The 126,665-nt window shown below is 37.3% G+C and overlaps 9 protein-coding genes across 14 annotated transcripts; 6 read left to right on the plus strand and 3 right to left on the minus strand.

Annotated features, from left to right (window-relative positions):
- Positions 1-4,207: 4,207 nt before the first annotated feature.
- Positions 4,208-13,408, plus strand: nipsnap2 (nipsnap homolog 2). Its single transcript, XM_053486102.1, has 10 exons — positions 4,208-4,309; positions 5,299-5,438; positions 6,192-6,237; positions 6,680-6,774; positions 7,735-7,805; positions 8,042-8,182; positions 10,035-10,066; positions 11,903-11,997; positions 12,096-12,179; positions 12,264-13,408. The coding sequence occupies exons 1-10, from the start codon at positions 4,230-4,232 to the stop codon at positions 12,326-12,328; spliced, it is 849 nt and encodes a 282-aa protein (XP_053342077.1). The 5' UTR covers positions 4,208-4,229; the 3' UTR covers positions 12,329-13,408.
- Positions 13,409-13,471: 63 nt separating this feature from the next.
- Positions 13,472-21,998, minus strand: psph (phosphoserine phosphatase). The gene is made up of 5 exons (XM_053486235.1): positions 21,826-21,998; positions 17,672-17,806; positions 17,393-17,538; positions 14,287-14,435; positions 13,472-13,947 (listed from the first exon to the last, which is right to left on the minus strand). Exons 1-5 carry the CDS (start codon positions 21,963-21,965, stop codon positions 13,837-13,839), a joined length of 681 nt encoding a protein of 226 aa, XP_053342210.1. The 5' UTR covers positions 21,966-21,998; the 3' UTR covers positions 13,472-13,836.
- Positions 21,999-24,012: 2,014 nt separating this feature from the next.
- phkg1a (phosphorylase kinase, gamma 1a (muscle)) lies at positions 24,013-36,222 on the minus strand. Its single transcript, XM_053486757.1, has 10 exons — positions 36,075-36,222; positions 33,287-33,414; positions 32,393-32,571; positions 31,554-31,608; positions 31,359-31,424; positions 30,320-30,483; positions 27,390-27,480; positions 27,108-27,261; positions 26,337-26,462; positions 24,013-25,541 (listed from the first exon to the last, which is right to left on the minus strand). Exons 2-10 carry the CDS (start codon positions 33,367-33,369, stop codon positions 25,275-25,277), a joined length of 1,185 nt encoding a protein of 394 aa, XP_053342732.1. The 5' UTR covers positions 33,370-33,414; positions 36,075-36,222; the 3' UTR covers positions 24,013-25,274.
- A 591-nt stretch (positions 36,223-36,813) lies between these two features.
- Positions 36,814-40,199, minus strand: chchd2 (coiled-coil-helix-coiled-coil-helix domain containing 2). Its single transcript, XM_053486338.1, has 4 exons — positions 39,983-40,199; positions 39,122-39,380; positions 38,319-38,496; positions 36,814-37,026 (listed from the first exon to the last, which is right to left on the minus strand). Exons 1-4 carry the CDS (start codon positions 40,027-40,029, stop codon positions 37,016-37,018), a joined length of 495 nt encoding a protein of 164 aa, XP_053342313.1. The 5' UTR covers positions 40,030-40,199; the 3' UTR covers positions 36,814-37,015.
- Positions 40,200-44,608: 4,409 nt separating this feature from the next.
- On the plus strand, positions 44,609-51,841 carry LOC128512862 (serine/arginine-rich splicing factor 7-like). Of its 4 annotated transcripts, XR_008356333.1 has the most exons (9): positions 44,609-44,787; positions 47,012-47,256; positions 47,490-47,666; positions 47,811-47,885; positions 48,384-48,422; positions 48,575-48,619; positions 48,714-48,794; positions 49,567-49,965; positions 51,429-51,566. XR_008356333.1 is itself a non-coding variant. In XM_053486336.1 (8 exons), exons 2-8 carry the CDS (start codon positions 47,027-47,029, stop codon positions 49,631-49,633), a joined length of 714 nt encoding a protein of 237 aa, XP_053342311.1. In that variant the 5' UTR covers positions 44,609-44,787; positions 47,012-47,026; the 3' UTR covers positions 49,634-51,579. The 4 variants fall into 4 exon arrangements, 3 of the variants coding, with proteins under 3 accessions (XP_053342311.1, XP_053342309.1, XP_053342312.1); XM_053486336.1 differs by having other exon boundaries at positions 49,567-51,579; XM_053486334.1 differs by lacking the exon at positions 49,567-49,965 and having other exon boundaries at positions 44,610-44,787; positions 51,429-51,841.
- Positions 51,842-54,649: 2,808 nt separating this feature from the next.
- Positions 54,650-70,428, plus strand: hnrnpl2 (heterogeneous nuclear ribonucleoprotein L2). Of its 2 annotated transcripts, XM_053486641.1 has the most exons (14): positions 54,650-54,790; positions 58,557-58,675; positions 60,233-60,470; positions 60,606-60,691; positions 61,217-61,313; positions 62,811-62,883; positions 65,192-65,224; positions 65,579-65,647; positions 65,825-66,078; positions 66,170-66,291; positions 67,123-67,324; positions 67,420-67,477; positions 69,418-69,525; positions 69,616-70,428. In XM_053486641.1, exons 1-14 carry the CDS (start codon positions 54,704-54,706, stop codon positions 69,672-69,674), a joined length of 1,605 nt encoding a protein of 534 aa, XP_053342616.1. In that variant the 5' UTR covers positions 54,650-54,703; the 3' UTR covers positions 69,675-70,428. The 2 variants fall into 2 exon arrangements, with proteins under 2 accessions (XP_053342616.1, XP_053342617.1); XM_053486642.1 differs by lacking the exons at positions 65,192-65,224; positions 65,579-65,647.
- Positions 70,429-74,150: 3,722 nt separating this feature from the next.
- Positions 74,151-80,533, plus strand: ech1 (enoyl CoA hydratase 1, peroxisomal). Its single transcript, XM_053486144.1, has 10 exons — positions 74,151-74,357; positions 75,767-75,935; positions 76,063-76,151; positions 76,862-76,986; positions 77,525-77,573; positions 77,761-77,825; positions 78,880-78,950; positions 79,030-79,101; positions 79,702-79,852; positions 80,109-80,533. Exons 1-10 carry the CDS (start codon positions 74,324-74,326, stop codon positions 80,211-80,213), a joined length of 930 nt encoding a protein of 309 aa, XP_053342119.1. The 5' UTR covers positions 74,151-74,323; the 3' UTR covers positions 80,214-80,533.
- A 3,758-nt stretch (positions 80,534-84,291) lies between these two features.
- On the plus strand, positions 84,292-96,662 carry LOC128513438 (thymus-specific serine protease). The gene is made up of 11 exons (XM_053487191.1): positions 84,292-84,375; positions 84,531-84,630; positions 84,948-85,077; positions 85,182-85,305; positions 87,198-87,275; positions 87,415-87,462; positions 87,993-88,262; positions 90,005-90,140; positions 94,854-95,033; positions 96,164-96,315; positions 96,618-96,662. The coding sequence occupies exons 1-11, from the start codon at positions 84,292-84,294 to the stop codon at positions 96,660-96,662; spliced, it is 1,347 nt and encodes a 448-aa protein (XP_053343166.1).
- Positions 96,663-110,059: 13,397 nt separating this feature from the next.
- On the plus strand, positions 110,060-121,258 carry meis3 (myeloid ecotropic viral integration site 3). Of its 2 annotated transcripts, XM_053486637.1 has the most exons (13): positions 110,060-110,436; positions 110,829-110,922; positions 114,286-114,425; positions 114,533-114,707; positions 114,808-114,858; positions 115,530-115,580; positions 115,696-115,845; positions 115,984-116,092; positions 116,836-116,981; positions 117,695-117,771; positions 118,311-118,369; positions 118,470-118,556; positions 119,046-121,258. In XM_053486637.1, exons 2-13 carry the CDS (start codon positions 110,911-110,913, stop codon positions 119,234-119,236), a joined length of 1,248 nt encoding a protein of 415 aa, XP_053342612.1. In that variant the 5' UTR covers positions 110,060-110,436; positions 110,829-110,910; the 3' UTR covers positions 119,237-121,258. The 2 variants fall into 2 exon arrangements, with proteins under 2 accessions (XP_053342612.1, XP_053342613.1); XM_053486638.1 differs by lacking the exon at positions 110,829-110,922.
- Positions 121,259-126,665: the final 5,407 nt, after the last annotated feature.

Genomic DNA, 126,665 nt, shown 5'->3' on the forward strand with positions numbered 1-126,665 from the left:
GCCAGGTAAAAATTGCCCATAAATTGCAATCCAGGCTGATTGCGGCGTTGCCAGGTAAAAATTGCCCATAAATTGCCGCGCCTTTGCCTGTTTAGAACTTTGCATGGTAGCAGCTTGCGGATCTGCCCGTTCCAAACAGTGCAAAGCATTTTTGCGCGATTCTACCCCTCACGCCTTTGCCTGTTTAGAACTTTGCATGGTAGCAGCCTGCGGATCTGCCCGTTCCAAACAGTGCAAAGCATTTTTGCGCGATTCTGCCTCGTGAGACCCGTGTCATTACAGTTACAGTTAAGGCGGTTATCCACCTGGATGGCTAGCCTAGAAAACTCTTCCAGATCCTTTGGAGGCTAGCCTATAAAACTCTTCCAGATCCACATATTAATATACTCACAAAATGAATATATTACAAGTTGATAAAATTATCTGCGGTAGCAGAAAAATCCGCAGAAAAAGGAGACACTACACAATACGGTATTAGATTTCCCTTAAGTCTCTGTCACTCTGCTGTGTTTATTCATTCACAGGCTACAGCGCACGCGCACACACACACTCCTCCCCTGAGCTCTCGGTAAACATCCAATCACCGTCCGTATGCAAATGAGTCAAGACGTAGCCTAACATAGTGTCGTGCCGGATTTCAGCGCAGTCACGGAGTGGAAAGACTTTGAAGAAGATGCAGCGTATTTTCAGTTACAATAAGCACAGCGATAAGTCTAAGTCCGCTGAATTTGACTGAAGACAGACCCCTTCGTAAAGCCCCGCCCCACACTGTAGGTCATGGATGAATTTGTGAAAGTTTTTCCAAAGGGAAATAGTAATACCCCTGAGGAATTACCACCTTATTGTGGTCAGGGGGTTTGCGTGCCTCAGTGACCTTAAGAGCTATACCAGCAGGTGCTTAGTCTTCAAGTGGAACACCCAAGTTGGACAGGTCTGAAGGTCAATACACTTCTCCAGGCTTTGGATGCAGCTAACAACACAATTCAGCAAGGACAATACTGTTACTATAAGCACAAGGAAAAAAACAGTGCTCGAACATAATGTGTACACATGATGCCCCCTTCACATTTCTGACTGCCCACCCCATATGGTCTGGTCTAAAACTGGCTCTGCCGCATTGGCGGCCTGTGTACAAAACTCGACAGACAGCTACAGATTGCGCCTCTTGATGAATGAAAAGGAGGGGTGACATTACACTGCTCTGCTTTCACTGATGGTGAAAAGTACCTCTAAGTGCTTCAATGAAGTCACTTAGGGTGGCATGTTCAGAGAGAAGGTACTTCCACACTGCAGTAGCCCACTCTAGTGCTCTGCCTGTGAGCAGAGACACCATAAATGCAACCTTCGCCCATTCTGATGGAAATTGGGAAGGTTGCAGCTCGAATATTAGTGAGGACCAGAGGATAAAGGCATTGCACCTCTCTGGCTTGCCCTCATACGGTTGTGGTACTCAAGTTTTGGCCACCAGATGGGGTAGTTGAGTCACTGATCCCTGGGCGCGAGTCGACTTCGGAAGTGGTGTGCGCCTCAAGCTGCCCGAAAATTAGCTTGAGGTGCTTATTAGTACGGTGGCCCTGAAGTGCAAAACAAATTAACAAAACTGAAAACAAAATAACAAAACCTAATACAAAATAACTAATTCAAAACCAAATTAACAAAACGGAAAACAAAATAACTAATATCTAACTGGCCTAGAGGTGCAATACAAATTAACAAAACGGAAAACAAATTAAAAACCAAATAACAAAACCCAAAACTTTTTTTTTTTTTTTTTTGGGGGGGGGGGGGGGGGTTGTTGTTTTGTTTTTGGTTTTGTTATTTTGTTTTCGGATTTGTTAATTTGGTTTTGAATTTGTTAATTTGGTTTTGAATTTGTTAATTTGGTTTCCGTTTTGTTAATTTGTATTGCACTTCTCGGCCAGTCCGATACAAACCGGAAAAGGTAGGTATAGATTGCGAATAAAATGCTTACCGCTAATTGGACGAGATATCTGTTTTTTTGCACTGATCTGATATCTGATATCTAATTTTTTTGCACTTCACGGCCATCATAGTTTAAAGTGAAGCAGAACACACAAGAAACAAAGATAAAGAAACAAGTTCCTACTTCCTGTATATCTTGAGTGACAGATGTCTCGTCCAATCAGCGGTAAGCATTTCATTCGTTAACTATACCTACCTTTTCCAGTTTGTATCGGACTGGCCGAGAAGTGCAATACAAATTAACAAAACAGAAAACAAATTAACAAATTCAAAACCAAATTAACAAATCCGAAAACAAAATAACAAAAACAAAAAACAAAACAACAAAACTTCCCCCCTCCAAAAAAATTGTTTGGGTTTTGTTATTTGGTTTTTCATTTGTTTTCCGTTTTGTTCATTTGTATTGCACCTCTAGGCCAGTCAGATATAAGTTATTTTGTTTTCCGTTTTGTTAATTTGGTTTTGAATTTGTTATTTTGTATTGGGTTTTGTTATTTTGTTTTCAGTTTTGTTAATTTGTTTTGCACTTCAGGGCCACCGTAAATCATGAGACAGAAGACACTACTTACATCGCTACGTCTTTAGGACTGTCCAAAATGGCATCGTCTGAAGTGGTATGGGATAACTATATAACTATATATAGCATAACTATATATTTTCAAACTTTGCCCAACTGGGGGCCAGGGGTAGCTCAGTGGTTAAGGCATTGGACTACAGTTCAGAAGATCCCAGGTTCAAACCCCACAACCACCAAGTTACCACTGTTGGGCCCTTGAGCAAGGCCCTTAACCCTCAACTGCTCAGATGTATAATGAGATAAAAATGTAAGTTGCTCTGGATAAGAGTGTCTTGTAAATGTAACTTTGCCTGCTGGCTAAAGTGAAGCCTTTTCTATCATGCAGCGATCTTACATGTTTTTATCAGTTACAGGTTGGATTTTTGTAATGCACTTTATGTTGGTGGTAATCAGTCCCTTTTCTCTTGCCTTCAATTAGTACAAAACACTCTTAACCAAAACTTCCAAATGTGATCACATAACTCCCATCTTCTAATCTCTTCACTGGCTTCCAGTACATTTTAGAATTGATTTGAAATTATTGATGTTTGTTTTTAAACCCCTACATGGTCTGGCATCTTATTTAACAGATCTCGTCATACCTCGTAACCCTGGTCAACATCTTTTAGAAGTGCCAAGATCCAGATGCGATCAAGCGATCAGGCATTTGCTATAGCGGGTCCTAAACTACGTAATTCGTTGAAATACAATCTGTTACAGATCTGGTTACCTCTTTTAAATCAAAATTAAAAACTCATTTATTTACACTAGCTTTTGGTTTATATTAGTTACATAATATGTTTCTTTTATTTATAATAAATTTCTCTTAAAATTTCCTTAATGTTCTGTTTTTATCCTATGTTGATCCATATTCTTAATGTTGTTGAGCTATATGTTTAATATTTTGTTTAAGGCTTTCTCTTTTATGTCTATCTATTTCTTAAATGTATTAATTTGTGTATTTATTTTTATTTTAACAGCTTGTATTGATTTCAGATTTTTCTTTATATTTATTTATTTTTGTCTTCTTTATTTGGTATCTAAAGCACTTTAGTCAACTTTAGAAGTTGTTAAGAAGTGCTGTATAAATAAATGATTGATTGATTGATATACAGGGGAAACTCAGCTAACACATTTAATACGTTCTGGAATTCTTACATTTGTAAAATTCATAAACTCACTTCCCTTGGCTTTCCACTGACTCAATTAAGTTTTGAACGGCTCCGGAACGTACCCGCAACTTAGCCTGGAATTCGGTTCATTTCGTTTATTTGTATGCCAAAAATGCTTTGTATGCCGATGCAAATTCCTTTCAAAATTTTTAAGTCCTTTTAAAACTTTCAATTCGTAAGGGGAAGTCATTCTTATGCTGAGATTCCACTGTATAAAAATAGATATGTTTAATGACACCTGGTGGACACACTGTGAACTGTAAATATCCTAACGGCTTTGTATGAACACTCAAAGTACTGGGACAAAACATTAGACTGATCCAATCCCTGATGTCGTTTTAAGCAAATCTATTTATAAATCTATTTTAATGTAAAACGATTCTCTTTCTTATCCAAACAATCTGGACGTTTGTTTGCTTTTTTTAAAAAGTCCCCGAGATGGAATTTCACTGCCCCCTGGTGGACGACATACGCATTACATCAGTAACCCTTTTCTGTCCGATATACAGTAAGTGAAGATGGCGACCGGAGTCCTTCAGCGCTGTTTCAGCGGCCTTAGATCGGCGAAACACAAGGCAGGACAGGTCCCACTTATCAGGTCGGAATCTTTTATTTCCATTACTGTTTTTAATGCTTTCTTGTTGGAGCAGCATGCATGATTGAATCAGATAACCGGCTGTGTCCCAATGCACATCCTGTTCCGTACAAGTGCAGCGAGAGCGAAGCAGACGTATTTACACATCGTCTCATTCATTACGGAACATGTTTGAAACTATACAGTGTTAAATACAGTGTTGTTGTTTATGTTTAATAGAGCATCGATTGAGGATTGTATCAAGGGAGATTAGACTGCACAGAAAACTTTTTCCAGGCCTGGTTACAATAGCAGGCGCAGTTCACTGTTTCCAATGATTTTGCAATTTTCCTACATTCATTTATTCATTCCTTTGATTGATTGATTGATTGATTGATTGATTGATTGATTGTTATAGAAACAGCTATCCATTGCCAATAGACAGATCACTGGTGCATCATCTGTCAGCTGGTAAATTATCTGGCATCCCCCTCATTACTGAATAAAATCCAAATACATATCACCAAAAAAATTCAAAAAGTGTCTCCCTATGATACAAATATCACATTAGTGTAAAAGGAATGAACACGTTTAGATGATCAAGATGGTCACCTATTTACCCTAGGTTCACGAAGAAACTACCAATTTTTACTAAGGCCTTGTTCAAAATGCAGGCAAATCCGATTTGTTTCACAGGTCTGATCTTCAACACTAACCAGCCACACTGTTCTTTGAAAAAGATCAGATTAGATTTGGCTCTGTTCAGACAGGCAGCCCAAATCTGACACAGTATCGACCTGTTTACATTGGTTGCTTTGGTAACGGTTGGATGCTTTGGCATGGGTAGACTTTATTGCACTGTATTTTATTGTGACTTTAATTGTAAAATAATATCCTTCAGATATCGCTGTCTAGTCGTGGTGCAGAACAGCTCGGTCGATTACTTACACTTACAGTACTTCACAGTCAAATGTATTAGAAAAGCCTAATTGCATTGTCTTATACGATACTAGGGGATTGTCAGCATCCAGTCAAAGAAATCGAGAAGAGAGCTGGGTTAAATCTCTATTTGTGCATAAAGTGGACGCAAGAAAAGACGCTCACTCTCACCTCCTGGCTAAGAAAGAAGAAAATAACCTTTATAAAATTCAGTGTAAGTGATAAGAAGATCCTACTATTTTATTTATCTATGCATGTCGTTAATTTACTTTTTTGTTGTTGTTTTTATTTTTCATTTATTTATTTATTTTGCTTAAGAAGGTACATGTATGATGCCTTTATTAATAAAAAAAAATATTTAATAATATTGAAGGTATTCACTTTTCTGTGTAAAAGATAACTACTAAAAAGTTTACTTTATCATATCACATTGGCATCAAGGCAGACATTTATTTCTGAGTTTACAGTGATGTGATGCAAGAAGTAAAACATTTTTTTGCTACCAGAAACAGGTACAGCATAGCAAAACAAGCGATGACAATATAAACTAAACTAAACACCTACTGTAATGCTATTAATATTAATATGTCAAAATGATCTTGTATGTAGCTTCTACATAGTTGTCTTTCATTACTTTCCTAAAGTTTCATAATGTATTGGAGCAATTTTATTGCTTTCTTTGTTTGATGCAGGTCAGAAATCTGACACTTTTGAAACGGCGACATTTTTAGCCAGGCAGTGGCAATTTTTAATTTTCACTGATATAACGTTACTGCACAATCTTTATAAATACAGTATATCTGTATGCATTTATATTATAGAGCTAATTATAGTACATTAATGTAAGAATTTGTTCAGTAATCTTACTGTAAGGTAATAATAAAGTGCAACCTGTAATTTACTGTGAAAAAGAAAGCAGTGACACATCTAACAGTGTAAATAATAACCAATTGATTCTTTATTTTAGTTCACAGTGTGAAGCCGGAATGTCTGGATGATTATAACAAACTCTGGTAAGCACTGACCTTTTCCCATATGTTCTATATTAAGTGTTTTTGGTGATTAGTTACAAGCCAGTTAACAATTTACCTTTTCTTAATTAAGAATGCCCTTTTAAAACCTTGAGACTAAACTGAAATGCCATCTGTAATGTAACTCTACTCAGAATGTATTTTGGTCTGTTGTAGTGAGATAGTTGGCAGGAACAGGAGCTTCGTATCTGAACTGCATTTCAGAGACACTTTTAATTTAAAATAAAACTTCAAAACTTGTATTGTTTCTCAAAATAAAGGAAAAATAAAACTGTTCTTAGTAGTTAATTTAGAATTTTGAATGTTACTCTTTCTTGTTGCTGTCACTCCAGTTGTCACTGATGTATACTGTCCAGTATTCCTATATTAAATCTTTAACACAATATCTATCTGATGATTGCCATGACTATATTGTGACCAACAGTGAAAATGTGTTGGCTTCAATCCATGAGGATAAATACTATCCCTGTGAGCTGGTGGGAACATGGAACACCTGGTATGGAGAGCAAGACCAGGCTGGTAGGACCCTGCAGATTTCTTTTTTTCAAGCCCTGAAACGGGGAGAAATATGTGATTTTCCTAGAGTTTTCTATTAATCTGGGCTAGGCTTTATTCATTTTGGACATGTGCATTTAGTCAAATGTGTAGTCCTGTAAAATAGCCTGTTTAGTGAAAATCTCTAAAGTGCTCAATCTCATTTATTAGTAGACACGAAATAGGAGTAAAGGCTGTTCCAATTTTGACTAGACATCTGTATCTTCCTCACTTTTGCACGCATCCCCACAAAACCTAAATCAAACATTCAGCCGGATTGTCTGAGCGCTCTGGACAAAAATAGTAGAAATTAGTGTGTTTTTGGTTGGGACATGTGCCGCAACACTTTGCCTTCTCAACTTTAGCTTGATTGTTTTTGGTAAGATAAAAAACAAGAAATACTCTACATGAAGCTAGCCAGAACAACTCATTCAGGGTTGCGGGGAGCCTACAGCCTATCCAAGAAGATTTAGGGCACAAGGCAGGGTGCCAATTCCTGGACAGGGTGCCAATCCATCCCAGGGCACACACACATACACACTCTCACACACTTATTCACACACTATGGGCAATTTGGGAACGCAAATTAACCTAATCTGCATGTCTTTGGACTGTGGGAGGAAACCCATAGCAAGGGAAGAACATGGAAACTCCATGCACACAGAGGGGGGGAATCAAACCGGGATCTGGAGGTGCAAATAGGAATATAGGAATATTTTGTGTACATATTTTGTGTACAAATACATTCCTATATCAAATTTGTAGGACAATACACAGTTTGATCATGTCCATTAAATAGGTGTTTCTAAGGTCAGTCTTTAGATATTCTGTATTTCACGCACAGTGCATTTTGAAGTAAAATCTAACCTTGTAAGCATTTCTGTGGACATTAATAAGAGGTCTTTTGGCAGGTGCTGACTGATATGTATATTTATTTGTATATAGTTCATCTGTGGAGGTACCGCGGAGGCTACCCTGCCCTGACCGAGGTCATGAATAAACTGAAAAACAATAAGGTAGATGATATTTTAATTGATGTCTTGTTTTGTTTCAGGTGTTTAAATGTCACCCAAGTTGTTAAAAGTAAATTATGCTAAAGCTTTCCTATTACGTTCAGAGTGAGTTATTACTGGTAAACCTACAGTATTTGGTTTATAACTGGTAACTTCCAGTTTTAAGCGTTCCTAATGTCTTATTACTTATGTGTATTTAATACGTTTGCATGATTTCCATGTCCTTTTGGACTTAACAGGAATTTTTGGAGTACAGAAAGGAACGGGGGAAGATGCTGCTCTCTCGCCGCAATCAGCTTTTGCTGGAGTTTAGTTTCTGGAATGAGCCAGTTCCACGCGAGGGACCAAATATCTATGAACTTCGATCATACCAATTAAGAGTGAGTTATAAAACTCTGTTTTTAGGACTCCATCAGATCTTTTCATTTTAGGAGGTTTTTAAACCAACAGCTCTATAAATTTGGTTGAGGGTGAAGGCTGTTTTTCTTTCCAGGTCTGACCTAAGAAACCTCTAAATAAAAAATCTCTAGATAAAGCCTCTCTCTATATTGATAACCTCTATATGAGGATTTCTAATATAAGTTAATAATATTCAGTTCGGTTGGTGCAGATTTATTAGTACAGTGTTGGTACAGTTTATTAGAAATAATTATTATTAGTTAAAAAAAAAGAAAAAATGGGGGGAAAAGAGCTACATGCTGTGACATAATCTGACACAAATAATTGCTCATACCTTCACTTCTACTCAACATTTTTTAGTCATTTATGGTGCAGGTTTAACATCAGTCAAATACCCAAGTACTGCATAATTTTTATTAAATTCTGTCCAGCCAGTTTTGTGTGATTGTGTGAAAATTTCGCAAATCGGTCCTGAAAGTGTATGAAAGGTAAAGATGTCATTGAAAGAGCGTGGTCTGACCGATGTAAACACAAAACCTTTCTTTTGTTTATATAGACAAAGTGCACCTCTGAAATGCATTTAGGCACTTAATCCAACTGGCACATAACTTCACTTTTACTCAACATTTAGATTTTATTTATGGCGCAGGTTTACCCTTAACTGCAAAAGTTACAATAATTTCCATTCAGCCAGTTTTGCTGTGTGACAAAATCTGGTTGGACAGTAGGACAGTTTTGGTTTTGGGTCCTCCAATGTAGGAAACAAAAAGTTATCATTAAAAGTTTGGACCAATGTACAGACAAAACCTTTCTTTTATTTATATAGATGGTAGACCTTGCAGTTCAAACAAGAGGTTAAATTTAGATTATTTTCTTGGATGGCATTTTTTTTTTTGCTGAATTTCACATTTAACTCGGAATTTCCACCACAAGCAGATCTACAGTATCCTTTGCTCCTCTTCATGGCTTCATGATCCACCAGCTGTGTTTCAGTCATGAAGCAGCTTGACTTGACCTTTGGGCCAGTATAAATGTTCATAAATTGCTACCTGTGGCTTATTTGAAAAAGTATAGCCTATTCACATATCTTTAGTGGATTGCCTATGGGAGCATGCTGAAATGCACTCTTAGTGGGACCACAAGAAATGACTAGAGTGGCAGCAATCGACTCTGGCAGCTGGAATGCAGCATAGCTCACCTGGTGGAAATATGGGGTAAGAAGGTTGAACTGGCTCCTGAAGCCCCTGCATTTTCAAATTTTACAAATGACACATAGGTCAAGCTGTGTAGCCCCCAGGACTGGTTTTAATCCATTCATCTAAATGAAGCTTATTTTTAAAGATGTACACCTTCCCCACCAAACAACAACACTGACTTCCAGCCAGGTCATCATTCCAACGTATGGCAGATATTTTGCATCTATATTTTAAGTACAGGTTTGGATTTCAACAACTAGGTTAAAGAGTCTTGCTTTTGGCCCTGAGGCGGCTGGCAAGACCTTGACAAAATTAATCTTACTGCTATTCTCAGGACACCCTAATGGCATCCACCCAAAATAGAGGTGCTGTATCAAATAGATGGCAGGATATGTCCCCCTCATCCATGTGACCTGACTGAACAGTCTAGGAAAGACTTATGAACCCAACGTCTAGCATGCACGACATGCATGCAAGGTCATGAACTTACTGTAGGCAGAAATTCTCATGAGAATGTTGATCAGCTTGAACCTGTTTATTACCTGATTCCCAAGAACTTGCTCTTATTTTAGGAACTGCTAAAAATATGCATGTATCATGTATGCATGTAACATACCATAGTTTCTTCCTTTTGCAGCCAGGAACCATGATTGAATGGGGGAATTACTGGTAAGAAATCTTCAATTTAAGAATCTTTCAATTCTCTTTAATTCATGTTCAAACGAAACAATAAAAACAAAAATATGTATTGTGCTTATCTAGTCAGTCCACCGTTACATTCACTATATGAGTAACCATGCCAACAGGTTTCCTGGGACATTCATATTATTAATGTTCAAAGTCTCTTTCTTGCACATGCAGTTTGCATTTACACTCAACTATTTACACTCAACTATTTACACTCAACTCACTCAACTATGCTCCCGTGTCATTGGTCTGTGGGTTGCCAGATACTCAAACACTAAATCATGCATTGATTAATAGTGAATAGTGATAATGCTGAATTCTTCTATATTCCCTCTATATTCCTTTTATTAAAATAAAGAAAAACAGGCCAAATATTGTATACACACTGTAGCTCCGTTTCTCAACTTCAACTACCTGCTCTGCACATTTTAGTAAACCTGATTTAACTAATCAATAAATTAGCAGCCTTTTTTGACTTGAGGTGGGTGTGATAGTGAAGGAAAAACACTAAATAAATAAAATATTTTTATATGTACATGCATTGTTGCAATAAAACTAGATTTTATAACCTGCCCAAAACACTTTTTTTTCAGCCCAGGATGATAAAAAGTATGTCTATTATTATTATTATTATTATTATTATTAAAGATGAGGGGGAAATTGATTCGGTTACAGATACAGATACATGTATCCCCAAACCGACTTTAAAATTGACTTTTAAATGAATTAATACATTTATAATAAAGCTGTTTCATTCGATCAGCCAGTGACTGGAATTGTCTAGTTTTTAGCTTGATCAGCTATGACTGATCAGCCTTGAACTTAACTGGCTCTGTGTCGAGTGCAGTAACTTCTAAATGATGCAACAGAACATGAATTTTTACTATTGTTTAAATAACAAAAAAGAAAAAAGGACCATCATGTCTCTTCATAATCTTTAACTAACATAGGTAGATTGAATGTCATTTGAAGATTTTGTTAAATTCTTGAATATCTTAAATGTTGTTTTAATTTAAAAAGTTTAATTTAAAACAAGTTTTAACCCCAGGCAGATTTCCTTTAAGCGTTCTATACATTATATAAGCACTAACTAAGAAGTTAAATTATATTTTCTCCCTTTTGTTCATTTATTTTTTAAAAATTGCTGATCTGAAAAATGATTCGGGCCGTGACTCAAAGACCATAATACAATCTGAATTTTTGTGATCCATTACAACCCTAGGTGGCACGGTGGTGTAGTGGTTAGCACTGTCGCCTTGCACCTCCAGGGTCCAGGTTCGGGTCCTGGCCAGGGTCGATTACAATCTCTGTGTGCATGGAGTTTGCATGTTCTCCCCGTGCTTGGTGGGTTTCCTCCGAGTACTCCAGTTTCCTCCCAAAGTCCAAAGATATGCAGATTAGGCATATTGGCGTTCCCAAATTGCCTTTAGTGTGTGTGCCCTGCGATGGACTGCCTCTTGCCCTAAGCCCCCTGGTATAGGCTCCAGGTCCCCGCGACCCTGAATACAGGATAAAGCGGTATTGAAGATGAGTGAGTGAGTACAACCCTATTAAAATGGCAAACTCACACTCAGCCAAATTGTGTTTTTTTGCCGCCCTTATTAAGACAATTTCATTGATTATTTTATTTGGTGTTCTCAAATTGCCCGTAGTGTCTAAATGGCACCCCATCCAGGGTGTACCCCACCTTTTGCATTAAGTCTCCTGGGATAGGCTCCAGACCTTCCACAACCCTGTATTCTGTAGATACATGATGTGTCATAAAGTCAGTGAATAATTGTGACCAAAACAATTAACACCTTTACTTGGTTTGTTCAGGGCTCGAGCAATTCGCTATCGGCAGCAAAACCGTGAAGCTGTTGGAGGATTTTTCTCTCAGATAGGAAGTCTTTACATGGTCCATCATCTCTGGGGTAAACACACGTCACGATGAATACTTTATATTGAATATATGATGAATAATTTTATTTCTGTAATTTCAAAGCTTAGCGTTTTTCTTCACTTCTGTCAGCATATAAGGACCTGCAGTCCAGAGAGGACACTCGCAACGCAGTGTGGCAACATGAGGGCTGGAATGAAGTGGTCTACTACACAGGTAAGTCTATTATCCTATATTGTACTTTTTTTTGTTTTTAAATAATGATATTTGCATGTCTAAAAATCTGGTCCTGTCTTTAAGTGCCGCTGATTCAACATATGGAGTCCAGGGTTATGATTCCAATGAAGGCGTCGCCCCTGAAGTAATACTTTCTTCACAAGCGAAAAACAACATTCACATGGGAACCAGTGCTGTATATATCGCACAGCAATTCATTTTCATCCATTCAATGTTCTCTATGGCCATTAACATATCATCTGTATCAACTGAAAAAATTGAGAATGCATTGAAAGAAATATGTCCTGATATAAGCTTATGCTCCTTTAAGGGCGAAACTGATTCATCATGTTAGTAAACCTTATCCTTCTGATATACAATGAATATTTACACACACAAAATGTTAGCATTGTGGCCCAACTCGGTAAAAAAAAAACAAAAAAAAAAACGCACAAACAGTATGTCAAATATTACAGGGTCTTTAAATGATATTTATTATTTAATGTTGGTTTAAACAATTCACAGTGGTGCTTTATTTATATTGCATTTGATTATCTCTGTAAAAAAAAAAAAAAAAAGCCTGTCCGTTTTTTTTGTCACTGCGAAATGTAAGTTAACTGAAAAATGTCAAATCTATACTTTGCACAGTATTGTTTAAGGCACTTTAAATGTGATTGATGGTTACAGCTGTTTCTTGTCCAATTATTTTACATCATAAAGATATATATATATATATATTAGGTTGATGGGAGATGTGTAAACAGAAAACTCAATCTCTGTATCTAACCTGTATTGTTTTGGGGCGATAACATTTACATTTACATTTAGGCATTTGGCAGACGCTCTTATCCAGAGCAACTTAGCAGTTGAGGGTTAAGGGCCTTGCTCAAGGGCCCAACAGTGGCAACTTTGTGGTTGTGGGGTTTGAACCTGGGATCTCCCAAACCGTAGTCCAATGCCTTAACCACTAAGCTACCCCTGGCCCGATGCACCCAACCTTAGAAAGCATCCCTGTACTGTATGACATGTAGAAAACCTGCATGTCCAGTTTTAACAGGCATTATTGTTTTTATTTTAAAAAATATATCCTTGTTATAAGAATAATGTTTTTTGTTGTATTCAGGCTATTGTGCACTGGATATTGAGCTTTAATTTTCAAATATGTACCCTCTGTGTATTTGTTTCCTTGCTTTTTTCAATCGCAGTTTAATAAATTACAATGTCCCTGATTTATCTGAATGCAGTATTTTTAGAATAACAACTCTTGAAGACAGAATTGCAGTGTAGCTTAGAATAAATTTTAATATTTTCCTATGGTAAATACCAAAATGAAGGTCTCCTTTATAGATGCACACATTTTGCATATATTATTGTAAAAAAAATACATTACAATTTTAAGATCTACTAAATCATTACCATCATCAAAATGCTAGAAGAAATTAAAACATCACAGCTTTGATCACTTTTTAACTAGATGGGCATTTTAACAACAGTTTGTAAACACTGTAGTGTATTAAATAGCTTTATATGATGGAATGTTAAAATTCAGACATCAAGATTAGAAATTTGTGCAAGTAAGTCGGACTGTGCAATACATAAAGTCAGCACGAAGGCACACACAAACAAGGCAATGGTGAGAATATGTGATGCAAAGTAGTTAAATCTTCTCAAGTTCTTTTAGCAGCTCTCCAAAACTTGTCACATACCAAGAAGACTTTTCTTTTACTTGCTGCCGCACCACGTTGCCGCCAAAGCCAATGAAAGCACTCTGAAATATTAAATAAAGTTATTCATCTTGTACATTTTTTATTTTTTTTATTTTATAGATTACAAATCATATTTCTTTTTCTATTTACATGCACACTGCCATGCGATAAAGAGGGTCTCCAAGTATGAAGTCTGCATTTTAAAATTAATTTTACATTTGAGTTAATCAGATATTTTTGTAGTTTTTCGATTAGGCATTATTCTGGTTTGAATCATCAAAGACATTTAACCTGTAAATGCCATTTACAATATTAGCTAAATTACTGGCCAAAAAAAGTTAAAAAAAAAAAAATTTTTTTTTTTTTATTGAAAGCCTTAGAAAGATATGATGTGCACTTACAGCAGGAGGGCACGCTTCTAGGTCAGTGGCACCATCGCCAATCATTACTATTTTTTTTAAGCCATACTTCTCCTTTAACAGACTTATGACTTTTCCCTTGCCTCCTGATTCTGCTGTGGGCTGAGTTTCGTCAAATCCTGCATACTCTCCTAAAAGATATTTAAACATAAATAAATAAATTAATAGTTGGATATCATTCAATACCAGGTAACAGTGCAAAAGTATGCAACCCCTGCCCTCAATAGATTGATATAAAAAAAAAAATACATATTGTTTAAAAACAACAGGACCATTATTAAAAGACAAGCAATAAAATAGTTTTTAAAGTTTAATGTATTTTGTTTAATGTGCACTGCCACATTCCATGCAAATAAATTTATTTACATGTTGTTACAGCCCTAGTGCCCTCCATCAATTTGCACTGCAAAGTTCCTAGAGTACTAGACTTATTTCAGTGGTTGCAAGTCAGCAGAAAGGACCATTTAGTGCTATGATAGCATTATCTTGAGGGGAAAGTATAATCCTATCACAACCCTTATAGGGAGCAAGCTGCCTTTGTCCAACATGCTCCTTAATAAAACCCTTTTTACAAATCTATGCAAGTTTCCTAAATGTAAAAGGTTTTTCAAAAGACTTTTGAAAAAGTGAGAGAATTGTATGCCTTGGCATTGATGGCTTGAATAGTAACATTGTTGAAAATCGTTTGTGTAATCTTGGCTAGAATTCCAGATTTACTAACAATCAATTGACAGCAGACTTAGGCCATCAGTTTATTGGACTTATCAATTTTTAATTAGCAAAGCTTACTGTATACAATCACGGGTTTCTAATTACTGTTGTGCAAACATCTCTCAGTCCCCCCCTTCCCACTTTATCAGCATAAAGGAACTACTATAGGACTACTGAGCAGATATTGCATGCACAGGATGGTTGACCACACTGATCCTGACTTGATAGTATGGTATGAGCATGTTAGACGTATCAACGTTGTTCAGATTTTATACACCATGTTCTTGCTGTTGGTCTTTCGGCTGCTCCCTGTAAGGGAGTCAACACACCGGACCATCCGGTCCGAACATACAAGCTTGGCACAGGTTTTACACCGGATGCCCTTCCCGACGCAACCCCTTCCATTTTAGCCAGGCTTGGGACCGCCATCCAGTGGCTGGGGTTTTGGCACTGTCTGGGAATTGTACCCGGGCCTCCTGCATGGCAGGCGAAACACCTACCACTAAGCCACCAGTGCCCTTCAGGTATTATACACTGGGTATGTTTCAAAATCTTTTAAAATAAATTCCCAGTTATTAAACTGATAATTAAGAAGTCTGACCTCAACCTCTGTCAGCTGTCCAATTACAGGCCGATATCAAACCTCCCCTTTATCTCTAAGATTCTGGAAAAGATAGTAGCGGAGCAGCTATGCTCATATCGACATAGAAATAGCATACAGGAACTGTATCAGTCAGAATTTAGGCCTCATCGCAGCACAGAATCAGCACTCGTTAAAGTAGTAAATTACCTCCTATTGGCCTCTGGCCAGGGTTGCATCACTATGCTTGTGTTACTTAACCTCAGTGCAGCTTTTGACACCATTGATCATAGTATTCTCCTTTACAGATTAGAAAACATGGTAGGAATTAAGGGAACGGCCATATCCTGGCTCAGATCCTATTTAACCGATCGTTATCAGCATGTAGATTTAAATGGTGATTATTCTGCATGTTGTCTAGTGGAGTTTGGTGTTCCACAGGGTTCAGATTTAGGGCCACTGCTTTTTTCTCTTTACATGCTTCCTTTAAACATAATCCGTAAGCATTATATTATTTTTCATGCTGATAACACAGTTACATGTTTCAGCAAAACCAGATGAGAAAAACCAGCTTGCTAAATTGCAATGCATAAAGGATATAAGAGACTGGATGCTAATTAACTTTCTTCTCCTTAATCCTGATAGGACAGGTTCTAGTCATAGGACCGCATGCAGCTAGAAGCAAGATTTCAGATCACACTGTAACTTTAAATGGCCCTTTCTGTTCCATCAAGTGCAACAGTAAAAGACCTGTGTGATTCTAGTCTTTCATTTGAAGCTCATGTAGGCAATATCACCAGGATAGCATTCTTTCACCTCAGAAATATTGCCAAGTAAAAAAATACATTGTCACTAAACGATTCAGAAAAACTAGTTCATGCTTTTATCACCTCTAGTTTGGACTATTGTAATGCCTTATTGTCTGGTTGTTCAACTAGGTGCATTAACAAGCTAGTTCAGAATGCAGAAGCGAGAGAGAGTCCTCACTAGAACCAGAAGATACGAGCACAACACCCCTATGTTATCTTTACTTCATTAGCTCCTATCCTCTACTTCGATCAAAGGATGCAGGCTGCTTGTCAGTACCACGTATTATGAGCTTTTTCTTACAAAGCCCCAAAGTTATGGAGTAGCCTTTCAAATAGTGTTCGGGACTCAGACACAGTCTCAGTGTTTAAGTCCAGGCTAAAAACCTATTTATTTAATCAAGCATTTTTATAAATAGATTTGCCTTAGGTAAAGGAGCAGATCTGGGGGACTCATGGACGTAGAGTATTATGGTGAACTGGTATGTTTGGATGCTGTCTTTCTCACTCTTATTGATCACTCAGGTTTGTTGACGGTGAGGTGATTGTTTGCTTTAAATCTCAGGGAGCCCTCATGTCTGTGTTTCCTTCTGGCTCTCCCTTTTATTTATGCTGATATAGTTAGTCCTGCCGGAGTCCCTGCTTGCGTCCCTATTGCCATCTCAGAGATTTTTCTACCTTGCCACTTGAGATTGTGTAATGTTGCTTTGCGACAATGACAATTGTTAAAAGCGCTATACAAATAGAATTTAATTGAATACACAATATCAACTGTTACCAGATGCACTTACCTTGTTGATCCGCCTTGGAGGTATGCAGTGTATCGTACAATTACAATACAATTATTTCATCTTTTTCTTTGCACAGGATGTTCATTAACAGCTGCTCTTTCATCAGTGTTAGTTGGATTACAGTCAGTAATCAAATACCTACAAATTGGTAATTGAGTGTATATTAATGACTGTGTGTCTGTAAGCTGTGCGTTTCTTACCGTTGAAGTAAAATTTCAAGCGGTTGGCATAGACATGGTCAAGAGGAATGCCAAGCTGTGTGGCTACATGTTCTACAATGCAGCGAAACCCTCCAGAAATGAGGAAGACTTTCACATTACGCTGATGTAGCCTCTCCACAAGTTCCCTGTACATACAACATTTACATCTTAGTATGCTCAGATTCAGTTCAGATATTCAAGTTCTAATGTTGAGACAGACGGCACTATATTTGTCCACCAGGAAAGCAGTGGTAGGAAACTGATTCAACATCAACTTACTTAATACCTGGAGTCAGCTGAGGAGGATGGTCCGTTATTAGCTTGTTAACTTGCTCCCGTGAACACTTGATAATAGACAGCCGTTCCGTCAGAGCTGTTTTAAATGTTATTGATCCTCCCATTGCCTTGCGAGTCCTGGGAACAAAGATTAGCTCATCAATATCCCCTTTTATGCCCGACTACGACATGCATAATTACAATCACATGGACAATTACAATCAGACACGTGAGCATCCACACGTACAGTATACATGCGCACCCGCACGCGCACACTTTGTTTTTATTTTAAAAAAATTATTATTAAAACACACGTGTATACATATCGGGGACTTTCTCACACACACACACTAACAGACTGGGAATGACAGCCTTCTGGCTTATGGATTACATTAATTGTACATTAATTGTCGCTTTAGATTACTCATTACTGTACATCAAAAAAATCCAAGTACTTGGTAACGCAATACACACAACACTGCCCATCACAATAGTTAATATTACCCATAAAGTCATTACTAACATAATTAGTACTGGTTCAACAGTGGTAGTTCCATTGTAATCCTCATATATAAGGTAAGTAGTTTAAAACTCCACTTAAATGCCTAAAGTGCATTTTCTACAAATAAATCTTTATATTAGATTAAGATGTTATTATGTAAAAGGTTCAAATCAACAAGACTTGCCAGCTATTAGGCTTGCTTGGAAAGATTAGTACAACTCTAATCCCCATCGAGACAGGATGCCACACGGTCCCTGGAGCCGATACCGGGCATTTTGGTCAGGACCAGGTTCTGGTCTAGTTCCAAATTTAGACACCATAGGGGTCACTGAACACTGTAAGCTACTATATAAGCAGTGATTATTGGGGACACGACTGATAAACACATAATTCATCAGCCAATAGAAACCACACTAGGGCTGTAGCTATCGAATACTTTAGTAATCGAGTATTCTACCATAAATTGTATCGATTGATCGGATAAAATGTACTTTTGCTTAATTAAACAGCAATGTAAAATATTTAAGAGAAGCAAAGATTAATTGGTTTTCTTTTTAGAAAAATTAACATTTTTTTTTTATGTATACAGCATTTTATCAACAAAATTATTCACAATACAAGGAATAGCTTAAAGTTGCCTGAGATAAATTAAGTGCATTACAGTGTTACACATTCTTATTTTAAAGCCTTTTCTCAGGTGCAAAAACTAAAAGGTATTTCAAATGACTATAAGTATCAAAATAAACAAATGCACAAATTTAAATAAACTTTAATATATTTTTATCGTTCCCTTTCATTTTGTAGCCCGCAACAGAACGCCCTCTCTAATCAATACACAGCTAATTGTTTTAATCTCCTTCCGCTTTGTGGGTGACATAAGCTGCTCTTCTTTGTCTGTGTTTACTGGTGGCTTGCATCCGGAAGTACGCTGTTTCATACCAAACAAATAATTGCGCAAAAACATAACACAAGCTTTTAAAATTAATTAAAAGATGCTTTAAGGCAAAAGATTTTTTATAATCGAATTACTCGAGGGATCGTTTCAGCCCAAAACTACACAGTGGTGTGCATGAACCTTTTCAAAGGTTAAGTACTTAACAGACAAAGGTCTTTTAACTCCTAGGAGCTGATTACAAAATCATGCTCTGTTCATAACCCAACTAAACTCAAATGCCAGGAAATTCTTGGTAGTTCTATAACAAAGACTCTGTTGTATTTTACAAAGCTTGCATACACTGCATATTTTTACATATAAGGACCGTGTCATTTGGGTAATGCACTGTTTAGCAAAAACTTATTAACAGGTGAATGGAAAAGCATTGATTATCGGATTATAATGACACATGGAAGTGGGTGGAATATACAGTATTAGACATTAAGAAGTTCTCAAAGTTGTGTTGAAAGCAGAAAACACAGGAAAGCTTAAGAATCTAAACCATTCTGACAAGGGCACATTTTAATGGCTAGATGACGGAGTCACAGCATCAACAAAACAGCAGGTCTTGTTGGATGACCCCTTTTTTCTTGGTTATCACCAACAAAAAAAGTGGTTCAAGGAAGGATGCCCATTAACTAGGCTTTATTTCTTAAAATTTTTATGATTATAACTTTACATTAAATGAAAACCCAAAATTCAGTATATCAGAAAATTAGAATATTGTGGAAAAGTTAAATATTGGAGACGTATGATGTCTTACACTCATCAGCTAATTAACTCAAAGCACCTGCAAAGCTTTTCTGAGCTTTTAAATGGTCTCTCAGTCTGGTTCAGTAGGCTACACAATCATGGGGAAGCTTGCATACTTGACAGTTGTCCAGAAGACAATCACTGACACCCTAAAGATGGAGGGTACCACACAAAAGGTCATTGCTAAAGAACCTGGTTATTCACAGAGAGCTGTATCCAAGCACATTGATGGAAAATTTAATAAAAAGAAAAAATGTGGTAGAAAAAGGTGCACAAGCGACAGGGATAACCGCAGCCTTGTGAGGTTTGGGAAATGAAGCCCATTCAAGAAATAGGGTGAGATTCACAAGAAGTGGACTGCAGCTGGAGTCAGTGCTTAAAAAGCCACCACGCACAGACATTTCCAGGACATGGGCTACAACTGTCACATTCCTTGCGTCAAGCCACTATTGAACGAGTGACAACGTCAGCGGCATCTACCTGGGCTAAGGACAAAAAATACTGGAGTGTTACTTAATTGACCAAAGTCCTCGTCAGATGAAAGTAAATCTTTCATTTCATTTGGAAATCAAGATCCCAGAGTTGGGAGGAAAAGAGGAAAGGCACAGGTGGTATTCCTGTGCTTGACTGGCCAGCAAACTTGTCCAAACTAAACCTCTTAGAAAATCTTTCTGGTATTGTGAAGAGGAAGATGCGAGACACCAGACCCAACAATGCAGAAGAGCTAAAGGCCACTAGCAGAGCAACGTGAGCTTCCATAACACCTCAGCAGTGCCACAGACTGATCTCCTCGCTGATGCCATGCCGCATTGCTGCAGTAATTTATGCAAAAAGAGCCCCGACCAAGTACTGAGCTGTACATGTTCATATTTTTCAGTAGTCCAACATTTCTGTGTTGACATGTTTTTAATTGGTCTTAAGTAATATTCTAACTTTCTGAGATACTGAATTTTGGGTTTTCGTTAACTGTAAGCCATAATCATCAAAAAGAAAAGAAATAAACACTTGTAATATCATTCTGTCTATAATGAATGTATAGAAGTTTGACTTTTTGAATTGAATTACTGAAGTAAAATGACCTTTTTAAAGATATTATTATTTATTGAGATGCACCTGTATATAGACAATGAGATTGGGAGAAAACGTCATGTTCCATATGGGGACATTTGGGTTTAAAGAGGATATGATGATCAATGCCAAAACAAACAGATTCTTGGCTTACAGAAGACTGGGGAAACAGCAAAATCCTGAATCAGCAGTGACCCAATTATAAAAAAAAAAAATTAATTATTGGTATATTACCTTCAACTAGGGACACAAAATTGGATAGTGAATAATTAGCATACACAGATGTTTTACCAGTGGTTGACATTCACATGATCATTTCATGCCTTGAATTCTTTAGCTGCTGTTAGTGTTTGTGCTATCAATATTTATAAGCCGTAAGATTTCATATATTAAATTTGTTTATTGGTGCATGTTGCATACACAAGGTATCCTAAAAGTCTAGATACATAAGGCAAGGTTGGATCAACAGTTTTTCAGGTTTCTGGATTGATGGCTCAGCTTTACGCTCATTTGCTCCTTTTTTTATACCTCTGGGGACACATGATGGCCGTGATATTCCAGAACAACAACATGGCACAAAGATTATGTAAAGGAACGCATTTAAAGTGCAATTATGAGCTTAGCACGTGTAGTCTTCCCATGAGTGAGACATGACTTCGACTCATGACACAGAATTAGCAATCATGTGGAAGATGTTTTTAAAGCAAAGTGACACTATGCTAAAAAGTGCTCACTGTTCCCTTTGTATGCAGGCTTTTGGAACACCATGTAGCTTTATCTGTTTTATTTCTTTGTTGTTTAAGTATCCTCCTCTGACACTTTTGCACAAGTGAAGGACTTTTAAAAAAAATATTATTTTTTTTATTTATTTAGGTAGTTTTGTGCACGGAAGACACTCACATTTCAGTGACAGCATCTCCGACTCCGCAGAACTTAGCGAGCTCATCGATGCCCTCCTCCCGGATCACGGTGCTGTCCACATCAAAGCACACCGCCTCGGCCAGGCGGAACATCTCCTTCGTCTGCGCTTGAGTCATCATCCTGCACAACACCTGCAAAAAGCAAACAAACAAACAAAAACGGTTTGTTTGGAATCGCGCGACCTGAAACATGGCACGAACGCACGGATTAGGTTCGGATAATGAACTTGAATAGAACTGGACCGACTTGTTTTTTCTCGTGAAACAGATCAAATGCAACACTGCACAGACGAACAGACTGTAAAGCTATTCGGTGTTTTGCAAGCGAAATGTTAGATTTTACTGATGGGAAAAAACCCTCAAATCTGAGTTCGCTGATGATCAAAACGATTGCATCACCCTCAGATAGACAGGCGGCCTCTGACAAGTTAGCTTAACTGCCAGCCGGCAAACTGGCCGAGTTCAACCCCAACTCACCCAAAAGCATTCGAAAATGTTTATAATATATGTGCAAGGTTTTATGTATGTATTTTTGTATTGCTTACCTTTAAGCTTCGATTATACACGCTGAAATATGAACTGCCAGATTTCACACACAAGCGTTCTGGGGGGGGGGAAAGCCGGGTGTCTGAGCAAGCGCACGAGCCGCGGAGCCAGCCGTCACTGCCGCTACCTCAAGGCTTCTTCCACACAGAATCAGAGGCAGGAGCTGCCCTTCAAACCGCTCCGCCCTTTCCGCGACAGAGGCAGGTGCGCTAGCCAATCACATCACGGCCAAGTCACAATGATTGGCTAATCTCTCTGTGCATAAGACGGCTTTTTTTGTTTTTTTGTTTGACATAACCGATGCATAATAGCAGAAGAAACACATCAGGTCATGGCGGAGCCTGGCGCCATATTCTTATACCCAAAACAAATAATTTACTATCAGCAACTTATGTTGTTATGCATCCGTTATTTCATTATCTTATTACACCGCTTAGCGCTTGGTCACGTGAGATATCCTAATGTGGGTTACGTCCTGAGGTGCCAAGCCATGTCAGGGCACAAGCATATACTATATATATATATATATATATATATATATATATATATATATATATATTAATCAGCCATGTTTTTGGAGTGCGTGAGGTACCTGGAGTATTCAAAAGAAACACACCAAGCTCAGGGAGAACATGAAAACTTTATGCATCCAAATTAGGGACCAAAGCGGAGGTTCAAGTCCACAACCCTGGAGATACCCAAAGTGACTAAGCTCCAGTTTACTAGTCATAAAAAATACATTCAACATTCATTTTCTATGCTACTTATCCTGTGTACTGTGTCACAACGGGCTTAGGCAGACTTAGGGCACGAGGCCGGGCACACCCTGGACAGAGCGCACACACTACGGGCAATTCGGGAATGCCAGTTAATCTAATCTGCTTGTTTTTGAACTGTGGGAGGAAACCCACCAGCACAGGTAGAACATGCAAACTCCATGCATGCAGATTAGAGACCAAAGCTGAGGTTCAAGCCCATAGCATTAGATGTGCAAAGTGTCTCTAATTTTAAGGAGATGTGGAAAGGTTTAATGTTAATGACAATGTGCTGTTAAAATAGCCACCATGTTCACAGGACTTGACACCTTGTCATTTTTTTTTCTTAAGGGCTACTCGTAAGGACTGGTCTGTATCCCGCCTCTTCCTACAAGACTAGAGGAACTTAAGTAGAGAATCCTTGAGGTGCTGGAGAATGTTACACAAGATATGTTAAAGTCTAAAGACATGCAGATTGGATTGGCATTTGTGTGTGAGTAAGTGAGTGAGTAAATGCTTGCGATGGGTGTTAGTATTCTATGTTAGTATTGATGTCATTGCATCACTTTTATCTTATGAAAAAATATCTTTATCTAGATATTATCTAGATAATTATTATCTATTATTATATTATATTATATTATTATAACCTATTATCTATCTTCCATGTATGATCATGGAGACAAGTCATTTCTTTGAACTCGCTAAAATTAAACATTGAACATTAAATTAAGAAATTTTGGTTCATCACTGTATATATATGTTCATAATTGTATATATAGTTGGTAATATTTACCAACTATATATACAATTATTGTGACTGTTAAATGATTTTGGCATCAGCAAAAGTAAGTGATGGCACTTTTTTGTAGAATGACCTCCTTATTTTTAAGCACTGCATATACCTATTACTTCATTTATACTGATATGCAGTCATATGCTGTACGCATGACGATTTTTCTGCCTTTGTTGATTTGTTTGGTTATGTTTAGGGAAGAGTGATGATTGGCTTAATGTTCTAGCCCTAACCAAACAGAGAGAGAGAGAGAGTGGTGTGGGATAACTTTGCATTGCCACACTGAGAAAAAAGTATTGTTTGCTGCCACCTGCCTGTCGGTCCATTCTGATACATCCAAAATATGGCCTCTTGTGAAAAATTACAATAAACCAATTAACAATGAAGATGTTAATTAACAGCGACCTATTCAAACAAAAATGAGGTTTTAGGACCAAACCACCTAATGATGATAGATTAGTGCTGCTATAGCAGGTAATCACAGCCAGTGGCATACCCACACACTCAATGCCACTGTTTATAAAACAGGATTTGTTGTTGTTGTTGTTGTGGGCTGGATTAGCCAATTTAAATAATATTAAGGGATATATTTACAGTACGCCCACTTCTCCAGGCACCACTAAAGCTCTGATTTGCACCCAGATACAAAATACGAACATTAAAAGTTCTTGTGATTTTTGTAAATACGCTAAATAATTTTTTTTTTCACTTTGTTTTCAGTTTGTTAATAAATTTGGTCTGATCGGATCTGATGGACACCAGCTTACTTTAAAACATGGTTTACCACCAGAATAAGATGATAGATATCAAAAAAAGATTTGTGGAAATCCATTTCAGCCTGCATGGCAAATAGGAAGGGCAAAATAGAACTCATTTGATGAACAATATAATGTTAATTAGTGCTGCTTAAATTTTGCTTTACATTCAACAAGTTAAATAGTTTTATGGATTAATAGTTAAAACACCAATTTCCTGCTACACAGTACATATGTGGGTTATGTGAAAGCTTATTAATGAGGATTTAACACATATATATTGCTGAACCCCTGAGGATATACAAATATTAAGCTTCCATAATGTCAAACAAAATGAATTAATTCAGAGCCTACTCATTTTACAATTCACACTTTTACAGTTGCTCTCATCCCATTTAAATAAATAAAATTATATTATAATTTTTACCATTTTAACTATTCATTTAACCATTACAAGTCAGTTTCCTGAATTTATCACAGTAACAAATACCAAAAAAAGTATTTGCAATATTCTTGATTAAGCCATTTTCTCATTTTCCCTTTTTCCTTCATTTCAGCTTATATAGGTTTTTTTTTTCTACCATGTTCTCAATGATGAATTTTCAACCTCGGCTGCTATAGAGAGTAAAATGGCCTTTGGGCTGTTCTCAAATAGTGCAGCCCTGTTCTGTGTCTGGCCCTTCTTCACCCAGTGTCCATAGATTTTAAATGCACATGCATCAATGAGTTTGCGAATGGGTTTCACTGCATAGGGGTCACTCTTGATCACATCCTTGGTGACGGGTTTGGCACGACGGTAGTTGCAGTAAATGCGCACTGAAGCAAGGACAGTCATACAGATGACCTGGGGAAAGGAAATGGAACTTCATTATATAGTTTTATTTACAATGTCAGTAATAATTAAAATGCAGTACATCAAAATAATATTTATTAAAAAATATATAATTTTATAATATTTATGGTACAAATGTCTAAAATGATAACTCTACCAGGTTTCTGTGAAATACTAATTTTAACTTGCAAAAGGTCATTTTTATGGTTAATAATCAATTATATTTAAGAAAGCATTGCAAATAGATTATTTTAAAAAAAAAACATAAAACCTAAAAATTTGCAAACATTCCAGAGAAGGAACTAATTTCTTTAGCTTTCATATAAATAAAGTTGTAAAAATATATACCTTGATGTATATACATTATACAGCCAAAAGTCTGAAGCACAAATCAATGAAAAATCACTAATTTACTTTTCAGGAAATGTACGTGTGGACATTTTAAAATAATTTTGACTAGTTTTCTACTTTCACTTTTAATTAATATTTTGGCATAATATCCAGACATACCATTAACTGCATCCAAATATTCTAATATACTTTGTCCACTAATATAATTCCTAGTAAAATTATTTATGGTTGGTAATGGATAACTTAAAGTTATTTAATAGGTTATTTAAAATGATTAAAGAACCATTAAAGGATTTCCCTATGAGTAAAGGTTCCATGTGGTTTTATTCAAATGCTTTTTGTACTTTTTCTTATTTCAAATTTTTTCTTCAATCATTATTTTGAACCAGATAAAACAGAATGTTAAAACGCATTGAAAGATTTGGGTACAGCTTAAATCTATTTAAATTTACTCACTTTAAACTTCCTGTAAGGACTGAAATGTCGCACCTCCTCCACCACATACTGCTGAAAGAATGGGTGATTTAAGGCATCGATGGCTGTGTAGCGTTGCTCTGGATTCACCACCAACATTTTGGAGATCTAAAAAGCAACAATGCAATATATATTTTGTTCATTCTTTACGCTCAGGGTAATTAAATAACAGCATGATTTTAACAATAGTTTTGAGTGCACTTCAAATTCATAGTTCAAATCAAAGTTTATATTTGTGTCCTCACTGTAATCTTTGATCATAGTGTTTCTATAGTAACGACTACTTCATGGCGACTTGAATGGCAGGTAGTCCACATACTGTTGGCCTAATAATAAACATTTAAAAATAGATGTGAATGGTGTAGATTTCATAAAGAAAATGACACTATGACTTTTTGTTAGGAGACAATTACTAAACATTTATAGTAAGAGCATCAGTAACAGTGAATAAGTTTTTTTTATGACAGGTTATTAAATTTTATAAGAAGAGGAAAAAAGAGAATGCTTATAGGGATGTCATGGGTGTTTCACAACAATAAATGTAACTATGAAAACAAAAAAGTATGACATCAATCACTAATATTGTATTTGGAGTATACTTTTATATCCACTTTGCATCGTGCTATATTCCACTTCCTGTCATTATGTTTTACTCCCTATTCACAATTCCAGTTCATAGTCAGTATATTTAAAAACAAAAAACTTAACTTGTGTGTACCTTCCTGTTCTCCTTTTAGGAAGCTCATTACATACCAGATCTTTGACAGTATCTGAACGATCATCCCATTCTGGCGACGTGAACTGGTAATTTCCTGCCAGGATCATGCGCAGCATCAGCATCTGTTTCCTGTGCCAAAATGGTGGAGATCCAGCCAGCAGTGTGTACATGATCACACCAGCACTCCAGCTGTGGTCACAACAGGTCACATTGACAGCTGTAACTTCTGCTTACAAAAGCACATTTTGAAATGATGACTCAAATAAACATGTTAGTAGTGTTTTAAAATAAGGTAGATTTAGTGATTTTTAACGTACATATCCACTGCAGTGCCATAGCCTGGATGATGGGGATCCATGGAACACTCAATGATTTCTGGAGCCAAGTAACCTGGTGTTCCACATACCTCTGAGGTTTAAAAGAAAAATAATATTTTTTCTATAAATACGTACATGCACTGGTCATAAAATGTACTAAAAGAAAACTGTGGTCAAGGCAACCTTGAACTAATGATCTGCATATAAATGAAAACATGATCCAAATAGAAGAGTCTTCATACGGAAACCTTACCTACAACCTTATGACTAAGCAATATCTAGATAAGACAAGGGCATTTTGGAAACTGTAAGGGTCCTCCACTAGAGGTCACTGTTTTTATTTTGTAGTTTTTGTTGGCCGACTCAGTTTCCCAGCAGGCACCTCGGTCAGGTGAGGCAGTGCACACCTGAACCAAGGTAGCCATCAATCAATCTATAAATAGCTGTTTAGACTGGGAAACTGGGTCGAGCATTTTTGATACCACCACTGTCATTTATGTGGGCATTTTGGTTTGTTCTGTTTTGTTATCTGTTTAGTTTGTACTTTGATTTTAGTTGTGTTGACTTGGGCTCTCTTATTGGCAATGTCTCTGTGTATGTTTTGTGTGTCTGTGTTAGTGGAGCTGATTCAGTCCTGTCCTCCTGTGTTCTTGTGTTTAGCTAGAGCAGGTAAGTAGTTAGGTGTGTGTGTGGCTAGGAGCGTGTTTAGCTAAGATCTATGTTGAGTTACAGTAACTAGCACGCTTCTAGCCATAGCCCCTCTGTGTCTCTAGCTGTCCTGTTTCCTCTCCCCCTAGTGTCCCAGTGCGCCTAGCTTTAGAGTGTTGTCCCTCCTGGCTGGGGAGTAACGACTAGCTTGAGTGCCGCCTCGCTTAGTCTGGGAGGGCTGCCTCACCTAGCTACTGGGTATCCTTTGTCTGTTTCTGTGCCCCCATCCCCTAGTGTGTGTTAAGCTATTGGGTAAGTGTAGCTTAGTGCATGTTGGGGCTGAAGACATGCTTAGCTAGGTGTATGTGTAGCTAACTGCCATGGTTAAGCACTGCTTAGCCATGTTTAGCTAAAAGCCATGCCTAGCTGATTGCCATGTCTTTAGCCCTCGTCCCGTCCCTCTCTTGGTCTCTCGTCTCTAGTCTTTACGTGTCTCCCTCCCTCTCTAGTGTCTCCCTCCCTCTCTAGTGTCTCCCTCCCTCTCTAGTGTCTCCCTCCCTCTCTAGTGTCTCCCTCCCTCTCTAGTGTCTCCCTCCCTCTCTAGTGTCTCCCTCCCTCTCTAGTGTCTCCCTCCCTCTCTAGTGTCTCCCTCCCTCTCTAGTGTCTCCCTCCCTCTCTAGTGTCTCCCTCCCTCTCTAGTGTCTCCCTCCCTCTCTAGTGTCTCCCTCCCTCTCTAGTGTCTCCCTCCCTCTCTAGTGTCTCCCTCCCTCTCTAGTGTCTCCCTCCCTCTCTAGTGTCTCCCTCCCTCTCTAGTGTCTAGTTTCAGCTCCACGCACCGTTTGTGTCCTGTTATGTGTTTGTCCCTCTGCCTGTGTCTCGCCACAGGGCGTGTGTTTGTCTCCCCCTGCCTGTGTCTTGCCAGAGAGCCCCTGTTAGCACAAAGTTAAGTATGGTTTGAGTTTTTGTTCCTTTTGTTTGTATCTTTATTTATACTTTGTGTTTACCCTTAATTAAAAGACTCTTTTTTTTTTTTTTTTTTTTTTTTTTTTTTTTTTTTTTTTTGGTTACACCACCCCTCTGCCTCTATGCCTGCTCCTTCCGCCCACGGCGTTCAACACCTGCCACAACACCCCGTTCATGACAGAAACAAGTGCTATAGACTAAGAAATTGCTATATTTAGAGATACAATAAAAAGAGAGATGAGAAAAAAAATGGGCAACCTTGAGCTGATCATCTGAACGATCATCCCTTTCACCCCGCTTTTTTTTTTTATATAAAAAAATAGGAAAAAATGTCTTGCAAACTGTTAAGAATAGGAATATCAATATATCGATTATGTTTGGATCTGTGCGACAGCGCATGGCTCAGGAAAACTGAAAAATCAAAACCATAACCTAAAATCTACTTTAAAATGAACTTTAAGGTAAGCAAACTGAAGCTCACGGTCTAAAAAGTTTGTTGACATGAACATCACTGGAGATATGCAGGTAGATCTTAAACATGTTATAATTGCAGGATACCCTATAAGAATTACTCTGAACTAAAGGAGTTCTGCAAGGAAAAGTAATTATAAATTCCTAAAGCAAAAATGTAAAGTGTTAAGCTTTAATATCTTTTGCCAAAAGGGCAAAATACTGACAGAGATAGGGGTCAAAAATATTTGCATATGCCGCAATTAATACTTTATGTACTTAACTGTATTTTTTGTAATTCTGCATTTTCGGGATGTAAATGGTTATGTGAATTTTTCAGGATTTTTTTTTTTTTCGCTGAAGAGAGTACATAAAATAAATTGACTAATACTAAACTTTTCCATGCTTTAAGGCTTTTTCTTCACCAATATCCAAACATCACAAGCAGTCCAAACTGTTCATTTAATAACTGCAATTTCATGGAGAATCTGGCAAAATATGTTGGTTATTTTTGCCCATAGAATAGTTACTGCAGTTACTTTATTTACTCATCTGGCCGAAGCTTTCATCCAATGTGATTTACAGTTATAAAAAAAAACGTAAAATAGATGTGTTGAGGATCTTGCTCAAGGAGTCAAAAGTGGAAGCTCAGCAGTGTTGGGATTCAAACTGACAACCTTCCAATCAACAACGCATTAACCAACAATAACAAAAACAGAGGAGCACTGCATAGACAATCTGATTGCACAGACGGGCATTTAAATTATTTTTATATTTGTAAAGTTTCCTAAAAATCTTGGAATTGAAGCATGTAATTACGATTAATAAAATACTAAAAACAGATTCAGAGAAGGAAACAGAGGACTTACCATTGACCTTCTGCTGTGGAGCAATCTGAACGGCAAAGCCGAAATCGGTCAGTTTGATGTTCATGTTGTCATCAAGGAGGATGTTCTCTGGTTTAAGATCTCTGTGAACTATGTTCTGGGAATGAAGATAGCTGACCACTTCTAGCAATGCACGCATTATCTTTCTGAAAGTAATAGAGTGTTATAGAGTAAATGTTATTGACAGCAAATCACAGAAACCAACACACTAAGGACTAACTATTCATACTATATGTTTGAGCCACTAGACAATAATACCATAGTAGAACCAGGAAGTCCACCTTGATGTCTATTTAAGACCTAGACTGTCTTCATGGAGCATCATGCATGTAACTAATGCCCATGATTTGGAGACTCTCCCCATAGAGTGGTATGACATGCAACCCATAAGGTCACCTCAGAGCCATCATATATGAAAGCAGAGCTTATCTCCAGATCAAGCAGAGTCCCCACTTCTTTTAACTTTCATCAAAAGATAGCCTGTTTGTGAAAAACCCATTCCAGTTTTGCATCTAGCATGAACTCAGATGGCAACGCTAGGATGCCAGGAAAGAATTACGAAAGGAAAGAAAAGACGACTAGGGCTATGGGTTGTTGAATGGAGAATTAGGGTTTGAGCCCTGCCGCTGGTGGAAGACCCTTTACCCTACCCCCAACCCATACTGCCCAGCCACTGCATGCCAAGGCCAGATAAACGGGAAAGTTGCATCAGAAAGTGCATCCAAGCCTTTGGTAATATTTTTGGGTGGCTAAAGTATTATCTGCATTTACATTGTTTTTCATGGGAAAATGCATTTTGCAATAAAAATTTCATTTAGTTAAATGTTTTTTTAGCTTCCTAAAGGGATATTCTTTGACCCTTTGACTAAAAAGAAAATCCTCCTATTTTAGTAAGATACCGATGTTGACTTCTTTAATTTCAGGTTAGATTCTGCTCAGCCTTTTACACTGGCTTGGACAAAAACAGCCATGATTTGACACTGCTCATAAAGATGGGTTTGAACCCATAAACATGGCCAACCTTGTCTCTTTCTCACTCAACGTAACCTTCTCAGTGAGGTAGTCGAACAACTCTCCTTTTCTCATCCTGTTAGTATAAAAGAAATAAGAGATAGCAAATTTTATGTATGTTTAACAATGTACAAGAATAATTTAATGTAATAAATTGTTTTAGAGATAATATCTATTAAGTAGTGTAAAGTTTTAATGTACTTACAAGTCAAAGACCAAGAAGTAGAAGGCTTTTGTCTCATAGCAGTCTTTTAACTGAACTACAAAGAGAAAATAAAGTGTGTGAGTATATACAGTATATGGCCACATTTGTACTATATCATCATAAATATTAGTATTCATATTAGCCATACAGGAAATGTTAAGTTATGAACATAAAACTTTACACATACTTAGTAGTTTAACACAAAAAAGAGTTATCGTTTATGCTGTTAGCACTGACTGGTGGAGGCTTTGTGTTTTTAGGTCTGTCTTTCTGAGATTTTCATTAGAGCTCTTATCACCAGAACAACTGGTTAAAAGCTTGTAGTGTTTATTTGTGATTATAATTGTAACCAGCAGATAAAATGATTAGATGGATTAGACATGGGATGGATCAGACAAACAAGCCTGATCCACAGAGGCCACACCCAACTACCCACAACATACAAAGGATCCACCTTTGAATTTTCTAGACAACGAAGCATGTATTCAGGGGACAATAACATAATTAGACAAGCTAAGGTTTGTATCCTGCATGTTTTGGAATCACAAAAGAGAATCACAAATCAATTAATGTACGAAATATTCATAGGAGATATACAAAGAGCAAGCAAGAGCATTTCAAACAGGGGGGTGAAAACATTTATTCACCTGTTTATTTACAAAATTATTTTGTTTATTTTATTTATTTATTTATTTATTTTCTGTGCCTTAATTTTGTCCTAAATATGTGCAAAGTTTTGCTTTTGAATTTAAATAATTAAATGGCTGAATAAACGTTATTAAATTAGGATTCTTGTATTTGGTTGTCTGTTCATTGATAAAATAAGAGTGAATTCTTACTTATGTTCTCTTGCCCACAAACTTTCCTCAGGATGTCAATCTCTTTCACTGTGGCTTCCCTGATCTCCTTGATCTCTTGAGGTGTCATCTTATCTGACGGTGTTATATCTATGATTTTTACCGCATATTCCTGATTTGTACGTTTGTTTATACAGCGCCGGACCACGCTGCTAACTCCCCTGTACAAAAAATAAAAATAAATGAAAGACTTAGAACAGCTTTCCCACAATGTTATTCAGAAAAACAAGCAAAGATCTCAAATACTTACATAGTGACTTATTTAAATTACTAGAACGCTGCATAATTGCAAAAGAATAAGGTATAGGCATGTTAACATTTCTAGGCGAAGTTCAAACATCTCTTTATTAATGCATAAATCAAAAGCTAGTAAATTTAATGCCTTACCATAAACCATATAATTATTGACACACTAAATTAGCATATTTTATTTAGCAATAAAAAGTTAATAACCAAAAGACTGAAACAAAATGTAGCATAAGTTACCATATAATATCTTTCTTTTAGGTTAAAGCGTTTTATAAGGATATGAATAAGTATTTTAACACCCCAGATTGCCACCCCAATAAAATCACTGGGTCTAATCTGTCCTTAGTAAGCGCTTGCTGAACGTATGAAGGTACTTATATATAGTTTGCCACTGAGCAGTCATATGGCAATAATGAGCAATTACAATGAGACTTCTTATATATTCTCAAGTGAAATTACACTTGAGTTACCCAAATAAACCCTCAATAAAAAATGATAGAAAATAAGATCACAAAGTTCATTGTTTTAAAGATAAATTATCTCTATAAAAAGATAGATTTTCTTGCAGGATATATACTGCAAGAAAATCTACATTTCTATTGCGTAGATTAAACACTTCACTGCTACCTTCCCAGAATCTCCTTGGGATCATATTTTTCGTAGAACTCCTGAGCTCCCACCCAGTCAGGGATCTCGTCGTCTTTGGTCATGATGATGATGGTCTCACAAATTATCCAAGGAAACTTGGGTGCAACCTTAAATGAAAGCAGATAACAGCAATTAAAAGGAAAGACTTGGCTGTTACTTTACAGCGCATCTCAACAAAGAAAATAATATTGTGGAAAAGCTTTTTTTGTAAAACAAAAAAAGTGAAATATATTCTATAATCTAGCTTCACTACATGTAAGGTGAAATATTTCAAGCATTTTTTGTCTTAGTTTTAATTGTTATAGCTTATAGCTCATGGAAATCAAAACTCTAATACTCTATACTCATAATACCTTAAAATATTAGAATATTTCATTTTGAGTATGAGTACATTACTATTCATACAGTATAAATACTGGTATCTCTTTGTCCAGTTAAAAACATAAAACCACAGTTATGAGTAAGACTGCTGACTTGACAATTGTCCAGAGAATTATCAGTGACACCCTCCAAAAGAGTAAGTTACAGGTGAGCCACAACAGTCATCATTAAAAGGGCAGGCAATTCACGGAGTGCTGTATAGAAGCATATTCATGTAAAGTTGACTAGAAGGGAAACGTGTGGTAGGAGAAGACTGTCAAACAAAACCGGTTTAAGAACTTGGGAGAGCTTCTGGAGTCAGTGCATCAAGAGCCACATGCACAGATGTCTTTAGAAAATGGACTACAACTGTTGGTTTTCTAGTATCAAGCCACTCCTGAATTAGAGACAAACTTTGCTGGGATAAGGTAAAATAGAACTGGATTGTTAATCAGTGGTCCAAATTCCTCTTTTCAGATTAAAATATTTTTTAAAGGAGCCCCGCCCAAGTACTTGCATAAATGAGCAAACTCTTTAGTTGTTTCTGTATCATAAATCCATTTTGAATTGATCTTAGTAAATATTCTAATATATTGAGGTACTGAATTCTTACTGTCTTGAACTTCAAGCTATAATCATCAAAATTAAAACAGGAAATTGAAATATTTTAATTCCAAACAATTGAAATATTAAATTTTACATGGAATGAATCAAATCTGGACCTGTTTCTGTTGTGCAAAAGTCCAGTCTTTATTGAGGCCTTTTTTCCCTGAATAGCCTGAGTAACAAGTGATTTTCTTATGGCCACACTAACTGCTTACTCCCAATCCAGTGAGTTCTTGTCTTGTGAGATTGTGTCTGTAGAAATGCTCTTGATTTCATTATTGAACTGTGATTTCTACCGTTTTTTTTTTTTTATGGTTTATAGGGTTTAAGTGTTCTCCATACATGTTTTTTTTTTCAATGAGGTTGATAGTACAACATTTTTTTTCCAGGTTTTAATTATGTGCTGGAGAGCAACCCAATAACACAATAATCGCTAACCCAATTCAGGTCATTTTACTGTTGTCTTTACTAATTTCTTTTTTTTTTTGGTATTTTTATAAAAGTATTTTTTTTTCCGGAAATTTAAACAAGATACATATACTGTACATACATGGTACACTTTTTTTTTCAAACCTATCCCCTCCCCCCACCTCATAAGAACTTTTATAGCTGATAGAGCACTTTGAATATTTTTACTAATACTGATATTAAATAATAAAATGATATTAACTGAATATTTTCTTTGCTCTAAACACAACTGCTATCTGACTATGTGGGCAACACTGTGTTGTAGTGGTAAGCACTGTGGCCTTGCACCTCCAAAGACATGCAGATCGGGTTTAATTGGCATTCCCAAATTGTCCGTAGTGTTTGTGTGTGCCTTGTGATGGATTGCCATCATGTCCAGGGTGTACCCCGACTTGTGCCTCAAGTCTCTGGATAAGCGGCATAGAAGATGAATGGGTGAATAAATGAATGAATATGAACTTTCCCCCAAAATGGATTTATTTTATTTTGCTGTCAAACCTTTTATCTATTGGTCAGTGTGGTGAAGCAAGGAAAGCACAAGTTAGAATATAACTTACCAGAAATCAAAGATGTTCTGTCAGCTTATATAATAATAATAATTTATTATTATTATTATTATTATTATTAGTGGTGGTATAAATGAATTGGTTCACTTTGAATAGCTTGGTTTAAATGCATACACTCCTGACTGCTGCTATCAGGGATGTTTTCCTTTGCTCATCCCAGGAATCACCATAAACTCATACTAAACATCCTTTCAACACACTGTAATGTTTGTCTAAGCGGTATATAGCTGTAGCAGAGTAATTTGCAATACTCAATGCCACCCAGAAGATGATGGGTTCCATTTTGTCTCTGCTTCCTCTCAAGGTTTCCCGAGCTTTTCCTTGTCACTGTTATTGAGGTTCTAAATCTAGAGCAGGATTTTCTGTATTGCTGCTTTGCGACATTTCTGCTGTTAACAGGGTCGCCTTTGTAACCCACTGACCTATAGCTAAAGCGCACCTAAACGATATCATACGCGGTAAACGAGACTACAGACGGGTCAGGATGACATTCTCAGCTGTCTCAGCCTGTCGAGGAGTGATTGAAACCCATGTCTTAAAAAGAAGAAAATTCTCCGACATCGATGACTATTCGTTTAGAAAACCAATTAAATCCATATGAACACCGACTGTACGGAGTCTGTATTCCTGTTAGCTATGTTTACGAGGACAGTCATAATGGTGTACAGGCTGTAATCGAGTCCGGGCTTTTTCTTTCAGCACGCGCTACGCCTCTAAATCGGTAGATATATCGGTCACGACAAACATGCGAAAAACAAATTGCATACCTTGATGCATCAGTAATCTCTGCTGTTTAATTAAATGTAGTTCTGAATTCTGTCTTCTGAAGACGTCCGAATCAGTCCATGATGCACACAAACACTATGTTCCGGTGCACGCGGGCGCGAGCGCGAGCTGCTGCACGCGAAAGGGCAGCTAGAATGTCATGCTCCAAAAATAAAGACAGTCTGAGTGGCTTAGACTCACACACACACACAAACAACCTTACACTGATTGATTGAGAAGTAACACTGAGTCAGGTCTTTGATAACAAATCTGCTAGTTGATTCATCCCCCAACATTAATAATTTTAATTTGCATCTTCTACTCTCAACGCAGTTAGCAGCATTGCAGGCTCAAGTTGCTGATTTTATGAAGCCAGTGTGTGCAATTGTGGTTGTTTACTTGTAAACAAAACAGAATTCTAATAAACTAAAAAGTCTGTGTCAGCAAGAAGTAAGAGAATTAGGGCAAGACAGATAAAGCATTGCAAAACCACTGACTAAATGACCTAGTAGAAATGATAGGTCTGGATATTTACAAGCTTATAGATCATTTTCAAGTCAGTGACGTTGTCTTAACAGTGCAGATTGAAGAAAACAGCTACACCTGCATTAAAAAGATGCCTGTTATGATGGTACACATTTGGAAGATTGTAAAGAAGTGAAGAAATTTGGATGTCATCAGAAGTCTAATAAACATGGTCATCGTGTGGGTCTTGACATACGACATTTCAAAAACCAAACACTGGTTTAAGGATTTATTGTGTTTTGTTCTAGCGTATGTGACATTATTTAACCGATACATATAAATCAGAAGCAAGTTAACAACACTTGTACATTTTGTAATTCTATTAAATGCATACAACTCTATTGTACACTATGCATCTTCTATTTTAATGTATATGTTTAAATTAAGAAGAGTCCTAAGTGATGCCTCCATTCCAGTCTCAGGGCAAACCTACAAAAGAAAAAGACAAATCACATTAGTGCACAGATCTGCAATTATAAATGCTGACTTGTTTGCATGCAATCATGACTTGCGTAAAACATTGAGGTCTTTCTTTTAGGGAAGAAGAAATTCATGAACAAACAATGAAGTAAAACTAACATGTATGAACACAATGGTACCCATGCTGTTCAATGTGCATTTAGGAAATGTGCAACAAATCTTGCAATAATAGGACTGTACAAATATTGTTCTTGACTCTGGTAAGATTTTTTAAAGCTATTAATGCTAAGTTGCTTTGATCATTTGCCAATAAATTGCTTGGTTTGACAATCTGAAGACAAACATTGAAACGTGTTTACATTGATTAGGGCATTATTTAATTTTTATTTAAGTAGTCTGTGTAGTAGTAGAGCTAACAACTAATCAGAAAAAAAGCTTTCAGTTTGCTGAGGCTTGGACTTAACTTGGACGATGGGTCAGGATTGACCCTATTCCAGAGCAAGGTGCATCTAATCTCTGGAGACAGTGTTATGATCTAGGAATGGGCATCACCAGTAACCACTCAACACGATATCATCATGATATCTAGATGCATATTGATTAATATTGCAATATACAAGTATCAAGATTTTACAAATGTTTAGATACAATATGACATTTCTTCCGATTCCGTTACAATTTTAAGGCCTTAAACCTTTAAAAAAATGATAAAAATTAATGACTTAATAAAACCTTTAAGTTATGACCCTTAATTCAGCAGCTACACAACTGAATTAAACGCGAGTATAAGTAATTTCTTATATTTATTCTCACTTAAAAACCAAGGGCAAAATTTAAACAATATAAACTAACTTTAAATATAAGAGTTCAAGTTTTAACTTAAAATTCAATTTAACAAAAATGCTTAAAAAAGATCTATTTGATTTTTTTTTTTTTTACTGAGCAGCACAGATCTCTGTCATCCCCCATAGTTATTTTATTTCTTATATTATTTATACACACACTTATCAAATGATTCACTTCTGCCACAAAACATGCCAGTGTGTGAAACATTTGGATTGTACCAAATATACGACCATAATGAAATGATGACATTTTAGCGCCTCAAATGCCTCCCAAGTCTTGACGTGAGTGTGTAGTGAGTGGGTTTCGAGACTTATTCGCTCGCAGAGTTTGAACTACACTACTTGAACATTAAATTCACACAAATAAAATTACCGTCCAACGCACAGATTCAAAGAAATTGTGTCAAAAAATCAAACAGTGTAAAACCGGCTTAGAAACCTGTTGCGAATACGTACCATTGGAGAATCTGCATTGTTTGAGCACCTCACTGAACCCTTCACACAGTTTGAGGTCACTCTGTGTCTGTGCACATTCAAGAAACTGTTTCATCTCATAGGCACAGGGATTCTGCTGCACTGTCTCCTGCTGATACATGGGCTGCTGCTGGTACGTAGGCTGAGTCGGGTAAGGCTCCTGGGGATTCATTGAGTACATGTTATTTACTGCCCATACATAAGCATGCTCATTGTGGCAGATAGACCAAAAATAAAGACCCTTGTGAATATACACCAGTCAAAGGTTTGGACACATCTTTTAATTCCATGGTCTTTCCTGATTTTCATTGCTTTCTACATTGTCAAACCATGTTGAAGGTATCCACAATATGCAGTAATTGGCTTTAATATTGAGATGTGACTACTACTTATGCTCTGTAAAGCCTTTATAATGGCTCTAATCTGAGGTGCTGGTGGTGGGATGATTTCTGAGGCATGTAACTCTAAATGAACTTTTCTGTAGCAGAGGTAAGTTTTAGTCTTGCTTTCCTGGGATAGTTTTCATGGGAAACCATTTTGCTAGAGGCACTTGACAATACCTTTCTAGCAAGTACTGTTCCAGAACAGCTGTCCTTTGTGTCTTAAAATAACAACTGACTTATTTCATAGTATTTAAATTTCCAGTGTTGTTCTAGAATGTAGAAAATAAATAACATAAAAAAAATGAATACATTGGAAGGCATGTGCAAGACCAAGACTGGTCTCAAACTGGTACTGTATGTATGTACCTGTGAAGTTATTTTTTGTGTGGTGGATAAATTTACCTGATAGGTAACATCAGGCCTGGCAGCCTCAGAACTTCCACCACCGCCAAAGCCTCCCGTCATGGCATGACCGATCGTGTGTCCCACAGCGGAGCCGACTGCAACACCCGCTGCAGTGCTGGCCATTTGGGCAAAAAGACCTGGCTGTCTAGGGGCACCTGCAGCAGGTACAGAGACAGCAGATGCAGGGGCAGGTGCTGGAGCTGGTGGAGGTGCTGCTCTGGCCACCGGTGCAGATGGTGCCGGACGGGAGAAGGTGCTGTGATTGTAAAAATCAACAAGACGCATGAACTGATGCAACGTGTTGTAATACCATTGGTATTTAGGACTGCCAATAATTTTACAGTTAAACCTATTGATTTAGACAACTACAGTACATATATTACATAGGGACTGTGAACGTTTCGGTCTTTCAATGTTTTTGTTTAGGGTTACAAAAATGTTTTAAATCTTATAAACAGTGATGAAGATGTAATGTAGTGTGTAATTCCTATATTTTTCTTCAATTAATTACGCGCTTCTGTTATGTTAACCTACACAATTTATAGGTCTAATTTAATTTTTACTTTTCAGCTTGAACCATTTTTTTTATGCAATTGCCATATACCGGTTAGATGTAACCTTAAATTACATTACATGTGGTAGACATTTGGTCTTAAAATATATTGTAACCTCTTGATTTTGTTTACTAAACAGGTACTAGTTTACCCACTGCGTCTGAATAAAATCTTAGTAAGAATACGGTAACACGCACGCTAGCTTTCGCGTACGAAAATTCGCGAAGATATTAGCATAACTTTGACTTAGCCGGGTCTTGCTATGCTAGCTAGTTGGTTAAGAGTTAGCATATCCGAACGTTACCTTGGAGGAGCCATCCTCGAAGATCTGCTGCGACTTCCTCTGGGCATTTTAAGTGCTATGGATACTTACAATCACTGTTTATAACCTCAAAGCAACGTTACGTCGGTGTCCTGAACTACCCGTTTAGCTTTGGTCACGTTCTATCTATCTGACCTTCAACCCTGTGAGCTAGGAGTAAGGAGTCGTTCACCAATGAGTCGATTCTTTGAGCCGACTCTTTTAGACGAACATGCGCAGTCTGTTTTTGAACAGATGTGAGCTATGCTGTAACTCTGGGAACTCTACATTTTTTTTAAGAATAAGAGAATATATGTAACTAGGAACAAAGATAACATTATTACAAGGACTTTTCATTATTTCAGTAGTGCTGTTACTGTACTTAGGACTCCGCAACTTGTTTCGAGCAGAAGGGGCGGTCCCAAATAAAAAGCCACGCTTTGATTCTTGTGTCGTTTCACTCCTGAAACGTCAATAATGACGTAACCAATCAGAAGACTGTGCTGCCCCAGCAGCCCGATACAGCTCAGCTATTATTTCAGAATGGAGCCAACAAGAAAGAGAAGAACAATTTAGAAATATTTTCAAATTATTTCTCACCAAAAGGTAATTACTCAATTCAATTCAGTTTTCTTTCTTTCATTTTTATTTTTTTAGGAAAAGAAAACTTTTTGAATGCTAAATATATTGCTATATGTTATATATCGATATATAGTAATATTATAAAGATATTATTAATAGTATATTAATATACTATATAGCATACAATTTTTCCTGAATGTGTATAGGTTTTATTTACTATACAGGTAAAACTCGAAAAATTAGAATATCATGCAAAATATTATATTTATTTTAGTAATGCAACTTAAAAGGTGAATCATCACATGCAAGGCAAGATAGTTCAAGCCGTGATTTGTCATAATTGACATGATTATGGCATACAGCTTATGAAAATCCCAAATCCACAATCTCAGAAAATTAGAATATTACATGCAATCAATAAAACAAGCATTGTACATAGAACATATCGGACCTCTGAAAAGTACAATTATGCATATTTACTCAGTACTTGGTTTGGACCCCTTTGCAGCTCTTACTGCCTCAATGTGGTGGCATTGAAGCTATCAGCCTGTGGCACTGCTGAGGTGTTATGGAACAACAGGATACTTCAATAGCGGCTTTCAGCTCTTCTGCATTTTTCAGTCTCATGTCTCTTATCTTTCTATTGGCACTGCCCCATACATTCTCTATGGGTTTCAGGTCAGGCGAGTTTGCTGGCCAAACAAGCACAGTAATCCCACGGTCATTGAACCAGTGTGGGCAGGTGCCAAGGCCTGCTGGAAAATAAAGTCAGCATCTCCATTAAGGTCATCTGCGGAAGGAAGCATGAAATGCTTCAAAATCCCCTGGTAGACGGCTGCGTTGACCCTGGATTTAATAAACCACAGTGGACCAACATCAGCAGATGACATGGCTCCCTAAATCAACACAGACTGTGGAAATTTCACACTGGACTTCAAGCATCTTGCAGTGTGTGCCTCTCCATTCTTTTTCCAGACTCTGGGTCCTTTGTTTCCAAATGAGATGCAAAAATTGCTCTCCTCATAAAAGAGGACTTTGGACCACTAGACTAGTTCTTTTTTTGTTTAGCCCAGGTAAGATGCTTCTGACGTTGTTTGTTGTTCAGAGCGGCTTGACAAAAGGAATACGACATTTGAAACCCATGTCCAGGATCCGTCTGTGTGTGGTGGCTCTTGATTCATTTACTCCAGCCTCAGTCCACTCCTTGTGAAAGTCCTCGACACTTTGGAATGGACTTTTACTGACAATCCTCTCCAGGCTGCGGTCATCCCTGCTGCTTGTGCACCTTTTTCTTCCACACTTTCCCTTCCTCATAACTTTCTACTGTGCCTCATGTACATTGTTGGTACTCTATATACTGTATATACAGCACCAACAATGTGTATATATTTATATATATGGGATTGATAGGCTGGTGTAGTGGTGGCCACTGGGGTGGAGGCGTTTGATTCCCACCTTAGTCTCCCAAAAATGTTAGCCCTGTCTGTGTGGCTCAATCCATAACCATTTCAGCAATTCCCAGTTTCCAGTAAATAAAATGTTTACTTCCTAGCTTCATAAAATACCACCAAATTTATGGATTATATATATATAAAACCAAGAGTTTTATGATGACATTTTTTGTGAATGAAGAAGTAAAGCTGATTGACATTTACATAGGACTTCAAGCATAGTACAGTAATGGGGATCTTAACCACTGTAAATAATTTGAATGCTGTATCAGTTTTAAAGATGGCCATAATTTTGTAAATGACAATTCCGGCCGACGTAGGTCAGAGCCCACTGCAATCGGGAACACTGTGGCGAGTGGAACACCTGATCTTTTAAAATCGATGAATAACTTGTGGAAGAGACACATCTGTCTGTGGAAACTGTACACACAATCATTCGTGAACAGCACAATACAAGAGCCCGACTGGGAGTTATTGCCACATCCCTGTACAGTTCTGACCTTACTCAAAGTGATTTCCACATGTTTGGGACATTAAAGGTGTTCCTGGGAGGCCAGTAGTGTTTTAGGCGTAAAGCAGACTCGGGTCTGTGTTTACATTTTCTCCCCACACTTTGTTGGTTTCTGCAGTGGTTCCTCCCACAGTCCAAACACATGCAGTTTAGACTCATTGCCATTCCCAAATTGTCCGTTGTGTGTGTGTGTGTGTGTGTACATGTGTTTGATCAACTTAAGAAGAGTCAAATTATTGATATTTTAATTAAGGATATTTGAAATTTCCAGAATGGGTTAAAAATTAAAAACCTGTAGGGACGCCGAATCTTCAACTTCATGGACGAAATGTGTAAAGATGCATGGTGAAAAGAAATTGCTGTGTACTGTATGTGTGGCCCTGTTGAAAAGTTCTTTTTAGACTTTTTAAAGACTTATCAGCAAAAAATAATTAGCCTTTGGAACAATGGAAAAATTTAATATGGTCTGATGAAATTAGATTGACCCTATTCTATAGTGATGAGCATGTCAGCATAAGAAGAAAACACATTAAGTGATGCATAATGCCCACTGTACAAAGCCCTGAAGGCAGTGTTATGATCTGGAGTTGCATTATTTAAAAGATTAATTTTATTAATCTTACACGCTGATGTCTTGTGGTGTTGCTTCAGTGTTTCCAAAGTCCTTCTTCATATGCCATCTGTTAGCTGAAGTGCACCAGGATGCTCCCACCCCAGTGCATCACAGATCAGATGGTGTTCTTTGGATTAAAACCTCACCCTTTTCCCTGTATGCATACCACTAATTATTACAGCCAAACAGTTATATTTTTGTTTCATCCGACCAGACAACCCTCTAAAAAGCTGGTAATCACTGGCAAACTATACAGAGACTTCAGTTTCAATTCATTACAGTTTATTAGTACAGTATAGCTTTTTTAGGGGTAGTAAGGATGTCATCTGTGCAACTGTGTATAAAACACCTATAGGTTACTTCAGACTGGAGTAAGCATAAGGTATAGGCTATTGACAGTTATCCCAAAAATGTTAGCCCCGTCTGTGTCTCAACCCATAACCATTTCAGCAATTCCCAGTTTCCAGTAAATAAAATGTTTACTTCCTAGCTTCATGACATACCACCAAATTTATGAATTTTATATATATATATATATATATATATATATAAAGGCATACAGGAGGGTTAAAACCAAGAGTTTTATGATGAAATTTTTTGTGAATGACGAAGTAGAGTGATCTTAACCACTGTAAATAATTTGAATGGTGTATCAGTTTTAAAGAAGGCCATAATTTTGTAAATGACAATTCCGGCCGACGTAGGTCAGAGCCCACTGTAATCGGGAACACTGTGGCGAGTGAAACACCTGATCTTTTATGATGAATAACTTGTGGAAGAGACACATCTGTCTGTGGAAACTGTACACACAATTATCGTGAACAGCACAATACAAGAGCCCGACTGGGAGTTATTGCCACATCCCTGTACAGTTCTGACCTTACTCCAAGTTGTCCATGTTTGGGACATTATAGGTGTTTCTGGGAGGCCAGTAGTGTTTTAGGCGTGAAGCAGACTGTCTGAATATGACTGAGAAAACTTTCTACATTCATGGAATTTAAGCACTTGTAAAACATTGGGATAAATTTATTAGTAGCAGGGGATAATATAGAGTGATAAGAGGAGTGTTATTCTTATAATATTCTTCAAAATCCAAAGTCTTGGCTTGACTTGAACGCTCCTGTGTTTTCTTTCCAATAATTCGATCCTTTAAGTGAATACCCATTTTGAATTTGCAATGCGCATACAATAACTGGAATATCTGAAAGAATGAATCGCTGTATATAAAGAAACACCAAAGATCATGCTGATCGAGTTGGATGACATGACACCATACAGGCAATTACAAACATATGGTGTGGATCTAAACCCTCATCCCGAGCGCCTAAAGATTAATTGTATTTTATTTAAAGTCATAAAACATATTTCATGCTACCATCGTTGATCGCTCCTCGTGTGATCTCTAACATGATCGCGATGAGTTGGTGTGCGTTAACAGTTTTTCATGCCTTCTCCTTGGTGCGAAGTCAAAGTCAGTTGGGTTGTGATGTGTTAGTTGTTGTTGTTCCTCCCACTACTGCGGGAAAGCAACCACCAGCTCCTCACCACTTCATGTCAAGCTATTGACACTTTAAAAAATCTTTATCGTTTCAGTTGTACACTTTTCAATGCTCATTTTGAAAACCTGGATATACTAACTGAAGCAAAAAAGGTAGGAGTAATACATAACGACAATTCCCTGGTAGCTAGCATGCTAATTTAGCGTTTAGCTCTAGCCTGCGTTGCGTATTATCTGCCTAGTGGTGCATATAAGCTTTCACGATAATGTAGGGGGAAACAAACAAGGTGTGTTCTGTCTGTCGAGAAAACTGGTTCGACAAATACGTTTTTTCACCAGAAGACATTTAGCTAATAACATTTTAACAATAATATCAACGTCCTTTCAGGTTTAAGTTGTAGCTAATTAGCTAGCTAGCAACGTAAACAATAAGTGGAACGTGAGCTTAGCGTTTAGGCTCTGGAAAATTCTTTGCTAGCTAATTTAATCGGCTTGGTAATAGCCCCAGCCTATTTAGAGACATGGAAGAATTGAAAACAATATTCGAAGCTGGTTATTTTATTGTTATAAATGATGTGCGATTTGAACTGCTTGGTCGCTTGTTTTAAAGCTGGAAGTTCCACTTCTAATTTGCTTTGATAGATAGATAGATAGATAGATGCTTTATTGATCACGAAGAGAATTTCAAAGATCCAGTAGCAAGCATAGTAACACGATAGGTACCTATGTACACATCAATATAAATGAGTAAGAGAAAAATACTGTATTATATGCACTATATGGACGTATTTGTCCAAACCTGTTAATTATTGAATGCAGTTGGTTTAATCAGGACTCTTATCCCCAGTGAAGGGCAATCTAAATAGACGATACTCCTTTCAACTATGTGGCGACAGTTTGGGGAAGGCCCTTTTCTATTCTAATACGATTGTGTTTCCGCGCACAAAGCAAGGACTATAAGGACAAGGTTTGATAAGTTAGGTGTGGAAGAACTTGACTGGCCCGGACAGAGCCCTGTGACCTCAACCCCTCAAGCACCTTTGAGATGAACTGGAGCATGGATTGTGAGCTAGGCCTTCCTGGCCAACATCAGTGCCCGACCTCATAAATGCTCTACAGAATGAATTGGCACAAATTCCCACAGAAACACTCCAAAATTTTGTGGACAGCCTTCCAAGAAAAGTGGAAGCTGTTATAGCTGTAAAAGGGAGACATATTGAAGTATAAGGAATTTGGACACATTGTAGTTTCAGGTTTGGCCAAAAACGTTTGCATACAAAATTTGCACTGATACTCTAAAGAAGGTGAAAGTTTCTTAAAGAGAATCATTATCGGTGACGAGACATGGATTCATCACTAGGTAAATGGCAGAGTATGATATTGAACCACCCTCACTCGCTGACCAAGAAAATGTTAAAAAACCAAGCATCAACTGAAAAATTTATGTATACATTTTTCTGGGATTCTCAAGGGCCAATACTGAAACATTATCAGAAAAAAGGTTAAATAATTGACAGTGTTTATTAAAGTGAGATGCTTATTGAAGCTTAGAGCTGAAGCTTAAACTTAAGATTAAACACAGAGGACAGCTATCCAAGGGCATTGTGATCTTTCATGACAATGCATGTCCACACTTTTAAAGCATCCCCCCTATAGTCCTGACTTTGCTCCATCAGATTTTCACCTGTTTGATCCCCTGAAAGTAGCCCTACGAGGATGAAGATCTACTTCTGATGAAGAACTGAAGACAGTGGTGCATTAGTGGCTTGCCGCACATCACACCGCACGTTAAAATAAATTACACAGTGCTGATAACTTTTGACTCACCAGATTTTAGGTTTTACTGAGTATGCTGTATAATATGTCAGAGTTCTTCAAGTAACTTTGTCACACTTGCTCCTTTCTATTTTCATGCAAAACCCAGGAGCTAACATTAGGTTTTTTGTTTCCATCTAAAACTGGTTTGTCATGTTATATAATGCTTTCATTACAGGCAAGCCAATATTCTGTACTGTTACTTATTTATTAAAGTGTAGGTATGTTTGGAAATAGTGAATGGTTTTGTAAATAATAATACAGACTTGATAAACATATAACACAATTTGTACTGCAGATAATACAGAGCCTAAGACTTTTGCACACTACTGTGTATGTAACATTTTCCAAATGCATTGAAAGAATTGATACCAAATTTAGAGAATTGATGGTTAGTCTGTGATGCAGAATAGAATTTTGGATCTCAGGCTAAAGGATGTTCACTCAAGCAATTAAACAGACTTTTGTCCAGAATGTTTGAAAGGCATAGAGGCTTCAATTTAGGTAAAATACCAAGACTTCATTATTAGCATCCAACCCTGTGTGTTTTTTTTCTTTGAAGGTAGGGAAAAAAGAGATGTCATACTACTCATCATCATCATCTCGCAGTTCCTCCAGAAACTTGGAGTGTAAGGTTTATGTGGGAGATTTAGGAGGAGGAGCTGCTAAAGGAGAAATTGAAAGGGCTTTTAGTTACTACGGCCCTTTGCGCAGTGTTTGGGTGGCCAGGAACCCTCCTGGATTTGCTTTTGTGGAATATGAAGATGCTCGGGATGCTGAGGATGCAGTGAAAGGAATGGATGGAAAGTAAGTATGTTTAAAAATGCGCATTTTGAAAATTTATCAAACCGTTTACTAGGAGAAAGACTTTTTATTTTTATCTATTTTATTTCTGTAAAGTTTCAACAGTTGTTTACCTGATGAACAGTTTAAGAGAGAAATATCTGTTGTGTTTTTTAGAGATTTCCTTTATCATTAGAGGATAATGCTGCTGGTTCATGCATCATGCAATTATTTATTTATTTTTTATCTTACTTCAGGCTGCTCGGGGGATCTCGGATTCGCGTGGAGCTGTCCACTGGCATGTCTAGAAAAAGCCGATATGGCCGTGCCAGTCGCCGTCCATTTGATCCAAATGATAGATGCTATCAGTGTGGAGACAGGGGACACTACGCCTACGACTGCTACCGCTTCAGCAAGCGAGGGCGTCGAAGCAGGTGCAAAAAGTAGACAAAACTGGTCCCTTCCTCACCCCGATTTCAAATTCTGACCACTAAAGTTTATTTGCCAGTAAAGGGTTTTCTGATTTAATGAAGTGTTGTTAAACATGAGGAAGTAAATATTCCTGTTTTCCTTCACAGGTCCAGGTCTAGATCTCGCTCCAGGTCAAGGAGTCGCCGCAACCGTTCACGATCTCGAAGCCGCAGCCATAACCGGTTGGATTTTTCAATATATTATTGTTCATAGCTTTCAAAATTCCTGTAGACTACTGAATAGGTACAGTTACACAACATGATGTACTCATTGTTATTACAACTTGAAACACACAGCTGGATCATGAACTGGGGGGAAAAAAGATCAAGTCTCCTAAAAAATAACAGTCATATGATTGTTATAATCATCTGACAACATACTTTACAGATCCTAAAGAAATATATGCTTACGAAATTGAAAATTGTGAAAACTGTTTATTAAGATAACTGGCAATTACCAGGGAACCTGATGGAAACCCATGCAGACATGGGGAGCCACTATAACTGGTTTAGAGGAGAATAACAATAAGGAAAAGCAATAGAGGCAACATGACGCTGCCCAAATGTTCCAGGTTTTCTTGTTATTCCAGGCTGCATTAAGATGGCACACTTATAGGTGAAGTAATACAAAGTATTTATAGAACACCTGTATTATACTATAAGCATTCCTCTTTCTCTTAGGAGGTACCGTTCTCCATCTTACTCAAAACGCAGGAGCAGGTAAGTGGTTGGAAATTTGTAAGATCACAATCACTGTGTATGTATCAATCAATGTAACTTCCATTAAATGTTATTTTAAATTATATATAAATGATAAAGTAGTGTTGTACATTTTAGGTAACATACTTTTTTTTTTTTTTTAAACCATCAAGGTCTGGCACTCCAGCTCGCTCCAAATCTAGGACTCCTGTTCGGAGGTATGACACCAGTCTATAATTGCTATTTCTTCTTTTTTTTGGGGGGTCTGCATGAGCCTGACGCAAGAATGCTGTGTGATTCATACTTTTTCAGTCGGTCTCGCTCCCGATCTGGATCTGCCTCGCGCTCTCGCTCAAGATCCAGGTCCCGCTCTCGCAGCCTCAAGAGGCGTAGGTAGGTTCTTAATCGCCGTCCACATCATATTTGCTTATCTATAACTGCCCTAACCTTGTCATTTTTCTGATCAAGTATCTAAAGGGATGTTCGTTCTTAAGAAGTAAACTTATCTGAACTAGAATACCTTCAAAGACACAGTCTAATTATGAACTATAATGTTTATGATTTATTGCTGAGGTTAGATAGGCCCGTCGATCATAGTCAGGAAAAAAAGCATCTCTGGTTTAGTTTAAGGTAGGCTATTATATATTTTGTAGTTTGTTCTGAAAGCACAACTTCTACCAGTGGTAAGACATTTAGTCTGGTGATGCAGCTCCAGCCATGGATGGATCGATTGGTATGAAGGTATGAATGGATGAAGGAGGGGCAGTTAAATTAGATGCAGTATAGAGTCTAACTATGTGACATTCCAAAATAATTGAGGGTGCATTGTGCCAGCCGTTCATTCCCACTACTGTCTGAAATGTCTTTTACTTTTAGGTCACTTAGTCTAGATGATCTTGGTCAGGTCGTAATTAATGCACTAAAGACAACTCGCACACATAATTTATGAAAGCCTGCAAGAGTCAGGATTTTGTTCAGGGGAGGGGGAGGGTCAGGAGGTTACGATTTGGGGAATCTTCTCATCTCTCTTCTCCCTCAGATCCAGTTGATTAGCTACAGAGAGTGAACGAGATCACCCGCCAAAAAAAAAGAAAACAAGCACAAATCTGTCTTGATCAGACTCCGGTGACCAATTGCTGCAGGCTGTTCTTGTCTTTTCTTAAAGAGTGCGGGAGTGGATGGCACTGACCAGGGCTCGTCCTTGCCATGTTAAACGTCCTCCAGAAGGGTGACAAAAGAGCTTACCCGAGATCAGCCTCCTGCCGCGCTGCTTTAACGAGATCGTCCAAGGGCATCCTGCGCGTTCTCAAACAGTTGTTCCACATGCCCCCACTCCCACCCCATGCACTACTACTGCAGACCAGAAATGCTGGGCTGAGAGTCTTGGGCTCCCCCTTTCCCTTTTTTTTTCCTTCAAAGCTCTGGCTTCACGCTTAGCTTCTGAGAAGGGTGTGTGAGAGAAAGAGAGAGACGAGAGATCAGTCTTCAAGACCTCTGCGAGTGTGTCTTCGAGTTCTAGCATCCGTCGCTTCTCTGTATGTTGTTTCCGCCACTGTCTGCAAAGGTAACCAACCCAAGAGTTACTGTCCTTCTTGATATGAGCCCTGGTGCTAATAAAACCAGATTCTCTGTAAACCTTTTCATAATTTTAAACATATGCAGAGCATGTGATGATTAACACCCCTGTGAGAGTGAATGTGTGCTGTTGAGTGAGTGAGTAAGTGAGTGAGTGAGTGAGTGAGTGAGGGTATAAGTAACATGCTTGTTGTGTGTGAGTGAGAGTATGTATGAAAGAGAATGCATTTTAGCAATCTAACTCTGGTTTAGATAAATTCATTGCTTGAGATTTTTTTACAATAATCTTTGTATAACGTGATGGTATTAAAGAGGTAAAGACAAGTTAGGAGTTTTGTAGATGGCTCATGTAAGATGGTGGCACTCTTGGGTTCTAAAATTGGTCTTTCATCATAAGATATAGCACTCTCGAACCCCGTTGCCGTCAGCAGAATTTTGGTTTAATTAAGCAACTTCAAAGGAATACTCCAGCATTTTTCTATACACTTTGTAAAGTAACAAATTTCCATGTAGCTAACATTAATTCATTCATTTATTTTTTGTACCGCTAATCCTGTGTACAGGGTCATGGGGGCCTGGAGCTTATCCCAGGAGACTTAGAAGACAAGGCAGGGTACACCGTGAACAGGGTGCTATTCTATCGTGGGGCGCGTGTGCGCACACACACACCCACACCGCACACCTAGTTCACATACTATGGGCAATTTGGAAACACCAATTAGCCTAATCTGCATGTATTTGGACTGGAGTATCCAGATGAAAACATTTAAACTCCACACACAGACCCAAGGCCGGAATCGAACCCTCAAACCTTAAATTAATCAGTGTTAACCCTTAACACCTACAAAAGAAACCTATAAATATAACATTTCCAATTGTTGAATTCAATCAGTATTATAATCATTCTTGCAGAAAATTTTTGTGTAGAACACCAAGAGGTCTTTGTAGAAGGGTTGTGATCTCGCACTGAAACCAGATAATGCTTATGCCCCAAAAAAACTAAATAAGGTGATTAACTTTATCATGATAGTTTTTAGTGTTTAAATAAGATTATATGAACAACCTGTCAAAGATTTTTGTCATGCATGGTAGCTTGCACAACGTATACCTATAACTAATAAGAGCCTACACATATACTACAGACACGGAGCAATCAGAAATATCCTGGAGTATTTTTTTTAAGCTCCCAGCTGCTATCCAGCTATTTAACATTCACAACCATTTGACGGATAGTAGTTTTTTATACCATTTGTATTATAGGTCATGATGTTTTACCATCCTGTTGTATCTAGATTTATCCTGTTCTCTAGTTTTCAAGCAGCACTGAAAGAGGTCAAGCTCAAACATTGGAGTAAGAGCCATCCAGGAGGAATATGGTTGAAGTTCATGGATGATTTTACTTCTTTTGAAAATGTATTCTCCTCACTGAAGGACTCTTTCTCTGTGTTCCAGCCATTCCAGGTCCCCCAGCCCGAAAAAAAGCCCCAAGTCCACTGACGGAGAGCAAGTGGAGAAGAACCACTAAACCGAAATCACTTACCCAAATTATTTTTTCTTTTATTTGCTTTGTAGCTCTGTTTTTCTTCACATAAATCTTAGACAATTATAGAATCTGTTCACATTTGCTAGTTTAAAAGAATTTATTCACTCTCATGTCTGCTTTTCTTAAAATTGTTGATTGTCACTATAAATATTATTTCCCTCCCTTAATTATAAAGTGATATTTGTATATTTTTGATTTCCATATTGATCAAAAACAGAAATGATAATGCTCATAAAACAACTGTACTGAGTTTTTCTGTTTTGCCTGTAAGTTTACACTGGAAGTGAACAAAAAAAAAAGAATAAAGAGTTCTAGCATGACACATGAGCTCGGATTTTAGGAAGACTTTACAGAACTTGTAAACCATGCTAATTTAAATACAGTGTACACAGATCAGCACCATTACGACCACCTGCATTATATTGAGTAGGTCCATCTTTTAGCCGCCAAAACAGCGATGCCTTGTGTGTTCTGATTCCTTTCTATGAGAACCACTACTGTATTAATTATTTGACCTGTTTGAGTTACAGTAGCTCTTGTATTGGATCAGATTACATGAGCCAGCCATAACAATTTGGCCCTGTGTTGTAAGTGAACATTTTTGTATGTGAAGTTGATGTGTTGGAAACAGAAAAAATGTGTAAGAGTAAGGATGCTAGTGACTTTGACAAGGACCAGAAGATGGTGAGGGCTAGAGGACTGGGTCAGATCAACTCCAAGACTGCAGCTCTTGTAGGATGTTACCTGTTTTCAGTGATCAGGACCTGCCTAAAGTGGTCCAAAAAAGTAACACCTGTGAACCAGTGATGGTCATGGGAGGCCAAGGCTCACTGTTGCTGGTTTCTCTAGAAAGGTGTCAGAACACATACCGTGCATTGCTGTTTTGGTTGCAGAAGGGCAAAATAACATTATGCAGTTCACTTAAATTCAGTTTTATTTATATAGCACTTTAAACAATAATTATTATTGCAAAACAGCTTTACAGAATCAAATAATTATTTAAATGAGTTAGAAATATGAAGAATCCGAAACCAGTCTCAGTCAGAAGTTTTTCTGCCTGTTTGTATATCTATCCAGCCAGATTTTGTCACAGCATCATACAAAAATGGCCTGACAGAATTTAATGAAACTTTGGGAGTAATTAGGAATTTGCCTGAAGTTAAACCTGCATCACAAATAAAATCTAAATGTTGAGTAGAAGTGAAGTTATGAGCAGTTATGTCAGATTATGTCACAGCATCTAGCAATAGAACAGAGTATACAGAAGACACAGAAATGACATTTATACACCTACGGACCACCAAAATTCTCAAGAAACAAACGAAACTGTGACACAGCATGTCTTCCAAAAAGAAGGAGAGTAGACATTCAAAGATGAATGGACAGATCAATGTATGTTTATTCTCTAAAACAGTCTGTCTCGTATGTTCCGTAACCATGGCGCTAATAAAAAAAATACTAATGAGAAGTGCCACTTAATACATAGCTACATATCCTTAGCAGTCCAAGGTGAGGGCATGTAAAATACCTGAACTGACCAGTGGTATGCACTAAAATGCCCCCTGGCACAAATTGCCCCCTACATAATCACTATAAAAGTATACATAATTTTATTATCTATATACATACTGTAAGAGAAAGGATTTCTCTGTAAATTGCTCAGAACTTGCTCTTTCAATTATATATTCATGTTTCACAACATGTACTCAAAACCAGTCTCAGAAAAAATCTCTGCCTATGAATGCCTGTCCATCCAGAATTTGTCACAGCATCACTTAAAACTAGCTGGACAGAATTTGAAAAACTTTAAAATCTACCTGAAATTCAACCTCAAGTGAAACCATAAGTAAAATCAAAATGTTTAATCAAAGTGATGGTATGAACAGTTATGTGCCAGATTTATTAATCTACTTAAAAAAGGGTACTAATAAACTACTTGCTCAATGTAAACAAACACATGTACCAATAGATATTACTTAGGAAATCAGAGCTGAATATTTTTACTGGGATTAATTCATATTTTCACTGCTGAAATAACATTGTAAAGTTATTTTAAACACACTGGAGAATTGTAAGCAATCTTTATCCAATCTACTTTTTTTAATTTCTCATCTGTGATTCTCTGATAACCAATAGAGTGTATGTGGCTGATGACGAAATAAGTACAACATAGCATTAACAAGGCGTAAGATACACTTTGTATTAATAAGTTAGGCAGAGTTCTGCTGTATAGTAAGAGAGGCAGACGTGTATGTGGGGCTTCAACTTGAAACTATAATATCACTGATTACATTATAGCTGATCAGCTTACATTTAGCTGTAACCTTTTAAATATTTCTACAAACTCTTTTCCTGTAAAAGAAGGGTACCCCAGCTTGTAATAAATATAGTTGCAAAACAATAATGATCTGGCCCAAGCACCTGTGCCATTTCTGCCCGGGCACACCAGAAAAACAATGGGTTCAGTGAGCGCATGCTTTAAATAGGAAACTCTGTCATAATGTAATGTAACAGTAGCTCATACTATAAGCGTGTCACAGGCGTTCCTCATCGACTGTAACAGTAGGCAGCATTTTTATCAGCTTTTATATAATTTACAAAGTTTTTAGCCACTTTTCGCCATAAGTGAATTTCCCCATGGGGATGAATAAAGTATCTATCTATCTATCTATCTATCTATCATAAGTGAACCGTTTGATATATTAAAAACCCTTTCGCAATTTTGCATCCTCATTGTCTTTAGATCATATTGGCCCAGTTTGGTGGCACTCAGATAAATACCCTAGGAGGAGTATATCAAATTCTTTTGGGTGTGTTTTGCGGACAGCCCATATGAAAAACCCAGAAACGTGATTCTGTACACAGGATAAGTGGTGTAGAAGATTGTTGGGTAGTAGGTCATACACTCTTGTAAGTGCAGTTTTACAGTGCATTTATTTCAGTCACATGTACATTATTTACAGTGTTGCAAGTACAGAAAGCAATAATAATAATAATTTAACTTAAAGAATAAGATTGGCCAATCACTGAGCAATTTTACGCTTCTGGTCGTTCCTCATTGGTTGGGCGCTGTAAGTTTATGACCAATAGGAGCTCGCAAGAGGCAGGCACACGTTCTCGTATTTTTTTCTCGTCCATTTTCATTTGGTGCGTGGGGAAAAAAAAAAAAACCTAACGGGACAACATGGCTACGCAAACGGCCCGGTACTACAGCGAGGGAGGCAGGGCTACAAAGCGCCAAAAAACCGACAACGACGGAGGAATGGCGACTGTAAGTAGTGCACGTGCACAGACCCGAGCTCACACTTAACTCTTTTCTTTTCCTCTAAAAACCACAAACGCTCTGGCGAAAAGCTCGCGCGTAAGTGGCGCGCGCTAGCTACACAACCCTGTTAGCGCGACTTAGCTAAACGGCTTTGTTTCTCCTTTTTCTCTTGAATCTCACCGGGTTATATTTTAACCACACTCCGAATAATACGTGACGTGGTCACATTTTAGAGGCGTTTCGTGATTATTTAAAACGCGCCTGCGTGTTTATACTGCTAGCTTTAGCGGGAATGAATGTAGTTAGCAAGCAAGTTAGCAGAAGTCGCGTGGAATAACGCCCCAAGAGGCCACGCCGCCTCAACAGGGCCTGTGCAGCGGTACGGCCATGAAGCTAACAAAGATCCTGGTTATTATTGTTTGTCATTCTTGGTTTGGTCTAGCTCAACACACGCGTTTATCACTGTGTGCACTGTAATGACAAATGCAGTATGCACCTGTACTGGTCCAGCGAGAGAACAAGGTAGAAACCCAATGAGTTCCCTAAAGCACGGGTTCCTAAGTCTGATCCGGGAGAACCCCCGGCGGCCCTGCATGCTTTAGTGCTTCCTCAGGGACACATTCACTTAGATTTATAAAAAAGGGTTGTTACCCAGCTGACCAGATTTGAAGAAAATGTGCCCTGAAGTATGTATAGCGGGTAGATAATTCGTTTATGGATCGGGAAACGGTTTGTTTTGAGCTTATTAGTTAACATGACAACCAGCAGTCACTGTTTACTACACAAAAGTGAGCTCAAGATAATTCAAGATTACATATGATATCTCCACGACACTGCAGAAAGTGTCGCTCTGATCGTTCAGAATGTGATGATTTAATCAGAGTTCACACTTTCGTGTTCATTGCTGTGAATCGTTGCGGTTTCAGACTCGTTAGTCTAACACGTTATGGTGTTATTAGCTCTGTTTTTAACAAGAAGATAAAATCGTTTAGTCTTTCTGCTGCTCCAAACCGAGGGGTCGCCACAGCGGACCATCCGATCCGGACACCACAGGTTTTTACTCGGCTGCCCTTCCTGATGCAACCTTTCAATTTTATCCAGGCTTGGGACAGGCACTGCATCCAGTAACTGGGTTTTGTGCTTTGGGTGGGAATCGAACCTGGGCCTTGCGCATGGCAGGCGAGGAACCTACCAAGATGAAATACAATTATGAATTGCTGAGGTAAAGGCTGATTTAGGCCTCTTTGTCAAGTAGGGATTGGAATCCCACGTTACCTAGGTGCTCGATACTAATTGTATCACGATTCTATAACTTTCATAATTTTACAAACAATCCATATTAACTTTTTTTTTCTCAGATTCCATAACAATTCTAAACTAACTTAACCCCGCCAATGTGTGCGAAGTTTCAAGCATGCTGCCTTCAGGATTAAAGGCATGATTTTACTGCTCCAAGTGATGTAAAATTTATTTTTATTTTATTTTTTTTATTGATTTTGGATTTAGTGTGGTGATGTATGAACTGCTGTCACTGACTAAACATATTTTTCGACATAATTTTCTTGCTTTTCAATTCACTTTATCCATGTGTCAAGAAGCGTTCAATTCCCTTATTAAACTGTTTTAGGCTGAACTGTGAGCTACAGATGCAGTGCTGTCTTCACTATTTCATCAGAAGTGAATCTTTGTCGTCATAGGGCTGCTTTCAGGGGACCGAAAAGTAAAAGCCCAGTGACGCAAGATCAGGGCTATACGGAGGATGCTTTAACACCTTAAAACTACGTTTTTGCAGTTTGTCAACAGTGTGGACTGAAATGTTCACCTTAATGGCTAACACCTATGCAACCTTCCTTGATTGTTTCCTCTGATCCCCCAGTGCTGTTAGGCTGGTCCCACCATCTCTTAGAGATCAAGGAAGACATGTATCTAGTCTTTTTACTGTTCTGTCAGAAAATACTTACTGGATTGGATAGGTGGTGGAATGAACTTTCTCTAGAAGTCCTTACAGCTGAGTCTCTGGCAATCTTTTCCAACAGTGTTTGGTATTTAGTAACCTAGTAACCCAGTGTAAGGATCTATCCAATGATGGAAACTTAAGCACTTTTTTAAGTTCCTTTGGATAAGGGCGTCTGCCAAATGCCTAAATATAACTTCTTTATCCATTCATACACACTTTTTCGCAACAAAACACTTTCTCTGTATTTAAGTCTTAAGTCGATAAATACCGGCATCAGGTACACCCTCAGACCACAGAAAAAATAATAAATCAGTCCACGCTGGTCTTGTTCTGTCCAAACCACAAATGGGTCATCCATTTTTGCTTGCACTGCAGCTACAAATGAGCTGATGTAACACGTTCACAGCTGCACAACGTTGACTGAGGAGACAGTATCCGTGAACGGAAAGCGATGATGGGCCAATATAACCAGAGTGTGGATCATTTTTGACATACAGTGGTAAATGAAACCGAGTGGATGCTGTTGGAGCTAATAGAGAATACCAGAGACAAGTTACTTTTATTGGAATTACTGCAATGGAGAAACTTTGATAAGTCTCTGCCCCATTGTTATTTGGATTTCACCTGAATTATTTAAAAAAAATAGAAGGGTAGAGGAAAAAGTCGTCATTTTATAGTTGACTATCATTTGGACTAGTCAGAGTTGTTGTGGTCTGTGTTGCTGTGACGTCAGTCTTTTCCACAGGTCTAAAATATACTTGCGGTTGTAGCCAGGGGAAAGGGCCGGCATTACCTGCCAGCAAAAAATTAATGAGCTTTAACACAGTATTTTGATATATTTGACACCGCAGCGCACTGGCTTTTCATTTAACGCTATTTGAGATTCAACTGCAGAACCCTGATATTCTATAATGTAAATATAAGGAGAAACTCTGTCTGCTACGTCCGTGTTTTATTCTTCTCAACTTTTGGCTGCATAGTACCAAAAATTAATAGGTAGATTAATATGGTTAATCAGTACCATGGTTAGATATTTCCACCTACTGTAGAGGGTTATGTGTTGAAAAGCAAAAATAACTGGTTAAATAAATAAACAAATCCCAATCTGATGATTAAATATGTGGAACTGCACCCTCGTGTCTACGACTACATCACAGCTGTGCTATATCTAGCAGTGTAGCAGTTCCTCTTGTGTAAAATTGCTTAAGTAACATCTTGCACAGCCTTGCATAATTGATGCTCCACATGACCTAAGCAGATAAGAAAATGTTTTGTTTAACAAAGGCATATAATCGTTATTGTGATTAAACTTTCTTTGAGACCGCATTCATGTATCATATGTGTAAGTGTGAGTAAGCTTTCTGCTACTATAGTGTCTGAAGGACAGGATATTGCACTTTTTGGGTTCAGTCAGGGAACTACTGTTTTTAGCTGTTGTAATGTAAGTGATGATGGGAACCAAGTTGTTTCTCAGACTTTTCTCAGTTAACTGTAAATGGTTAAAAAGCATAAGATTAAAGGAGCTCAAGGCATGCTGTTATTGGACCTTGTCCATGCTGAGCAGGCACAGATTTAACACTGCGATTAACTGGAGCTATATTAATGTAGTAGAAATAATTAACCAACGTCTCCCAAAATCTTTGAGTTTGAGTCTGTATTGTTATCCAAATACCCTTTTACCTTTCTACTTCAATCACGAAAAATTGAGTGGACTGTACATTTGACCCCAACCCCCCCACTTAACTGCTCATATCTATATTTCAGCTTTACAGTTTCAATCTCTCTATAACATGTATGATCATGGTGTATTTACAGGAGGGCTATGATGACCCTCACAAACCTCTCCCCTCCCTTGTGGTCCACATAAGGGGGTTGGTGGATGGAGTTTTGGAAGCAGACATTGTCGAGGCCCTGCAAGAATTTGGAACCATCAGGTAAAGCGCTTCTTATGAACTGCTGTAATACTGTACGTGAGCTTTTAAGGTCTGAGGCCTTGTCCACATGTACACAGCTATTTTGGAACAAAATGGAATTTTAACTTAAACCTTAAACTTTGCTTTAGCTCACGCAAAATAAAACTACTTCCAGGGTGGTGATATTTAGAAACTGGAAGTTAGGCTAGACATACTTTTGTGTTTAATGTGAATCAAGAAGGAAAAAGCAAATACTTGTTTTGGGACTAGGCCTAAAATCACATTTGCCTGAAGTTGTGGGCAAAATTACATAATGTTATTTAAAAAAAAAAAAAGTGTATTTTGGAAAGCAACTCCAAATGGTATGATGGTATATACTTTTCAGCATTGATAAACTTGCAATATAATACTACAGAAAACAATAATGACTTTTATTAATTGATAATGACCATTACAGTACTGTGCAGAAGTTTTGAAGCCACCACTCCCCTCTTTTCTTTACTCCATACTTTTTTTGTTGTTATTGTAATTTTTAGTAGTCTTGAATAGTTCTTCAGGCTGGTCATTAGTATACTGGTGATGCTGAATGCTAAGTGGTTGTAATAGATGAGAGGGAAAATGAGGATCCTGCTGACCCAACTTTTAAATCGTTTCTTTAAGCACTTCACAGCTTGTCGCAGTAAAACTTTTGTTACCGTTTCTATAGTCAAATTTAATTTAATTTTGAAGAAATTATAGGAATTTTCACAGTATTGGACATTTTAATAATTGGCAGTAATAAGACATTTTTAATTAATATGGATTGGCCTTGATGGACTTCCAGAAATCTGTTTTCTGAATTGTTGCTTGTTTATTTGTCCAATTTTTTTACTTTAAATTATGATTCGTTTTTGTAAAACCATTACTACTTGAGAACAGTTTAGTGTACCAATGTTCTTAGCAAAGCTTAAAAAAAACCCACCAGCATTTATTTGTACAGATTTCCTACAGAGTTTGACCCAGACCACAGATCGAGGTGGAAATTATTATACTGGCCTGTTCAATGTATCTATCCTAAGGTTTGACATTGCTCTATCTGCTATGTTATTTTAATAGGTTTCCCCGGCTGCATCCTTTCTAAATGTCATGCAGTATATGATATTAGAGTTTGCTTAAGTTTGTAAAAGCGGCTGTTCATGTGTGTTTCCTCTAATCAGTGTTCGGCCAAAACTAACCAACATGGCTTGTCACATCTCTCTACTGTATTTGTGCCTCATTCATCAGCGAGATTACAGGTTGCCAGGTCTGCTTCCAAAATTAGCTTTATCCTCAAAATCTGTTCTTTTTAAGTCTATCAATGACTTAAAATAACAATTAAAAAAGCGATATATTAATAGAAATGGCTAATATCATGATATACATTTTTAAGAGGCCAGATGGATACTTTAATAGACCATCCATGCAGAAATTCCATTTTCAATTTGCTAATTTTGTCCCATTTGCTTTTTGGAAATCTCACTCATATTCTTGTTAACTTAACTACATGTGTTTGGAAAATGAGCGCTAGTGGTTTAGCCAGATTATTTTCTGTTTCTGCAGTTACGTGGTGTTGATGCCCAAGAAACGCCAAGCCCTGGTTGAATATGAGGACATGAGCGGCTCTTGCAACGCTGTAACGTACGCTAACGACAACCAGATCTACATTGCTGGAAATCCTGCTTATGTGAATTACTCCACCAGTCAGAAGATCTCTCGGCCCGGCGACTCTGATGACTCCCGCAGTGTTAATAATGTTTTGTTATTCACGATCATGAACCCCATTTATCCCATCACCACGGTAATCCTCTTAAGCACTCATAAAAACTCCTTACACCAGTATAAGTACATAACATAAAAAGTCATGGCTTTGTACATTTATAACAGTCACAAATATGTACCATTTGTAATTTTATGTATTTATTTTATCCTCCAGGACGTGCTTTATACCATCTGCAACAATTGTGGGCCTGTCCAGAGAATTGTTATCTTTAGGAAAAATGGAGTCCAGGCCATGGTAGAATATCCTTTACTGCTTTAGGGAAGGCATCACCCCGCAACTACACAAGCAAAGATAATTGTTGAGGAGCCCGACACAGAGGCTTCTGCAGCCTGTAAAATGAATGAAACATGTAGTTATATATGCGTCTCAAGAATTTGCTGCTTCACAGCTCCAAAGGTCTTGAATCAATTCTGAATTTGGGGTTCTGTTTATGAAGAGTTGCTCGTCTGTAAACCTTTGTCCAGTGTTTTCGCCCATACACTGTCCCCCCACCCCCCCTTCAAATGCGCAAAATTAGCTACAGTGAATTGCCTCTTACTATGACTGCATGTAAAAGTATACACTTCGATGGACCAATGTTTCTGTATAGTGTGTTTTTCTGCATCATGCCCAGTGTTCCCTGAAATGGCTCCGGCTCCTTCACAACATTTACCAGAACATAGTGGTCCCTCCTGATAAATGAATTAAGCCTTGTGAGAGCTTGTTGAATAGTAGTTGTCATTGTTAGGATCTACTTTTTTTTTTTTTTCCTTAATTCTTCCCACATTTGATTCAGTCCAGAGTGCACAGCGGGCCAAAGCCTCTCTCAATGGTGCGGACATATATTCAGGCTGCTGCACACTTAAGATTGAATATGCCAAGGTAAGTGGAGCTTTTTTTTCTTATTTAGGGTATACACATACACACACCAAACATTTGTTAATGAGTGAGGATAGTGTGTGTTTTTTTTGCTTTTACGTGCTTTTATGCTATATCAGGGTGGATGAATGATTAGTTTATCTAGTCCAATGAGCAAGTGAAAGTGCAGTGTGATGCCAGATACTATAATCTGGTTGCTTGGAAACTTTTCAGCCAAGCTCAGAAGCCTTTTTTTACCCCTCTATCCAGATTGCAGTTTGGAATCAGATTGCTTTCATGTAGTCTGAAAAATAAAGAATAAATTTAATCTGATTTTTGCAAATACAATTTAAGCCACTTCGAGACGTGGATTGAAATTTTTATTCAAATATTGAATTCCTAAAGATTAGAGATGTAGAGGGAAGGATGATTTACCTTTTTTGTTTTGCCACACTGATTCCAAAAATTATTTGTAATATTTATTTGCATCTAATGTGTTTAAACAGTTGCCATTCCCACAGGTTTTGCTCCCAAAACTATTCACACATTGGCAGGCAGCATGGTATTCTGTATTTCAAGATAAGTTTGTTTAGAATTGTAACAAGTCTAAAAATAATTAATATTTAATATATTTATAAAATCGTGAAACTAACAATCACAATAACAATTTAGTCGGCACCTAGGTATCATTATATCATAATGAGTGGTCCCTGGTAATTCCCATCTCTGCATCATCTACTCAGTCTGGATGCTTTACCCACTTAAATTGGATTTAAAACTGTTTACTACGTCAGCAGAAGTTCAGGTTCACACCATCATGTCGTATGGACATGGATCCATAGTTTAAAAAACCAGCGGGAAGACAATTCTTAGCTGTCTTGTTACAGACAGTCTTAACAATAAGATTTATAAAGCAAATCAGATTTGCTTGCAGTTTGAATAAGGGCTTTAAGTGTATTTAGTGTTTGATTATGAACTACTTTTTTTTCCGTAAAGATAAACCAAGTCTTTATTTAAGCGAACCTGCATGAGCAAGAATGCAGTTTATACTGAATACAACAGGTGATGTTGTGGTACTGAATATTGTGATACAGTTCTATACACAAGAACTTAATTTGCGTAAGTGACATTTCGGCAGCATGGTGGTGTAGTGGTTAGCTCTGTGGCTCCAGGGTTGAGGGTCCGAGTCTCGCCTTGGGTCTGTGTGCATACACTAAGTTTGAGTCTTCTTCCTGTGCTTGGTGACGGGGTCACAGCAATATGTAGTGAGTTTATTGTTAAGTTAATGCCTCTGGTTCATGGTTTAGGCTATTTTTGCATTCTCTAACTATGAATAAAATTATTAGCTGAGACAAAAGAAGAAAAAAAAAAGATCTTCTTGTTCCAGGATACTAATTTCGTTACTTGAGTAATTTTGTTCATATCTATTTCTACTATAATTGGATCAAAACAAACATGTAATGAATTTGCATGTGTGGAAACAAGCCTGATTTTTTATTTTTATTTTTTCACTTCTCACAGCCAACACGCCTCAACGTATTCAAGAATGACCAGGACACGTGGGACTACACCAATCCAAACCTGAGCAGCCAAGGTAACGTGGGCCACTGGACTTTTTTTTCTGTTCTGACACAACTCAGCACCCTTACTGCCACTGTGGAGAATAGCTAAGCGGGTGGGAGTGGGTTTTATTACGATTAATAGGACCTGTTGTGCAGCCCAGGCATAGCAGGTAGTTGTTTTTGTGACCTTGTTTCTGAAATGTACGCAGCTTTTTTTCACATCAATGCAAAGATAAAAGGAAGGAGCAACTGGACCACTGAGTATGCATCGCTCATAGAAATAACTTTTTTTCTCAATTTTAAAGCATTACTGCTGTGGCTGTTTTACAAAAGGCATCTTTCTAAGCTGTTTCAGGAAGGTGGTGCCATTTCAGAATTCCACAAAGGAAATTGTGGTCAAGTTTAGGTTTTTGGGAAAACTAAGGTGTCTCTGTGTTAACCGTATTATAATGCTTTGTCATTATACCAAGATTAATCCAAAGCATCCTATATTCTGTGTGAGTTATTCAACCTATCTGTTTTCCATCTGCGGGTAAGGAGGATTTAGTGTAAATTAGTACAGCCCAACTGGAAATGTCAGTCCCTTGTGTAATCTGTTACTTACGTAATGTTACATAATGTTTATCACCCTACAGTACAGTAAAAACAGGGAACCATGTAGATCTCATTGTGGGTGGTTTCATTGATGGATCATGGATTACTTTCGTTCTTTAAAGCTTTCCAGAACCTCAAAGTGTATGTCCTAAAATGCTATATGCATTTTTATCTGTTTAGCCAATTTAGCTCTTTAAAAGGTATTGGCAGAATTGCCTTCTCGCACTTCTCTCTTAAAAAGAGATCAGTTTTTCATTTGTACATTTAATGCCTACTTATGGGCCAGTTGCTCCTTCACATCTAATGGTATACCAAAAAAGTAAAATTGCTTCAAAACATCAGCTGCAACAACACACTTGGACAACGAAGAGTGCACTTTTCATACACATCGAAGACATTTCAGTTTCCTCAGCTACACCCGCAAGAGCATTTCCTCCTTCAACAAGCAGAAGGAAAGCATAAGCATGATAGAGAAACCATGCATTCTGACACTCCATATGAGCGAACACATTTCACACTCCTCATCTCCTGAACCACTGCAGCCACGGAGACGCGCCACCCTACGGCATGACACACATTCTGTTAAATTGTGTTAGAAGAATAAGACACATGCCACAGAGAGAGCATCATCACCACCCCAGTGTGACACAGCACCAACACCACCGCCACCTGCTGATAAAGGAATCTTCAGGGGGGACACAACAAATAGTCCATGCACTCAAAGGACAAGTCAGTCAAAAACAAACAAACAAACAAACAAAAAAAACACTACGTCTGAACCCTTCTCATCCATGGGTGTATATTTTGTTGTTCCCTGTTCCTTACACTCGAATCCTTGAAACAAAATGTGCTCACATACCATATAAAAAGCATCTGTACCAACCTACTGATTATAGCTGTGATTTTTATTTTTTGCAAGAAATGACACCTCCAGTATGAGGATGACGACACCCACACAGACCACATGCTGACACTTTTAATTACAGAACGCAATTGTCCAGCTTACCGCTCAACTCTAGATCGCCCAAATTATTTTACCTCTCAATGTGTGTGTTTTTTTTTTCCCCTTTCTCTTCTACATTTAGTCTTATGACCTACTTTGTAACACCTTCCAATATGACGCAGGTTTGGCATTGTCTCTAGTGGGAATCTGAAATGTGCAAAATTCCACCATGCTGTGCGTGATGACACGGACAATATATAAAATAAAAAAAAACAGACTCCTGGAAGAATATGGAAGAGCTGCGGAGACACTTTGACCTTGGATAAAGAGGACAGCCAATGGAGTCTTTGAGACTAAACTGAGTTGGAAGGAAAAAGGAAACGTGCTTTTTTTTTTTTTTTTTTTTTCAATCCAAACCAAAAAAAAGTTTCAAGTGGCAGACATGAAGCGGACCTCACCTGTGGCTAATTGACAACCTGTACCCCTCCCCCTGGGTTTGAGCTGTAAGTATCCCCAAGCTTGTGTTGTCTTGGAGTGATGCTTTGATGGTTATTATTCTGACAAAATGATATGTACCTAACTTGCTATCGCTTTCCCTTTCCACTCTCCATTTGCCTGTTTATCCAGTGGACTCCAGTTTTTCGTGTTGCTGTGCTGTATCAGTAGTATTGATATATTTTTCTTGTGTTACGTTCAGGGCATGTAACAGTTAAGCCCCATGCTAAAGAGCTGTTGTTTTGCGTTAAAGCAAAAGCCGCAAAACTAGTTTGAGATTCATGTTTCCAATGTTTGTACCTGAACAGGTGCAGAAGCTGATGACGATGGGGACAAACAAGGTGTGTGTGCGTCCCAGGCTTCTTTTTTTTTCTTCCCCTCCTTCCTATTTTTCTTCTCTTAATACACCATATAATCATTTCAACCATTGTTTATTTGGTGATTTTCACACACATTGGTGCTTGGTCACCTTCTCTAGGGCTCCTCATCCATCTCCATATTCAGTTTTGGTTTATCTCTTTTTCTGTCATCTGTTTCTGGCCTCTTTTCTGTCCAAATGGTTTTAGGCTTTATACATTAGGCTAAAGTTTATAATTTTTTATTTTTTTTGGCAAGTTCATTTTCCACCCTTTCTCCCTGTCACTGTGTATTCTTCTTTTCCCTTTCATGGCCTCCTTCCCTCTCTTGGCTCTCAGATATGAATGGCCACTCCAACAAGCGCCAGAGGCAGCCGGCTCTGCTGGGACACCACCCTACAGAGTACGGTAAGGCTCCTGGCGGACACCAACATGTTCACTCACAAAAACGGGGAGCGACTTGTTTAATTTGGGTGCATAGATCCACAGTGGCGTTAAGATGGTGCTGCGTTGAGTCATTCAGAATTGCAGTGATGTGTGTATGAGTGATTTCAGCCATCATCCATTGTGTATTCTTCTTGCCAGGTGGGTACGGCTACCAGGACGAGAGTTACGGCGGTTACGATGGACGGCGTGTGGGTCCTTCTATGGGAGGCCCACGGAGGGGTGGGGCCAGTCAGCGCTATGGCGGCCAATACGGTGCCCCACCTCCACCACCTCCGGGAGAATACAGTGCTCATGCAGAGTCTCCAGTCATGATGGTCTACGGTCTGGAGCCGTCCAAAATAAATGCAGACAGGGTGTTCAACATTTTCTGCCTCTATGGCAACGTTGAAAGGGTGAGGAAACGCTTAAACAGCTTATGCCTGAATTTATTAAAATAAAAAAGTGAGTTGTTAGGATATTAATTTTAATTATGGTGATGTCCAGGTGAAATTTATGAAGAGCAAACCAGGTGCTGCCATGGTGGAAATGGGAGACTGCTATGCTGTGGACCGGGCCATTTGTCACCTAAACAACTATTTCCTGTTCAACCAGAAACTTAATGTCTCGTAAGTATTTTAAAAGTGTATTTCTGTTGTTAAACATCATTTTTTCCATTATGGACTGTATAAGTTGTGCTTTTAAAACAGGTTATATTTCTTTCCAAGGGTCACTTCTATTAACTACAGAAGTGACCAAAAAGTCAGGATCCTGCTGAGAGTGCAATTACCTATACATAACTTTGTAGTCATCATTTGGTACATTTGCTGTACATGATTACCTTTACGATGCATCATGGTCTTGCTGATATTTCCTGACTTTATTGGCACCCTGTATATAATCATAAAATTAATAAATAGAAAAGTCATTTGTGGTGTTCTGTTGTAATTATTTTATTAGCATTTTGCATTTAGATTACCTGACTCAGAAGAAGTCATAAACAGCCCTAGCTAGATAAGCACATGGCCACAAGTTAGCATTTGTAATATTTGATGTTAAATTTGTATAAAATCCAATAAAATCACTGTTACAGTGGAACCTCGGCATATGAATTTAATCCGTTCCATAGGCATGGTCTTAAAAGGCGAAATTTCGTACAGCGACGTGCATTTTTTTTTTTTCCATAGAAAAAAATGTAAATTCAGATAATCCGTTCCGATAACTCGCATTGTTTAATTTTTTACTGACGCAGACTTTCAGGTTAGTCTTCAGCTACGGAAAGTACGCGTGACTGGAATTACACGAGCGACTAAGCCAGTTGCGTAAACCAAAAAATGTTAGTTCTTAATGCGAAAATTCACAACTGAGTTCATTCGTATGCCGATGTACCACTGTATCTGGTGAAAGTTTTACAAACCTGATGGATTGGATCAGCATCAGACTCTCTTGCGCTCTTGCAGTGTTTCTAAGCAGCAGGCCATCATGCCTGGTCAGTCGTATGAGCTAGAGGATGGCACAAGCAGCTTTAAAGACTTCCACGGCAGTCGAAACAATCGCTTTGCTTCCCCAGAACAAGCAGCCAAGAACCGCATTCAACATCCCAGCAATGTCCTACACTTCTTCAATGCTGCCCCAGAAGCCTCAGTTGAGATCTTCTCTGAGGTCAGTTCTGCAGCTCAATGATTCAGGTTTTTTTTTTTATTTTTTTTTATTGGATTTAAATTGTAAGTCAGCATATCTGTTTCTTCTGTTCTTAGATCTGTGATGAACTCGGATTGAAGAGTCCGTCTAATATAAAACTGTTTGCTGCAAAAGGTAAGTGACTCCTTAGGTTTGAGGTGTATGGCAAGCTGGTTGAGATGGAAAAAATCTGATGGTGATCTGAAATTATGCATTGTGATGTATAATTAGTAAATAGGCACTTAAATTGGGGAAAAAATTGTGCTGAAAAAAAACATGCAGATTTAAATCTATTGTATGATTGCAGCAAATATCACCAGTTCAGTATTTCACCCTGTTGCATAATATTCCACTCTGATTGTGTAATAGTTTGTGTCCTCGTGGATGTCAATCAATAACCTTAAAAAGCTGATATACTGAACATTCTGCCTCCATATAAATCATGTTTTTATGGTTAAAATCAAGGGCATAAACATTTGGAAAATCAATATTATCTACTCTGGGAACATGAGCATGGGAACATTACCCAAGCGTTTTACATACAATGGTTTTCATGATCTGATGGGGAGTCAGCCAAAACATTGACAAAGTAATGTTTGACAAGATACAAGTTTATATATAAACATTATCATAATAAATAAATGAATAAGTCTTTCATTTTACTGTCCAGAAAATGTCCTGAACTGCAACATTAAAACCAAAGCATGTACTGACCTGTCTTTTGCATACTGTGTATTTAAGGGGCTAGTTCAGGTTTTTTAAATAAAAAATTTAAAAATTGAGGTCTGCTTTCCACACCAAGCATAAAGTTTGTCACCTGGAGCGTGATTACAATATAAGTAATACGAGCCAAATTCCCCAACCCTTGTGCATTCTAAAGTTCAGCTGAGACACATACATACAAGGTCTGTCCGGAAAGTATCCAGCCATTGTTAGTATAAGGAGAACAGTTTGTTCGTTGTAACCTAGCAGTCAAGTGGACTGGAATGCACATGCATGAACACTGACGGCTTCACTGTACTAGTCAGTGGGGCGCTAGATACCGTTGAGTGAATGTGTACATTTTGGTGGGTACATTCCAAACGACGTGAGCGAGAAGAGCAGAAAATCTGCATTTAATAATTTTTATTAAACTTGAAACAATCCCCTACAGGAAACTGTTCAGATGATTCAGAAGCCTTTTAGGGACAATGTGATAAGTGCATCCTATCACCCAGGTTACTCATTCCCCTACAGCTCACATTTAGCATCCAGTGACTTCTGCCTTTCCCAAAACTAAAAATCGTCTTTGACAGGAAAAAGATTTCGGACTTGATGAGCGTCAAAAAAATATGAAAAGGCAGCTGATGGCGATTCCAGAAAAGAAAAAAAAAAAACTTTAAGCCTATTTTTGACTGTGTAAAAGCAGAAACCCCCAGAGGTATTGAAATGTAATCACTAGTACTAGAGCTTCTATTGTACTTGGTGTCAATAACAGTATTATTTGCAATGTTAGTTAAAATGCTCTTAAGATTTTGGATATGCTGCAAAACATAACATTTCTAAATATGGCAATCAGAGAAGACCTTAGCAATAAGAAATCTTCATGTTTTTCAACTGAACTAGATTGCATGCATGAAGTAAAAAAAACACTGAAATTGTATTTATTAATACATTTGTATTAATTGGCAGGTTTTTTCTTCTTTTTTTTCTTCAGAATCAGTACTTGTGTGTATTTTGATAAATTAGACATTTGGACTTTAGTGCACAATTGTATTTTGGTTCTGTTCTTATTTTACATACTTTTTGCATTTTGCTTGCGTTTCAGGTACATGTGCTCATCAGAAATAAGATACTAGAATAGTCATTCAGTTATTAAACATTGCCTTCTGGATATTTTTGGTATCTGCCAAGACAAACAAAACAAGTCAAAATAATTATACATCTAATGAGATTTCAAATGTTTAACCAGAGCTGAGCATGATATGTACTTCATTGTTTATTACAGACTTCATAGGTTGCTCTGTGTCTAAATTATGCGGTTGCTGTAACTGAAGCTGTGATTTTTAATACTGATGATTCCCTTTTAATTTTAGGTGGTGCTTCAGCTGAGAGAAGCTCATCAGGGCTTCTAGAGTGGGAATCTGTTAATGATGCCATGGAAGCTCTTGCCATGATGAACCATTACCAGATGAAGAACCCTAGTGAGTGCTGGACAGTTGCCTGTCAGATGAATGTAATTATTTTAATTGCCACGCTAACCTGCTGTTTGTGTTTCTGTTTTCCCGCTTTAGATGGCCCATACCCCTACACACTAAAGCTGTGCTTCTCCACTGCGCAGCATGCAAATTGAAAACGGCCATCAGCACAAGCTCAGCACCACCACAACTTCACTGTTCCTGTTCATCGTTCTTCATGTGTGCAGTCAATATCGAATGTCTTTCTATTGAGTGAGCCACAGCGTACGCTGAGAATCAGCTTGGCAGAACTCTTAAAATCTTGTTTTTATAGAAGAGAAGAAAGGTGAAATGCTTTTGTACCATTTTCTTTTTCTTTCTTTCTTTTTTTTGTTAATGTATTTCTTTTTTTATTGCTTTCCATTATTGACTGTTAGCTGTGTGCTCAGCGCTTCACTTTTCGAAATGGCAGCCTGTAAAGGAAAGCCTGCATTTTTCTCTAATTGTAAAATAAAATTAGTGACAATTAGTTCTTTGTCATGGCTATTTAATATACTAGCTATTTAGTGTGAGAAGCTGTTTTCAGTGACTTTGCTTAATTTTAATAAATTGAGAAATATCCACAGAAGTGATGTAGTCCCTTCATGAGGTTCTGGATGCTTCTTTTAATCCGTTAACTAATCAGCACTTAAATATGATGAAAGGTATTTTTACACTGAAATGACACAATATGGATCACAATGCCAGTGAGACAGAGCTGTATGAAGCTGTAAATTAATACCTACAGGAAAAATAATCAACAGAGGGGTCCTATGAGTAGAGTTCTTGTTACTACCCTGAACCTGTTTTTTCCATGTCTTGAAGTGCTTTATCCCAATTATATCACAGCATTGTTATGTCAATAATAAAAGCTGTCTCATTTTAACCATACATAGTTTGATTTAATGTAAAACTATATCCATGTTAACATCTGAACATCTATGACATCTGAACATCTGCAAGTAAATGTACAGCTTGCAGTATTAGCCTTAGATTATGTGGTGGCACAAGGTTAAAGGTTTTAAGAACTTAATTCAGCACTGCTTTAAGAGCAAACTGATGCTATTGGTTTAAAAAATTAAAAAATAAGCATAAACTTTTAAAATTAATTACTACAATTGTTACAAGTTCAGCCTCTGTTGATGCTCCTTACTCTGCATTCCCCCCCTTATCCCCAACCATTCTTTACTTCTTGAAAACATTTCCCTCAACTGCTCCTTGAATACATTTAATATACAAGACTTTACAAAGTAAATCAATTATTCATTACGTTATATTAATACCCAGAAAACTGATTCTTAGTCCCCAAATTAATCAAGGCTATACAAAGAGCTGCTGCAATAATCATAAACCTTGCCTTTCACTTATCTATGGATTCTTTTGCCAAGTTTATAGTGACCATACACTTAGTAATGTTTGACTTTATTCCTCCATAACCTTATGATGATTTATCCTTCCATATGGTGTTTGTCAGACGTTTTCATTCTCATTCTGTCTTGGTCGGGTTTTTTTTTTTCTCTTGCCTATGTTGATTTTGGGTTGCTCATTAAAGATATGAATTTTTATAAATGTGATCTGTCACGACGTCTGTTGTTAAAATTTGACGAATTGACATGAAAACACCAGTCACATCTATTCAATTAAATTTTATTTATATGGTGCTTTTAACAATGGTCATTGTCTCAAAGCAGCTTCACAAAAACAAAAGAAATTCATTAAAAAATAATAAAAAAATATATATAATAAAAAATAATAATAAATTGTGTACGTGTGAGAAAAATGTGTCTAGATAATAATGAGATGAATGAATGAAATGTCTCTGATGAGCAAGCCAAGGGTGACGGCGACAGTGGCAAGGAAACACTCCCTGAGATGGCGATAGGAAGAAACCTTTAGAGGAACCAGACTCAAGAGGGAACCCATCCTTATTTGGGTGATAACAGATAGAGATGATATAAAATCATGTGTGTTATGCAGCTGAAAGTACAATATAACAGAAGTTCTTTAAATAAACATGAAGTCCAGTTCAGCATAGGGATGAGTCAGTAGGTGCAGAGGGCAGGTGGGGTCTGGATCACTGGGAGCACAGGAGCAGGATGTGTAGCTCCAACCATAATAAGGCAGAATCCAGCTGGAGCTGGTCCTTCTCTGGATGCCTCAGGATCCTCACAGGGTTGGCCTTTGTCTACTGAAGCTGGTACAATCTCAAGATGCCTTGGGATGGGTAGAAAAGTACAGAACAGATGGAGAGAATTAGCGTAGTTGCCATTCAGGATAGATGTACTGAAGTATGAAGTTATGGGATGAGTTACGCGTATGCCAGATTAAAGAGATGCGTCTTGAGTCTACTTTTAAACTGGGAAACTGTGTCTGAGCCCCGAACACTGTCTGGAAGGCTATTCCAAAGCTTTGGACCTAAATATGAAAAAGCCCTACCCCCTTTTGTAGATTTTGAAATTCTGGGAATTACAAGAAGTCCAGAGTTTTGTGATCTTAAGGAGCGTGGTGGATTATGCATATCAGAAGACTAGTTAGGTATGTGAGAGCTAAACTATTTAATGCCCTGTATGTAAGTAGTACTATTTTGTAATTAATTCTAAACTGAACAGGTAGCCAGTGCAGTGATGATAATCATCTGCATCCCTGATTTGCATCATTTGTTTTTAGAGCAGTTATGACCTCAGTATCAGGTGTCGGTGAATAGTGAGCCACGATATCAGTATGGTATGGTAAAGAGAAATGCACTACTTTTGTGTCTTCCAAAATATCTGAGTATTTTAATATCAATATATATTATTGCTAAAATAATATAGGTACTGCATACAGTATTTACTGCACTTCTTTTATTACTTTCCAGGTCATGTGACCCCAATTTAGTATATATAATCGGCTTGGTAACCCCCTCAAGTTACACCCCTCTTGATATCTCAACGTATGTCTTCAATACCCAAAATAGAACTTCGATACACAACCTCAAAAGGTAAACCCCTTGATATCCCAAAATGACTTCACTGATTTAAAAAAATTGGCGGCACAGAGGTTTAGTGTTTAACACTGTCGCCTTGCACCTCCACTCTCCAGGTTCGATTCCCGACTTGGGTCTGTGTGGAGTGGAGTTTGCATATCCTACCCGTGCTTGGTGGGTTTCCTCTGACTTTTCTGGTTCCCTCACACAGTACAAATAGGCACAGGTTACTCTAATTGGTGTTCACAAACTGCCCATAGTTTGTGTGAATGTTGGATGGGAACAAAAACAATGGAAATCACCACTGGCCTCCACAGCACCTTGTTGGACTACAGAGGTTCCTAGATGGATGGATTTAAAAAATAAATTAAGACATTTTTTTGGGGGATATGAAGTTGTGATACTAGCTTGGGGTAACACAGTCTTAGACCTGGAATGTGTGCGTGATAATATATATGTATACACACACACGTGTATATAAAAAAATTTAAGTTATACAAATATAGTGAAGACATATTTTGGAATATCAAGGGGTGTATCCTGTGGGGTTCACCAATTAGGTAATATAAGGTAATTATATTATATATACTCAGCAAAATAAGAAACGTCCCTTTTTCAGGACTGTGTATTTCAACAATAATGTTGTAAAAATCCAAATAACTTTACAGATCTTCATTGTAAAGGGTTTAAACAATTTTTTCCATGCATGTTCAATTAACCATAATCAATTAATTTACATGCACCTGTGGAATGGTCATTTAGACCATAACAGCTTACAGAAAGTAGGCATTTAAGGTCACAGTTCTAAAAATGCCCAAAGAAAGATGCCCAGGGTCCCTGCTCATCTGCGTGAACGTGCATTAGGCATGCTGCAGGGAGGCATGAGGACTGCCGAGGTGGCTAGGGCAATAAATTGCCATGTCCGCACTGTGAGACGCCTAAGACGGCACTACAGGGAGACAGGAAGGACAGCTGATCATCCTCGCAGTGGAAGACCAGGATCTGTACATCCGAATATCACACCTGCGTGACAGGTACAGGATGGCCACAACAACTGCCCGAGTCACACCAGGAACACACAATCCCTCCATCAGTGCTCAGACTGTCCATGAGGAGGAGATGCACTGCAGTACTTCAAGCAGCTGGTGGCCACACCAGACACTGACTGGTACTTTTAATTTTTTCATTCAGGGACACATTGTGAAACATTTTTAGTTTATGTCTAATGGTGTTGACTCTTTTAGTGTTCATACAAATATTTACACGTTAAGTTTACTGAAAGTAAAAACAGTTAAAAGTCAGAGGACGGTTCTTTTTTTGCTGAGTATATATATAAGGTACTAGTTTGGTGGTCACAGGTACTGAAGGTACTGAAAGAAGGTCATGCAGTGAAAATGTCCTGCAACTTAATTCCTATCAACTATGCATTGATTAAATTATTTATTAAAAAAAAAAAATAGTTAACAACAGCTGCATGTGATGATTCATGACACACACGGACGAATTTGGAATAATTGGGTCACATAGCCTATTTATAGACGTACAGTATATAATTCTTCTTAATATCAAATAGCAACGATTATATAATAGGAAACAGTTTAAAGTTGTACCGTATGTCCCTTCTGAGGATCCGTACCAAACATGGCGTCTGTTAAATAAATGTTTTCAACGCGTACAGAATGATGGCCGAATCCCTATTGGACATGTAGAAAACTACATGAAGTGTACAGGACGCCGTGTCGTGCCCTACAAAGTGCAGTTAGAAAGACAGGAAGGCGATTGGACTTTGCTCAATCAAACTGAAAATCTGATCAAAGAGCAATGAACTGCATTGTGAAAGCTGCTGCTTTGGGAAGTAAGTACTGCAACATGTAGACGTGCACTAACATGAGACTATAAATATTTTTTAATGAAACAGCGATATTAATCTGTCGTCCATTTGGCTTGGGTTGTAATATAACTTCTTCCTAAGCGTGCAACTAACTTTAATTTAGCATTACAGCTAAAAGTGTAGATTGTGTCATTTGAACGTTTCGTCGTGAGCTGAATTGCTTTTGCAGTGGATTAAATATTCAACACGAGTGAATGAAACTAGGTTTAAGGTCACAGCTTTCCCTGGGATGTGTCCCAAACCTGAGGCTTAGTGATCCCTCCAAAATATCGCCCTGGCAAGTGTAATACACCGACCAGCCATAACATTATGACCAGGAACATCCCACAAGAGCTGCAGTTTTGGTGTTGTTTTGACCCAGTTGTCTACAATTAGGCCCTTCTCATTACAATGGGGGCTGGAAGTGAGTGGACCTTTCTCCTGAAGTTGATGTTTTGGAAGCTGAAAAAAATCGTAAGGATTTGAGTGACTTTGACAAGTGTTGGTGTGTTAAATTCAAACCATCCCCAGACACTGGACGCATCCCAATGAGACACACGGGGGATCCATGTGACGAGATCTCCAACCACCACCAGTGTGCTAAAGCCCAGTATGAAGTCTGAACTTGATTATTTTTTCAGTAGCAACACATTCCATGGTTTTTGTGTTCCTCTTACAACATAGCAGCTTGTTTGTGCTAACGCACTTACTTATCTTCTATACCGCTTAATCCTGTATACAGGGTCACGGGGACCTAGAGCCTATCCCTGGAGACTTAGGGCATGAGGTGGGGTACACCCTGGACACGGTGCCAATCCACCGCAGGGCACACACACACACACTACAGGCAATTTGGGTGATGCCAATTGCCAAATCTGCATGTCTTTAACCTGTGGGAGGAAATCAGAGTACCTGGAGGAAACCCACCAAGCACAGGAAGAGCATGCAAACTCCACATAGAGGCGGGAATCGACCCCAGACCCTGGAGGTGCAAAGTGACAGTGCTTATTACAAAACCATTTAGAGTTCCATTTACTGTTGAGAATGGCAAAGAAGTTTCTGTTATTACTTGTATAACAACACTTGTAAGCAGGTGTTCCCTCACCTTGTGCACCTTTTCTTAACAAAGCAAAGGGTGCAAAACTGTCCCCTGTCCGGAGGACTCACCTTTGTTCGAAGAGCGATGTCATTACCCATGACTTTTGCTGTGCTCACACTGGAGAATCTTTTCAAAAAAAGTTTAACAAACATCTCCTAACAGAAAGCGACTAGGATGATTTATGCATTGTTGCACCAAAAATAAGTTTACTCTCTTCTATTTAAACTTTGTGCCTTTTCTTAATCTATGTACTGTAAATATTTATCATATTGACATGTTAAATGGTTTTGATCAGGAAGAGGCCTGTGGCTTCCTACTCTTAACGCTGTTAGAGCCATGTCGACTCCAGGAGGCCCCACTCCACCTTTCACCACCCTGTCAATCACCCATCCAGCCAATCACGTCACTCATGTTGAGCTGCATCGCCCAGAGAAACGCAATGCTATGAACAAGGCCTACTGGAGGTAGATTTTTAGTTTTTTTTCATCACCATGAAATAAAAGGACATAACTATGATTCTGGTTTGTTATGTATAGGATATATTCTACTTTGCATGTAATATCAGTAAGCTCTCTTTTTTTTTTCCCATAGTGAAATGGTAGATTGCTTCAATCAGATCTCTAAAGATCCAGAGTGCCGTGTCGTGGTGTTCTCGGGTGCCGGGAAATTGTTCACTGCAGGTACAGCAATGTCATTTTTGTTAAGAATAGGATTTTGCCATGCTTTTATTGCTAAACAAAGTTGTGCCTTTTATAGTGAAAGCCCTTGATAATATACAGTATCAGGTCTAGCAGAGCAAGCACACTAGAACGTATGTGTAAGTTAAAGATGTTCATCGACACTAACAAACGCTTGGGTGCAGGCAGTTCACCTTTGCAAGCAGACGGTCACATGTGAAGCCTGTGAGACTACAGAGAATTACAGTGCAGTTACAATAAGAAATAGCTTTATTGTGAAATATTGTACATCAAGGCACACAAATCGCACAACTTTGGTTTACAGATTAAAGCTATAATTTTTTTTTCCAAAGTCTGTCCTAAATCAAAATCAAGGTGCATATAAATACATTATCATAAGTCTTAGTTGTCCTAAATTTTGTCACCCACAACACTATTACACCGTACATAATCAGGAACAAATAACACAACTCTAGAAAATTACATTTAGCACATTATATCCACCTTTTCCCCCCTCTTCTTGGAGTTAATCAAATAGCTGTTTATTAACTCAATTATGAACATTGAAATGACATTTGCTAACATTCCAGATTGAAACGGCTTCCATGAAACACACGGTTTTCACATGGGTTCATACGTAAACCAGGATTTTATTGGAAAATGTTCCTAACTTTTCCATCTATTTTGAAAGAATCCAGTTTCATTCTATATAGGTATCGACATTATGGACTTGGCTGGTGATTTGCTGCAGCCCCAAGGAGACGATAGTGCCAGGATAGCATGGTATCTTCGTGGCATCATTTCCAAATACCAGAACACGTTCTCAGTTATTGAAAAGGTATTCTTTATCTTTTCTTATGTTGCCTTTTTTTAATTTAAACTTTATTCATTTGTTTATTTATTTTGGAGTGTAGCATACAGCTAGTTTTTTATCAGTGCTGGGCTATGTCGATATATTTTCAAAAATTGTCCCTTACTGTTAGCAGAAGCTGATTTGATATATATAAAAACAAATTATACTGAAAGACATACGTTTTTATTTAACCAAACTATTTTGTAGTACCTTTTATACCTAATACATTTAGTTTTTGTAAATGCTCCATGTAAATGAATTTGAGGAAGAAAAAAATATATACTTGTGACATTCTGTGGGGAATGGCTTCAGGCTGGAGAGGTTTATGCAAACGTTTCACAACATTTAGCCGGACTTGGTTGTTGAGAGTAATTCTATATCAATATATCCCTGATTATTTTTCTATAACATAACGTTTTATTGCATATATAACATTGACGAAAAGCACGTACCAATAACTTTTTGGTTGATGGTGATATTGGATAAAGAACTAAACCGAGCCTTGTGTATGATGTTTCTGCAGTGTCCCAAGCCGGTGGTGGTGGCAGTGCATGGCGCCTGTGTGGGAGCAGGTCTGTTGGGAGTGTTAAGTATATCTCTTTCACACAGAAACAATATCGTCAAAGTTGTGGTGTCACTTTTCCTGCAAGGCTTTATTCCATTAGAGAGTTATCTTTTACTTGGGTTGGCACTCTATATTTAGCAGCAGAAAAATTAATTACTGACAGTTTTGACTGTATCTGATTTCTTCTTTGACAGGAGTGGATCTAATCACAGCCTGTGATATTCGTCTATGCACACAGGACGCCTGGTTTCAGGTGAAGGTATGAGGAACATTAACCTGCCATACTTTACTCGCTTAGACGTTTACATCAGGATTTATTTTTTTCATGCGATTATACACATTTAGATCTATAGATAGTAAATGATCAGAATTAATCATTTGATTGTTTTGACTTGTACAAGCGCTTGTGAAGGAGTTGACCACAAGGGGGCACTCTGTGAACAATTCCTTACATTTGCAATCTTTTGAGGCCTAAATGAACCACAGTGAGCGTCAGATGTTTGATTCTAATTCAAAATTCTGACATTTTAAGGCAAAAAAACATGATCTGGCTGCTTTAGAAAGTCTTGTATTAAATTGAATAATCTAAGATTATGAAGACGTGCACTATATTGCCAAAAGTATTCACTCACCTGCCTTCACATATGAACTCATTGGGATTAATATGACGTTGGCCGTCCCTTTGCAGCTATAACAGCTTCAGCTCTTCTGGAAAGGCTTTGCACAAGATTTAGGAGTGTGTTTATGGGAATTTTTGAGCGTTTGTGAAGTCAGACTGATATTGGACGTCAAGGCCTGGCTCGCAGTCTCTGCACTAATTTATCCCAACCCAAAGGTGTTCTCTCAGGTTGAGGTCAGGACTCTGTGCAGACTAGTCAAGTTCTTCCACACCAAACTCACTCATCCATGTCTTTATGGACCTTGCTTTGTGCACTTCTGGAGGAATTGGTCAATAATTCCCATAAACAGACTCCTTTACCTTGTGGGAAGCCTTCCCAGAAGAGTTGAAGCTATTTATACCTGCAAAGGGTGGGCCAACATCATATTAAACCCTATGGATTAAGAATTGGATGTTACTCAATCTAATTCATATGCATGTGAAAGCAGGCGAGCAAATACTTTTGGCAGTTTATGTTGTTTGATATACAGTCATATACATCTTTATTTAACAACATCTAAAGTGATACCTTAATCATGCATGAAGCATTATAATCCTGTCAGGGTTTCCATAACTGATTAAATTAATAACGTCTCTCAGTTTTTGCTTAAGTAAATTATTTTTGAATATTGAATTATTGTCGCATGTTATTTAGGAAGTCGATGTTGGCCTGGCAGCAGACGTTGGCACTTTGCAGCGTCTCCCTAAAGTGATTGGCAGTCGTAGGTAAGTATGATGGGCTCTGAAGTAAAAGGAAAATCTAATTAAACATTTCTCTCTAATGTTTTCTTTTTCCTTTTTTCAGCTTGGTGAATGATTTAGCACTTACTGCAAGGAAAATGTATTCTGATGAAGCCAAGACCTGTGGACTAGTAAGGTACTATCACTCCAGAATTAGGAAACATAAGTGAGAAATGAGAACTGAGATAAAATATCCTGAGAGGCTTTTTTGGAAATATAATAATGTAATAAACAAATAATAATAAGCGTGATATGTTAAAATATGCATCTTAATATGTACACTACAGGTCGACTTCTGCAATGTCTGTGGGTCTTTTATAAACTGAGTTTTCTTTTGATCTGTTTTTGAATTTTTTGTATGAAAAGCTAGTCTTGAGAGCTTCTATCTTACTTTTAGGGCTTGTAAAACTGCAAGTTGGTTAATTTGATTCAATCTTGTGTATATACTGTATATTCTAGAATATACAGTATATAGACACTGGTACTGGTACTGCTACTGGTTGTCTATGGTACTGGTACTGCCAAGTTGTATGGGTTGTTATGTAATAAAGATATATATCACATAACAACCTATATATATATATATATATATATATATATATATATATATATATAATGTGTGTGTATATATATATATGACCTGCTGCAGAAGACTGATGTTGGGTTTACTTTTTACCCTGTAACTTCTTGTATAGTATAAATTAAAGTAAGTCTGTTCTGTTTTTCATCTCTGCAGTCGTGTATTCTCTGATAAAGAGTCAATGATGGCTGGAGCTCTGGAAATAGCAGGTGAGATCGCAAGCCGTAGTCCTGTCGCTGTCCAGGGAACCAAAATCAACCTCCTGTACTCCAGAGATCACAGTGTGACTGAGGGCCTGGACTACATGGTAAGAACTTGCATAAGGATGCATTTTTACCTCTTGTGTTTTTAGATGTTTACGGTCTCCCAATCCCTCCTGTACGTCATTTTGTATTGTTAGCTTCATGAGAGAGAAAAAAAATCTTATAGCTGCTATAACATAAGTGATGACAAGAATTGACTTAGGTCATAAAAAAACTATAAATAAGTAAAGTATAAAGAGTTGTTTATTCTTTGGAAATTTTTCCTGCTACATTATAGTGAGATGTCTCCCTTGCCTCCAGGTTACTTGGAACATGAGCATGTTGCAGACACAGGACCTTGTGAAGTCAGCGCAGGCGGCGTTGGAGAAGAAGAGCCCTAAAGACGTGCCCTACTCCAAGCTCTAAAGAAATAAGAGAAGATGATTCAAAGCTTTTTATGCTTTCTGTTGAATCAGCAGGGCAATCCGGAGACTTCATATTCATATCCACATATCCATGTTCTTCCTTTTAAATCTAATAGACGATTTAGATGAGTCAAAATACTCATTGCTGTTGTTGGATTATTGTTAATTAATTAGTTTGATATTTGCAGCTGCTCTACATTGTAACTGATACTCCAGTGTGTGATTTAAATGTTATGTTTGTTTAACTCCATAATGGTTGACCTAGTTCACTAGTTGTAGAACAAAAAGTAAAACAAAAATAAAATAAAAAAATTTACACGATTGAAATATTTTAACCAGTAATTTGTAACTTTTTAATAAAGCCTTAGTTAGTATAGTAGAAAATTTTTTTTTTTGCTTAATTCAAGCGCTTTTTTTTCCCCAAAAGCAAAAAATTATCTGCGAATATGATAAGAGAAATAGATAAATAGGTAAAAAAAAAAAAAAAAAAAAAAACTAAAATATTAAAATTAGTATATGTTTATTATATACTAATCATATAAGAAAGAGAAAAATTTTAAGGAACATTTTTCCTTTCTAGGATATATAATAATAATAATTATTATTTAAATTTTTTTGTTGCAGTGTACAAATCCATTTATTTAGAAAAACAGTGATTTATTTACACCAACTAGACAGGTCATTGTTGACCTGTACAAAACAATGTGTATGTTTAGAAAAAATACAAACCCTCTGCATGTGACTCTGGATAAGGGCGCGTAGCAAATGCTACAATTTACTGCACATTTGACACTATTAAGCGCAATCTTAAAGGACAGTTTTGAAAGTCACTTTTCCCAAAAGATGTCCTTGCTGAGTACAAATCCATAAAATGCATCTGAACTGTGCATTATGCATTATGGCAAAATTATTTTATTGTGTGTATAAAATAATGAAGTGAAATATGGTTTTTGGGGACTTTTAAGGATACATTTTTCTAATCAAAAGATTTTAGCCCAAAAGTTGGCTACCTCTTTCAGGGTGTTAATCATGTAGCCGAACAAAACTAGTCTCCAACATGGCCTTGAAATTATATGAAGCTCTCATTTCTTCTTAACCTACAATGCTAAGATCTCCAAACATGTTGGACATTGCCGAAGACGTTCCAGTGCTGTTATAATATACCCAGGGGAGATTTAACCACAGAATTTCTTTTGTTGCAATGATTTGTTGCATTTTGAATGTTTGAAATGTTTGTTTTATATATTAAAGTGTGCTCTTTTCTCTGAAGAGTGCCAATAATTTATGTAACATGATAGGCGACCATAGCATGGGTATCATATGGTTATTTAAGCATCCTGGTTTTAAGTTCGCATTGGTGGCTGCTTCTTTTTAATGTAGTTGGGGAGACAACATAAAGCTCAGTGCTGATGCCAAACTGATACTTAAATCTTCTACAATCTGTAGTCACTTCTGATCGGGGTTTGCTTGCACGAAGTGAATACCAGAAGTACGTGTTTAGTTGATTAGAGAAAAAGAGAAAAAAAAAAAGAATATTCAATCCTACTTTTAGTAGGGAAATCTTTCACATCATGGCTCTATCCATGGTCCAGTGTACAGTGATGATCCTTGGTTTTAATTTTGCTTCCTCAGGTAAGACTAATTGTCATTTGCTTAGTACATTACAAAATAATATTGTTTTTTTTTAAGAAAAAGTTTGCACTTTCTTAAGCATTGTATAATAAATATCCTTGACTTTGAACAAAGAAGTAAAAACTCAAAATAAAAGAATAAATATTTTGCATTCTTAAAATTGCAGTGTAAAATAATACACTTGTTCTTTTTAAGCATAAAGGGAAGCTAAACGAAGTATTGGATTAAATGAAAACTCCAGCCTGAAACGCATGAAATATGTTATATTAAATTATTTGTAATGTATTTAGTGATTCTGGTGTTTATTATCACCCCACTCTAATGAGATTATAATGGTTCTGTGCTCCTCTAATGAGCATCGCTAATACAGTTACAGCTGCGATCAAGAGGAAAAATTATTCCAGTAGTCAGAGGTCATTGTTTATAGTGTATGAAAAGGTTAACCAAAGGTTATACTGAACAAAGTCAACTCAGAATTTCATACAATTTTCAGTAGTTTTGTATTTTGTACTGTATATTATCATTAGAAATATATTACACAATAGATCCTAGACAACACTAAAGATCATGTTAAATAAGCAAGAAACGTAAAGATGATTCAAGTCAGTCAGGGTGGATATTTCCTTAGCATTTCTAATGCCTTTAATACTCAAGCATTCATTTTTTTTTTTTTTTTTTTTTAATGAAACCTGAACCCAGTGAGATCATGGTGTACTGAATATCACCAAAAGCGAAAATTTCTTAGACACATATCACATAACGTGTAGCTACCAACAACATTTGACTATTGTTTGTGCAAGGTAAGCACTTTACAAAGGTTTTATCATACAGAGGTTAAAGCACTTGTTTGCAAAGAAAGATAAACATTAAGGCCACATGTTTTTTTATTGTCGTCCCTGTTTTTGTTTTAATATAAAAAAAAGTGTTTTAAAATTGAGTTTAATTCATTATGTTGCACAGATTTTATTAGCCAGCTAACCAACCTTGACTGGATTTCATAACGAATGCTTTATTTGAGGTGATATCAAAAAGTTCCGAGACTAGTTTTGCAACATGCCAGCAGATGGCAGCACAGTCACAGGGAGCACCAACCTTCATAAGTCAGTGTTCTGCAACTGGTGCTATTCTGACCACATGCATTACCAGCTCTGTGATTTTCATCATGGACAGCAAGTTAGAACAAAGAGCAATTGTAAAATTCTGCATGAAACTGGGCAACTCTGCCACAGAAACGTTTGATGTGATTCGGCTGAGTCGTGATGAGTTGTTCAAGGTGTTTTGTGTCGCACACGCGATCCAAGAGCGGAAGAACTTCACTGGAAGACGATGAGAGATCAGGAAGACCTTCAACAAGCTCAACCCTCAAACTTGTGCATGAGAATCATTGGAGAGTAAACTACAACACTGCTGCTATTGTCAGTGTGTTATAAGGAACAGTCCAGGGAATCCTCACATGTAAGTTAAACATGCACCGTGTTGCTTCCTAGTCTGCTGACCCAGGATCGGAAGAAGTATTGTGTCAATGTCTGCCAGCATGCAGCGGATGACCCGTCTGTCATCCCGAGGATCATTACCAATGACGAAACTTGTGTGTATGGGAACGACCCTGAGACGAAGCAACAGTCTGACTTAAAAAATATTTGCGGCATTATGTATTGAGAATTCATCCCCAGGAGCCAGATGGTCAATAGCGAAGTCTACTGCCAGGTTGTAAGACGCCTGAAGGAAGATGTGCGGTGAAAGCGTCCAGATCTGTTGCGTTTAAATCTTGAAACTTTTTGATAACCCCTATATACCCATATATATTGTAGATAACATAACCTGAAAATAATTAAACCTCCCACTGTGGTCTGTTTTTTATTTATATTTACTGATATTACACAGGCGGTGTAGTGGTTAGCACTGTCGCCTTGCACCTTCAGGGTCCGAGTTCGATTTCCGGTCAGGCTCGATTCCCGTCTCTGTTTGCATGTTCTCCCCATGCTTGGTGGGTTTTCATCTGGGTACTCCAGTTTCCTCCCACAGTCCAAAGATATGCATGTTAGGCTAATTGGCGTTCCCAAATTGACCATAGTGTGTGAATGAGTATGTGTGTGTGTGCCCTGGGATAGATTTGCACCCTGTCCAGGGTGTGCCCTAAGCCTCCTGGGATAGGCTCCAGGTCCCTGTGACCTTGTATACAGGATAAAGCGGTATAGAAGATGAGTGAGTGAGTGATATTACACAGATATTTAAAGCATATGAAGCTGAACTGATACACTTACAAGATTTTACTCTACTCTTTATTGCTAATGATAAATGGATTCATAACATAATTAATACTTTAGGTGATATTTATATTTATACAGAAATGTTCCTAATCCCTCATTATAGGACGTGTGCTCTGGAAGTTGAAGGAACGTGTGCATTCAGTTCATGAACGAAGAGCTGATCAGCGCTTGCGGATAATGCACGAATTTCATCTCACCGAGGGTCAGATTCACCAGAAACTTGACCATTTTAACAGCAGAAACACGGACACTCTTCTTCAGGTATCAAAATATGTTATTTAATAATAGGAAATATGATCAGCTGGTCAAATATTTATAATAAAAAAAAGATGACGATAAAATTCTACGACATGATTAATAATTATGTAACTACAGCATGTAAAGTCTTATTACATTCGCTTTTCTTTATGCCACAGAAATACATTGTGAATGAAGCGTACTGGAAAAAGACTGATGGTCCAGTGTTTCTCTACATTAGTGGTGAAGGCGCGTTGTCAAAATTCAGCTTGTTGGCTGGTACTTTATTTTTTACTGTTTAATATAGAGATGTAGTTTAATATAGAGACAGAGCTGCAATTTAATGTACAGTATGGCCTTTTGTTATTTGGGATTCCAGTAATACAGAATACAGTTAAGGTACTGTAATAGTGTGCGATTTTGTATTTATAATGTATTTATTTATTTCATTAAATTGATCATGAAGATGATGCTATGATCATTTTTTATCTTATCCGCAATTAATTCATATTGGCCCATTAATCAGACGTACAGTAACAACACACTTCATTGTTGTTGAAATCTAAACTCAATCGGATGCTCATCTGTCCCCTCAGGTCACCATGTGGACATTGCAAAGAAGCATGGAGCACTCCTGGTGGCCCTCGAACACCGTTTCTACGGCTCGAGCATCAATCCTGGTGGCCTGGAGCTTTTGAATCTGCAGCACCTTTCTAGTCAGCAGGCGTGAGTGGCCATCATCAGCAGTGTCTACACATTACACATTTGGGGCATTAAAATCTCCACAGATTTCTTATGTGCATCTTTTTTTTTATATATATTTCAAACAGCCTTGCAGATCTGGCTGCTTTCCACAGCTTTATCAGTCAGAAATATGCCCTCACTGACAAGAACATCTGGATCAGTTTTGGGGGCTCGTATGCTGGCGCTCTCTCCGCCTGGTTCAGGGGAAAGGTGATAAATGATTCAGAAAGTGATTGATTCTTTTAGGTGAAAGGTGATTTAAAGGATTTTATTCATTTACAGAATAAAACAAGTGCAGTGTTGATGGACAGGATAAAACTCGAACCAAACCCTAACTTTCCACAGTGTATTTTTGTATTCATTCTTTGTAATCAGCAACAGGGCTGTTTATTTAATGGCAATAAAACAAGACTCTGTCGGTCTCAAGGCACCAAATGTGTGTCAGGAAAACATTCCCCACTCCATTATACTATCACCCCTGACCTGAACTATTGACAGAAGGCAGGATAAATCCAAAGAAATTTAAAACACACCAGTTTCTGCCCCTGCCATCTGCATGTCATTGCCTCATTACATCAATGTTGATGTGCTATACCCACTTCTTTTTAATTCATGCTAATTGAGTGCTTTTAAAAGCTCCATTAATGTTTTCATGTACATGTGTATCTAATAAACTGGCCACTGAGTGCCTCGGTCTGTGAGCAGAGAGTTCGGGGCTGTGATTAGATACACCGAGGTTAAATACAGAATGGCAATGCTATTTGAGTTGTAAAGACCTGTAATAAAAAAATCTATGTAAAGAATAAAACCCAAGCAGGCATCCTGTTAAGGAATGGTACAGGAATGATCGTCAGGATGGTTTGATGTATTATTAAATTAAAGTTGATGTGTTTCGAATACCGACACATCCTACAGTGTTTCCTTTACTCTTATATGACTGTGAATTACGTTAAAAAATCATTTAGAGTTACGTGGAACGTTGTAGAACATCCATGAAACAAGATCCCATAATCAAAAACTTTATAGCAGCTATAAATGTAATATAAACTCTGGTGTTAGACATTGCCTATTTCAGAAAGCACTTAAAGTTACAGCTTTACCTCTGATTGTTACAAAGTACCAACACTGGATACTTTCCTCGTAGAAAACCGTACTTTATCTACAATTAAACACCATCCACTATAAACATCCCTGCACAAGTTTGTTACTGAAGAACCAATAATGTATTAGAACAAGTGCATTGATGTAAGCTAAAACTGTACTTTTTCTGAAAACAAATTGTCAGAGCTGTCGTTATAGAAAATGTAAGAAATATTGAACAAAACCATTAAAATAGTGCTAACTTATACTGTATAAGCAGTTTAACAAAATGTTGCATTGTACATGTGATTTTTTTATTATTATTATGCTTTAACATAAAGTTAACATAAATCCATTACAAAAATACATAAATTCAACATAAAGTTAACATAAATCCAGATGTCCCTCAAAGTGTATCTCTTAATGCTCCAGCTGAAATAATCCTCAGATAATGTTTTCCTTTTTTTTATATATATATCTCAAAGTCACTTTTTATTCACTCCTTCTCCAAATCCACTGATTTAGTGTCGATGTAAATGAGCTACTGCTAGACTCCACTCTGACAGAAAACAGCAGAGTTGCTGGGGGTGTGGGGTGTGTGTCGGGGAGTGGGGTGTGGGGGTGAGGGGTAATGTTCTTATATGAGGTCACAATAGGAAAAAAATTCTATAAATTCTAAAAACTATTTGTCTTGTTTAATTTCCATATAAAAGATTTAAAGTTAAAAAAATTTCCCTTATGGTTTGTTTTTCCATTCTCACTGGTGACCCATCTAATATCAAAAAATGTCTAAAAGTTAATTTTGTGTAATAGGCCTTCTATGAAAGATTTTTTTTTTTAAACTATGTGACGAGTTTGAAGTGAATAAATGCTTGTATACCTGTAATCTTTTATCATGGGCTGTTATAGCATTGACTGCTACCTTTCCTTTCCTATTTACAAAACTTGCACATGTTTGGAGACATTATTCCTCATTAATGTAGATTAATTATCGTAATTCTTATTTTTTTGGGGTGTTGTAGTTCCCTCACCTCGTCTATGGGGCAGTAGCATCCTCGGCTCCCGTTCAGGCCAAACTGGATTTTTCTGCTTATAACAAGGTAAGATCTTACACACCATACAACAATTATTAATATATTTCAATAAAAGGCCAAGTTTTAGCTAAGGTACATCTTTGTCAGAATGCTGTGAATGTGTAATATTATTGCACCTGTCATGACGTTGGAATTCTTTGACTAGGTGGTTGCACATAGTCTTACAGAAGAGGATGTAGGTGGCTCTTATAAGGTGGGAATTTAATCTTAATGTGTGTGTTTACATGTTTTACTAGTAATTTAAGAAGTTAACATAATTCTTAGAACTCCAGCAAAGTTTGTTAATGCTTTTTTTTATGTCTCAAAATTCCCTTTATTTCAATTATCCTCCGAAGGCACTACTTCAGTTACTATGTAAAAGAGCTTCCTCTGAGTCACAGCACTGCACAGACTAACAGAGTGGGGCATTAAGTCTCGGGAGGGGAGTTTCTTATATGTGGTCACAATAGGAATCTAATTGGCATTTTTCTTTTCTTTTTTGTACACACATACACTGAAGACCCATCTGAATGCCGAACATGACTAAAAAGTGAATTTTGCACAATATCTCCCCTTTAAAGTGTATTACCATCAGTATGTTTTTATTCATGTTGAAGTTCTTTACTGTGTATATTTGCGTATGTTAAACTGGTGTACTTCTTTATGTGTTTGCACATTTTACTTTGTGCATTTGCTTATTATATTTGCTATGTGTGCTTAAGTGTTTATCGCCTTACTCTTCAGTGTTTAAACAGTGTTCGTGAGGCCTTTGTGGATCTGAAGGCAGCTCTGCTTGGGGATAATGAGATGAAGGTGGTGAAGGATTTTGGATGTTGTGATGTGCCAAAGAGTCCAGAGGACTGGACCGAGCTCGTGCAGAGCATGGCTGACATCTTCATGGGAAGCGTGCAGTACAATGAGGAAGGAGTGATGCCAACCATCGCTCAAATCTGTGACATAATGACCAATCAAAGCCAAGAGGAGGCCTATGACAGGCTGGTCAGACTTTCAGCGGTGTGAAATTTTGCCTTTTACTCTTTTTCATTCAGTATCAGTGTACTCTATAAACTTAGATTACAAGGTATCTTTTGTAGATAGTATTTGTACTGTATATACATTTTAAGAAAAGTGAGTATTCATTTAAGGTGGCATGCTGGTGTAGTGGTTAGAATTGTGGCCTTGCACCTCCGGAGATGCTTGATTCCCTCTTTGTGTGTGGAATTTGTGTGTGCTCCCAGTGCTTGACGGGTTTAATCTGGGTACTCTGGTGTGCACTGTGATGGATTGGCACCATGTCCAGAGTGTGCCCTGCCTTGTGCCCTATGTTTCCTGGGCAACCCTTGAGACAGGATAAAGCGGTATAGAAGATGAATAAATAAATAGTTTTTAAAATTATATGAAATAACATAGTTAAGAAAAAAATATTTATTTATTTCTAATTATGTTCTGTAATAAAATCATATTTTCTGCCACTACTACTACTTATACTTCTACCACTAATAATAATAATAATAATAATAATAACAATCATCATCATCAGACAAAAATGCAAGGCATTATTTAAATTTGTAATATTATATATATATATATATATATATATATATATATATATATATATATATATATATATATATATATAATTATCAGTGATGATCTTGAATAATAACAATCATCATCATCAGACAAAAATGCAAGGCATTATTTAAATTTGTAATATTTTATATATATATATATATATCTATCATCACTGATAATTATAATTATTATAATTATACACTTTATTATATTTATTATATTTTATTATAATTATATAATTATTATAATTATTATAATTATTCAAGATCATCACTGATAATTATATATATATATATATATATATATATATATATATATATAATATAATATAATATAATATAATATATATATATATATATATATATATATATATATATATAATTATCAGTGATGATCTTAAATCATGTCATGTCCTGATTACCTGGGTTTACCACAAAGATTCATTACAAATTTATCTCATTTATTTCATCATTATTCAAAATATTGAATTCATTATTAACTGCTTTAAAAAATACTATTTAATGATGGGCAGAGGTAAACCATGCATGCTTTAAAGAAATGAATTAATGCATTGATCTACAATAACTTACTAACTTAAATCACATTTATCATGTTTTCTACAAAAGAGTTCGGGTATAATATTTTCCACATACTATTTCATGGTATTTTCTGGGGTTTTGAAATTTGATAGGCTAATCAATAATGTTGATAGAAGAAAATTATGCTCTTGACTTTTTTTAGTTATGCAGCACTGCTTTCCACAGAGGCGTATTTGGTGTAATTAATTGAGACAAGCGGCAATGAATTAGATCTGTAATTAAGAGTTTGTTAGGTCTGGCACAATTCTGTATTCATTTTCAGTCACTAATGGGATTTATTCATTAGTGTAAGCAACGTAATAAATGAGTTCTCTAAATAAGCAGTGAAGACTACTGGGAGTCCCTGAAAATGGACAGAGGTGAAGATCTGAACAGAAGGTGGCACTGCTGAATTCTAAATCCTAGTGTATTACTGTACTTGCAGCTGAGTTGCTGGACATTAGTAAACTTTTTAATGTATATGGGTTTTTCTTTTGTTAATGCCCATGTTATGTTCAGAAATGTATTTACAGTGTTGTACATGCTCAGTGCATTTATTCTTCTTCTTATTCTTCTATATTTTTTTTTTACATTATTTATTAGATGTATCGTGCTATGTCTAAGGAACGTTGTCTGGATATCTCTCACCAACACACCATGCTGAATCTGAATGAAAGCACCAGGGGCAGCTTCGGGTACAGACAGTGGTACTACCAGACCTGCACAGAGTTCGGCTTCTGTATGACACACACACTCACATAAGCACACACAGACATTAAACTCGCTGCTGATCTAGGGACTGCATTAGCTTAATGTGATGTGATTGTAAGAATCAAGTGAGGAATAAAAGATAATGAAGCATGCTGTTATAGGAAAATAATCAACAACTATGCGTTGTGATGCCATTGAACACAATGTATTAATGCAGCTCGACATGCTACAACGACAGTGCGAAGTTGCCCATGCTGAAGAGTCTTATGTGTCTAAAAATTCTAAACGCAAAGTTCCTGCTGTGACTGGTTTACTGGAGAGTCCATAGAAAAAAATGCTAAATACGTTTTCTCCTCCCAAAAAACTTAAATCATACTGATTTACTAATTGACTGAAGGTGTTGTGTAGATTTTAGAGAGTTATAATACAAAAGTCCACATTCTCACCAGTAGATCAAGTAGATTTTCTGATTGGCCTTGAACAGAAGCGTAGGAGACATGCAGAAAGAAAGAAAGTAGCTAATGATGAAGAAAACACATGCTTGTGAAATTACTGGAAATGAACAATAATTCCACATGGAAAATATGGAAGTTGTTATATTCTTGGTTGCTCGAAAAACCCAGAAAAAAATAAAAATCTAAAAAAAAATACAAAAAAATTCAAAACAAAAAAAAACAAATATTGTGTTCTCATTGTGCCACCTGGGCAGATCTGAATCCTCAGGGCATGACTGCACAAAACCTCTCGGGGAGTGCGGTGGTGATTGACACTGGGACATTAGTGGTGGTCCTTTATGTGCTGAGGGTTGTGGGGTGGGGTTGGGGCCTCCATGGATTAGACTTGTTTGCCTGGTGCTTTCCATGGATGCTTGGTCGGATTGAGATCTGGGGAATTTGGAGGCTGGATCAACAACCTTGAACTTTTTGATTACTACGCTGCATACGCAGCAGGCTGTATTCTGATATCTCACTATCATGGCCAACATTGACTTTTTTCAGCAACTTTTTATAGAACCTTTGGCTTCTATTCAAGGATTGAACTTGTTTAGGCATAGAACGAACACGTTCCCTGCAACTTTCAGGCATACTCAATCAGTTACTGTTTGTTTGTAATGGTTTACTGTGATTGTACTTTTTTAAAAGTACTTTTTGTTACTTTTATACATACTTTGTGCCAATATGGCATCATTGATGATTAGCATATACACAAGCATTATTGTGGTAATAATAGGTTAAAGAGTGTGACCTAATACCCCAAAAGCATACTGAAATTGAGATTTGTCTAAAATAGGTCTGGAATTTCCAAGAAGGTTGGAGTTAGCATGGCAGCTATCAGTCGAATTCAGAAGAAACAGAAAGCAGATAAAGGTTTGTCGCCCAATCGATCTGGCAAAAGTGGCCTCAGAACCGAATACTAACCGGCTACTCGGAATGATGCCGTTTTGGCCAGAAAATGCAAAAGGAATTGCATGGTATCAAGCAAACAGTTGCAGGGTATTATAAGCTCACAAACCATCTGAAAGAGACTTCTTGCCTGGATCGACTAATATAACGTCAGACGATAGTCTGTGAGGAGATAAGGTCACAACTGCATAGTTTAGCACATCCAACGCCCAACTCAAGTAATGATACGTAGCATCATGAGCGCCTTCACATGGTTACGGATAACATGAATCAGCAGCAGTACAAATCTAGTCTTGAGCAACGTCTGCTCCAGCTGCGAACTGGGTGCAAAAAAAAGAAATAACAGGAAGAAGAGATTTTATTTTCATGCATGATGGAGCCCCGTGTCATAAAGGTTGAGAAGTGACACGGTTCCTTAAGCCTAATGGCATTGAAGTGTTACCATGGCCTGGTAACAGCTCCGACATAAATCCAATAGAAAACATATGGGCAATTCTGAAGTTGCAGTTGGAAAAAAAGAGACCGTTACAAACAAGCAGCACTTGATTGAGGAGCTCATTTCACCTTGGGCATGCAGTGCTAGTATATCTGAATTTTGCAACAACGTTTTCATTGCATGCCTGAGCGAAATCATTGACAAAATCATAATTGTAAGAAACTCACTGTTAGAACGTGTTTCTCATATAGAACAAAATTTCTCATATAAAACAAAAATAAAAAGTGCTAATTTAAAAAAAAATTCTATGAATTTTGCCAACACAGTACGTATGTACTGTATGTATATACACCAATCAGCCATAATATTATAACCACCTGCCTAATGATGACTGACCATAACAGTTATGCACTGTGTGTTCTGCCACCTTTCTATCATAACTAGCATTAACCTTTTCATCATTTTGAGCTACATTACCGCTTCTATTGGATCAGACTACACGGGTCAACCTCCACTCCCCATGTACCTCAGTAAGCCCTGGCTAACCATGACCCTGTCACCAGTTCACCGGTTTTCCTTCTTTGTATCACTTTTGGTATGTCCTGACCACTGCACACCAGGAAGAGCCACATGGGTTAGAGCAATGCAATTTTGGAATTGCTCTAACCCATTCCTTAAGTCATCACAATATGGCTTTTGTCAAAGTCACTCAAGTCCTTATGCATGCCCATTTATTTCAACTTCAAAAAAAAAGTTTCAGTTGCTGCCTAATATATCCCACTGGCAACAGGGTCATGAGTGGCCAAGGTTTACTAATACACACGTGAAGACTGGCCCATGTATGTGGGATATATTAGGCACTAAGTGAAAATTTTGTCCCTGAAGTTGATGTGTTGGAAAAAAAAAACTGGAAGGTTAGGAATTTGAAGGATTTTGACAAGGACCAAATTGTGATGGCAAGATGACTGTTTAAGAGCAACTTCAAAACGGCAGCTCTTTTGGAATATTTCTGGTTTGCAGTGGACAGGACCTACCAAAAGTGGTCAAAGGCAGGAAAATCTGTAAATTGTGACAGGGTCATGAGCAACGAAGGCAAACGTTCATAGGGGATCAAGGTTGGTTCAATAGATGAGCTACTCTAGTTTAAATTACTGAAAAAAGTGCATATCACTTTGTTGTGTATGGGGCTGTGCAGCCACAGACTGGTCAGTGTGCCCTTGCGGACTTGTGTCCACTTCCAAAAGCACCTACAATGGGCACATGAGCATCACAACTGGCCCATGGAGAATTGGAACATGGCCTGATCTGATAAATCATGTTTTCTTATACATCATGTGGATTGCGGGGTGCGTGTGCATCTTACCTGGGCAAGAGATGGTATCACTAAGGATGCACTGTGGGAAGAAGGCAAGCTGGCGGAGACAGCGTGTTGCTGTGGGTTATGTTCTGCTCTGACATATTGGGTCCTACCCACACACAATATTTTGTTAGAGTGCCTTTTACGTTAATAATAGCTGTGGCATAGTTTGGATAATACAAATATAAAAATATTTATTTCAATCCAGAGTTGCATTAATTTCTCTTCAAGATCTTGTGTTGATGATGTAAGAGTCGAACCACTATGTAAAGTTTTCTTCAACTAAGCTCTGTATTATATGGTGGCAAATCTCAACCTCAACCTCTTTCACAATTTGAGCCCAATAAATCCAAGTATTGTCATCTTGGAATATGCCCGTGCCATTTGGGCATATGCCCAAAATCCATAGATGGAAAAATCCAGTCATTCAGTATATTCATATAGTCAGCTGACTACATACTGTATGGGCATATAATGTTGCTGCACCTAGACCTGACCAACAGAATACCACTGCCCATACAGGCTTGTGCAGGCATGATGGGTGCATCACTTTATCTGCATCTTTTCTTACCGTGATGCACTTATCAATCTGGAACTGGGTAAATTTGGACTAATCAGACCAAACCCTTTCCCAATGTTCCACAGCGCATTCTTTATGCTCCCTATTAAACTAAAGCCTTTTTTTCTGTTTAGCCTCACTGAGACGTGTTTTCCTAAGGCTACACAGCTGTTTAGTCCCAATCCCTTGACTTCCCTTAGCATTGAGTGTAAACATTTACTTTCATTATTAATCATAGCCATGAGTTTTGTTTAAGTGATCTCCTATCATGCTCATGCAGGAGGTTTTTCCAACCATATTTCCCTTCTTCAAGATGAAGGCTCACACTATTCATTACCCTTCCAGGTTTTGATCATGAGTTTAACAGTTCTTGTCTGAAAAGTTTTAATAATTTCCATAGTTGTTTTTTGCTTTGATGCAGGGCAATCATCTGACTCTTCTGAAACAGAGTAACTACTTTGCCACAACCAAAGAATATTTCATGTTGCTATATATACAGTATCACCTCAGGAAAAGAAAAAACTTGTAGAAATATTTTAATACTTAATTTATTACTATATGTTATTTATTAATATATAAGATAATATTATCAATATTATATTAATATAATATGCATCATACTATTTTTATTTTCCTGAAGTGTGTATACATTTTTTTCTGACAGTGTAATAATGTGTCTTTTTTTTTTTCAATTTATTGTCATTCATGTTTCATTTGTAGATGAAATCTTGGCAGAGTCCTGATAAGCTGGCATTGAAACATAGTGCACTAAATAAATATTCATATATGCCTTATGCCGCCAATGATTATTAAATATCAGTCTTCAATATAGATAGTTACATGTTTGTTTTTTTTGCAACGACTACAGATAGAATGCTTTTTTAACATACTGCATGTTGAGTCTTTTTATTCATTTATTAATTGATTGTTAAAGGTTTTTTTTTTGCATGTACTGTATGTGAATGAACCGGTGATAATGTATGCAGATCAGACCTGTGACGATGCTAGCTGCCCATTCGTGCGCACTGTGACACTGAAGGACCACACTCAGCTCTGCCTGCAGCTGTTTGCGATTCCTGAAGACACACTCCCCATGAACATCGCCTTCACCAACCAGTACTACGGGGGACATCAAGCCAAAACTCAGCGTGTGCTCTACATCAATGGTAATAGTGAAATATCACAGGAACACAGGAAAAATGTGCTGATTATTATGTAATACATAGATAGTGGTGCAACAAAAAAAATTAAACCTTCTTTTAAAAGATGCCATTGAACATCAAAGAATTTTTGGATGAAAAAGAGAATCATTTCCCATGACAAAGAACATAAAGAGTATTTGTAATGGGAAAGGGTAAATGATAAAAAGGGGAGCCCTACAAAAGGTTCCCTAGGGCACTGGTTCTAAAAAATGGGGTCTGTGGGCCCACAGGGGTTCCTCGAGCATAGGCAGGGGGCCTGTGATTTATTTATTTATCTGTTTGTTTGTGTTTGATCTTTGCTACACTGGTGGAAATCACAAACCAGCATATAAAACTTTTTAGCTATTGTACTGCGTAACTGCTTTATTAAATTTAATTGAATGAGTTTCAATTAAAGACTCAAAAACAAGTAACAGCTAAATAATGTTACAAAGGGAGTAATATTTTTTTTGTCTCTGAAAAATGCAATAAAATGCATTCATGGGTCCGATAAATATCTAGAATATTAATCTACACATTTGAGATAGATTATGTTAAAAAAAAAAAAAAAAATTCCTGAGGTTCCATTGGACATATTTTAAAATGAGTCCCAGACTGGAGAAAATTTGTACCTTGCACAATGGCTGTACCTTGGCTGTTAATTGTACCTTCAATAAAGAGTATGTATAATAATAATAATAATAATAATAATAATAATAATAATAATAATAATTGGAACATTTAAAATATGTACATAATAAATATATAAATAATACAGTAAAAAATCAATGACATTTCTAAATATGAAAAAGGAAGATTTTTTTTTACATTAGCTTTATGACGAATATACACACAGCTGTTATAAGGATTTCCATAAATATGTTATTCATTAATAGTTCATAGGAAAATGTTAAAATAGAGGTAAGAGATTTAGTTTTCTATATCACAGCTCTGTTCTTTTTTTAAAATGTGACTGGCCAGATGGTGTGGATTAATTGTACGGTTAATTGTACAGACCAGTGGCTAAAGAAAAAATGACTCCTTATAGCTATATATATATATATATATATATATATATAAAATAAGTGATTAAGTAGAGTTTTTCATCACCTTAGGTGACATTGACCCATGGATGGAGCTAAGTATTGTGCATAATGGGACCGGGGTGGATGAGGGCAGAGCCATCGTGATTCACGGAGCTGCTCACTGCGCAGATATGAACCCTGCACACTCCAGGGACAAGCCCTCATTGCGCCAGGCCAGGAAGGTAAGTGATAGAGAGAGAGAGAGAGAGAGAGAGAGAGAGAGAGAGAGAATGATGGAAGCACAAAAACTGAAATAGATTCTGTGGGGAAACAGTAGTGGCATGTGTGAGAACAAAGATTGATTACGGTAATACTTTGGGTGAAAAGCCACCCTCACGTAACACCCCCCCCCCACACACACACACATATACACACACTCTCACTCTCTCTCTCTCTTTCTTTCACTCTCTCTATCTTCATCTTTCCACACATCCACACAAAAAACCACAAACACACACTTCTCACATTTTTCCTCTCTGTGCAGGAAATTGAAAGGCATGTTGTCATGTGGCTGAAGAGTGCAGCATGACTGCACACGCTCTGACCAATCCGCACGCTTGAAACATGATCACCTGACTGAACCACTTTGCTTCACCGTGAACCTTCTCTTCTGCCTTCTGTCAGATTATCTTATCCGGCTGCATGTGTGATATGATTGTGTGTCCAACTATGTGTCCGGATAGATAGTCACTAAATGTGTGTGGTTTGTATGTCAGTTATATCAATCGGTTCTTACTGAGAAAGATCTTCCAAGCTTGTGAGGTTTTTGTGGGTTTTGTGTGTAACAATAAAAGGCTATTAATATTAGTTCTTGAGTGATGTCACTACTAATGTATAGTAATATTTATGTAACGTCAGAGTGAAGATTCTAACATGCATAAAGAATATAACATTATTCCATCATGCTTTATTAATCAAATAAGCAATAAAGTATATATAGTGTGGTGTGATTATTAGATTTGTCTATTTCTTTTATTTTTAAGAATTTATTCACTGAAATAAACAGTAAACATTAACCAACTTGCCAGCTGTAAACAAACCAGATAACTGATGATTAGTTAATTGTGAATTTAGACATATACTATTACTATGTGGTCATAAAAATTTTACATCCTAGTGCAATGTTTCATTTTTTTTTTTAGCTTCCAGCATGTTTTAAACTAATAATAACTCTTAATTGTTTTTAAATCAGAAAAAAAAACAAATAAAAAAAATACTATACATGTTGTGACATTTTTAATGAGAGCCATTATCTGAATAGTAAATGTGCATTTTATGTATCTTTTTTAAGTACAAATTATAATTAGAAATGTTACAGCAGAATTACAGAATATAAAATATTTATAATTTTTTGTCTATTAAAAAAGGCATAAATTGATTTTTTAAAGTTTCACATTTGACCCTTGCAAAGAATAGAAAATGTCATCACTACATTTTCCCTCCATATTTTTTCTTTTACTACAATTTATCCACACCACTGTGTCAGTCCTTATAAAATTGAGTCACTTAGCTAAAATGGTTTTAATTTGCATGAGCCGTTTATGTGTTTATATGTCAAAGCTCTTCAAGGTCAAATCTGTGGTACAAACTTTATGTCATCTTCTGCGTATAGGTCAATTTTGCATAATGTTACTATGCACAAGGGATTTCACTGTGATATCTCTATACTGTGGCATTCAGCACGCAGGATTTAGCTAATGGATTCATGCAAAGTGGATACAAATTGGACCGTATGAAATACTACACGCACACGATCAGAAACAGAAAATCAATGTTAGCAGAATCTGCAAAATCTATTTGTGACTGAGCGAGTGTAAGGTGAGGAACAGCCAGTTGCCCCATGGCCATCTGTTTGGCTGTGGGTGGGAGGGGGTTGGTCCGAGTGTGTGTGTGTGTGTGTGTGTGTGTGTGTGTGTGTGGCTGGGGGTGGTTTGGGGGACAGGGGGTGTGTACTGCTCCTGCTGCTCAGTCCTGCCTCTTGCTGATTGATGATCTCCACTCCCCCAGGGTCGACCAGGTCATGACCTCCCATCACTGACCCCCCCACAGAGAGAGAGCAACCAGGGTCCATACACACACACACACACACACAAACTAACTTGCATACACTCTCTCACTGTCTTTCAAAAAAAAATCTCTCTCTCTCTCTCTCTCTCTCTCGTGCATGCACGTCCATCGATAAAGCATTAGGACTTCATAAAACATTTACAACGTGCTTATAAGCAAATATACATATGTATGTATGTATGAATGCATATATGTATATATACTATGAATAACATGCCTACAAGCATAAACCTACTACAAATCACTTTTTAAACACATCTATTTAAACAATCTATTATTTACTTCCCTGCATGTTATGATGTCAGGGGTTATGAGGTCACTGGGATAACCATGATCCATTTATCTCCTAGCCCAGCCATATCTACTAACCTTATCAGATCATGCCACCTACCAGTACCAATCATCAAAGGTTTGAAGTCGTGAAGACATCTTGTAACAGTTATCCACATCTGACACCTCAAGCTTGAGTTATACCATACAGTAGGATAACTGTAACATTTAATGAGAGACTCTGACTTTACAGATGTCAGGACATTCAATATTATATTTTCATACAATAATATATATTTTCATAGATATTCAAACAATACTTTTATTTATTTAAATTCATTTATTTTACAACAACAATAATGATATTTTATTTCAGTTTCTTAAAGTGGGAAAAGAGCAGGTAAGTGTGTATACCTTACATTTATTTAGTGAACTTAAAAGCAATAAAAAGCAATTTCCTATTTTAAAGCACAAAAGGTTTAAAAAAAAAAAAAAAAAGGTTTTCAAAAAAAGGTTTTTTAAAGTTTAGAAAATACTTACATTTTTTCATTGAAATAAATAAAGAAACAGAATAAGCATAAAAAGAATGACAGAATAATGGATCTGTAAAATCGTTTTGTTTTTTTTTGTAAAGAAAACTTTTTTTCCTATTTATTCTTATAAGACTATTTATCAGACATGCACACAAGCAGGCCAAGTAACTTACTGTCCAACAAACAAAGTACTGAAAAAAAGTAATTCTGCTCAAAAATAGAAGCTCAGTTTAGAGTTCTTCAGACCTTTCCGCAAAAACTATGCTTAAGTATTTTCTTTATACACACCATGCAGGCACTGTGGTAAACGTATACAGCATTGACTGTTAATTAGTAGAATATGCAGTGCATTCCTCTATGCTTAGGTGAAACAACCTCATCCATTTCAGCCCTGAGCAGTAACATCAAGACTCCTTCTATATATTAAATGAGTTCAGTCAGGCATGTGGTACAGTATGTACTGAATCTACATGTACTTAATGTACTGAATACTTCAAATTATGAAGGTACAGTATGTTTGTTAGCCAGTGCATATGACAATGAAAATTAAAAGTGCTGTTCATATCCAAAGGGTTCATTCTAACAAATAAATAGAAAATGCAGTTTTATCTTGAATTACTTAAAAAAAATGAAAAAAAGAGGTTAATCTTTTCAGATATTTTGCTCCCACATATTTAAAAATCACAATAGGTGATAAAACAACTTGACATAAAAATATGCACTTTTACTATTTTACTGTAATTATTTAGAATTATTTACTGACATCAAAATATGCGCACAACACATCTGCATTTTTAATGTACAGCTTGCATGGTATTGTTTACTTTTATAATTTTTTGTAAATAATAATATTGATTGTATACCCTAGTTCACCTTTGTAAATGTTCTGGTTCCAGTATTGTTTTGCAGGTGGATTAAGAACAACAGTAATCTTAACCTACACTCTACAAAAGAAGTGTGAACACATTTCGAGGCCTGCGACTATACTTTTAATGTCATTAAATATTTTGTTAAAGGCAGCTAAACTGTTATCCTCACAGATGATGACATCATCTCTAATATTTTTTACATGGTGCGACTTAAAAACGAGAAATGGTGCACCTTTAATTACAAGCCTTAAGAGGAATGGCTAACAATTCCATCGGTTGTATTCCTAATGTAGTTTAATATTTATATATATCATTCTTCATACTGTCTGTTCATAATGTCTGTGCAAGGACTCCTTATTGATCTTTTTAATATGAAAGAAAAGGATGTGATGTAATGAAATATTATGGCACATGATGGCAACACAGTATGTGAAAATTATTATTGTGGTTTATAGACACTTCACAGGTTGTTTCACCCATTTCTTTCCCCCCATGTAATGCATTTCTGCATGTAGGGCAAGTGTTTTTATTTTTATGCAAGCTGTGGGTGTGAAATAAATAAAACAGTACTTTTCCACATTTAGTACATGTGGTTTTATATCTCAGATTTTCTTATACGTATGATTAATTTATTGTAGTACACAATCACATATTGTTCATGTGTTTTGATGACATTTGTGCCAAAGTATGACATGTTTTTTGTTTTTTTTAAAGGTGAACATATATTAGTGTATACATATATTATAAGTGTATAATGCTTAATTTTTCCATAATGGCTGTGAATCATAATGAATAATCATCGACCAAAAAAAAGTTTTTTAACATACACACAAATTTATTTAACAAAACAAAAATTGTGTGTATGTTAAAAAAAAAAATTTGGTCGATGATGACGATGATGATGATGATGATGATGATTAATATTATTTTTATTATTATTATTATTATTATTATTATTTAAAAGTTTTAACACAATTCATATCTATTTATAATACTTTTATAATTTTTCGGTACTTTTTCATACACCAGTTACTTTTGAATGCCTGAATACTAAATCAATAAACTGATATTTATAAAGGCGGCATGGTGGCTTAGTGGTTAACACTGTCGCATTGCACCTCCAGGGTCCAGGTTCGATTCCCAGACAGGTTTGATTCCCGTGTCTGTGTGCATGAAGTTTGCATTCTCCCTGTGCTAGGTGGGTTTCCTCTGGGTACTCTGGTTTCCCCCCACAGTCCAAAGACATGCAGATTAAACTAAATGGCATTAACAAATTGCCTGTAGTGTGTGTGTATACTGTATATGTGTGTGCCCTGCGATGAAGTGGTGTACCCGGCCTCGTGCCCTAAGTCTCCTAGGCTTCAGGCCTCCCGTGACTCTGAATACAGTAAAAAGCGGAATAGAATGGGTTGGCCAATGAATTTATCTGTTTAACTCAGACCACTGCTACTGTACATGCAACATGCATAATAAACTTGTATAATTTGTATGACTTTAATATTTTGCAGCCTTGTTCACCAGTTGAGTGAGATGCTATAAAGAATCTAAGGGAAAAGCCTTAACAAACCTGCACAACATAGAATTTTATCTCATCATCACAATCTGATTATCAGCTGAGTCTGGAAGCTTGAAAATACTGTGCTTCTCTCTGATTTCACTCTTCCTCCCACTCCCCATCTCTCTCTCTCTCTCTCTCGCTCATTCCCTTGATCAATGAGCAAGAGCTAGAGCTACGACTATTAATCAGAGCCTATCGGCGATCTGTCTCCCACAACAACCAATCACAGCAGCCTGACAGCTGCCCCATGACAAATGGATAGAGGAGGGATGGAATGGGCCAGTGTGTGGGTTGGTGTGTGTGTGTGTGTGTGTGTGTGTGTGTGTGTGTGTGTGGTTGGGGGTGCATTTTATCTGATCCTCACCAGGCTGCAGACAACAGCACTTACAGATGACTCCAGATGCTGATTAAAACACACACACATACACACAAACACAAACTTGCAAACAAATATAAATGAACAAAATGATGCATATGAAGCTTCATATATTTAAAAGACAGGTACAAATGTATCCATACTAACTTTAAGTTAAATACTAAGCTGTAGAATTAATTGGCTTACGAGATTCAGATGGCGCGGCTCATTAAACTGTGATATTACAAAAACATGATCTGTTAATTAAATCAGCAGACATGTTTTTTACGATCGGATTTGTATGCAAAGTAATGTTGTAATGATCGGCTGTGCATGTTTTTAAGTAAATATGTATATTATTAAATTCATGTACACAATGCTACTTGATGCTCTCTCAGGGACAGGTCAAATAAGGTGTTTCAGCAATTATACTGTTTGCATATCCAACACTTTTGCACACAAACTACTCCTAGCTCTCATTGCTGCAAAAGAGAGAGAAAAAAACCCCTCTCTGTTACTGCAGTTTACAATAATCCACTTGCTGATTATAACACCTCGCCAAAACTCGGTGTACGTGTGATGCAAACCAGACCTTGAGTCAGATTTATGAACCACTTGACTTAGCGTTTCTCCTTTGCCCTGCTCCTTACTCCTCCCCTCCTTCTGTCCTTCCCCACATCTGTCCATCTATCATCCCCATGGCCAGCGGAAGAGCATTAATCCCTCCTCATCCCATCCCTCACTCTTTTGGACAGCAAAAGAGAAGGAGGGGTGTGAGAGGAGGAGAAGGGAGAACCTGGGATTACTTTCTTTCACAACATTGCTCTCAAACTGTACCACAATGCATGCACATAAGATAATAACCCATGCTTTCACTCATTACAGCACTTATCTTTTTAGGTAAGTATTTCAGGGTAGATTTGACGTATTCGGTGACAGTATTTCATCTCCAAGTCCGTTTCAATCCCACAACTTAATGTAGACCCAGGTCATCCGTGCTTAGCAAGTGTGAAAGCTTCCAATCGACAGCTGCAGCAAACATAAACCATCAAAAGCTCAAAGAGACCCAGAATAATATTAGAAATACTGTTGAGACAACAACTGCATGTCGACAACCTGTCCAGTGATGAGGTGACTAGGTCAGACAGAGTTCGTGTCGTGCTCTTGCTGGGCTGGTTTGACTCAAATGTGCCTGGGAGGTAAATGCCACGGAGGATGTTAAAGGGAAAGTCGAAAATATTTAGCCCAAGTGTGAAGCCACATCCCTTCCTAGCATGTTGTAACGACAGCAATTACTACGCTCATCACTTGCCCTTACAGTACTGTGGGTGCTAGCACTGTTTTTAGTAGTAATTGTACTGTTTGTGCTTCATGTAGAGTTCTGTAACATCTCATGTATTTCTGCGTTGGTTTATATACAGTAGCACCATGGTCCTATGGGAATGTTGCTTTGCCTCATTGTGTACTGTATTGGCTGTACATGGTTACAATGATGATAAAAGGTTCTTAACTTTTGCTATATACAGTACACTACCACTCAAAGGTTTGGACACACCTTCTACTTCTATGGTCTGTCCTGATCTTTATTTCTTTCTATATTGTAAAACAATGCTGATGGCATTCAAAATATGCAAAAATCTTCTTCGTATAGTTGATGGTTTAAATGTTACTTATGGTAATATACTTATATATCTATTCTTATGTAAAGCCATTATTTTTGAGGCTGGTAGCTCTAAATGAACGTCCCCTCTACAGCAGAGGTAAGTTTTGGTCTTGCTTTCCTGGGATGGTCTTCATGAGAGCCGGTTTCATCATTGTGCTTGATGGGTTTTGCAAATGCAACTGACAATACCGTTCTAGCAAGAACTATTCCAGAACAGTTGACCTTCTGGTCTTAAAATAACAACTGACTGGCTGGTTGCCTAATTCCATACTGTATGTGTTATTTCATAGTTTGGAAATCTCCAGGATTGTTTTACAATGTAAAAAAATTAATAACGGAACAATAAATTAGATGGGGTGTGCAAACTTGACTGGTACAGTACTGTACATGTATAGTACTTATATACTTAATGGTTACTGTATATACTAGTTTTCTATTCCAAAAGACTTTCTATGATGTCTATATCTATCGAACATTGTAAGTATTGTTAGTTTGGCAAGCTACATTTACTTTCATTTATTAATTTCATGAAGGGCTTTCATTGCCGTCTTGAAGTTAAACTTCTTGGTCGATTTTCACTTTGGATAATGGTTACATTTCCCATAATGCCATTCGACTACCTGCTTATTGTATTGCCAGTGGGATTTAGCCCTTGTTTCATCATAGTGCAGCAACACATTACTTCTTTAGTCTAGCCAGCTTTCTCACCTCCTTAATTTTACACTTTGATTAAAGCTCCTAAGCTTGACCTTGCATGCTAATATTGTCAAGATGTTATCGTATCTCTACTACTTCTACATTGAATTTCTCATTTAAAAAAAGCTATAGTGCCAAAAGTTTTTGTGGAATTCTGTGGGACCAGAAGATTTATAAGTAATTCTTGCCCAAAGTTGGAAGCACACGATTGTATAGAATTTCTCTGTATACTGCAGGTCGGCACAGAGGTTTAGTGTTTAGCACTGTCACTGGTTCCAGGGTCGATTCCAGACTCTGTGCATGGACTTTGCATGTTCTCTGCGTGCTTGGTGGGTTTCCTCTGGGTACTTAGATTTCCTTCTCCAGTCCAAAAGCGAAGATTAGTCTTATTAGCATTTCCAAATTGCCCATAGTGTGTGAATTCATGTGTGTATATGCGTGTTTGCCCTGCAATGTATTGGCACCCTGTCCAGGGTGCACCCCGCCTCATGCCCTAAGTCACCTAGGATAGGCTCCAGGCCCCCCTGCAACTCTGTACACAGTATAAAGTCGTATAGATGACGAGTGAGTGAGTGAGTGTATACCGCAGCATTACAGTTTTCCTCCCCAGAGCTAAGAGGTCCTAACTTGTTTCAGCCTGACAATGCCTCATGCACAATGTGAGCTCCATTATGACATGGTTTGCCAAGTCTGGTAGGGAAGAACTCAAATGGCCTGCACAGATCCCTGACCTCAACCCAACTGAACACCCCTGGGATGAACTGGAACGCTGACTGCGCCCCAGGCCTCTTTACCCCACATCAGCACCTGACCTCACTAATGCTCTTCTAGCTGAATGAGCAGAAATCCCCACCACCATGCTCCAAAATGTAGTAAAAGGCTTCCCAGTGGATTGGAGGTTATTATAAGAGCAAGGATGAGACTACATCTGGAAGTGGATTTTCAAAAAGCTAAATATGTCAGGTGTCTACAAACTTTTGGTCAAATTATATGACATTAATTGATTTAATTATATTAATGAAAAATAGTGGCCGAGAAAAAAAGGCTTTTGGTTTTTTGTTGTTTTCTGGTGCTAACAGATATTGATGATTAACCCGGCCTTGTTTTAGATTGTTGGCCTTTTTACTCAAATTAAATGCTAGAAAAACTGCAGTAGCAATAAACCCATGACATGCGACCATAAGACCATGTGACATGCAAGAGTGATGACGTGTATAAGTTACCTTTAAGTAGCCCTATTAAGATCATTAATTATTAATGGATTATTATTATTAAGTTAAATACTATATCCTGTATACACAATTACAAGCATGTATCAATTAACAGGCTAATAACTTTTAAATTGTTTTAGCAGTAACACACATTGCGGAAAACTACTTTAACACCCTTTTTTTTTTAAACCACATTACAATTCTGTCTGTTTCTCATACCCCCTTTCTCTGCTCTCTCCTCTCAGCCTTCTTCTTTTTCCCTGCCATGTGCCCAGAGTGACAGGTAGATTAAGGGGTGTGATAGATGCACCTCTCGCTGTCTCCCCCTCACCATCTCCTCCTTCCCTCCCTCCCTCTCTCTCTCTTTCTCTCTCTTTCCCTCCCTCTATCTATCACAAGGCCTGGTGTAATTGTGGCTGCGTCGGCCTGGCACTGCGCGCTGCCATCCATCTCCTTAATAACAAACAGTCAGGAAAACGGATGGGGCTCAGGCTCCAAGTTAATCTCCATCTGTAAGGGGACCAGCCGAGGGAGGCAGTGAGAGAGGGATGGAGGAAGAGAGAAGGATGGAAGCAGATACGGAGAGACAGAGAACGACTTGAATATGACAGTGTAAGAAACCTTGCCTGTCCTAATCTTTCCAGATGAAAAAAAGGAAAAGCTAGACATAAGGTGCGCAAGACGAGAAAATAAAAGTTTCTTAAAGTGTTTAAAGCATAAGATGATGCAAGACTAAGCGGAGGCGTGCAATATTCTCACTTTCAGGAGCATGGCTGTATTGTGAATGATCCATTCTTTTCAAATGACTCCTGTAAGCAAAAAAAAAAAAACTATTAACAGGCATGATATAATTTGTTATTTTTTTCATCGAAATCAGGAACAGCAAGCTAAACATCTGACAGTAACATTTCTTGCCACTGACATACTGGTGATAAACATGCTGATCCTTATTTGTCTATGGTTTTCTCATCACACCCCACTCTGGTGCTGTGCATGCATCATCAGATTGCCATTTTTAAGTAGGAAATGTTATATGCAAGTGAACCTGTTAAACATTTTGCTCCCTAATTTCCGTTGGTAAAATGACGCCACAACATCTGGGATAATCTGAAAACAATTTTTAGGCATGTTTATCATCAAATACTGCAAATATCAAAGACTCGGCTCACTAAAGTGAGGCATAATGACCATACGGGTTCTCATTAACATCTTGAAAATAAAAAGAACACATGAAAATTAAAAAGAATTTTGTATTAATATTAACTGAATGATCAACAACGTGATGAAAAGCCGCTTAAATACCAGCCGAGCTCCCTTATCAGACTGATAGGAGAATTGTTGTGTGTGGATTAATGATCTAAAAAGCACCTTGATTGGCATCCCTTTGTCGCTTCAGCTTGCTATGGCATGAAAGTAGAAATAATTAGAATGTCACAAGCAGAGACAATCAGTAACAGCACAATTATAGCGTTGACAATAGAATGACTTTCACTCACTAGGTTAACTTACAGTTGCTCAGTTAGGTTTGGGTCACTAATTACCTTTCAATCACTAGTTTGCTCAGACTCAATGAGACTGTTCAAGCATGAAAATGTTGATAAAACGTGCGAGGGTAAGACAGGCAAACCAGGCAGATGATTGGTGAGGGTCAAACTCATGTAAGCTTTACCCAAGATTAACCATTTCACTGTTCGTATCTGTTATAAAATAAGTTATCACTTCTATCAAAGGCATTTGTTTTATGTTTAACATTAAATATACAGTAACTATTACCTATATACAGTAACTATTACCTATGTTTAACAGTATGACATCTAATTCTTTAAAGAATGCAGAAAATAAATTGACACATTGTTGTGGTTTAAAAAGAATAAACCCCATTGGAACGCACTGGTATTGGAAAATAATCAACTTAGTGAGTTTGAGTTATTATTTTGAGTGCCATCAAGAAACACTGAGCAGTTTACATAAATCAGGCATGATATGATATACTATTAGGAAAAAAAATTAACAACAGGATGGCATAAGGCTAGAAGACTCTTAGCACCCTGTTGTTGGTTATTTTCCTATAATAGCGCATTCTATCATGTTTTATTGTTTACTTAAACTGGATTGTGATTAGTGTAAAATGTAATCTATGAACATGGATATTATAGGGTAAGTGGTCATTACTGTAAACTCCTCATTGTTAAGGTGCCACTTGAAACGTCGTTGTAGCGATTCAAAACTCCAAACATAATTCATCCAGATAGGTAGTAAGTCAGTAGAAAACGTTTATTCGTACTAAGAGAGGCGTACTGCACAACTCTCATAAAAAAGCACTCTGCTTCTCTGCGTCGGTATTAACCCTGGCTCTTTGTTGAACACAGCAGCAGTTCATGGGCGGCCTGCTCATCTTTTGATGTCCTACAGTGTGCTGGGGCATGTGGGGGTCATGGCAGCCATTAGAGTTTACAGCCGAGTCAACAGTGTCAAGAAGCCTGGGTGGCCAAGGTTAGCCAAGCTGGGACACGAAGAACCCACAAAACAGCACTTCATCTGGGTGACATAATGGGATCGGATATATTTTACAAAATGTATTTTTATTTGTATTTATCCTTTCAAAGACATAGCACCATACCTCATTGCATTCCTTACTTCGGTAAATATATGCATTTCCTGAACATCAAACAAATACAGTACAATACACTATAATAAGCATTTCTTAATATTTAAATTTGGTCAGAATCCAACACAACTGATCTGGCTAAGCTGCAAGGCTGATTAGAAGGATTTGATGTTGGAGCTGAAACATGAGGAATTCTGAAACACTTCAACACTTGCCCTGGGACAAGTGCTGTTTTTTTCCCTATTAAACCTAACCGAAGACTCATAGTAACTGAACAGATAAAAAGGTTTGTAAAGAAGATTTGTAACTCCAAAAAATTGCATATTGAGGTTTAGATTTTATCTTCTGTAGCTATTTAAGCACATTGTACATATATTGTCTCCTTTGTTACTGTACTTCTGTCTCCTTTGTTACTGTACTTCTAAACATAGTCTGATGTCAGCAAAACAAACAAACAAACAAACAATGCTGACTGAACAGTAAACCGACAGACAGGGGTACTCGGGTGAGACTGAATACTGTGTCCAAAACAAACATTCGCACTCTCACAGTGGCTGACAAACTCATAAAAATCTCTCACACTTATGAAAATAAAAGCATTCTCCATTTCTCAGCCCCCTTTCACACCCACGTCCTAAATGGGTTTATTCAGTCACATTAGTGGCCTCCACCTTCAGCTCTGGAGACACACACACACACACACACACACACTAAAACTGGGTCAATTCAACTGCATAAACATTATCCTAACAGACATCTGCCTCTGTTTAAACTAGGTGCCACTTGAGCAGTGTACATAGGTTTGTCTTCTACTATCATGATTCAAAAATATATCTTTAACGTTTGCAAATAAAAAAAATACCCGGAGGGACTAGGTACACTTGGAAACAATGTCGTTAATCCCGACATTCAAAGGGCGTTGCTCCATTCACGCCCTTGTTAAGTCGCCGTTGTTCGGCTGTTAAAGAAGCTTTTTCAGCTATGATCATCTCCATCGGGAAGGCGCCTCCCGGGGAGTTAAAGGGGAGCAGGTCGCTTGATCTCGTTCCGCCCTCATTGCGCATGCGTGAAGATGACGCGCATGCGCAGTGAGAAGCAGTTACTGACAGTCGCTCACGTTACCCCTGGTGTGTAAAATGCGTGTGATTGTGCGCGCCCGCCGCTTTCTGCTCATTGAAGTTCCGACTGCCTGCTGGTGCTCACCGGCGGGAGGCCAATAAAGGAAACGTTTTGAATAATTGTTGCGTTAGTTAGGGGGTAATTTACAACACAAGGCCAAGCTTCGGGCTGGCTACGACGCTGCCCAAGGGTTTCAGACATAAACCGGGGGAAAAAATAAACGTGAGAACTCATAAATTTATCAACCTAATCTGGGATAACTCAACTATTTAGGACACTAGTTTAATTACTTATAAATTCTAGAATTCAAACATTGCTATGTAGAAATAATTGAAATAACTTACATATAAATAGTTAGAAATAAAACACAACCCGTGCTCTGTGCATGAACAGGTCGAGCTAAAATAACCCTCGAGCAAACAAAGCATGTAAACAAACCACAAACGTCATTTATGGCTATTTGGAGACAATTGCGAACGCTATTAAGGAAGGAGGAGTTTCTTTTTACAGCAAATGTCTAAGTGAATGAGAGGCCATATGTTCCCATCACTGACCCTGACACATAACCGAGGATAACAAAGTGCTGCAGTTATAACAAATGGACCGGTCTGTTTACAAACAAAAGTTCCGAGCCTTTTTTATTTAGATGCAACCTGATAACTTATAAAGCTCAAAGTATTAATGAGATTAAAAAAACAACAACAACAACAGAGTGACACTCTTAATATTTATGCGAGAAATGTGAAGGTGTTTAAGTGTGGATTTCAGAATTTCACAAACTTAAAAGATGAATGTACTGTATGTGTGTGTGTGTGTGTGTGTGTGAGAGAGAGAGAGATTGAAAAAAATTGTGTGTGCGCGCGCGCGCGGTGGTGGGGCGGGGGGGGGGGGGGGTGTGTTACGGGGCTTGGTTGTGTGCGCGCGAGAGCGTGCCGTTCAAGATAAAACGCAGGGGTCTTGCGTTTGTAATGCGCGAGCGTGTGTGTGTGATAAGAAGTGGGGGGGCGCCAGAGACCCCGCCGCGTTTTGACCCCCGAAACGACTCCCGATCTCCAGCATCGCTCCCGCCTCCATTCGGCTTTTAAACCGGGCCCAGTGCTCGCCTCGCAGACGCACACACACTCACTCACACACACACGCGTATCCATTTACAGCTTGTTGTCTCGGTCCATGGATGTGGTGATACACCGAGCAGATCGCCCGCCACACTATCGCCGCGATTTGCGTCTGTCCAGCCCGCTAAGCAGCACCGAGTGACCGCGGAACAGCTTGAACTAGAGGGACGGGAAGACAGACAGAGAGAGAGAGATTGAGAGAGCGGGAGAGAGAGAGAGAGGGATCCTCGCGCCTGAAGGTTTGTTGCGATCTCTAGGTTACACCACAGGGTCGAATGAACACGTACAGTAGCGTACAGTGAGTGCAGATGGGAATTCACAAACACTCAGGATTCTGCTCTGGTTCAGGATTTGTTGCAAGCCATTTCAGACATTATAATTAGAGTCCTGCGTATCGAGAATTTACACATTACTTCAAAACTTCATTACATTTAGTGCATTTTGCATACACGCACACGTGTTGGCAGTTGTGTTTTTGTAGATTACAGGCCGATCTTATTTAGTGAAGCATCCCGCGCGCTTCACTGCGCTTCCATCTTTCATCTACTAGTCGTAGCGCAATTCGCAGTGCATGCTTGTATTTTGATGTGCATTCCTTGTTTTTTCTTTCCTCCTCTCAAAAATCTGTTAGTGATTGTGACTGGTGTTCTGTCCCGGACTGCCGGATCGGTGTGTGTTGTCTTCCGCGAGAAGAGCGCGGCTTTCCGTGGCGCATGGAGAAAAGGGTACGTCTCTGCTTATGCATGATTGCTTAAACAAACAAACAAACCAATATAAATTTATTTTCAAAAAAGAACCTTTTTAGGCAAACATAGCTTAACTTGAAATATGACTGCTGATCTCGGATGAAGGCGATGTTGTGGTGTTTGGGTGGAAGAGACAGATCCCGGATCTCTCCCAGTTTTGTTCAGCATCCTTCCTGCTTTCTCAGCGCGCGCTCACGCGGAGCTTAGGGCCACATCCCAAATCAGATTCCCGTATTTTACACTATGCCAAAATAGGTGAGGGTGTCATTTTTTTTTTTTTTTACTTAGTTTAGTACAGTGGCTCTAGGTGTCCAAAGAATGCAACAAAAAGAAAAAATAACAATAAAGAAAAAAATAGTGTAAAATGTATAATATTTGCACGTGTTCATGTTGAGGTTGGCCATTAATTAGCATTCAAAAAACAAAACATAACATTAAAAAACTAATAAATCAAGGATTTTAGAATACATCTTTAACACAAAAATAAATAAATAGGTGGATTCAGTTTGATGAATAATCCGTGCATTATAGAAAATAACTTTATGTTTTATTGGAACTCAGATGTATAATTTTTTTTGTAATTTCTAAACAAAAAGAAAGGGAAGTGCTATAACTCTAAATATCTATTTATACTTCAATTTAAAACCTAAACATCAGTATTAGAAATAATATGTGTATATACTGTAGCGGAAGAAAATAATAGACAGGGCCGAAGTAAAACAGAGGAAATCAGTAAGTAGGTCAACTTTTTTGCTAGACTGAGCTGGCGAGTTGAGCGGCTGGAATGGCAGACTGGCTCAGACCTTAGTGCAGAATAATTCTGGCATGTTACATAATTATCCAAAAAATAAAGCAGTTCCATATTTCTTTCTATATATAGAGCTCTAAAGTGTAGACTTAATTATGGTTAAGATGTGATATAAATAGCCACTGCTTATGTTCAGCGGGCAGCTTAATTTATTTCCAGTTCTGTAAAACAACAAATCAAAGTTTCTAAAATGTTCTTTTCTTTTAGTCCAAGTAGGACTTAGACTAGATAGGTGCTTACGGTTAGTAGTTTAGTTGTTTTACAGTTGAAAGGCACACTTCAAGAAGTGTATAGTGTATTTGATCAGGTAGATTTCACCTCGTATAATTTTATTTTACTTAGGAAATTAGTTTTTGTTAGAAACGATGGTGCTAAAAAAAAGAGGAAGAGCGCGGTTTCCGTTCTTGTAGTTTGAAATAGCTGATATTTATAGTCTGCAATAGCTTATATACAGACTACATCATAAAAGTAAGAAAAACAGTTAATAAGTCTAAGTCTAAGTTTATTTCAGGAAAACCTTTGCGTGCAATTGAAGCGCTTGTTCTTGCAGTTTCAGCTTTGTTAGTGAGGTTTGGCTGTTGTACTATTACTAATACTAAAGGCTATATCACAACTTAAAAATACGCGTTAACGTCCAAGCTAAATAACTTAACTTAACTAAGATAACTTTAAAGAATTTGAGACTTTTAAGCACTGCCTGCGATCGTGAAGTTTTTTATTATAATTTTTTGTTCTAAATCGCGCATGCGCTGCAAAACCAAGTATTGCTAATCTATAACAGTTTTTAATCATAAAATGTGTGTTTAGATTCAACACACACAACTCTTACGTTTGTGTTCAAAACTTTTAGCTCAATCATTTAATGTTCATCTAAAAAAAAAAGGCTAGTGGGCTCATTAAAGCAGCCATGCATTTATTTTAGTGTTCTATAATACAAAGAAATGAAGCTCATCTGCTTTTAAACCATGCATTTAACAGGGAAAAAAAGTTAAATAGCACCTGAAGTTTAATCAAACGCGTTGTAAGTGTATTTCATACTTTATAGCACTGCGGTTATTTCTGTGTGGTTGTCAGTTTTAACTCTGATGATTATTTGTCGTGCATCATAATCCCGGCGGCTGCGTATTAATGTGATTGCTGTAGCCTAATTATTTCAATTTGTCAGCCCTCATAATGCAGATTGGTAACAAGTAGGCCTCGAAGAAATCTTAATGACGATCAACAAATGGATCAGGATCCGTATTTTACCCCCGATATAGCCTCGTCTATTACCTTGAGCTTTGTCTTGATCACGTTATAAAAATGCACGCAGACGATGAACAGACAGCTGTTTGTCAGATGATCACGTGATGATGCTCAGGGATTAGAGAGTGCTCACAGATTATTCTGTTCATAGTTAATCGATTCTATTTACCCATTTATTTTTTATAACACTCTTATAAACGCTGTTTTTAAATGGAGATTTGGAAAGTGCACATGGCCTGTGACAAAATGTTTGTGACTATTTCCTAAATTAGATAAAGCAAGTTCACACCAAATGCTTTTAAAGCCCTTTAATGAGGCTAATGAGGCGAGAATGCGCATGCGCAGATTTACTTGTTTACCACGCGATATTATTGTCCCGCCCGTAAATGTCCATGAAAAATCTTATTATTAGAATCACTAAAACCTACGTGCAAATATGATCCTAATAGCATGCATGTTGTTTACATTTTTTTTTTATTTATAATAAAACTGATGATTTGCCAACAACATCCCAATGTAAACATATACAATAATTATTAATTTTTGTTTGGTAACTAGAGAATATAAAAAAAAAATGATCAAAAGGTTCATTAGATGACTAAATATGTTTTTTTTTTCTATCACATGGCTCTGTAAAAACATTGACAACATCATTTACAAGCATTTTAATATAGGCTACAGTATTTTTGCATATTGTGGTTTTACTTTTTCTCATACAAATTATATTTTATTATACCTTGTGACTACATCAGCTAGTTTTTATTGCAATGTCATTTATATACGTGTAATAAGTGATATATGTGGATTTTAATATACCAAATACTTGTCGGATAACAAAATACAAGGTGTACATATATTTTTCAATGTACAATAATGTCAATTTACTCAGAAGAGAACCATAATTTTTGTTGTTAATCACCTTAAGAAGTTATATATATGTATTATTGTTCATAGAGTTCAATGTTTAACCAAAAAAATCTTTTTTGCTGTAATTTTGCCTCAAAATGACTGCAAATCTTTTAAACACGTCATGAAATCCGCGCAAACGGGGGACAATTATAATTTCGAATGATATGATAAATGCCTTGTTTGTTTTGGGATGCGCTCGGCTCATTGTCCAGTCTGATGGATGAAAGTCGTACATTGTTTCTCAAGTTATTAAAAAAAAAAGAATGTATCAAAAGTTCATGTAATTAAAGGTGCAATAAAATATGGGTTCTACATTTTTTTACAACATGGCTAGTCCAATAGGTGCAGTTCAATACTTGTATTATTATTTTTTTTCTTAGTATGAAGATCTCATCCAGTACCCAGGGTCAGAGGTCATGCCCATGGGCGGCTATGGGGAGGCGATGAGGTCACTACCACCGCCTCACTATGGTCATGGCGCTCCTGATTCTCTTAAACACTACCGTGATCAGATCTACGGGTGAGATTAACATAATCATCTCACACCACATCTCCCTGTTTATGCACTGGAATATTAGAGTGTACATCCTATAACTTATAAATCATATATTTATGCTATGTGTGCAGCCACCCTCTGTTTCCACTCTTGGCACTGGTGTTTGAGAAGTGTGAACTGGCAACATGCTCACCACGTGACTCCAGCTCACTGTCAAATCCGTCCCATCATCCCAGCATGACAGGTCATAGCGACGTCTGCTCTTCCGAATCATTTAATGAAGACATCGCAGCCTTCGCCAAACAGGTGAGTGGCAGCACTGACAGCCAGTCAGGTTCACTGCGAACTGATAAGGATCAAAGCTGATATTAAGGCATCGAATAATGTTAATTGTTTTCACTTTTAGATCCGTTCAGAAAAACCGATTTTTTCATCAAATCCAGAACTGGACAATTTGGTAAGATGTACTACCTTAACACACACACACACACACACACACACACACACACACACACACACACACACACACACAAAGAAACCAAGATTCATATGTTATAGATTTATTTGATATTTGCTCATTGGTAAATTTTTCTTTATTAAAAATATTTTTGGAACAGTCTTTATGTAGTACATGTCTATTTAATTTAGTTTCAGAGGCAATTTTTTAGTTTTATCCTCTAGTTTTTAGTAGGGTCTTCTGACTTTTGCATAGAGAAGCAGCTGCGGTTTTAGTTGAGATCAAATCTGGTGATGCCAAAGCTGTCTAATGTCAGGAGTCAGAGAACAAAATTGGTGGAAGGAACAGCATTACTATTTTTTTATTACAATTTTTTCTTCAGAAGTCAGTATGAAATGTAATTTGTGTTTGAGCGTCTTTGCACTCATGTTTGTTAAAAAGGATGGATAGCGTTTACCTTTGAGAGTGCATTACTCCGCCCCGTAACAGCAGCAGTTTAAAGAAATGCCGGGCCTCAGAGGAGACTTGGTAGTTTTGACCCCCTCGGCCGGTAGTTGATGTGGGTGGCAATTGGCAAATAAGAAATTTGTGGAGGAGATGACCCATAATCAATCAGATTATCAGAAATCTGAATGTTTTTCAAATAATGCCTTTTTTCTTTTCTGCTGTAGATGATCCAGGCCATCCAAGTACTACGCTTTCACCTACTAGAGCTAGAAAAGGTACAGTAATATTACAGCATTATTTGTTTTTTAATAACTCATAAGTATTTTTTATTACTTTTCTCTGTGAGTCATTTTGAGTTCTAAAGAACCTGTTCTCTTTCTGACTTTGCAGGTTCATGATCTGTGTGATAACTTCTGTCATCGCTACATCACCTGTCTTAAGGGCAAAATGCCCACTGATTTGGTGTTAGAGGATCGCGACTCCGGATCCAAATCCGACATGGAGGATTTCACCGGTTCTTGCACGAGTCTTTCGGAGCAGGTGAGTGAACAGAACGGATAGATGGAGCTTTGTGCTGTGAGCTGCTTTTTTGCTCTCCTTTATAGTGACCAGTGATTAGTGATGATGGTTGTCTTTTATGCATATATGTTTAGCTTGGTCTCTTTTTACCTAATCTAGAATCAGTCCTGGTTGCGAGACACAGATGACTGTTTGTCAACGCCGTCAGGAACCCCGAGCGCCTCTTGCGGCCTCGCCGCGCACAGTGTAGATGCATGCAGCGACGCAGGTACTTATAACAACATACACACACACACACACACACACACACACAATTTTTAGATTTTCTAATACTGAAAATTCAAGGTGACCTGAATGTTTTACCGCATTATGTGGTTTTTAATGTCATCAGTAGGTCCTTTTCACACCTGCCACACCTTATATTAAAATCACTGTAGTTTTACTACAATATTTACATTTTAATTTGTAAGGGGCCTTCTTTTTTTTTTTTATTACTTCATACAAAAATGTCTGATGATAATAATGATAATGAATTATAATAGATGCAAAGTAACTCAATGTACAAAATTATTATTATTATTATTATTATTGTTATTATTATACATACAAATAATGAAAATACACAATAAAATCAATGTAAGAAATTTTTTTTTCAAGAAATTAAGAATTGACATTGTGAGCCATACTGATTTCCTTTCTAAAAATTTGCTGAAAGATCAAATAAGATAAAGTAAGATAAATCTTTATTAATCCCAAGGGAAATTGCAGTTCTACAGCAGCTCAGACAAAAGCATAAACTAAAGACATACGGAAGTACTTAATTGTAGGATGAAACCATAAAAAAAGAGAGAGATGAGGGAGGAAGGTAAGAGCAGTATAGAGACAGGAACTGAAAGATGTTCACCTGCAAGAGATTTGACCTAATTGCACTAAACACACACATGTGCACTGAACACAAACAGGGAAATACACGGTTACAAAGGCTAATTTCACCCTTGTTGCATTTTACAGGAGATGGACTGGACGGCGCGGTAGCGTCTCCTAGCACAGGAGAAGAGGACGAGACAGACCGAGACCGACGAAACAACAAGAAACGAGGCATTTTTCCGAAAGTGGCAACCAACATCATGAGGGCTTGGCTCTTCCAGCACCTATCAGTAAGTCAGACACAGGCACTGAGAAAGAAAGACAACAGAATTTATTTATTGTTTATTATAGTTGGAAGACAAATAAAAAAAGAATATTAGTGGAAGATAGGATCAAGAAGAGATGCTAATAGAAGATTCCAGGGAGAAAGTCATGGCGTCTCAAACCAGTCGGTGTGAAATCTGAATTTTATGAACTCGCAGCCGGGGAATTATTGCACAGCCGAATGGAGTTGAAATGAGAGGTGCCGGCGCAGTACAGTAACGAGCATATGGTAATTAGCCACTAATGAAGCTGCTGTAATTACGCACATAATTGAACTCCGGCACATTGACTATAAATAAAGACAGGAGGGGCTCTGTGCAGACAGCATTGACTCTGTCTGGTTCGAAAATTCAAACCTACTCAATTATAACAGATTCAAATTGTACTTCGTTATATAGGGACGTGACGTGAACTTTTCAAAAAATTATATTACCAATGTAAAAAAATATAGGGATGTCATGGGCAAGAGGTAGCTTTGGTGAGGGTTGTATGTTAATGTTCTTTTGCCCATACAAAAGATGACTAAAAAAAAATATATTTATTATCTATTTATAAATTCCAAAATGAATTAGCAACCCACTATTGAACTCAACAACCGTCCTTTCCACCTTGATCCCATGACGTTATGATTACATGTTAAGTAAAATTTTTTTTTTTTTTTTTTTTTTTGCGTTAACAGCATCCATACCCTTCCGAAGAACAGAAAAAACAACTCTCTCAAGACACAGGACTCACAATCCTTCAGGTCAACAACTGGTAAGTGCACCTCTAACCTCAATCAGCAACTACCGCTTTTACACTGCACTTCTGCGATCATTGATGAACTGCAGCTTATGAATCAGCTACTCCACCGTAATCAATACTTGCTTTTAATGAGGATTTATGCTAGTCGTGGAGACTTTAATAATGCTAGTGCTTATCTGCGTATCTACTCATTCAGGCTTTATGAACTTTTTCATTTGCTCAGCATCAGTTACGGCATTATGAACCTCATTCCTGCCAGTCTGGGTCTATGTATTGCATTACAAGTACAATACACAATTGCTAAGGGGCATTTTGTTTCTTAAACGGAAACATTTTATATGTTTTAAATTAGAGTAATATCTATGAAATAGCTTTGATTCATCATTGTATTAACATAATGGTTATTAGTGGTTCTTAGTCGTGTTAAGTGACCAGAGCTGCCAGACTTCCTATTTCTGCGAAATGATTACTTTTGAAAATCATTATTATATCTTAAGCTGCACAATATTTGTGTATGTAATGCTTGAATTCTTTCCTCTTGTCACGTTTAGGTTTATAAATGCCCGACGTAGAATAGTCCAGCCCATGATTGACCAGTCAAATCGCTCAGGTAACACAAAAACAAATAAAAAAAAAACAATCAATAAAAAAAAAACATACTATTTATTTATTAAGTGTTTTTCAATTATTTTTGGTACATGTGTATGCAGGTCAAGGTGCACCATACAGCCCAGATGGAGGAGCGTTAGGAGGTTATGGATTAGACAGTCAGCCTCACTTAGGCCTTCGAACAGCAGGTAATTGTGTAATATGCTGTGTATAGTAGCTAGATTCTTAATATATTATAATCCATGTAACATATGTGAGCCATGGATCATCAAGGATGGGCTTTGCTCGGTAGAGTCGTATTTTATTTTATTTCAATTTGTTTAAATTTAAGCACAGTTCTAAATCTAAGCTCTTGATTGCACCAGTGATGAAAGTTGATAATGATTTAAACTAGACCTACAATTACATCAGGATAGTGCTGCTAAATAAGAGTTTTTAATATGAAATGTCATAGACAGAATGAACATATTCATTAATGTTTACCATATTAAATGTGTACTATACCACTGAATAAATTATCAATAAATGGATAAATAAAATAAAAGCACTGATTAATTAATAAGTCTATATAAAAGTGAATACAAACCGATTAAACAGAACAGTGGGTTCAGATGTGAAATAATTGTAAATATTTACAGTCCCTCACCACCCTTCATCATTCTCTCTCCACCCTGCAGGTCTTCAGGGAATGCCGTCTCTGCCTGCAGACTACCCCGGAGCACTCTTGCCCCAGCCAGGTTACACCCATGCGGCTCCGTCACTGCACCCTTACCCCGGCCCCCACCCGGCCATGTTACTACACCCGCCTCCCCATCCGCACTCCACCGAGCCTCTAATTGGACAAGGCCTGGACATCCATGCCCACTGAAATAGGAGGAGGGGAAGGGGCTAACAGGAAACCGGGCTCACACACTCCGAGTGCACTAGTTTCACCTCAGTTACATGACGGCACGACTTCATAAACTTTGACACCTTGTCATGTTATGACACTAACCCTTTATAATCAGTGTCTTAAAAACTGACACAAAACCTTACATGTCTTTTTTTTAACATTACAAACTGATATCAGAGTCAACACAGTGGTATGGTTCAGGCTTTTTTTCTACTGCACAAAGTACAGTATTGGAAATTTTGGCAACACAAAACTGGATTTGGATTTTGCTTCATCAGCCAAAATGCTGGGCCAAAAGTCTCCAGCTGTTTAACTATAGATAGGCACAAACAAAGAACTAATGGTACTCGGGGATGAGCTGTTGCTTATGCCACACAGTAGTTTGAACATTTGCCAACAACGCACCGTGCTATTTCATAACCTGGGCAAAAGTTTAATTTCTTTAAAAAAGGTGTAAGCAGAACAAATTATTTTACAAAAATAAGGTATTTTATCAATTATACTTGGTGCAGTTTACTTGAGATTCTATTTATGTTGCAATCGTCTATTGACCAAATCTATTTTTACAATATCTTTGCCAATTTGAAAAGTAAATTAATGTGCAGCATTATTGATTAGTTGTTATTGTTGATAAAAAAATTGAATAATCAATAACAAGTCTTTTCACACTGTAATTTTATTAATTACATTTTATAATCCCTGTTGAATTTGTCTGTGACCCTGTTCCTCCTTGGAAAAAAGGGTACTAATTGTTGTTGTTGTTGGAGTGGTGCACCTTTTATATGTATAATTTCTTTAGAATGGTGCATATAGCATATCCCTAATTATGTAGTAAAACTTAAAACTAAAATTCCAGTCCTTTTTTTATGTACCTTTATGTACAAATCATTTTAAAGCTACACTTTATCCATATTTTCAGTGAAAGATACATAGTAAAGGTAAAAAAAAACAACAACTCAACAATGTACCCATTGATTCAAGGTATCACAAAAAATTTAATTTAATACTGAGAGTTTTGAACCATAATGATTGTCATTTTATGTTTTATCTACGAAATTGGCAAAGAAAGTTCTAGAACCCCAAGTTCTATTGGTTCTTAGTCTGGCTTGTCTGTGTTTTAGAGTGAGCAGTGGAAAAATACCCATGCAGCCACACTGCCTGAATGTTGCATTTCTCATATGTTAACTTAAACACCCAATTTTGCACGGTACACATAAAAATCGTCTGGTTAGACTCATGTCTTCCTACGGCCTTTCTGCTTCCTGAACTGAAAACCAGGGGCTTCAGAGCCTTTCTGCCTTGCCCAGAGACAGCTCGTCAGGAACATGAACAGAGGAGCACACCAGATCATTGCAGTCTGGTGCTTTCACAACTGTACCAAAAATTCCTGTAACTGTTTCCTTGTATCAACGTATTCAAGCCTTGCCACAAACCCAAAGACTTAATTGCTGGATCCGTTCGATGAAATGAGAGCTTGAACTGTGAATAATTGCTGGGTTCCTCAAGCAGTCCCATATGCTATGGACCAATCCTTAGTCTTCCCATAAAGAGGGCAGTTTAACTCCTTGTCCATTAATGGCACTCTTGTCATTTGTATACCATATTTATTTTAACTTTTGCTTTAATGTTGAATCTATTTTTGTATTTATGTCTTGTTGATTCTGTATCCCCAAACTTTGAGTTAATGTTAATCTTCAATTTTTTTTTGAAGTTTGTTTTAAGGGTAGCATCCACCATGTCCTGACAAGCAAATGTTATGTTTGGTGTTAAGGATCAAACTAGCACAGCTTCTTTGTTTATCACATGTTCGTTTATCTGTATTGAAAATTTTTGTTAAACTGTTCAAACAGAGTAAATTCTGTAAGGAGTTCTGCAAGTAATGCTGTCGGGTCTGTTTTGTTTGTTATACAGTGGGATATGTTCCTGCCTGTTTTTAAGTAACTTGACTAATATTTGAAAGCTAAAAAAGATCTTGTCTCTCACATCTGTAATAATAAAACAAATATAAATGAGAATTATACTCATGGTGACAATGAAAATGGTTAATATTGCTAATTACCTTATTACTATTAAGCAAAAGTTGCTTTCTTTTGTTTTAAATATGGTGAAATCACATCCTTTTATACCTGTTACATACAATTGATATTCTACATGCATGAAAAAAAGAAAACTAAGGTCAGGTTTACTATAGCAGAATTTATAGATATTATATATTGGTATTTTATGATTTGTAAATTGTAAATAATTGTCTCAGTGATCGTTACATGGCAGGCAACATGTCAGGCTTCAGAGAAAATTACTTTTACATCATGTGCCATATAATGGTCTTAAACACATAACTGTAAGTAAAATAGTGTAGAACTAAAATCTACTCTGTCACCAACCACACAAAAACATTCACAAATAACACTGGAAAAAAATCATATACACACACATTAACAGTAAAAAGTTTAAACACCTAATTCTTCCCTGATTTACCTTTTTTTTACACTGTAAAACAATGCTGAATTCATCCACAATATGCAATATCCTCCTTTGAACTGATATTAAGATTGTGTCTGCTACTTATGGTCTGTAAAGCCTCCATAACGACTCTTATCTGAGGTGCTGTTAATTACTGATTTTTGAGGCTGGTAACTAAATTAATTTCTCCTTTGCAGCAAAGGTAAGTCTTGCTTTCTTTGGGAAAGTCTTCATGAGAGCCAGTTTCATCATGGTGCTTGATGGGTTTTGCAAATGCACTTCCTCGCAGAATACCATTCTCGCAAGAACTATTCCAGAACAGCCGACCTTTGAGTCTTTAAATAACAACTGACTGCTGTAGATTAGTTGGTATTTAATTATATAAGGCAATATTTCACGGTTTTGGAAGAAATTCTGTAATGTCCTACAATGTAGAATGATATTAAATATATGTGTTTAAACTTAATTTTTAGAAGGTTGAAGAATTTCAAAAAAATTGTTGTTTTTTTTAAACTGAGGATTCTGTAGTAGTTTTTTGGTCACCATTTAAACTTGTTTTTTTTTTTTGCCTTCTAGGCTCATAAAATTCTGACAGATTTGATCTAACATGAACTCTCAACTTTTAAACAAACTTGTGGCATCCATCCTGGCTTGAGCATACATTGTCATAAAAGCAAAATAGAACTTAGAGCATCTTTATACTGAGTGTGCATATTTCATTTAAGTTAATGGTTATAATACGAACTGCAATGAAGAATTTAGTATTACATTTAAAAAGAATTTCAAATAAAAACATTATTGGTATTGGTAGACTGCGTATTCCCATCAGAGCGTTACTAGATTGGATATTTGGTTGTCTAATTTCATTTGTTGTTCTGAGAAGCTTGCTAAATCCGATTCCATATAGTCTAAAAACTAAGCAACATTATATAATCAAAATCAGCTTTTGCTTTACATTTTGCAGTTCTGCTTAAAAGCGAGACTATTCATGCCTAGCGCCCTTCCCACTCTTTCTTTCATCCACTCACTTTTGCACTTTCATGCATTGCGACCCCTAACCATGCTAATGTGATGAATGCAGCTTGCAGCAGGGGTTAGAGTTCATCCAAGGGTTAACAGGAAGTGGCATCTCTCTTTGACCCCTGCAGCTAACCCTGAGCCACTTTAGATCTTGGCTGCTTTCACTGTTTTTCACTGTTTTCTTCTTGTATAATAATGGATGTTTACCCTGGGCTCAAGGCATTTTAATGGACATTGTGGACTTGCTCCATGTTGGACACAAAGGATTGACAAAAAGGGGGAGAAAAAAAAGAAAGTATCATTTAAATTTCCATTGATTAAAGTGAAGAAAGATGTAGAAAAAGAAAAATCAGGGGTCAGGGTTAGCCTAGTTCCCATCAAATCTATCCTGTAATTGCCAGTGAGTGCTGAAGGTTTACTGGTGTATATGGACGGAGTAACTTCCTGCAGCAGGGAGGAACCACAATCGAGGCAAATTCCCCTTTATAATAGCTTCAGCGTCATTATACTTGTACAATGTGTATGTGATCATGTGTGCATGTGTGTGTGTAGCTTTGTGTGAGAGGAAGGGGGAGTGGGAGGACTGCGAACGGACATTAATCATCCAATTACACACCTGTCAGAATATAGACAAGGGAGCCGGGGAGGGTGCAGAGAGAGAGAGAAGGAGGGAAAGTGAAAAAAAGAAAGAGTGGGGTAAAATATGCTAAACTGCAAAGAACTGGGGTTTTGTTTATAGAAGGTTAATGAACACAAAGAGAAAAGATTAAGATGTAAAACTAGAGTTTACACATGGGTAACGAAGTCTGTTTTAGGGTTACAGTAGAGTTGCATTTGGTTGTTCTTTGCTTTGTCTCAAGTCACAAATCTACATAAAAAATAAAAATTTAACTAATTGCTAACTTAATTTATATAAATTGTATGCTCACATGATTTAAAAATCCTCCTTGTTATGTAATGTCTTTAAGTCACATGGTGTCCTTATTATGTATAAATGCACATGCATTTTATATTAAGAATATATAAGATGTATTAAGATTATATAGCATGCAATTTCATGGGAGAACATAGATACTGTCTTTGTTTTTCGAAAATTCCACAGAAAGACAATTTCCTTACAGAACTCCATGTGTAAATTACGCATACAGTTTTTAGACACTTTGAGCGCTCTGTTTCACACACATTGTTGCGCATAATTTATTTATTTTCACATCGTCCCACGTGTTTGTTTTTTCACGTGATTCTTGTCAGGGTGTATTTATTTTCACACGTCAATTTTTCACGATTTGTTTAGTTTCACATGTAGGCCGTGTGGTTTCATTCTCTGATCTAATTTCTTACAAGAATAATCCTTTTACATACATGTGACAACATCTTGTTCACATCATACCCCATGAAGTTTAAAAGTGAAATTCACATTTACACGTTTATGATCCAGTGATGTTTACAACTTATAATCACATATTAAATGTAGGTGATGTTGCTGTCAGGGGAGGGCTTTTAGAAAGAGAGAAAGAAAAATATACACAGTGCATACTGTTTATATGTTTATACTGCATCCACCATATTAACTCAGGGAGTAAATTGGTTCAAAAGTGTTGCAGAAGGTTTAGCCACCAGTGCTCGTTTATTTATCTCCATTAATGACAGCACAGTCATTAGAACTGACACTCATTAGCGAGCTGTCAGTCAGAACTTTCCCAACAGAGGAATACACAGCGGTCTTTACTGTTCCAAGCAAACAGAAGAGTGTGTGCAGGCATGAGCAGTGTGTATTCACTGGCTCTTCTTTTTACCCTCCCTTTAGGAACACTGTCCCTATGTTTCAAGTGCCTCAGGCCTCCACCATCTGTGTATTCACTAACTCACACGTGCAGGCCATATATCCAATTTACACCCCAGCTAAATGCATAATATTATTTCATACATGAAATCACGTGTTAAAAAGCACAATCATGTATGTAAAAAAACAAAATGTAGTGTTGTTAAGTGGGTGAGCTTTCTGAATTCAGTTGAATTTTACGTAAAAAAAAAAAAAAAAAGCCAGCCCAGATGTTTTATTAGCAACGCTACGATCATAAATGCAGGCGGAATGCCAGATGCCTCATTAGGCAAATGTGATTAGGTTTGCAATTTTGACTTTTGACTTCCATATGTACCCTGTGAACGTGTGTGTTTGCGATTAAGGAGGATGGATTACTGTGTGTGCATGATCAAGCATGTCCATGCATGTATAAGCATATAAAAGGAGGCACGCATAAGCAGTAGCATGTGTACAGTTGTGTATACACACATCCATATACATATGTCATGGTTCTTGTATTTGGGTCAGGTATTCTCAGGTACAAGAGAGACTTATATTTATAACAAAACTACAGCTCATATAAATAATGAATTGGATGAAAGTAAGACAGTTCGGCAAAATTATTCACCACAGCTTTTATTTTCTGTAAATACAAAATGCACCATAATATCCTTTCCTTTAAAAAAAAAAAAAAAAAAAAGAGGAAGAAAAGCTGTACCCAATTTAGCAGATTGGATTAGATCGACGTTTTATTAGAACGAAGAACTAATGCAACAGCTCCCCCTGGTGGCTGACATTGGGCGCCACGTTTCCTTTTAAACAAGAAAACAAAAATAAAATAAATATTTTTAAACACGCTGACAAATAAATATACCGCTATTGTAGTTATACCTTTCTAGAATTAAAAATAAAAGTAACTGCTCAGGTAAGGTTTAATATCCTGAGGTGAAAACCTTCACTAACTAGCTAGTTGAAGGTGGCTAGCTAAATGCTGTTGGGGTTTGTTAGGTTTATTAGCTAGCTAGCTAGCTCATGTAAAATCATGTAAATCCATAAATTCATTGGTAAATTTATACATGGTTCTGGCATATAGATGCAGGAGTTCCACAACTATTGACACCTTAAGTTTACTACACAGTTTCATACTGTAAACCATTGAACTATCTGACAAGTTACACTGGCTAAATATGTTGGCTAATTATAGCACACCTGTAGATGTTTCAGCAGGTGAAATGTGGAGATATGGAATGCAAAACCTCCACAGTATTTTTGCTCAGATCATTCGCAAATCATTTAAACTGAGTCTGGTTCCTCTCAAGGTTTCTTCCAATCGCCAACTCAGGAAGTTTTTCCTTGCCACTGTCGCCCTCGATTTGATTATTTTTATTTTTTACATATTGTCTCACACATTTCATTCCAATTTCCATAATTTTCTTTAGATTCTTTAAAGCTGCTTTAAGACAATGACCATCGTTTAAAGAATTTAATTTAATTTAATTTAATTTAATTTAATTTAATTTTTGAAGCATTTAAAACAGACCTGGGTCAGTGATGTTTCTCAGACTAAGGATTTGGTGCCTGAAGATTCGGGACAAAACTGATGTGTAAAATTTTCATTGTTTTAGTACTGCCATGTTCCTGTTTATTCCAGTTTCTGCAGAGAAATGTTTACTAAATTACACTGCGGTAATCATGTTTCGGATTTATTTCAATTAGACTGTTTAAAATCTAGAAACCTACCCCCATTAATTCTTTAGTCTTTGCTGGGAAATTCTATTATATCTGTAATTATGCATAATTATCTTATGCGATATTTGTAATGAAACAAAGCCTAGACTACAAGTTGTTTCATGCAATAAAATGCAACCAAAAATTACTTGCATTACTTACCTTAAGGAGAACTAAACTTATATAGTATACTTTATTTTACTTATAAGTATACTTTAATTTATTTTACTTAAGTAAAGGTAGGTAGGTAAGATTTCTTGCTGCTTTTTTTTCAGCTTCCTCTTACATTGGATTTCCTTAGTACTAACAGTTTCTAAAATAACCTTGCGAGGTGCGTGCCTTAAAGGATGTTAGAGCAGGGTATGTGCTCACTTCAACAGGAAATTACAT

This window comes from Clarias gariepinus, chromosome 25 (assembly GCF_024256425.1).
Source record: "Clarias gariepinus isolate MV-2021 ecotype Netherlands chromosome 25, CGAR_prim_01v2, whole genome shotgun sequence".
NCBI lineage: Eukaryota > Metazoa > Chordata > Actinopteri > Siluriformes > Clariidae > Clarias > Clarias gariepinus.

What these genes read in the sequence shown, in the direction of transcription:
- nipsnap2 (XM_053486102.1), top strand. Translation starts at nt 4,230, where the DNA reads ATGGCGACCGGAGTCCTTCAGCGCTGTTTCAGCGGCCTTAGATCGGCG. An exon ending in CATGGTCCATCATCTCTGGG is followed by an intron (nt 11,998 to 12,095) that starts GTAAACACACGT and finishes CACTTCTGTCAG; the next exon opens with CATATAAGGACCTGCAGTCC. An exon ending in TGAAGTGGTCTACTACACAG is followed by an intron (nt 12,180 to 12,263) that starts GTAAGTCTATTA and finishes CCTGTCTTTAAG; the next exon opens with TGCCGCTGATTCAACATATG.
- psph (XM_053486235.1), bottom strand. Translation starts at nt 21,965, where the DNA reads ATGATGACTCAAGCGCAGACGAAGGAGATGTTCCGCCTGGCCGAGGCG. An exon ending in CAGCTGACTCCAGGTATTAA is followed by an intron (nt 17,539 to 17,671) that starts GTAAGTTGATGT and finishes TTGTATGTACAG; the next exon opens with GGAACTTGTGGAGAGGCTAC. An exon ending in TAGAAGCGTGCCCTCCTGCT is followed by an intron (nt 13,948 to 14,286) that starts GTAAGTGCACAT and finishes TTAATATTTCAG; the next exon opens with AGTGCTTTCATTGGCTTTGG.
- phkg1a (XM_053486757.1), bottom strand. Translation starts at nt 33,369, where the DNA reads ATGACCAAAGACGACGAGATCCCTGACTGGGTGGGAGCTCAGGAGTTC. An exon ending in CCCAAGGAGATTCTGGGAAG is followed by an intron (nt 32,572 to 33,286) that starts GTAGCAGTGAAG and finishes TTTTTTGTACAG; the next exon opens with GGGAGTTAGCAGCGTGGTCC. An exon ending in TTGTGGGCAAGAGAACATAA is followed by an intron (nt 31,609 to 32,392) that starts GTAAGAATTCAC and finishes TTCTCTTTGTAG; the next exon opens with TTCAGTTAAAAGACTGCTAT.
- chchd2 (XM_053486338.1), bottom strand. Translation starts at nt 40,029, where the DNA reads ATGCCCAGAGGAAGTCGCAGCAGATCTTCGAGGATGGCTCCTCCAAG. An exon ending in TCGAGGATGGCTCCTCCAAG is followed by an intron (nt 39,381 to 39,982) that starts GTAACGTTCGGA and finishes TTACAATCACAG; the next exon opens with CACCTTCTCCCGTCCGGCAC. An exon ending in GGCCTGATGTTACCTATCAG is followed by an intron (nt 38,497 to 39,121) that starts GTAAATTTATCC and finishes ATGAATCCCCAG; the next exon opens with GAGCCTTACCCGACTCAGCC.
- LOC128512862 (XM_053486334.1), top strand. Translation starts at nt 47,027, where the DNA reads ATGTCATACTACTCATCATCATCATCTCGCAGTTCCTCCAGAAACTTG. An exon ending in AAGCGAGGGCGTCGAAGCAG is followed by an intron (nt 47,667 to 47,810) that starts GTGCAAAAAGTA and finishes TTTCCTTCACAG; the next exon opens with GTCCAGGTCTAGATCTCGCT. An exon ending in CGAAGCCGCAGCCATAACCG is followed by an intron (nt 47,886 to 48,383) that starts GTTGGATTTTTC and finishes TCTTTCTCTTAG; the next exon opens with GAGGTACCGTTCTCCATCTT.
- hnrnpl2 (XM_053486641.1), top strand. Translation starts at nt 54,704, where the DNA reads ATGGCTACGCAAACGGCCCGGTACTACAGCGAGGGAGGCAGGGCTACA. An exon ending in TTAAGATTGAATATGCCAAG is followed by an intron (nt 61,314 to 62,810) that starts GTAAGTGGAGCT and finishes CACTTCTCACAG; the next exon opens with CCAACACGCCTCAACGTATT. An exon ending in ACACCACCCTACAGAGTACG is followed by an intron (nt 65,648 to 65,824) that starts GTAAGGCTCCTG and finishes TCTTCTTGCCAG; the next exon opens with GTGGGTACGGCTACCAGGAC.
- ech1 (XM_053486144.1), top strand. Translation starts at nt 74,324, where the DNA reads ATGAACTGCATTGTGAAAGCTGCTGCTTTGGGAA. An exon ending in ACGCCTGGTTTCAGGTGAAG is followed by an intron (nt 77,826 to 78,879) that starts GTATGAGGAACA and finishes CATGTTATTTAG; the next exon opens with GAAGTCGATGTTGGCCTGGC. An exon ending in AAAGTGATTGGCAGTCGTAG is followed by an intron (nt 78,951 to 79,029) that starts GTAAGTATGATG and finishes TCCTTTTTTCAG; the next exon opens with CTTGGTGAATGATTTAGCAC.
- LOC128513438 (XM_053487191.1), top strand. Translation starts at nt 84,292, where the DNA reads ATGCACGAATTTCATCTCACCGAGGGTCAGATTCACCAGAAACTTGAC. An exon ending in CACCTTTCTAGTCAGCAGGC is followed by an intron (nt 85,078 to 85,181) that starts GTGAGTGGCCAT and finishes TATTTCAAACAG; the next exon opens with CCTTGCAGATCTGGCTGCTT. An exon ending in GCGTGTGCTCTACATCAATG is followed by an intron (nt 95,034 to 96,163) that starts GTAATAGTGAAA and finishes TCATCACCTTAG; the next exon opens with GTGACATTGACCCATGGATG.
- meis3 (XM_053486637.1), top strand. An exon ending in ATCCAGAACTGGACAATTTG is followed by an intron (nt 114,859 to 115,529) that starts GTAAGATGTACT and finishes TTTCTGCTGTAG; the next exon opens with ATGATCCAGGCCATCCAAGT. An exon ending in AGATGCATGCAGCGACGCAG is followed by an intron (nt 116,093 to 116,835) that starts GTACTTATAACA and finishes TGCATTTTACAG; the next exon opens with GAGATGGACTGGACGGCGCG.